This window comes from Nansenia antarctica (assembly GCF_963989245.1).
Source record: "Nansenia antarctica genome assembly, chromosome: 5".
NCBI classification, from domain to species: Eukaryota; Metazoa; Chordata; class Actinopteri; order Argentiniformes; family Microstomatidae; genus Nansenia; species Nansenia antarctica.
Genome location: NC_137690.1, coordinates 52,980,081 through 53,103,172, shown reverse-complemented (window position 1 = coordinate 53,103,172; position 123,092 = coordinate 52,980,081). Strand labels below are relative to the sequence as shown.

The following is a 123,092-nucleotide window of genomic DNA, read 5'->3' as shown; positions in this document are numbered from 1 at the left end:
CCCTCCCTACTTATCACCCTACCTCTCACCCTCCCTCCCTCTCAACCTCCCTCCCTCTCACCCTCCCTCCCTCTCAACCTCCCTCCCTCTCACCCTCCCTCTCTCTCACCCTCCCTGCTTATCACCCTACCTCTTACCCTCCCTCCCTCTCACCCTCCCTCTCTCTCACCCTCCCTCCTTATCACCCTCCCTCCATCTCGCCCTCCCTCCTTATCACCCTCCCTCTCTCACCCTCCCTCCCTCTCACCCTCCATCTCTTTCACCCTCCCTCCTTATCACCCTCCATCTCATCCTCCCTCCCTCTCACCCTCCCTCTCTCTCGCCCTCCCTCCTTATCACCCTCCATCTCATCCTCCCTCCCTCTCACCCTCCATCCTCCCTCCGTCTCTCTCTCCAGGGTGCCTCGTCCAGCCTGGTGGTGAAGTTTGCAGACTCTGAGAAGGAGCGGGGGATCAGGCGCATGCAGCAGGTGGCGTCCCAACTGGGAGTCATCAGTCCTATGACTCTCCACCTGGGGGCGTACAACGCCTACACACAGGCTGTGAGTACAATATACCCCCCCCCCACACACACACACACATACACACACACACCAACACCAACACAGGAGGTGAATACAATATACCCAGATACCCAGACACAAACACACACACACACACACACACACACACATACACATACACATACACATACACATACACATACACATACACATACACATACACATACACATACACAAGAGGTGAATACAATATACCCAGATACCCAGACACACACACACACACACACACACACACACTCACACACACACACACACACACACACACACACACACACACACACATACCAACACAGGCCGAGAGTACAATATACACACACACACACACACACACACACATACATACATATATACCAACAGCCATTAGGGCAGTTTGAGATTTCGCAGCTGGAAGCAAAGACTCAAATAGAAATGTGAACACAAAGGAAATGTGGTCTAATGAGGCCCTATAACTCGTTTTCTTTTTCTCTCTCTCTCTCTCTCTTAATCTTCCTACCTTCCTCCCCGTCACACTCCTCCCCCCCTTCTCTCTTCGTCTTCCTACCTTTCTCCTCCTCCCACCCCCCCCCCCCCCTCTTTCTCTTCATCTTCCTCCCTCCTCTTCTCCCTTCCCTCCCTCCCTCTCTAGTTGGTGCAGCAGCAGGCTCTGGTAGCTCAGTCAGCGTACCTGTCTCCCGTATCGGTGGCCGCCGTGCAGATGCAGCAGCTGGCCGCCCTCAACCCCAGCAGCCTCATCGCCACGCCCATCTCATCCCTCACCCCCTCCTCAGGTAACCAGAGGGTGATCTCGTCCACCACCACTTCATCCACTGCCACTTCATCCACCGCCACTTTGTCCACTGCCACATCATCCACTGCCACATCATCCACTGCCACTTCATCCACTGCCACTTCATCCACTGCCACTTCATCCACTGCCACTTCATCCACTGCCACATCATCCACTGCCACTTCATCCACTGCCACATCATCCACTGCCACTTCATCCACCGCCACTGGTAGTCCAGGTCAGCTGTGGCGCAGGAGCTAGAGCCGGCGTCTAATGATCGCAAGGTTGGCAGATCGGTTCAAACCCCGGCTGGCCACGTGTTGAGGTGTCCTTGGGCAAGACACTGAACCCCATATTGCTCCCAATGAGCGGGCCAGTGCCTTGCATGGTAGCTTGCCCCCATTGGTGTGTGAATGTGTGTGTGAATGGGTGAATGAAAAGCGCTTTGGAATAAGGCGCTATATAAGTCAGTCCATTTACCATTACCATTTCCTTCAGCAGCCTCTGTCTGTAATGAGAAAAATATATAATAAAAAATGCACTGCCGTTCTTGATTCCCATAACATTTTTATCAAACAAATGATATTCCTGCCAGAGCCATAGATATATACAGAGTTTGGAAAACAATGTTTATTATTTACTATTGTGATGGCCGAGTTCCAAGACAATGACAATGATTCTAGTAAGAATACAAATAAAGATCTTAAATCAGTGGAGACTGGTGGAGGGAGAAATCGGAGGACATGCTCATTGTAATGCATGGAATGGAATGAGGTATGGTATCAAACACATCAATTCCAATGACCCTGTCCTCTGATTTCTACCTCCACCAGCCTCCTCTGGTGCAAACACGGAGGACGGTTGGCCTTTTATTCCATGTCATTGCCTCTGTTTGACCATGCCTGATTGGCCCTCCTGTGCAGGTACCAGCACTCCTCCCACCATGGCAGCCACACCTGTACCTTCTCTGCCTCCCCATCTCAGCTACCCCCCAGTACCAGCTCCACCCAATGGACAGTCAGCAACGGAAGCCCTGTACACCAATGGGCTACATGCTTATCAAGGTGTGTTCCCATTCAGTCAAACAGGTAGGCTACACTATCATACAGGTAGGCTACACTATCATACACTATCATACAGGTAGTCTATACTATCATACACTGTCATACACTGTCATACACTGTCATACAGGTAGGCTATACTATCATACACTGTCATACAGGTAGGCTACACTATCATACATTATCATACAGGTAGGCTATACTATCATACACTGTCATACAGGTAAGCTATACTATCATACAGGTAGACTACTGCTATCCAACTTTGTCAATAGGAAATTGTAGTAGTAGAAATAGTCTCAATGTTAAGGAGTGTAACATCTGTACCTCATCTTTAATAGAGGGAACTCCTATAAAGCCTAGCAACAAAATACTGTTGGTTTCTTTACATAGCTAGCATCTGCACATTTTAATATTTGAGTGCAAAACAATGGGGGATGTGTGAGGAACATTGCTATTTGGAGCATATTAGCATGCTCCAAATAACATGTTTGTGTATTTTATAATAACCATGTTCTCACTTGCTGTCTCTCTCTCTCTCTCTCTCTCTCTCTCTCTCTCTCTCTCTCTCTCTCTCTCTCTCTCTCTCTCTCTCTCTCTCTCTCTCTCTGAATGCTCTCCCCTCAGCTCAGAGTCCTGTCTTGGATCCTCTCCAGCAGGCCTACACTGGCATGCAGCACTACACAGGTGAGAACGCAGGGGTCATTGATGGATGTGACCCCCCTGCCCCTACCCCCTAGGCACTGCTGTAGAAGATAAAATAAAAATAACTGAAAGGATTGGATAGATACAGTATATGCAATATGGTGGTAGCTCCATCTTTCCCTCTGATTGGCTGGGTGGAAGGCTCACCATATTTCTTACACCAATCCAGTCTTTTCATCTCTTCAGGGGTGCTCTTGGGAGTCAGGGCAGATTTGGAATTCAGCATGAGTTTCTTTAGATTTTTTTGTTGAGTCTATAACAGTGAGATGTTCTCTGAGGAATGTTTCTTTTTTTTTTTTTCTTTTTTTTATCCTTGCCATTCAGCAAACCAACCTTCAATAAAGGCTTTTAAACCTCTATCCTGTACTTGAGAGAGGACCTTGAATTGGCCTTGGATTTTAGAGGCTTTTGCTCCAATGCATTTTCTGTTTTTCACAAATTTCTTTAGTGTTTTTCTGTTCTCTGAGGTAATGTAAAGTTTGTGAAATGGAAGAAGTCAGAAGTCCTCAATGTTTACCTCTTCATCTACGACCCACAGCAACCTATCCTGCTGCCTATGGCCTGGTGGGACAGCCCTTCCCTCACCAACACACACTAGTGGCACAGCAACACCAGCAGCCTCAGCAGCTGCAGCAACGAGAGGGTGAGTTCTACCATTACTGTATACAGTATATATATATATATATGTGTGTGTGAACATGTCATGTGTAGCTCCCGTAAAGTGCATCGTGACAATGCCTCAGTACACTTCAGAAAAAGAGTGAAAAAGAGAAATGACCCTCCACCCATCCTGTCTTTCTCTCTCTCTTTCTCTCTCTTCTCCCTCTCTCCTCTCTCCTCAGGTCCTGAGGGCTGTAACATCTTCATCTACCACCTACCCCAGGAGTTCACAGACTCAGAGATGCTGCAGATGTTTATCCCCTTCGGCAACGTCATCTCAGCTAAGGTTTTTGTTGACCGGGCAACCAATCAGAGCAAGTGCTTTGGTGAGTGAGGATGGTGATGATGATGATGATGATGATGATGATTAAGATTAACCTGCTACTAATTACTCTTACTAATGTAACTCTGGCTCATAATGTGTGTAATGTTTCAAAGATGTCCTTAAAATGATCTCAGTGTGAGGTGAATAGAATACAATAGAATTATTTATTATATAATATGTATTGTCTATTACAATATTTCATAATATGCAAGAGACATTAACAATGATTCTTACATAAGACAGAGTAAGCAACATAATACAGCTATAGGTTCTTTGGGGAGTCTGTCTGAGTCATATGGGAATGTCCTGTCATCCCATGTCTGACTGACATCCTATGACCTGTGATCCCATGTCTGACTGACATCCTATGACCTGTGATCCCATGTCTGACTGACATCCTATGACCTGTCATCCCATGTCTGACTGACATCCTATGTCCTGTGATCCCATGTCTGACTGACATCCTATGACCTGTCATCCCATGTCTGACTGACATCCTATGTCCTGTGATCCCATGTCTGACTGACATCCTATGACCTCTCATCCCATGTCTGACTGACATCCTATGACCTGTCATCCCATGTCTGACTGACATCCTATGACCTGTCATCCCATGTCTGACTGACATCCTATGTCCTGTGATCCCATGTCTGACTGACATCCTATGACCTGTCATCCCATGTCTGACTGACATCCTATGTCCTGTGATCCCATGTCTGACTGACATCCTATGACCTCTCATCCCATGTCTGACCTCCGACCTCTGAGACTGTGATGTTATCCCCAGGCTTTGTGAGCTTTGACAACCCCTCCAGTGCCCAGACAGCCATTCAGGCCATGAACGGCTTCCAGATTGGCATGAAGAGACTCAAGGTTCAGCTGAAGAGGCCCAAGGATGCCAACAGACCCTACTGAAGGATGAGGTGAGGGTACGGAGGGTGAGGAGAGGGGAGAGAGGGGGGAGAGGGAGGCCGGGGGGTCAGGGGACAAGCAATAGAAACTGTGTGTGTGAGGTAGGTTATGGGGGAGACAAGGGGGAATTTAATGTGATGTCCAATGTTAGAATGATCACTTATTTATCAACTGGAACACAACAAAATTAATTACCCAATATCCATATGTTAGTGAGGTGATCGTTTAACTTTAGAACATGGAATGGTGTTGCTAAATTCGGGTTAGGGTCTTGTTAAGATGTAGACAGTGTTGTGGCAAATGGGTAGTGACAGCATATGTTTTACTGTTCAAAAGTAGATTTCACATAATCCTGGTGTCCATGTTTTTATTAACCAGTGTTCTATGATAGGGATGAAAACAACTATTATCCGTCATTAATTTTATTTTACTTTTTATTTATTGTTTTTGTGCTGTGTCATGTGTCATTTTCCTGAAAAAAAAACCATCATACCACTCTCAAGACCTGTCCTGTCCATACGTATATCGTGGAGACTGCGTCGCTATGGCTACGGTTGCCTAGCAACCGCTAAAACCCCCCCCTTCCTCCTCTCACAGCGTTTGTAAGTTAATTGACCTGTGTTGGTTGCTGTGGCAATATTGCCTGTGATATGGTTGCCATTAGCACATTTTTTTTGGGCCGTTGCCTTGATTCACCATGCTCAACTGCATGGCGAGTTGCTGTGGCGACCATGAACTGTGTTTGGTGCGTTGTGAGTCTCCTCTATTATTTTGTCCTGTTTTTTATCCTTGCAAAAACTGATCAATAACTGTCACTGTGCCTCCGATTTTGTAAGCAATTGATTATCATGACATGCTTTTTTGTATTATAAATAGGCCTATTTCAGTGCCCAGAGCAATATTAAAGATCTGTAGTAAATCAAATATGGATGTATCTAAATATTTCCTTTGGTGGATTTTTTTTGGTAGTTTCCTTTTTGTTGTTTGTCATGATTATCATTCTTACATATCCCTGTGTTTAGTTGGTTGGTGTTCTAGTTTCGGTGAGTGCGGGGGTGTTGTTCGGTTGTAATTTAATCTGAGTGACTTTGTGCCTGGACTCTGTTGTTGGTATGACTGGTTGTGAGAATTTGTATTGTATGTGTACCTTTGAATAGGTGACAATATGATGTGTGTATAGTGTAAACGGTAGGTGTGTCTGTTTGTGTGTGTAGTTTCAAACAAGGTGTATGTGTATGTACAGTGCGTGTGCGTGTGTGTGAGTATGTGTGTGTGTGCGTGTGCGTGTGCGTGTGTGCTTGTGCGCATACTAAGTGAGTCACTCTAACCTTGGATACAAGGTTCTGGGTTAATCTGTATGACTGTCATCGTGACACGTGCTGCTGATTGAGGAACAGCATTCCTCTGTAGGAATTCTGGGTTTACAAGGAATTTCCAATCCATCAATAACTAATGCATAATGTCTCATATGCAACCGTTCCATATTGAATAACTAATCATAGGAGATGGGTTTGGTTATATGGTTTGGTCAAAAGCATTATTAAGTAACATTAGATTACCACAACAGGATGAGTAGAAAAAACACTGCCCAGAATTCCTATTGTGCATGTACTGAATTTATTTGCCTGCCAAAACAAGACTATTTAAGCAAATATTTAAGTAAGAAGTGCACAAAAATGCAGCAGTATGATTGTCACTGTATGAGTTGCATGAACACTACTGTAAGGTGGGCTTGTTTAATTAAATATGAGGACATACGTGAGATATCTGTGTAAGCACCATGTATGCAGGTATCTCCCACACTTCAGTGTAACTATTATCGTATTTTCTTGCCAAAATAATGTCCCATTTTTATCCATTGTTGTCAACATTCTCTCTCTCTGTTTCTCTCTCCCCTAGGAAAAATATAGGAGTTCTATCAAGAAACCTCTTGGGATGTTTCCAGCCTTTAGGTTGTTATGCCAACCGTATAGCACAGGACCAACACTACCCGGGAACAATATGATATACTGTATGTATCAGCTAAAACAAACATACAACAAAAACAACAACAAACATCACCATGCCTCCAGACTCCATACCGTTCTACAACTGGATTGATTCAGTCATACTATATGTACATACTATATATACTGCCAGCTACAGTACAAGGTCTACCTGAAAAAGCATATCACTGATGTTATTCTATTGAACAGGGTTTACTGTATAGTGTCAGTGTGGTTTGTGGTCCATCACTTAAGAAAAAAAGGTTGTGTTCTATGGGGATGAATGGAGATGTGGGATGGTAACTTTATTGAGAAAAAATAAATAAAAATACTATTCTGTATGAATTACCATTGGTCAAATTGTTATGTAGAGTTAGTTTATTATTCCAAAACTAAATTGGAGAGATTGGGGTGATTTAAGTGGAGAAAAAATTAATTTCCTTTCACTGTACATACATTGGTTTTAAATGGATAAATGGAGTTTAAAGGCATATGTTATTACTATCACTACTACTGGTATTGGAATAGGGGTGGGATGGGGGATTGGGAATTTTTGTATCTTAATTTTTTACTTTTAATTTATTTGTTAATCAATCGATGAGAGGGAGCTATGGCAATTTTTTATTTTAGAAAAATAGAGGATTCCAGTAGTCTGCAAGACTATGGATACACACGTATTGTAGAATTTTTAATTACATAAATGTAATTATGAAAAAAAAACATTATAATGGTTTCTTTATTTATTCTCTACTATTGCTGTTTTAAAACATATGTCTTTAAGAAAAATAAAGTACAATTTAGAAAAATGTGTGTGTTTGTGTGTGTGAGGGTTTCCCACTCTAAAGCGGAATCACTTTGCTTCCTGGCTTCACTCACTGCTGCTAAATCATGATGCTTAAAATGAGTCATTTAAAGGCATATTAATATTATAGTCTGTAATATTATCTAGTCCTGGGCTCTCAGAGGACTGCATGTTTTTGTTCCAGCCCAGCAGGATTCCACTCGGTTGAACTACTCAAGGGCTTGATGATTAGCTATGTGCATCAGGTTGTGCTGGTGCTGGGCTTGAACAAAGGCTGGGTTCCAAAATGCGTTCTTGCACTTTATCCAAGGCCTATACCGTACCTGGTACCGTTCTTGGCATTTTGGAACTCAGCCAAACATGTCTAAACACTAAGGCCTTGTTTGAATTCTTTAAATGCCTCCTCCCCTCGTTGACTTAACCATCTGACGTGTCTGGACTGGTCAAAGCACGCTTTGTTTACACCATCAAGTCATTTCAGATCAGCGGTTTATTCGAGGACGGAAGGAAGGAAGGAGGCAGTGTCTATTTGTATCAGAGTATTCTAACAGAACGTAGGCTATTAAACGCTTGTGTGGAGGTTATATTATTACACCTATCCCAAGATTCTCTGTAGTTTGCTGCTCTCTACAGGTCAGAGGAAGACGGAGAGAATCACATTTTTCAAGTGGGGCTGAGGGAGTGGATATAGCCTCCAGGCAACGAGGCACAATTCTCATAGCCTAGCCTAATTGCTTTTTCACAGTAGCCAATCAGTTTGGTCCATAGTGTTTTTTTAACAGGACCGGCTTACATGTTGTAAGGCGATGGACTATGTAACATTTAGGTAGCCTACAGAGAAGAAGAGTAAGTCAACATTATAGGCACGATTGCCCCATAAAACTCATCGTCATGCCGTGCGCTAGGGCTTGGCCAGATGCGTCAAAACACGTCCGAGGACTCCTTCGCATGCAGTAAAACGTCACTTTAAATAGCCTGCTCCCCGCCCCTTTACCTACCATCTCTCATTCCGTCTGCCCAACTGAGAAACTCGGCAGACCGGCGCCCCATTAAACATTGTCATAGCTCCAGGCTCAAAGCAGGATAGCCTTATTGTCAGGTTTGCATACTAGGCTCTATGTGGGGCGGCATCCCGACATAACAAAGTAATAGGGGAGAAAGTGGTACAAGGGGAATATTAGACTATATTTTTATCTAAGAATGCTGAAAATGATCTGTGTCAGAAAGGCCGTATCATAAATCTTCAAACGCGGATTCGAGTGCAGCCCATTCAACTATCAACAGGTTGGAGTTTGTCTGATGGCGTCGTCGGTGTAGAGTGGCTGGGGGAGCACCGGGTGGGCAGAGGGACAGAGGGACGGGTCACTTCAACCATTCGCAGCGCGCAGAGTACCTGCGTAGAGGACCGAACAACAAAGGTATGTTGCCCACCGTTGCATTGATAAGATAGGTCTAGCTTTTGTGTTTTTCTATCTGAAATCGACATTTTCTCAGCTAAATAGTTTTGTCCTGAAGAGGTTTTGCGCATAGCCCATGTAAAATGGTTAGAATATTCGAGGGCAAAATGATGTGATGGAGTGAACGTGATTAAATAGCGTGATATGCTGGTCCAATCGGCTTAGGCCTTTCAAAAGATGAAAAGGCGAAATATTATTTTCACAGACTTGATGCTCATATGAACTCCAGTGTGCCTGATTAGCCTGCGGGTTTGATCTCGTGGTGATGTTTGTTTAAGAACACCGCGATGGGCCTTAAACGAAGGTCATTATGGTTTGAAATGCAATCATAGCTGGCGAAATAAGACCCCTTTACTGTGCCTGAGTAGCCCATTCGTGGAGGGGAGAGGCTACTGTATCCAAACGATTCAAATGACGATGCTCCCCATCCGAGAAGTTACCGGAGATGTTTACAACATTGTTTCAACTCTATTTGCACTTAAGTTAAAGTAAAGTTGGCCACTGTATCACTGGTCGTTCTTTTGTGCACTGGGGTTAAATATGTTATTTGAAAGGCAAAGTTTTTGAAAACATCACGGGCCTTGTCAATTCCGCTATGTCCGGAGCCACCCTTTTTCTGAAACGGAGCGCCCCACCCCCTCTTCAGATGCTTTACGCAAAAAGTGTACAACGTTACCTTCAGCCGCAGTCAATGAACGTAATAAAACAATACTTGGGTCTCAACTGCAAAGGTTGTTATAATAAATAAGGTCCTATTCCATAGAAACGTTTTTTTGTGTGTGTTTTTGTGTTTTACGTATTTTACCATTTATTTAAAAGCAAACATCTCTCAAACCTGATGTTTTAAATGCCGTGCACATACTAGTAGTTCTGTCTCTTACTCTGAGCTGTCTGTGTCACCCATGTCCATAGTATAATCCTTTAATAGTTTACAGTGAGGGAAAGTATTGCAATAAACGTTCCTGTTTGCACTGCAGCAGTCGAGATTTCTGCATAGCCTGACGCCCTGCCTCCCAACTTACTGGTACTTGAACTATGATGAACTAGTCTCAGCTTCTTATCTAGATTTCCTCACCATCACTCAAGTCCCCGTTTATGCAGAAAGAGTAGACATATTATAATAACAAATATTACATTTTCCATGTGGCTGTAGGCAGAAGTTTGTAATTGTCTTCTTAAAGCTTGTAGGTAGACAATATACAGTCAACTCTCGGGGATAAGCATTTGCAACTTGCTAGAACCACTGACACTCACTTCCATTCTCTTGTGCACACTATGGACACCAAGGGTACTCATTAACACTTTCAAAAGAGAGAAGCTCCTCTTACACGTTGGTCTGATGATCAGTGTGTCTTTATTGACAGTGTAAGTGAATGATTTGGGGCAACGAGTCCCATGGAAGATAAGGTGGATTCTAAGAGCTGTTGGCGAAACGCTATGTAACAAACAGATTTTTGCAACAAAGTGTAATGTAGCTACTCCCATCAATGAATAAAGTCATTTGTGAACATGCTGAATGAGGGTCTGAACACTAACTTGCATTGTTTCAACTGTTTTTTCTATCAGTAAAAGGATCTAGGCTACTGCTTTCTTATGTTAAACTGGGAATGGTCAGAATGGTCCCCCTCAGGTGTAACTCCTGTGCAAACAAAGGAAAACTGCAGTTGACACTGTTCCTTCACAGTAAAGCTTTTGGTCAAAGTCCACGCATAAAATCCCTGTTAAGCAGTTAGGACACATACAGGAGAGACAGTGAGGCGCCATTTGGGGGGCCACCCACAACAACTAGTTTGGAGCATCGCCGTAATGAACTAACACTAAAACAAGGTGACGCTTCAAGTGAAGAATAAAAGTATAAACGTTTCAAGTTTTATTGTTACGTCACATTACACAAGTGTAAGAGTTAGCATTCTTAAGCTTCGGTTTCTGACATTGCAGCACAAAGACAATAAGGCAAGATAAGTAAAGTGACAATAGTATATTGACATAAGTGAGACAATTGGAGAAGTGACAAGTTGTGAGAGACAAATAAGGCAGGATACAGTTAAGCAGTACAAATAAAATGGTACAAGTAGAAATGTCATGAGTATTGCACTCAGTGTCAGTGGGTGTAATAGGTAATATTGAGTAAAGTGACTGTGTGCTTAAGGTTAGGTAGTCTGTATGCATAGGATGTACTTGAGGATAAGTCATTTGTCTTTGGTAGGCTTGTTTATAAGCCAATGGCCGGAATCGAACCAGGGACCCTACGATTACGTGGCATGCGCCTTAGTGAGCTACACCTCCCAGGCGCCCGAGGCTTCGTCTTTTACATCTTGTACGTTCTGTATGCCTGAGATTGGGTAGGAAGAAGAAAGTGGAGTGTTATGTACATACAAATGATCCTAAAGTACAAGGAACAAGTAGGGTTTGTTACTCTTTCATCAATCGTTTAATCGTTTTTCGCTTAATCATTTAATTGTTGGGGTCTGACACTACCACCACAGGCATTGTGGTGTTGTCATGCCAGCCCTGCCCCTCACTGGCTGCAGACACAAAGGAGCCTCAGTAAGCTGAGAGTCAACCTGAGCCCCGGGCCCTCTCTTGTTAGCCAGTAACACTGTGGACGTCCACAGGTGACTACAAGCCCCATTCATAACCTGCCAATAATGATAGCAGTGCTGATGTCATGGGGCCGTCCAGAGGCTTTCACAGTAGATCCTGTTGCCTGTCTTGTCAGTATACGCATGCACAGCATCTTGTCCAATAACACAAACTTGTGTTAACGACTCTATCTGTGTCACAAGAGCTTATCTCAATGTCAGTTTATTTATGTTATTGTATTTCAGATTAGTCTTAATTATGATTGATAGGTCTTATTAAGATAAAATGGTCCAGATTGTTCACATTCAGCTGTCCAATGTCAGGAACTCTTATAGTTTGGGTCTGCATCATGCTGTGTATTCATCTTTGTTTAAATATGCGCTAATACACAAGCAATAGAGATCAGTGCCAGTGTTTTATTTTATATTTGCAGTGAGGTCCGATTTGGTCAGTGTCTCTTGCAGGATGTTTGCATCAGTGCATCTTTAGGGAAATATGATCGCACCTGCACACGCAACCATTTATCAACATGGAATACTCACCTGACAAAGATTCAAAGAGTCCTCTTAGTTCTCAGTCACACGTTACAATATTAAGTTACAGTATACATGTATAGTAACTTTACAATATTGATTTAGTAATACTGTAACACTGTGCATAAGAGATTGCATTATTTTCTTTTTTTTTACTAGAAACGCTCACCTTACACAGTTACTACACAGGTACAGGGGCAACTTAATTCTCATGGACATCATTTTGGTATTTAGTCAGAATGTCACTGATTTCTCTCTTCTTTTCTCTTTTTGTCTCTTTCTCTCCTCTTCTCTTTCTCTCTCTCTCCTCTTCTCTTTCTCTCTCTCTCTCCCTTCTTTCTCCTGTCTCTCTACAGGATGTTGACGTGGCTGAGTGAGCTGGTATGGCAGGACAGTCTTTGGTTCCCTGCTGGACTAGGTTGGGCTGACCTAGAGGATAAGGATGGAAAAGTCTACGCCAAAGGAAGTGATCTCTGGGTCATCTTCCCTATCTCACTCTGCTTCCTGGTTATCCGACAGATATTTGAAAGGTCAGTAAAACCGCCTCCAGACCGTCTCTCCCCCCCTATCCCAAATCTACCCTACTGTTTGAGCCTCTACCCTCTATGCACTTCTGGAGATCTGGGAAGACTGCAGAGGTGGAAGCATCCCTCGTCACCTGGGATCAGTAGATCTCCCAATGTTCCTCTAGCTTGATGTTTGTTTTTATTTTTCTCTAGGTCAAATCTTGTTTGCTTGATGGTGTAGCCCTAATGAGGACTGTTCATACTGTTGGGGCTTTTAAAGCAGGCCTTATGACATATGTATCGGCTGGCCTGCCCTTCCTCCTAGAATAAATGTTTTATTTTAGTGCATTTTATTTATGCACTTTAAGATTTATTCTTGTATATATCGCTTTATAAATGTAAATCACTGCCTGCTGTTGGATGACAATAGTTCCAGTAACAGGTGATCTGCCTCCCTCTACCCTCATCAGGGCGGTGGCCAGTCCTCTCGCTGCTCTACTGGGGGTGAGGGAGAAGGTGCGTGTCAGAGCAGCTCATAACCCCACATTGGACTCCTATTTCTGCAACGCGTCAAAGCACCCCTCACAGGTAGGTAATCACACACACACACACACACACACACACACACACACACACACACACACACACTGTAATGCTACATACCACAACCCCAAACGAGAAACTCCTCTAATCCCACATGTGGGTCACACCAGGAGGAGGCTGGTGGAGGCAGAAATCGGAGGATGGGCTCATTGTGAATGCATGGAGCCCGTCCTCTGACTTTTACCTCCACCAGCCTCCCCGTAGTGTGGGTAATTTGCAATTCTGGTGACCATTATTTGACCAAGAGTTTGGCTAAAACAAACACCACACCAATGCAAATCACTGTACAATCCCAACACCACATCGCCCACTTCGTATTCATTTTGTATTTAAAGTACTACACCCTCTCTCATGGTGTGTCTAAAGTACTACACCCCCTCTCATTGTGTATTTAAGGTCTACACCCCCTCTCATCCTTGTTTCTAGAGCACCATAGAGGGTTTAAGTAAACAGTCGGGTTGCTCAGTACGGCAGGTCCAGCGATGGTTCAGACGGAGGAGAAACCAGGACCGACCCAGCCAGCTCAAAAAGTTCCGGGAAGCCAGGTAACCTCAGCAGCCAAATGCCTGAACCAGCAACACCAGATGTGCTGTTTAGAACATGATCACAGATGACTACACCACACTTCCTGGTAACCGGTATCAAATGAAATGAAATCAAAGTTTATTTCTCATATGCACAGGATACAGATGTAAACACTACAATGAACTAAGAAACTAGTTTGAACTAAGCAACCCCTCAACAGTGTAATGTAAATAGAATGAATTAATGAGAATAATAATAAACACAATAGGCAATAAGGCACAGTAAAGCCATTATGGATTAGAATCAGGGCTGCACCTGCCCTCATACTGTATAATTCGGCTGTACCAAAACAACCCCTATTTATGATGGGGGGGGGGGGGGGGCTTCTAGAGGCACTGTACTGTACATTTTATGTTTGGTGTTGTTACTGTAAAACTGTCTTACAGTGTTTTGATGTGAGTTTTAATATTCATCTGAACTACATACAGCCTGTTGTATCTGATGCTTTACTTTGTTTGGAAGCAGCCCATGTCTGTAGTCTGTTTGTTGTGCGTAGATGTGACATCATTGTGTGCTGTGTGAAATTGTGTTGTCTTAAAGTGTGGTCTCTGAGGTTGCTGTGCGTTCTCTTACAGTTGGAGATTTACCTTTTACCTTCTTGCTTTCTTTGCTGGCCTGGCTGTCCTCGTTGATGTGAGTACAATGTTATTACAATTTCTTTATTTTATTTTAATGTTTATGTCCAAAAAGTCCTTCACTTGTTGGTTTTGTTCAGTTTTATATCTTGTAGCGAGAGCCATTTTTGTGCTTTGTGTTGTGGTTGAGAGTCCCGTCCTCACTAGTGTGTCAATCTGTCTGTTCCCAGAAACCTTGGTTCTATGATATGAAGGAGATGTGGAATGGCTTCCCTAAACTGGTATGTCCAATCTGTGACCTTAACTGACATAACTGATCAGCTGTCTGAATGTTGACCTAAGTCCTTAAAAATCACACCATGCGCCCAGCCCTTTTACCTGAAGTGTGTACACTTCTCGGTCACAGACATATTGGACTATATCAGTGCATGAACAGGTTTTTCTGCTGGTCATTTATTTGTTTAGAAAATGTACAAACTGTCAGACTGAAGTCCTTGACAGCTCAACACACCTTTTCTTTGTCCGCCTCCACTCCTACAGCCACTGCTGCCTTCCCAGTACTGGTACTACATGATCGAGCTGGGCTTCTACATCTCACTTCTCTTCAGTGTGGCTTCCGACGTGAAGCGCAAAGTAAGTGCGCAAGACAACCTCTCTGGATATATTCCAATGACCAATCCAATGATCTAGCATACCGCCTGCAGAAGAGTGAGGTAATGAGAATAAGAGGGAGGACTCCCTCCGCTCCAGCCAACAGACTCACCACTTCACAGCAGATCATGTAGGGCCCTTTGTCTGGCTCCTTATTGTACTATATGTGCTTTAGCTTTAGCTAATCTCTAGTTATAGTTGTCTCACTGTAGTCAGGTATACCTAGTCACGGGAGTTGGCTTCAGCACATAGCCTACAGTATAGAGTAAGGTGTGGTCCTTAGTCCACCGTTAAAAGTATGGGTTACTTCTGTTTCCAGCCATTTCCACTTTCCCTTTCCCCATCCCTGTTGTGTTGTGTGTCTATGGCCGGAGAATTAATGTGTGTGTCCAGGGCCTCTGTGGGTTAATATGTGACAGCAGAGATGAGGCTAAGTAACGCACAGGAGACAGATTGCCCGTGGTGTTCTCTAGCCCCAGTTTCCAGCCTGCATACCCAAATGAAAGGTGGCAGCTCTTCAAGCCAGTCAACAGACTGGTCTGAAATCCAGTTCTGTTTGTTCGGTTGATTTGACAGACACAAGGAATTAAAGGAGCTGATCCATAACAATGGATTTCGAGCTGTATTAGACCTCCACATTGTTAACTGGTAGGATTTTTTTATTTTTATTATTGGCCTGTTGCTCTCCTTTTAGTTCTGGAGTGTCTTTTTTGTTTGTTGTAAAACCACTCTAGTGCACTCGCACTGAATCACTAATTTGTAAGATCAATCAACACACACACACACACACACACACACACACACACACACACACACACACACACACACACACACACACACACACACACACAATTACCAATTCCTGCCACTGGATCAATAAGTGGGTGTTACTTAGTCCTGAGATGTCTCACTGGTCATTTGAAATAATATTTGTTTTAGCTATATACCATGTCATAACTGTTCAGAACAACACATCCTTAAAACCTTGCGAATCATGTAATGCCCCTTGATGACACAGTCTCAAGTATCCATCAGAGTTTGTGGTAGATCTATGCATGTTGCACAACTCATCACCTCTCTCTCTCTCGCTCTCTCTCTCAGGATTTCAAGGAACAGATAGTCCACCATGTGGCAACTATCATGCTGATCAGTTTCTCATGGTTAGTCAACTACATCCGAGCCGGGACTTTGATCATGTTGGTACACGACGCCTCTGACTACCTACTGGAGGTACGCCACCCCCACCCAGTTACCTCACACACACGCTCACAATACTACACAGTGTGAAGCTAAAAAGTAAGAGGGCTTTTATTTATTTATTTTTTATTTATTTAATTTTTTAATCAGATGATAAACTATGGAGGATCATTTGAAGCCTTAGTCCATTCTATATACTGAACCTCAGGGAATCTTTTGAAGTCTCTATGGTCGGTGTTAGGCATCTAATTTCAGAAGCCATCTAGAGGAGAGTATGGGAAACAATAACAGACTATAATCAGAGAAAGATATGCAAAGAAAGAGGTTCAACTCTGCCCCGGGTGAAATGTGATTCTCTGCCAGACACAGCTGTGTGTTTTTTGACTGGAAGGCACTGGGACAGCGTCCCATTTGGTTAACAAAAACAATAATAACATTGGGCGTAGTCATGCCACCTGCACTTTAACGATGCCTAAGTTGTTAAGAGGTTAAAGAGGCGTAAACATGGGGTATTCTGTGACCTGATTGGTAACCACCAAAACTCTAACAGTGGTGGGGATCTCTATCCTCGACCTGATCACCTGGATGACGATGAGGATGATGTCTTAAATCTCACGCCTCTGCAAAGTCTCTAAAATAACAGAAACTGTTGCTAAACACCCCATAGGGCCATCTCCCAACTCATTACTGCATATGACTCCGTACCCTAGAGATGACCTTTGGGGAGAGTGTTACATTGATTCTGACATGATTGGGTATTTGCACATGGAGCCCATGCCACCTGTTTTCTGTGATCACTATGGAGACTGGGAGAATCAGGAAGAAATCACCACTGAAGAAAGCTGTACGAAGAGGAAGTGAAAGTTGTCAGGAAGTGACAGTTGAGCGAATTCAGGTGCAAAACAGCAGCTGTAGTCTCTGTATCCAGAAGTCTGTATCCTTACTTTTGATTAATTTAAATTTATTGGGAAAAGTGTGTGGACATTCTACATTTTGAGTAGGACAAAGGAAAAACCCCTACAGGTGTGAGTTGGCGAGCATATCATGTCACTAGTTTTGACAAAAAAAAAATATTGTAGTTGTGCCTGTTTGCACATGTGCATTCTGTCGACCGTTGATGAATATTCATATTTCTCTCATCTCGGTGCTCACTGTTGCCCTGGCGTTCTCATGAATATTCATAGCCCACCCTTTCCCATTCCCATTAAAAATGAGCCAACATCTATATATAAGAGGGGCGGCAGGTAGCCTATGGGTTAGAAAGGCCAGCCAGCAATTGGTAGGTCACTAGGTCGATCCCCACCCCAGGAGGGAGCCAGATGTGACTGGAGGGTTGCTGGCATCATATCTAAGGTGCTGTTGTGCCCTTGAGCAAGGCACTTAACCCCTAACTGCTCCAGGGGCACTGAAGATGGCAGACCCTGTGGGGGAGACGTGTGCACAAACTACATTTCGTGTGCTCTGTTCAATGACAATAACATTTAAACTTAATCTCCTAATGTATTAAAGGTCTTTGGTGTAAGAATACCTCTCTTTCTCTGTGTGCCTCCTTCTAGTCAGCCAAGATGTTCAACTACGCTGGTTGGAGAAACACCTGCAACTACATCTTCATCCTGTTTGCAGCTGTCTTCATCGGCACACGCCTCGTGATCTTGCCCTTCTGGTGAGAGATTTGCATTTTATAAAGTGCCTAACCTCATTGCTATAGCCAACTCCTATTGCTGCTGACTACACACAAACAAGTACCCACTTCAGTGGGAAAATGTGCTGTCATCTATCAATGGTACAGGATATTAGTTATTTTGTCCCAGCTGGATATATACCAGCTATAACCCTGACCGGAGGCCCTAATCTGTCATCTTGTACCCCCAGGATCATACATACTACGTGGGTGTACCCTGTGACCATCTACCCCCCATTCTTTGGCTACTACTTCTTCAATGGGCTGCTGTTCGTGCTGCAGTGTCTGCACATCTTCTGGGCAGGCCTGATCCTGCGCATGGCCATCAAGTTTCTGCCTGGAAAGGTGCGAATGGGCTCCCGCCAAACACTCTAGGCTCAATTCAAACTGACCCCTATACCAATGCCACTGCTGTAGAAATGAGTAGATAGGTATAAGCAATATGGTAATTCTTCCATCCCCTAGACTAGGTACAATTTCCACCTATTGCCATACCTATCCAAGCCTTTCAGATCTACAGAAGTGTCTATGGGGTAACTGTTAAGGGCTTTTTAACTCTGAATATTTGGCAAATAATATATAATAATCATCATCATCATCATAATAATATATGCCATTTAGCTGACATTTTTATCCAAAGTGACATACATTGCTGTGAGTGCATACAGTTTTCAGTATATATGGTCCCAGCGAGAATCAAACTTACAACCTAAGCACAAGGGACCAAATGTGACAGGGCACGGTTAAAAAGTCCTCAACTAGGGCAAAACCTTTTTTCTGTTTTTTTCCGGATTATGAAAGGGTAGATTGTAAGCTTTAAAATGATGTGTCATACATTGAAATCTGAAACAAGTTGAAGAAGTCATGGATAGGTTAATGGTGATACCCCCTGAACCACCGTACTGAGATATCTAGCCTCAAACTTCTTCAGAGACGTTTTTCACAGAGGTAATGGGTGGGAACAATAGCTGATTAACTCCACCCTAATCACTCCCTCAAGACAACCACACCCTCAAGACAACCACTCCCCCATTACACTACCTGTCATTACCTACCTGTCATCTGTCAGTGGGGTTGTCAGCTAACCCTCAGGAAGCAAAATTGCAGGGCTGACACGTTTAAATAGCTAAATAATAATAATAATAATAATAATAATAATTCAAGATTCATGATTCATCATCATTTTATTGCCATGTGTGCCAAAAGTTTATTACGTCCCATTACAAGTACAAGAGAGTAAAATCCATGGCAATGGAAAAAATTAGGCAAGATACAATTGAGCAATACAATAATAGAATTCTAAAAAATAATAATGTTGTCCGTGTGCATGCATTTATCATTATAGTCCATAAAGCATCTAGTGGGACTTCGGCGTAGTTCCTTCCCATCCCATCTGGGCATCAAAGCTGTAATAAAAAAAGAAGACAGTACATTTCAAATGATTGCCCACTGTTACCAACACCACTTTTACGAAATAGCCTACTACTATCTTCATAAAATAGAATAGCTTATACAATGACAATGACAAATACCTGAAGTGCTGGTGACTCATCAAGGTCTCATCTCTCAGAACCTCTCACCTCCTCATTCTGTAACACAAATTTCAGGCACCAGATGACCAATCAAAATATAATGTAATATAATGCAATATAAGGCTCTCAGGCATTCTGTACTTTCAAATATGTATTCTCCTTGAGCAGTCAATATCAACTATCAGCTATTTCGCTAGCAAAAACGAAAGCTAACTTATTTGCGAAACAGCGCCCCCGCCACCACGTCGGCGCAGTGCCGCAATTGCAGTTAGAAATGACAACAACGGCGCTATCTACGGTACCTTACTCACAAAACAACAAATAACTGTTTGGCTATCCTAAGTAAACAACACAAAATCCTAGTATACAACACATTGTATAAAACTTACCCAAGAACACAGCAGAAGGTCTGTCTGTAGACGACTGTCCCATGAAAGTGAACTGATGTGGAGATCAATGTCTGAAATCCTGTTGTCTTCTTGTCATCGTCAGATTCGGAGTTCGGAGTTCCCGTTATGTATAGTCCAGTATGAAGGAGTTCATTAATTGCCCACTGTCGATATTTCTAGCGGCTTCATAAATTCGGTTTATAGCATTAGCTAGAGCATCCGCATCCATCTTGTAAATTTGTCAACAGGTCCAGGTGGCTACTTAAATACGGCTGGAGTGGGCGTGGCTACACACACTGCCACAATATTACGAATAATACCCCCCACCCGACTTTGCTAACTAAATGTAGGTATTTAGTGAATGTAAAACTGTTGGATATGACATCGAGTGGGTTCTTCATCGCTTCGTTTGTCGTCCTATGCCAAAAACCGGAAAAGAAATTTTTTCACAACAAGACTTGTTTGGCTCGATTGTGAGGTTTCACAATTGCCGAGATGGGGACCTATTAATCAAACCTTATCACAAATGTTCTTTACCTCAATGCTCTACATCATCTAACTGTACCTATACATCTATACTTATAATTTCATAACTGTACATATGCTTTTTTGTTTACACTATCACGCCCCTGCACTATACTGTATGTCTATATCATGTTTTGCTCTATATCACTATTATTTGTACTTGGCTAGATGCTGAACTGCATTTTTTGTCTGGTACTGAAAATAAAGTTTAATCTAATCTAATCACTTTCACATCAGGAGATTGTTGAGGACGAGAGGAGTGACCGGGAGGAAACCGAGTCAGAGGAGGAGGACGAGGAGCATGAGAAGAGAGACAGGAGTAAAAACGGCTATGTGCAGAACGGCCACACTGCCCTCAACAACAACCACCACCACCACCACCACCACAGCAAAACGGAGTGATGGGTTACAAAGAGGACAAGGAGGACTAGGTGTCTAGAACAGGAAAGAGCGGCTCTCTCTAACATGAAGCTTGGACCAGTAGGCATAAGAGGGGAAGAACGGACGCTGTACCGGGGAGGTGTGACACACACACACACACACACACACACACACACACAAAATAGAGAGAGAGCTGAATAATACACTGTACACACACAAATAACACTAACCACACTCTCTCACACTTGGACCTAACCTTTACACTCCTTAAGATGCCGTCTGGTCTACTGTGGATGGTTCCACTGCTCTGCTAGATAAACACTAAACTAAAAGAAGGAGGGGAGTGCAGGTCAGGAAAGTCAGCCATGGAGCCTAACACATGCTCAAGGCCTGTGTGAGTACTGTATGGTGTGAGCTATCCAGTGCCTTAGCAACAAAACTGTTAATTTCCCGTACTATTGTATCTCCTCTCCTCCTCCTGTTTCTTCCTGCTCTCTAGGTTCTTATAAAGTCAAAAAGTCAATCATTCACTTAGGTGCCTGCCCGCAGCTTTCCATACGCCGTAAATGAAAGCGAAAAAATAACTATTGTCGTTCGCAAGGGGCATTCTCTGCCTGCATGCTTGGTTAAGTAACGCTCGAGTATTTATGCTTAAACTTGAACTTGACTGTTATATTAAAAACTAAAGAAGAAAAAAAAAACGCTGCTGACCTCCCGTCCCAAATAATGTGCTAGCGACTGTTTTCCGTTAACATGCACCACACCAAGGTCAAAGACCACACTGAGGTCAACGGCATGCCGTGTGCCAACACTTCTTACACCGCCGAGAGAGATGAGGTGCTCTCAACGACCACAGCTCGGTACAGGTCAGTGAAAGGCCTTGTCTCGTTCTCTGCACTCGCAGTCACACCATCTCTAATGTGTGTGATTCTCTGAGGGTGTGATTTCACATTTTATCAAGCCTTGACTGCAGAACATGGAAATGAGTCACTGTGAAGTGTGGGTGTACTCAGACTGCGGCCGATCGTGTGGGGAAATGGGACAGGGCATAAGTGGTTAAATCACCATGTCCAAATATTAGCACGCTAAGCACACTGTAGCTGTAACAGCACATGTATAAGTACTGACATGCCTGTTCACATGGAACTATGTTTTGCACCTGCCATTTTGTCTTCGGACTGTAGATCAGTCATTACTATTGTTGTTGCCATTCTAACTCAACTCAGAATGTGCCAGTGTTGTTACTTAAGTCTTTGTTAAAGTTTTGTTTAAAAAGAATATGGCAGTTAATAATTGCATTATTTTAACTGTTAAAAAGAAAAAAGAAGACAAAAGCTATAGAGAGGTCAAGTTGCATCGTGTGCATATCTGCATTGGTTGTTGACCGTCTTAAAATGCAATGTCTCTTGGGAGAGCATGAATCATTTTGAAATAATTTTAAATGTTTGTTTTTCTGTTTAAAACAATTCATTATTTTGGAGTTTAATATCAAATTTTTTATTTTATTTTATACATTTTTTTAGAAGATAAATGGTCCAACTTGACCCCTATCCAGTCTGATACCAAATTCAACTGGACTGGAGGATTCTTTCATTCATTCTTTCTAACCAGTATTTAGTACCCATTCGTCCAAAGATGCACTTTATGGGTTTCAGATATGTGTCAGCGTAGGCAGAATATATATGGCCAAATCCTGGTATGATGATAAATGTTTTGACCACATCTTTATTTGATAGGTGAGTTGGATTATGATTTGTTTCATATTTATTTCATTTCATTTCATCAAGTGCAAAAGAGTCCCTGTCCATTTCTTTGTACATGTTTTGGTCCCGTTCATTTAAATAAATGAGATTAAGTGAATAATAAAACGGGACACCAAAGTTTGTTTTACGTGTTGTTTTATTTTTATTAGTTTTCTTCTTCGTAAGTGCCTTATCTGTTACAGTGTGGTAATATCTCACCATGTTTAATACTGTAACTCTCTCCCAATGATCCATATCTTGTCACCATAATATGGTCTCTCATTCTGTCCTCAAGCATTCTTCTGTCTCCCATGCTCTTTTTAATTTCTTCACCTCCACTATTATGAAACACTTGGGGTGCTTCAATAGTCTGAAGAGGCTTCCTCTCCTTGTCTCATCGCCTGCATAATATATGTGAAGGTCAAAGCAGTGTGGCGCACACCGATTAGACCTCCACTTCTATTGGTCTCTCATATCAGTGCAGGTAGAGTGAAGGAGACAAGGAAAGGACGACACTTTAGACTATTGAGACGCAGTGTTACTTCCCCCTGCAGTGCTGCACCATGTCCATAGTTCTCTTACGTCCTTATGTCACATGCTAGACCAATCCCCTGCTGTGTGTCACTCATGCCCCCCCCCCAGCTTTGGCCTCATTACAGTGTTTTTATGTTGTATTTTGTCATGTTGCTAAGATATAAGATAAAGATTATTGTGGATAAAGTTGTCTCCTCTGTGAATTCTTGAATGTTAGCAGTATAGGATGCAATAATTTGCCTTCCGTGAATTACGGTAGGCCTGTTTTTTTGTTTAGCCACATCAAATTCAATGTAATCGTGAGAGACAAGGAATTCTAACGGGTTGATGTGGGTGTAGTTGTACAGTACTCTATGCTGAGGACCAAATAAAGTACACAGAGAAAGACAAAAAACAATAAAGTCTTTGTTACAAGACGGCACACCACTGAATGGTCCTGTTTGTTCAATTGCAAATTCTTCATGCAAATTGAGCAGTGTTACTTTCTCCCTCATTTGTTCTAGAGCGGCCAGCATGGGTGGGATTTGTTTGTGTGTGTGTGTGCATGCGCGCGGGGAGGGGGGTCACAGGTCACATTAATCACACTGAGTTGCCTTCTCCATGTCTCTGTTGGCAGATGCAGTTAACACTGATCTTGTCTTCCTAATCCATTATCAGAGTACATTTCAGCCATTTGTAATGAACAAGGAAACACTACTAAGGGTTGAGGATCCTCAAACGAGAATGAATGTGTGAGAGCCTTTGGTCATTCTAAAATAACATGATCTAAGGTTTCCACTACTATTGAAGGGGGGTGACTAACTGTCTCTCTTTGTGGATGCTCCAGTAGTCAGAGGTTTATAGTATGAGGTCTTTCACATAAAAGGTGAAAGATAATTTGAGTTCCTACTGAAATCCCAAAAGCTTTCCCCCCTAGCCCCCCCATACCTCTACTGGACCCAGCCCCCCCCCCCCACCCCCAACAACTTCTAACAAAGTCAAAGATTGTCAGCAGTTGAGTGACAATTAATGGCATATACTCCCAGGCGATGGTGGTTGATGTACCCACTGAACAATATCGTTTATTTTCTTATTTCATATCCATCAATGAAACTAGATAAAAGTCAATTGTGTCAATGAGTTTCTTCCCCGCACCCCTTTTCCCCTGCTTCTCTTACTTGGCTGCAGTCAAAAGGCCTCCTCTGTTAATTGCACAGGACTGGGATCACTTTACTCCAGCACCCTCAGCTCAGCCTCTGCTCTGTTCCTTTTGCGACTGGAACCCTAAGTAAAGCAATCTCCATTTTAAATTTAAGGGGTCAATTTCCTCCTAGCCCTGCCTTTGCCTTTGGTTCCACAATGTAATTGGTAATGTGTATCATCTTTCTATCTGGCACTCGTAGTTTCTTGCTCCTCCTCAATCATTGCTTTCATCATCATCAAGCTTCTTTACGTACCTCATTAGTTCCCCTTTCAGCGTTTGGTGAAGAAGAGGCTCATTGACATCCTGGTGTCCTTGGGTTATTGACGTGTTGAGTTTAGCAGGTGACTGGGACTAAGGTCCTTTTGACAGGAGAACAAAGGGTAGGGGTGTTTGATTCACATGTGAACTGTGTGGACTGTTATTCAATTCCTGCTAAACTATTAATAAAGGCTTTAGACCCGGGGGAGGTTGTGTGTGCGCATGGATTGGCTGCATGTGTGTGTGTGTGTGTGTGTGTTTGTGTGTTTGTGCGTGTGTTTGTGTTCCTCTGATGATGAGGGGAACAGTGATGAGTTTGGTAATAGAGGACTGTATTGTATAACATAAGGCAATAGAGAACTGAAAAGGGGAGTGCAGTCAGAGGGATCCTGGTTGGAGTCTTGGAGGTTTTCACTCTGTGGACAGGTGGGGGAAAGTTCTGTGAAACAACATGGAGCTGAAAGGCCTGTTTCATTTAGTCATACTGAATTAATGAAGAATGGTGAGTCTCAAATTATCAATGTTTGAATGAATGATACGCCATACTGAAATATCTGTTATCTGTCCGTTTAATTAATTGTCGCTGTTTTATCTGATGGCAGACTGGGAGATGATATGTCAAAAACTGTGGTGATGATCGAATGTATTTTACAGGGGAAAAGTTTAAAGATGTGTATAATCCTCACTTGTTCTCTGTTTTTACTGTTTGAACTCCCATGGCTGCTCTACCTCTTATCCTCATTGTCTTTTCATTTTCTCTCTCTGTATTAGTTTCCCTGTAAAAGTGCATGGTATTGCATCTGTGTATGAAATGTGTGTATATAAATAAAGTTTGATTTGATTTGTTACAATAGACAATAGACATCACATTGATTTTATGTTCAGTTGGGTGATATCATAATGTTAAAGCATTTGTTCTACTTTCCTTGATAAGATTGCTTAATTCATGGACATTTAGCATGTAACTTAATCCGCACGAGATGCAAGACGGTAAAAAAAACATTTGGGGAAGTCCAAGTGGATGTACAAAATACAACTTTCCATATACAGTTATATTTTGAATCTATTCAACCTCTGTCACCGCAGCAAGACATTTTTAGTTGTTGTTGCTGTGCTTCTCATCATAGAGCATGTGTTCTATGTGTTCTGTGTTCATCACATAGCCTGAATGTATGTTTGTTGTTGCCTCTTCTACAGGACAGAAAACCCTCTGGGCCGGGACATCGATGAGGTGTTCACTCTTAAAGGGGCAATCTGGAATTGGTACATCCAAAACCCAAAATATAAGCTTGTTTTACTGGAAACAATCACTGATTAGCTTCAAAACATGGTTACAACTATCATTTTGATCTCATGGATGGTTAGTAGTAGCATCCATAGATCCCTCTATGAGTTTGAGAGTGGTTGCATTTATCCAGCCCCATCCCTCAGCTGTTTGTGTAACAACTGTGGCAGGGAGCTTTGTTGCTGTTTGAATCTCAGATTGCCCCTTTAACATGATGACAAGAATGAGCTTGGATCCGTAAGCCATATCTTGACTTTGGACTACAATACTTCCATGACACGACGTTGCCTCCTCGAGAAGCTGAAAAGTGATACTATCATACTACAGAGCCGACCTGAGCTGAGCCCAGCTGAGCTGTAGCCTTTTGTCCAGGCCTGGTTATGCATCCACCACAGTTGCTGTAACAGTGCAGGAAAGGACAATGTGAAGAGAAAATATCTGAGCCAGCACTGTAGCCTACTATTCGGGTCAACCCTGTGGTGTGTGAAGCTCCAAGTGTGTCTTGTTCTAAGCTGTCTGTCTGCTCCACTGACCCTCAACCCCCCACTCTCCACATGGACAAGCCTGTCCCTCCTGTAACCACGCTGGATGTGGACGTGGACCTGGGCTTTGCCCTCTTCTTCTTCTTCCTCCTCTGCTTCTTCCTGGTGGTCACGGTGGTGCGCTGCGCCCAGACGGTGGTGGATCCCTACAGCGCCATGTCAGCCTCCACCTATCAGGAGGAGCAGATCAACATCAACTGACATAGCCGCCCCACCAATGATAACCTGGTGTCCTGGTGGGGCTTGTGATATGCATAAAGAGATCACCCATACAATTAGAATTACTGAAGAGGGATTTCATAGAAGGGCCCTTAAAAGCAAAAGATACAATAAATGAAAGGTATGTTCACTAATTTAGGCATGATCTTAGGTAAAAATGGGGATGCTGAAATTATTCTATGCTAATAATGTAGCTTAAAGTTTACACAAAACAGTCTCTTGCGAGGGAAATGCTATGCTCTTGACTGCCAGCTGATTGGCTGAATTAGCAACAACAACTGATATGAGTTGTTAAATTGTTCATTTGTATATATATATATATATGTTTTGTAAATAAAGTATTTAGCATGAGTAGCCTACATGAGTGCAACATACTGCTGTCTTTTAGTGATTTCTGTCTGCAACATACGTGAAAAGAAAGACAAACTGCCATTTTGAAAGGTGTATTAGAGGGAAATGTAAAGTGAATATTAGGGTTCTTTTTTTTCTTACTGACAGTAAGACATTTTTGAAGTGCTGTTCAAGGAATATAAAGAAGGTAACCATGTTTTATTTGCCAATGTTGTATATTTGTTTAGATACTCCACTCAGGAATATGCAGGAGAAGAAAAAGGCTGTCCAAACTCACTGATGCTTTGCTCAAGAGGTTCTTTTATTGAATTTTAAAACATGCACTAGGAGTCTAGTACCATCGAAACAAGCAATTTTGGTTGGACCCTCTCTTGCCCCGGGACCCTCTATCATCTGTTGCTAGCAATAGCCCCAACAGAGACCCTGAGCTCCAGGAGATTTACACCCATCCTAAGGAGAGTCTTGACCCATGGCCTCGAACCATACTGTTCAACATTCACACAGAATGCTTATGCAATTGAGCGTGTACAAATCCCATAGGCTGGACAGCAGTTCTTTGTCTCTGAAAACTATACAAACTCATGTATGTGAACTTTATATTTTGAAGACTGTACCCTATACTGCCGACCGGTCGCATTAAACTACCAAAGAGATATCTGAGTCTGTCGTTTGTCATATGTACAGTGGGGGAAATAAGTATTGAACACATGGGGGAAATAAGTATTGAACACATCAACATTTTGTCCAGTAAATGTATTTCCAATGAGTCTATTCAAGTGAAATTTGCACCAGACTTTGGTATTAACTCAAACAATCCAGACAAAAAATCTAAACATTAAAGTCCATATGTAAATAAAGTTATGTGTAATAAAGTGGAATGAAACAGGAAAAAAGTATTGAACACACTAAGAAAAAGCAGTACACCACAGGAAAGGGTTAGGGTTAGGGTTAGCTGAAAACCATGAAAACCTAATTAGGAGGCAACTCTACCTCCAATCAGTGCTAATTAATGTCAGCTGGGTTAGAATATATTGATGGACTATAAAAGGTTTTTCTTTTTGTTGCCAAGGTGCCACACAACAAACATCTAATGATGGGTAAAAGCAAAGAGCTGTCTCAAGACCTTCGCAACCAGATTGTTGCAAAACATTAAAATGAAATTGGCTACAGACGTATTTCACAAATTCTGAATCTTCCAGTAAGTACCATTGGGGGCATTATCCATAAGTGGAAGCAACATCACTCCACCATCAACCGGCCACGCACAGGAGCTCCTCGCAACATTTCTGATCAGGGAGTCAGAAGGATACTTAGAAGAGTAGCCAAAGAGCCAAGGACCACTAGGAAAGAGCTCCAGAAAGACTGGCAGGTCTAACTGTGACAGAAAGGATAGTAGGCAATGCACTCCACCGACATGGCCTCTGTGCACGCTCAGCCCACTACACTACTGAAAAAAAGACATGTTGAAGCTTGTTTAAGGTCAAACAACATTTGGACAAGCCAGTGAACTACTGGGAGCATGTACTCTGGTCAGATGAGACCAACATTTTACTTTTTGGCTGTCACACAACACACCATGTTTGGAAGAGAAATGGCACCGCACATCACCCGAATAACACTATACCAACAGTGAAGTTTGGAGGTGGAAGTATCATGGTGTGGGGCTGTCTCTCCTCTCGTGGTACTGGCAGACTTCATATCATTGAAGGAACAATGAATGGAGCCATGTACAGAGAGATTCTTGAGATGAAACTGCTGCCATCCACCAGGATGCTGAGGATGAGATGTGGGTGGACCCTCCAGCAGGACAATGATCTAAAGCATACAGCAAAGGAAACTCGCAATTGGTTTCAGAGAAAGAAAATCAACTTGTTGGAATGGCCCAACTGACTTAAACCGACTTAAACCCAATTGAACATTTGTGGAAGCATCTGAAGATCCAGATTCACAAGAGGCCCCCCCGCAATCTTCAAGACATAAAGACAATCTAGAGTAATGGTAGAGGCATGTAGAGTGTAGAGGAATGGGCCAAAATCGCGAAATCACAGGTGATTAGTTACTTCATACAGAAAGCGCCTTGAAGCTGTCATTACAAACAAAGGCTTCTCCACTAAGTATTGAATTAATTTCAGTTAGTGTGTTCAATACTTTTTTCCTGTTTCATTCCACTTTATTACACACAACTTTATTTACATATGGACTTTAATGTTTAGATTTTTTGTCTGGATTGTTTGAGTTAATACCAAAGTCTGGTGCAAATTTCACTTGAATAGACTCATTGGAAATAGGCTACATTTACTGGACAAAATGTTGACGTGTTCAATACTTATTTCCCCCACTGTATCTTCAAGACCATCACTTCTTATAAAATCCCTACAATATGATATGATGAAAATATACTACACCAATCAATCATCAATCAATGTGGTATTTCTGCAGACACCACTCCCCCCAGCAGATAATTGACAGAACAACTCAGAATATAAGTTAACCCTTATATACAGTATATCCCTTTCGGGAGAAAAAAAACAACTCAAATTGGTGGCCCTAATACTCTTCCGCACAAAACATTGGCTGTCTTACAAAATGCATGCTGGGGGGCTGTTAAAGAGAGTAAAGGAAAATAAAGAGATTGAAAAAAAGAAGAAGAAGAAAGAAAGAAAGAAAATGCTTTTGATTATTATATTTTAAAAATAATAATTTAAAGATAGGGGAATGGCTACATTTAGAATGATTTCATATACAGTTGGTGTGTTCGTTCATATGAAAGAATGGGCTAGGCTCCCATTCTGAAATAATAACATATTATTGCGCTAATCCACCGCGTAACGACGTAATCATTCACACTCAGAACTCGGAACCGGGCGAGATAGTCTATGACTGTGTTCGTAAATTCGCTCTGAGAGCGCCGGACTACTACCATCATTTATTTAATTTAATTTTGTTATTAACTACCATACTTGTTTTACTTTATTCTATTATTGTTGATTTTGTATTCTGCTGCTATTGCTGTTATTACTGATTGTTGATTTTTTTGATTTTGTATTCAGCTTTATTCTATTGTTGATGTTGTATTCTGATGTCAAAGTCGAGGAACCTGAACCTAAGAATGTTACTCTGTGTATCAGATTTTGTATTCTGCTGCTATTGCTGCTATTGTTGATTGTTGATTTTGTTGATTTTGTATTCTGATGCAATACCAATGTCGAACATAAGAATACGAGTTGACTTGCTGTTAAATTAATGCGACTTTGGTTGAAATAGATCACGAGTAAAACTTAGTTCTGAGTTCTGAGACTGAGAACTGAGTTCTGAGACTATTTATTAATCCAAGTTACAATTACAGATTACAGCACTTCTCTCTGATAGTGGGAGAACTTCTCGTCAACTGGGTGGAAAGGGCGAGAGGGAATCTTTCCTTTGTCACACATTAAATACCCTCAATGATATGCAAATACAAGTTTATGACAAGGTATCTATACAGGCCTATCATATTACTTAGAGATGGTCAAGGTGTCAAAAAAAAGGTTCCTGTCACTTCAGGTTAAACGTCACAGGAAGATTTTGAAATGAACATGTGGGGACAATGTGGCTTAGGACAAAGGGATGACCATCATAAAACCCCCCTTTAGGAATGCAACAATGGCCTAAAAAGGTGTAACCCCCACTGGCATGAATGTGTGTGAATGTGTGTGAAACCTAGGATGGTAGGGGAAGGCAGGGCAATACCGCTACCTGATTGGTTGGCGAAGCACTCGTGAAGAGCCCCCTCATTGGCTGGCGAGTCGCAAATTCGCCTCCCGCGCTGCCTGGGAAGAGAAGCTATTCCCAAGAACCCATTCCTGTGCTATCCTGTGTTTTCCAGGTTTGTTACAACGTGAAAAGCACACAAATTAACTTTTAACTGTTATTATATTAATGTAGAATACATCAGAGATATGTTTTGAGTAGACTTGAGTGTTTAGAATCCGACTTTTGATTAACGTGAGAATTGTGCCCGTTGCCTTTCTGTATTTCCATTGCTAGCTAGCTGCTAGCCATTAGGCATCCAAACGGCAAGTTAGAATGCGGTCAACACAAAACAAACGGCAGTTAGAATGCGGTCAAAACCGTAAGATGAAGTGATTTTCCTGAATACACTTGACAGTCATTTTGATTAGTATTTCGAAAGTTTGTTGTTTATATTTGATGCCAATAGGCTACTATTACGTTTTGTGAATGTTTTAGTCTTAAAGTAAGACTACAGTTTAAATTGTATTATATTGCTATATCCCAGTGTGTCGTGATGATAATTTGGAATAGCCAATTGAGAATGTTTTTTTTTTTTTACCACAAGTAGTAGAGCTGAGTAGAGCTGAGTGAGAGGTGTACTTGCCCACAGTACAGGTGCAACTCAAAAAATTAGAATATCGTGCAAAAGTTCATTTATTTCAGTAATTCAACTTAAAGGGTTAAACTTAGATAGTATATAGACTCATTACATGCAAAGCGAGATATTTAAAGCCTTTATTTGTTATACATTTGATGATTATGGCTTACAGTTTATGAAAACCCCAAATTAAATATCTCAGAAATGTTTAATATTACATGAAATCAATAAGAAAGGATTTTAAATACAGAAATGTCAGCCCTCTGAAAAGTATAATCATTGATTGATTGATTGGCTTATTTCAATTCATATGTACAATGCAATGAGTCTATATCATATTTAAGTTTAACCCTTTAAGTTGAATTACTGAAATGAACGGGCTTTTGCACGATATTCGAATTGTTTTAGTTGCACTTGTCCATCACTCTGCTCTGACGAGCTACAGAAAACAATCCCTGCAGACTAAACAGGGTAAGACGGACGAGAGGCGAGATGGTGGCTGCGTTTGGCGAGCGGGGATCATGGCTGCCCCCATGGTCCTCGGTCGAAATATTCGTACCCTGATCGTATTGTTTGACTGATTATTTGAGACCAGTCTCACCAGAGATTTAGAATGAGGAACTAATTTGGGAAGGTCAACGCTGCACGTTCATGGAGTAAATAAGCCGACTTGTCTTTACGGGATTCATTGGGATCGTAAATGCGGAACGTTGATGGAATACCCCCCCGACATCGTTCCCTGTAGAACATGTTATTGTGTTGGACAAAGTGCGTAGACAGTGCTGAGACTGAAGACAAGAGTATGTGAGAAGTCGTGTGTTTGTGTTTGTGTTTGCGAGCCCAGCTGGATGGCGAGACGTGCTGCCACATGCTTGCCTGCTGGGAGTAGTGAGTTACATGCCATAGCCAAACATGTTAGTTTGTTAACTATGAAGTGAGTTACATGCCATAGCCAAACATGTTAGTTTGTTAACTATGAAGTGAGTTACATGCCATAGCCAAACATGTTAGTTTGTTAACTATGAAGTGAGTTACATGCCATAGCCAAACATGTTAGTTTGTTAACTATGAAGTGAGTTACATGCCATAGCCAAACATGTTAGTTTGTTAACTATGATGAAGTGAGTTACATGCCATAGCCAAACATGTTAGTTTGTTAACTATGAAGTGAGTTACATGCCATAGCCAAATATGTTAGTTTGTTAACTATGATGAAGTGAGTTACATGCCATAGCCAAACATGTTAGTTTGTTAACTATGAAGTGAGTTACATGCCATAGCCAAACATGTTAGTTTGTTAACTATGATGAAGTGAGTTACATGCCATAGCCAAACATGTTAGTTTGTTAACTATGAAGTGAGTTACATGCCATAGCCAAACATGTTAGTTTGTTAACTATGAAGTGAGTTACATGCCATAGCCAAACATGTTAGTTTGTTAACTATGATGAAGTGAGTTACATGCCATAGCCAAACATGTTAGTTTGTTAACTATGATGAAGTGAGTTACATGCCATAGCCAAACATGTTAGTTTGTTAACTATGAAGTGAGTTACATGCCATAGCCAAACATGTTAGTTTGTTAACTATGATGAAGTGAGTTACATGCCATAGCCAAACATGTTAGTTTGTTAACTATGAAGTGAGTTACATGCCATAGCCAAACATGTTAGTTTGTTAACTATGAAGTGAGTTACATGCCATAGCCAAACATGTTAGTTTGTTAACTATGATGAAGTGAGTTACATGCCATAGCCAAACATGTTAGTTTGTTAACTATGATGAAGTGAGTTACATGCCATAGCCAAACATGTTAGTTTGTTAACTATGATGAAGTGAGTTACATGCCATAGCCAAACATGTTAGTTTGTTAACTATGAAGTGAGTTACATGCCATAGCCAAACATGTTAGTTTGTTAACTATGAAGTGAGTTACATGCCATAGCCAAACATGTTAGTTTGTTAACTATGAAGTGAGTTACATGCCATAGCCAAACATGTTAGTTTGTTAACTATGAAGTGAGTTACATGCCATAGCCAAACATGTTAGTTTGTTAACTATGAAGTGAGTTACATGCCATAGCCAAACGTGTTAGTTTGTTAACTATGAAGTGAGTTACATGCAATAGCCAAACGTGTTAGTTTGTTAAATATGAAGTGAGTTACATGCCATAGCCAAATGTGTTAGTCCACACAGTCCAGTAGGTGGCGGTAATGCACCTTAAGCTGGTTGCCAACCGCCAATCAAATAAAAAGAAGAAGAAGAAGACTCTGCTCTGGGCTGAGACTGAAGACAAGAGTATGTGAGAAGTCGTGTGTTTGTGTTTGTGTTTGCGAGCCCAGCTGGATGGCGAGACGTGCTGCCACATGCTTGCCTGCTGGGAGTAGTGAGTTACATGCCATAGCCAAACATGTTAGTTTGTTAACTATGAAGTGAGTTACATGCCATAGCCAAACATGTTAGTTTGTTAACTATGAAGTGAGTTACATGCCATAGCCAAACATGTTAGTTTGTTAACTATGAAGTGAGTTACATGCCATAGCCAAACATGTTAGTTTGTTAACTATGATGAAGTGAGTTACATGCCATAGCCAAACATGTTAGTTTGTTAACTATGAAGTGAGTTACATGCCATAGCCAAATATGTTAGTTTGTTAACTATGATGAAGTGAGTTACATGCCATAGCCAAACATGTTAGTTTGTTAACTATGAAGTGAGTTACATGCCATAGCCAAACATGTTAGTTTGTTAACTATGAAGTGAGTTACATGCCATAGCCAAACATGTTAGTTTGTTAACTATGATGAAGTGAGTTACATGCCATAGCCAAACATGTTAGTTTGTTAACTATGATGAAGTGAGTTACATGCCATAGCCAAACATGTTAGTTTGTTAACTATGAAGTGAGTTACATGCCATAGCCAAACATGTTAGTTTGTTAACTATGATGAAGTGAGTTACATGCCATAGCCAAACATGTTAGTTTGTTAACTATGAAGTGAGTTACATGCCATAGCCAAACATGTTAGTTTGTTAACTATGATGAAGTGAGTTACATGCCATAGCCAAACATGTTAGTTTGTTAACTATGATGAAGTGAGTTACATGCCATAGCCAAACATGTTAGTTTGTTAACTATGATGAAGTGAGTTACATGCCATAGCCAAACATGTTAGTTTGTTAACTATGAAGTGAGTTACATGCCATAGCCAAACATGTTAGTTTGTTAACTATGAAGTGAGTTACATGCCATAGCCAAACATGTTAGTTTGTTAACTATGAAGTGAGTTACATGCCATAGCCAAACGTGTTAGTTTGTTAACTATGAAGTGAGTTACATGCAATAGCCAAACGTGTTAGTTTGTTAAATATGAAGTGAGTTACATGCCATAGCCAAATGTGTTAGTCCACACAGTCCAGTAGGTGGCGGTAATGCACCTTAAGCTGGTTGCCAACCGCCAATCAAATAAAAAGAAGAAGAAGACTCTGCTCTGACCCCGCCCAGCTCTACATTTCCTTACGAGTCCCACGAGAAGAAGACGAACCAATATGGCGCTGTTGCTGTAGCGACTGACTAGAGCAAGCTAAGCTACTTACGACACTAGTCAATATTAGCATCAACATTTAGATAACGTAGCAAAAACGCAGACATATTCTGTTCATATAAGTTAACTACAATTACAAACACTGAGTAACGGACAAATACACCCACTTACCCATATTATCATCCTCTTTCGTCATGCTAGCTAGTTAGCTAGCTAGCCAAATTGTGTTGACAGGAAACAGAAAAACCAGACCTAAAAGTTTGCGGTAAGGCTGAACAATTACAGGTAAGATAATCAAGACACTGTAGCTTATGCTGATTTGAAGTCCAACTATTAACATTTTCTATTTGTGTGAAATGCCCCATGGATACACGAAGTCATTAATAACAAAGACATTGCAAGTATTAGGTGGTGGGCCGAACGCGTTTATCGCGAAGTTTATCTTTTTCCATCTACGGAGTAAACGATCTCTTACATACGATATTAAGTAATTCTCTTAAGTCTATAACAATTTTGTTTGCAGCTGTATTATGTCGGAGATTTTCACAAACTTATTTTTTAATAGTCTGTCTGCTCAGGCACATCGCTGGTCGCTCTAGTTGATAAACCAATCAGAATTCGAGTACGGCTTCATTAGGACCCCGAAATGTAAACAATGGCTGTTAACCCTAGCAACTGACTAAGCTGCGTTTCCATACACCCTAGAATTTCGCAAAACCGACATATCGAAAAGAATTACTGGTAATGGAAACAGCACATTTTCTAAAAACCTCCCAATTATCGATAAAAAGTTTTCACGCTCTCAGGAGGTGGTATTTGAAACGTTTCGATATTGAAGTATTTCGAAAAAGTGTAATGGAAACGGTTTTTTCGCAACTTCACCAAACGTTTCACCAACTACTCTATACTCGGCGCAGGTTGTCAGCTTGTAAAGGGCGATAGCCACTCGCTTTCGAGTAGGAACTGCCTCCCGGGGGCATAACGGGTCTGGGGCCACAAGGTCTTCAATAGAATCACACAGCACATTGAACGTTTCCCGGTTCATCCTGAAATTCTGAATCCACAATGCCTCTGTGAATTCCTCTAAAACAATTCTCTCCCAGAAATCCTTCAAACGTGCTCGTTCCCACACATACGGACTCTGCCGTTCGTGGTGGATCACCCGCTGCCTTCGTCTTCTGTTGTTGACAACCACAACAGCAGCAGCTGTGGCCATCAAAACAACAGTTCCAGCTCGCAACATGTTTGGAATATCCATCTTTTGCTCTTCCTTCTTCCGCAAAATTGAATTTCGCGGGAGATAGCAGCGTATTACCCTCGCGAGACGAGGATGCGTGACTCATGAGAAGCGAAATACATTTGAATGGAAACGGCTGCATTATCGTAATTGTACTTTTTCGAAATGTTAGAAATATCGCATTTATTTTTCGAAAAACTCTAATGGAAACACACCTTCACGAGATGTGATGAATTATGGAGTGTTGTATGCATTTAACAAACCGAACGGACAATATTACAGCATTTTCAGATGCAAGTTGGACCAAATTTGTACATTGTTCTCTACAGTGGGTGAATCTTCACACTGCAGAAAGCCAAATTGCTATTATATATATTGGTATTATATATATTTGGGAGAGGGGGCTCCCCTGGTGCTAGGAAAAAAAAATACTAAAAACAAGAAGGGAAAAGAGCTGGTTTACATAAATAAAGGCTATGTACACTATCCACTATACTATACTATACAAATAAAACACTGTGCTGTACTCTATGCTATGCTATACATATCCTAACATTTCCTATCTCTGAACCTTATGTACCCGAGGGTTGTCATATTGCACATAGTATTATTGCACATTCATTTAAAGTGTCGCAGTTTGCAGGTTTGAAATGTTCACAGTTGTGTTTCAGTATTGCACTTGATTACAATCTAGTAGCTGCCATCAAATTGTCTAGATTGTCCAGGGCCTAGAATCTAGGTATTTGCTGTGTTCAGGGCCTGAATGGCCCTAGGGTAGAAGCTGAGCTTCAGTCTATTTGTCCTTGCGGACATGGTCCTGAACCGCCTGCCCGAGGGCAGCCGAACAAAGTGTTCGTTCCCAGGGTGGGATGGGTCTCTGGAGATCTTGGAGGCCTTCCTGAGGCAGCGTGTGTTGTACAGCTCTTCCAGAGAGGGGAGGGGGGCGCCGATGATCTTCTGGGCCGATCTCACGACTCTCTGTAGCGCTTTCCTCTCTGCGGCTGTGCAGCTGGAGAACCACTATAACCACAATATTGGCTACCATAGACAATGCTATATGCAGTATGCCAACATACGAAACATTGAAAGAGCCCGCAAGAAAAGGGAAAAATCAGTACAGGAGGCTGCAGGTGTGTTTTATAGCAATATAAGTTATTTATAAGAACAATATGATATAAACAATCTAAGATTAATATGACATGATATGACATGAACATTATTAACAATATGATATAAACAAGCTAAGATATGACATGAACAAGATATGAACAAGGCATCAATGGGTCAGGGTCAGCCCTGTCAGGTCAGGTCCAGAAGATGTGCAGTGCAGTCCAGGGCTGAGCATCTGGGGTTACCTGGGGAAACAGATTAGGAGAGTTGTAAATAAACTAGGCTATAACTTTGGAAGCATTACTATTACAATGCATAGAGTATCATATGTCTCTCTCTCTCCCTTCCCTCCCCCCCCTCCCTTACAATGTAGTAGAAGCAGAAGGTCAAACTGACAATGATACACCACCAAAGCCTAGACTTCTCCGCTCAAAGACTACCACTACGTTCAGCCTAAATAAAAAAACACATCTTCTTCCCGCCCAGTGCATAATATGCAGACGGGACAAATATTTCAGTTTTAGAGCTTGTATACTGCTCCTGCAAAAAAACAAAATGTGTGAAAGGGAGATGCACACGCAAATCTAACAACCTACCATGTACAGACATGTGTCTGTGTTTGCACTGCGAAAACACAATAGTGTTATAAATGTTCTCTAAACACTTGAATCTTTGTCTAGTCTCGTCAATTATAGGCAAGGCAAGTGAAGATACATTTAGTCTTGGGTTTTGTCTTACCAGCTCACCTCGTAAAAGTGAGACGATTGACAATATAAAAAACATGCTTGCACACACATATACTGTAACGTACTCACACACAAGTTAATGTTACTGGTCCCAATTTGGCACAATTATTACTGAAATGATTGAGAATAGACATAGTTGACATTGGTAACTTAGCTATTGTACCCTTTAAAGTTAGATAGCTTGTTAATTCATTAGCTTCACAATCGCGTGTGACGTTTGGTTGGATTTTTCACTAAAATAGCATATTAGAACATGTTTGTATTGACACAACATGACATGGACGTGTTCATTAATATGTGATATGAATTAGTATGACATGCAAATCTTACCTGAAACATTACTTGACAGTAAAGTTATCCGAAACAACTCAGTCTTCTCGTCTTTCCAGATAATACGTTGTTTACTTCCTTGTTTACGTATTTTGAAGGAATATCATTGGCAGACGTCAAGTCAGGTGACGCTTTAACAGGTTTTGATTGGTTAGCGGCATAGTAGCCCCAATCATTCTCCTTATTAACGTATGGATCGTAAGTTTACTTTTCATAAAACGTCGATCGAAAATCGGCTGCCAACAGACGGAAACATGTTCCAAAAAAACCTATTTAGCTTATATGAAAAAATCAACTAGTCCATAGTTGTAGATCGATTATTTCACAAACGAAAGCAGATAGACAGCTTCGGCCCACCGCCTATGTTACCCTATTATGATTCATACGAAGTCAGGCAATACGTGTTAAATGAAAGCGTCATGTTAACATATGTCAATGACAATGTTAACAGCCATTATAATTAATGTCATGGTAGGGGTAAACATGTGATTGAGTGTTTTCCTTGGGGATTTATCAATTCATGAATTAAATCCCAATTCAGTTCTCTCATTGAGTGAACTGTGATGTGAATTGTTGGCCACAACCGTAGTCCGTATCATGCTTTTAGCAACTAGAGTTGCCAAATGCATATCTTTGCATTCTCTGACAGGTTGCGATCATGGACCGCGGGGGGGATGGAGATGAGATGGAGATGACAGCAGAGGAGCTCCCCAGCTGGATAAGAGAGATGGCGGAGAACAACTGTGTGGTGTTACACAAGAAGACTCAGCTGGCCCATATGCAGACCTTGATCCAATGGAGAGAGAAGCAGGCCACTGACACACGCATACTCTTTAACCAAACATGCCAGTGAGTATATATGCCATTCAGATATTCATTTGGGCCCATTCCCAATTTCCCATTTCATATTTTTACCCCTACCCCTCTTTTTCGACTTGCCCCTGGGAACAGAGTTACGGTAGTGGTTTAAATCTTCCCCTATGAAATGGGACAAACCTTTAAGACCCTGATACGTCAGCAGTAGTTACATTTCGGGTCATATGCCATCAAAGGGAGGTCATGCACAAATCAGCCAGTTGTAATGTTAGATAGCTAGCTAGAGATATCAGCATACTAGCATTTTTTTTGTTATGCTTGTTATAAAGAAAAGGTCTATAATACATTGAAACGACATTAAATCAAGATAATACAATTTTGTCTGTGGGCCTCACTTGGCTTTACCATTGTCTGCCGTGCACTGATTCAGCTGCTGTGTCCCGTAGATCCGGGGCCGAGTGTGAGCGTCTTACGAAGGAGCTATACAGGCAGCTGGACCTGGTCTATAGGGACACAGACTCGGATGATGATGGAGAAGCTAGCCAGCCTGCAGATGCCATTGAAACTGCAAATTTTTGGCATAATGATGGTGATGCCATGGAAGAAGACGACAGTGGTAAGGGCACCTATGATGTGTTTCAGAGAACACGTTGGGGATAGTTGTTAGTTTTGGTTTTTATACCCAGCAGTGTTTCCCCTACCCGCCCCCCCAACGGAACCCCCCCGCCTCCCCAAGAAAGAGGAATTATTACGGACGTAGACACCAAACATCTGACAAGCAGGCTAAAATATCCGCTTTTTTAAAATGCACCCAACCCGAATCTGGCGAGTGGCAAGCCCATGGGCTCGTTGGTAACGTTAGTCCGCCAGTAGTCTCGCATAGCCAAACCTATCTCCACACTTCGCTTCGCGCTGGACACACTCGCGTACATGATTGTGCGCGCGCGACGCGAGAGAGTTTTTGCCGGGTGAGATGTCTGCAGAAAGTAAGCAAGTTGAAACGTTAGCAAATATAATTGCTGAGTGTTCTAACAGAGCAAGTTGGTTCAAATTGGTCGTTATTATTGTGACTAGAAAGTGTAAAATAGTGTCAAAGAACTAGCAAGCTAACTAGCTAGCTCAGAGGTGATTAGATGAGCTAGTCTGCTGCACACATGCCAGCTAAAGAGCTAACTGGATGCACTTTATTATTTTACTAAAGTAGATATACTATCTTTCTTATTCTGCTAGAATTGGGCTTTATGGTAATACCATAATGGCATATTTACAGTACATGGACAGTGGATTGAAGCATTGGAAATGTCTGTTTTTATAGTTGGACATACGCTTTTTTTTCAGGTGAGAGAGTAAAGTCAAAATGACATTATCTGACTGCATTGCCCACAGCAATCCAATATTCAATTATAATTATGTTATAAATTGATATGGATCAATTTATACCTCTTATTAGATTATAATTATTCTGGTTGTTATGTTCGCCTTTTGGTTGACTGCAAAAGAGGGAGAGAGGAGGATAGAGAGGGAGAGAAGGAGAGAGAGCAGGATGGTGCACCAGAGAGAGAGAGAGAGAGAGAGAGAGCAAGAACCAGGTGAGAAAGTGGACAGGTAGTCAAGACCACATAAGTAAGTAGCCTTGAGAACCAGCCTAACGGCCCATAGGGCAGGAGCCTATCTCCTGTTTCCGTAGCGTGAGGCGGCTTAATGTACAAGTTAGTACACCCCCTGGACATGACGCAGGTATGCCACGGTCCATGCCACCCCCCCAAGGCAGCAAACCTAGGGGAAACACTGCCCAGTGACAATTCGTGGTGTGTTAAAATCATGTTGTCTCTCTTTGTGTCAGTTCTAGGGTTAAATGCTATATTCTGATTCAGCCTGGTTGTAAGGCAGGTCATGCTAACCCATCGCTAGTTCAAACAGACCGTAGTAGACTTCAAACAACAAAGAGACACGGATTCATCATGATTCTTATTTTATTGCAAGGAGAGTGAATCCGAGGTCTCTGGGAGGCCTCGAATTCAAACTGAATCTTTTCCTCTCCGAGCCTAGCATTTTATTCTCAAACACAAAGAGACTCGCATGGACAGCCTCGTGAGGAAGCACAGCTTTAGCAAAATCAGATTTATGACCGGGCCCCAAGGAATGGAGGCCGAGCAGAGACACAAGATAAGAATTGTACAATGAGGAGCTTGTAAGTTTGTGCACAGCAAACAGCACAGGGTTGGAGCCTACGGAATTCACAGAATAGGACATTATAACATTATAACATTATGAAAACATCGTTCAACCCTAACATTTTGTCTTCTCTTTGAATATGCTGCTGCTCCCGAAGAAGTCAGTAACCATGACAGCACCTCAGGGGTAAGAACACACACAAACAGACACACTGTACATTCATATACATTAAAGCCTGACCGATGCTGATTTCTGGGGGGCAGAATTCATAGATAACCGATATATCTGGAGATTTATTTATTTATTTCGTAGAATTCGTTTTTAGCACAGTTTTGATAGGAAAACAATGGCAAAAGATGCTCTTAATGCAGATTTTTCTATAAAAGACCAATGTTGGTGCTCCAATATATCTGTCCGGCTCTAAGACACACACACACACACACACACACACACACACACTATGTGTGTAATGCTGTTCAGGTTTCTCTGACTGATATCTCCTCTTTAACCTTACCCGTAGGTCATTGACATGGTAGTGGGCACCCCGAGCATGCCTTCCTCCCCTCTGGAGCCTTCCTCCCCTCTGGAGCCTTCCTCCCTTCTGGAGCCCACCCCCCCGCCTGTGACTGCTCCACCAAATGAAGCCCCTGACGAAGGCCAAGTTTCTCACCTCACACAGTCACCACAGCACAATGGCACAATGGATAAACCTATGATGACCAGAGGACGTGAGGTGGTCATGCTAAATAAACTCTCAGAGTCCACCATCCGTGCCTCCATCTCCCCAGCAAACTCTGTGCCTAAACGGCGCAGGAGAAGTATTAGTGAAGAAGAAGAAGAGAAGATGAGCAGTGACGATGAATGGAATCCACTGTCGAAGGTCAGCGAAGGTGACAGCGAAGGTGACTCGAGTGATTCGTTTGATCCACAAAGGGCCAAAGGAAAAACAAAACAGAGGAAATCTGGCAAACGTCCCACCCCCACCTCTGGCAAGGTACGAGGACGAACAAACGGTGAGGAACCGAAAAAGAAGAAGAGGACAAAAGAAGCTTCAACAAAACGAAAAGAGCACAGTGGAGAAGATGAGGTTGATGGTGGTGGTGGTGATGATGATGAGCCAGAAACATCTAGTAACTCAAGCAGAGGCCCCATAACAGCTAAAACGAAACCACAAGACGTGAACAAAGGTGGCTCAACGGCCCCCTCCAAACCACAAGAAGAAAGCAGAGGTTCTGCAGTGGCTCCAGAAAAAACACAAATGGCCAGCAAAGGTTGGACTTGTCCTCTCTTTTGTTTTTTATTTTCCCCTCCATTTTTAAACCTGTGTCCATTCTGACCAAGAGATAAACGTATGACATGCCTCTGTGATGTTAAAGAGCGAAAGAGCTTTTAGAATTTTCCTGTACATTTGTATCTATTTGCACCTCACCACTCTTGTATTTTTCTTTACTGCACCATCAATAGTACCATGTTTCTGTATTTGGTCATTTAGTGTCTCTACTGACAATTATGTTGCCCCTGGTGGTCTTGTGTCTCGGACAGAAACTTGCTCTCCGATGGTGGTGATTTCCGTATCCCAGAGTCAGCCCCACCCCGACACACAGCCTCGCACAAGCCTCGCGGAGCAGGAGGTGAAGGTGAACATGGGGGTGCTGGCACGGAGGAGGACCAAGACCTGGCACAAGGGCAAAATCACAGAGATGAAATCAGTGGGTAAGGGAAAGAACACATTTACATCTTAGCATTTAGCAGAGACGCTTTTATCCAAAGCGACTTACAATTAGAGATTACAGGGACAATCTCCCTGGAGTAATTTAGGGCTAAGTGTCTTACTCAAGGGCACACTAGTGGTGGTGTTCCCAACACAAGACTATAACATCAGAAACAACACAGAACACATCACACCAGTAACAACACAGGTTTCAGTAGTCCCTTGACAAGAAATGTATTCATACATTACAAACCTCAAAACCCCTATTGTTGTTTTTACTGACTGGTGCTTTTCTTTTACTTTTTAATTTGTGTTGAACTATTCTTGTTCTCTCCATGGAAGTGAGTGTTTTTGAGGACTGAGAAAAGAGCTATACAAAATAAATGCATTCATGTTTATTATTATTATTACTCAAATATAACTTTCTAGATATGTTTGTCTATTCATTTTGCATTTGCATTGTCTTATACTCCCTGTCTCCTCCATGGTCGTTCTCGTTCTCCTTTTACACATATTTGTACCTCATATGTAAGGCAAGGCAAGGCAAGTTTATTTGTATAGCACATTTCATACAACAGGGGCAATTCAAAGTGCTTTACATGCATTATTTAAAAATACAGCAAGAGGAGCATAAGAAAATAAAAATTACAATGAATAAAAGCAAATATAAGAAGTAAATAGATAAAACATTTAAAAAGACAATAGTTAATGGAAAATAGACATTGATAGAAGTGTTTGTGTTTAATCATAACTGGTGCAAAACATGAAGGTTTTTAGCTTAGATTTAAATATTTTAAGGGTTTGGGCCTGTTTGATTTCTTCAGGAAGTTTGTTCCAGGAGCATGCGGCAGCGTGACTGAAAGCTGCTGCACCGTGTTTTGTTTTTACTCTTGGAATTATTAGCTAATTTGTCTCAGCTGACCTTAGGGACCTTGCGGGAATATAGGGTGGGAGGAGATCTGTATTTTGGTCCAAGACAATTTTGTGATTTGTATGTAATTAGGAGGATTTTGAATTCAATTATCTGAGAGACTGGTAGCCAGTGCAGGGATCTCAGGATTGGTGTAATGTGTTCAAATGTCTTTGTTTTTGTTAGGACCCTAGCAGCGGCGTTTTGGATGAGCTGCAATTTACGAACAGCTCCTTTAGATAGGCCTGTTAGTAGACCATTACAATAATCAAGTCTACTCGAAACAAATGCATGGATGAGTTTTTCAAGGTCTTGCTTGGACATGAAACCTCTCATTCTTGTTATGTTTTTCAGGTGATAGTAGGCTGATTTAGTTATCGAGTTTATGTGGCTGTTGAAGTTTAGATCGGAGTCTAGAATTACACCATGATTTCTGACTTGTTTTTTAGTGTGAAGAGAGAGAGAATCAAGTTTTGCACTGACTTTCGATCTTTTGTCAGGTGCACCGAATACAATTATCTCTGTTTTGTCCTTGTTTAGTTGGAGGAAGTTTTGTGTCATCCAGGCGTTTATTTGCTCAATGCAATTACAGAGATTGTCAATGGGACTATAGTCGTTCGGTGAGAGGGCTATGTAGATTTGAGTGTCATCCGCATAGTTGTGGTAGGCAATTTTGTTCTTTTTTATGATGTGTCCCAATGGAAGCATGTAGAGATTTAATAGAAGGGGGCCAAGGATTGACCCTTGGGGAACCCCACATGTCATTTTAATTTGGTCAGATACAAAGTTGCCAATGGAGACATAGTAGCTTCTGTCCTGTAGGTAGGATCTAAACCAGTTTAGGGCAGTGCCCGAAAGTCCTACCCAGGTTTTTAGTCTATCTATTAGAATGTCATGGTCTACAGTGTCAAAGGCAGCACTAAGATCTAGTAATACCAAAACTGAGATTTTTCCGGAGTCTGTGTTTACGCGAATGTCATTAAGGACCGTAATAAGGGCCGTTTCAGTGCTATGTAGGGGGCGAAAGCCTGATTGAAAGTCATCAAAGAGATCATTTAGGGTCAAATAATTGCTAAGTTGTTCGTGGGCAACCATTTCAATAATTTTTCCTGTACAGGGAAGGTTTGATATGGGTCTGTAGTTGTTTAGTACAAATGGGTCTAGGCTGTTCTTTTTTAGTAGAGGCTTAATAACTGCAGTTTTCAGGGCTTCAGGGAAGATTCCTGATGAAAGGGAGGTGTTAATTATTTGTATTAGTTTGCCTGCCATGCAGCTAAATATGTTTAAAAAAAAAGCTTGTTGGCAGGACATCAAGGGCACAGGTGGATGGTTTAAGACGTGACATGATTTTATCTAGGGTCTTGTAATCAATGGTGTTAAATTGTGACATGGTTGTTATGTCCGCCCTATTTGGGGTTGTTAATGGGGACATGTTTTTCATGCCTGACACAGAAGACCTAATGCCTTGTCTAATGGTTTCTATTTTATTGTTAAAAAAGGATGCAAGCTCATTGCATTTACTAGTTGAGTGAAATTCCTGAGCAATGGGTGTTGGGGGATTTGTTAGTCTGTCAACAGTTCTGAAAAGGATGCGGGCATTATTGATGTTATTGTTTATGATCTTAGAGAAAAATTATTGCCTGGCACTCATTTTTAAGTTATAGTTTTGAAGATTCTCTTTATAGATATCATAGTGGACTTGAAAGTTTGTTTTTCTCCATCTGCGCTCTGCTTTACGACATTCTCTTTTTTGGGTCTTTACGGATGGGGCAGTTCTCCAGGGAGCTTTTTGCTTACCAGAGATGCATTTGGATCTAATGGGTGCAATATCATCAATGGTTTTTGTGATTTTTAAGTTGAAATCGTGTAGAAGGTCATTTACTGAGGTTGGAATAGAAGTTTTTTTTGGGGGGGGGGCTAGGGAAAAGGCCTGTGTGAACAGTGCACTGGTCTTTTCATTGATATATCGTTTGGAAATAGTTTTAGACATAGTTTGAATAACAGGAAAGATAGATACGTCAAAGAATATGCAACAGTGGTCAGACAGGGCAATGTCAGTTACAACAACATTTGAAATATCTAGGCCTTTGGTGATGATAAGGTCCAGAGTGTGACCTCGATTATGAGTAGGGAGGTTCACATGTTGTTGAAGTTCAAAAACATCTAACAGAACAGAGAGTTCTTTGGCTTTGTTGTCCTCTGAGTTATCTACATGAATATTGAAATCACCAGCAATGATCAGACCATTAAATTCAGTAGTAATGATGGAGAGAAGCTCTGTAAGTTCATTAAAGAAGCTAGTAGAGTATTGGGGTGGTCTGTATACAATTATAAAAATAATTTGAGTGGAACATTTAAAAACAACTAAAAGATATTCAAATGATAAAAATTCCCCGAAGGATTTCTGTTTGCAGTTAAAACTGTCTCGGAAGAAAGAGGCGATTCCACCACCTTTTTTGTGGGATCTAACGACATCTAAGGTTCTAAAATTGGGGGGTGCTGACTCAATAAGAATTGGTGTCTTGTTATCTTTATCTAACCAGGGGCATCATTCATAGAACGTGCTTAGATCTTACCCGTGTCGTACGTAGAAAACCACGTCAACGTAGTGATTTATAAAATTTCAACATGAGTCAATTTGATCGTGGAAACGATCGTAGCTCGACGTCGAGTATTCAACTTGCTTACGCACATTACCTACTGGTTATGCGGAGTTATTACAGGCATGTGAGCCACACTGCCTAGTGTAATTCATGCAAGTGGCTCGTAATAAAATGAACGATGTTGTTATCAGCCGAGAAAATTAGTTTAATTCAAGATTTAAAAGGAACTGATGTTTCTGATTGTATTTCAGTCTTCCTTTATATCCCTCCGTAGCTGCTCCCCTTCAACATGCCTAGTGCGTTCCACAACGGACCTTGCCCGGCCAAGCTCTAAATTATACTGGATTTTCTCCGGTGTCAGGGAGTGAGCAGCCATATAAGAATAAGACCACCTGATAAGACCATTATATTATTACAGTATAAGCAGCACTCGAGTTGAGGGGGGATGGCATCCCCCCTAAAATAAAAACAGTCAAAATCGCCCCCCTCTTTCCATACTTAATGTCATTTTATCAATGAACGTGGTATTACTGCTATTTCAAGGTGCGAGGGGGCACGCACACATGCAATGACAGTTGAAGTCACTGGCGAGGGGATGCTAAAATTGTCCTCTTATGATAAAATCCACCACCTCCCCTGATTTTCTTTTACAACTTGAGTAGAGTATAAGCATGTGCCTGGTTAGTTGTCATGATCAAACGTTACAAATGCAACTTACCGAGAAGCCACCCTACTCTGCCCTCTCCCACTTCCAGACGAACGCCTACCCTATATTATAGCACTTAGAGGCTCAATTATAGAGGCTGAATTAAGCTATCACAGGGCGTTAATACAAACCTCATTCACCTGCGTTGGTATTTATAGAAGGAAGCACGTACGCAACTTTAAACCATCTCAGCCCGTTTTATAAATAATGCTTACGTCCGTTTAGAAAACTGTGCTTACGTGAAAGTCAAAGATGACGTTCAAGTACTTTTTTATGAATGAGGCCCCAGGTCTCAGTGATAAATAAGAAATCTAGTTCATAGGAGCTAATCAAGTCGTTGATTAAGAGAGACTTATTAGCTAAGGATCTGGCATTGAAAAGTGCTAGCTTGAGTGGTTTTGTGTTTGGTCTCTGTGTGGGCTGTGTGTGGCAGGGTACAGAAATTAAATTTGAGGGGTGTATAAAGCATTCAGACTTGCAATTAACTGTTCTGTTACTGATATGAACAGGGATAGCAAGAGTTGAGAGTCCCAGCTTTATATCAGGAATGTCAATGGTATCAACTCTATGGAAGCAGGGACTGTTAGAGCATCAACTGATTCTGGGTGTCATCCGGGGGATGAGGATGGGTGTTGTAGATAGCATCCTGTGGCGGGGTAGGGCGATGGGTATTGTTGATGAGGCTGGCATTGTTGATGAGGCTGGCGTCAAAGGGAGTGTGGGGCCAAGTGTTGTAGAATGGAGAGTTGCCTGAGATGGAGCAGCTTTCGGGGTGAGCTCTACTCCTGTCTTCACCATTTTCTCTAACCTAGCTGAGAAAGGCAGAAACGGCGTGAGTTGGAGGAAGGAGAGCTCAGTGGACTCAGTGGATGAGTGTCTCTGGGAGTTTGGGGTAGAGTGGTTTGGGGGGTCGGGGGCAGGGAGGGAGGGTGGGGGGAGAGAAAAGGAGCTGGACCGTCGCCTTAGTGGGGGTTCAACGAGTTGGCTAATGATTAGTTTTGCCCTGTCGACTGTGGAGCGCAGTTTAGGCAGTTGCGATGGGGAGATTGATAAGTCATCTGCAGCACGCACTTCTGACTGCTGGTAAGGGTCCAGGCCAGCCGATAGCACGAGGGATGCCAAGAGCTGACTCTTTTTGACAGACACTAAGCTGGCCTCTGTAAGCTCCATCAGCTGGCTGAGGTCATCCTTCAGGTCAGCCAGCTGTGATGAGTTTGGAGGGCCCTTTACTGTAGGCTGTGATGAGCTTATGTACATAGCTCATGGTTATCCATCTCTTGTATATACCTACTACCTACTGTACCTATCATTTCATAATTGTACATATTAGGGATGCTCCGATCTGGATTTTTGGGGCCGATACCGATCACCGATTTTTTTCCTCAAGATCAACCGATACCGATACCGATTTTTTTTAAAATACATAACTGTAGGCCTACTGACTGGATAGCCTACATATTTTTTGCTTTTTAGACAAAAGTTTTGATCCATTAGGCACCAAGCAAACGCAGACCCATTTTTATGGCATAGTAAAAGTCTGGCCTATCACCCAGTTAGGGCCTGAAGCCCAAGTCAGTAATATGGCTGTATAAAAGACATCATAAACGTGGCCTTCATGGTTTACATACTGTTACGTCCTCCTATGTTTTGTGTTCAGTTATCTGTCTTCCCCAGAAAAAAAAAAAAGAAAAAAAAAAAAAAAAAAAATCGGTTTTTGCGATCGGCCATTTTTGCCGATCACCGATCGAGTCATTTGGAGTGAAATCGGCCGATTTAAATCGGTGGCCGATAAATCGGAGCATCCCTAGTACATATCCTTTTTTATACTATCATGTCCTCGCACTATGTCTATAATTTAATGTTTTGCACTATATCACTATTTGCACTTCTGGTTAGATGCTAAACTGCGTTTTGTTGTCTGGTACTCACTACAATGACAATAAAGTTGAAACAAATAAAATCTTCTACTGGTGATTCCCCACAGGTGAAGGGTGGAAGTATAAGGTTGACTTTGGAGAGAAGGGGCGAGCCTTGTTATCTGGTCACCACATAGCCTTCGACACCTGCACTAATGTGGACCGTCTGTACGTGGGAGTTCGCGTGGTGACAACGTACACGGACGGGGACTCCACATGCCTCTACTCGGGTATCCTGGCCGAGCTGCCCAACAGGAAGAACAAAGCAAGGTGAGCAAGCAAGGAGGAAGGGGTGTGGGTGTGTGTGTGGTGGTTGTAGAACTCCCATGTCCAGCCCACTGTCTCAAATCTGCAGGAACAGATAGTATGTGTTGGCCTATGGTTGCAACTCTGAGATCTGGTTAATATAAGCCTTAGTCAAGGACCTAGGTTTCAAATGACACTGTGTGTTGTGGGCAGACTGGCTGGCTCCAGCTGCCTTATCTAGCAACCTCCTCGCTCAGTAGAAGGCCACTCTGGCAGATAAGATGGCAGGTCTCATGTTAAGTAAAGAGGAGAAACCTACATAAACGTGTGCCACAATGCTGAATTCTTTATTTGCGTGTGCGTCGCGCCTGGAGCTCGTGTGTATCTCTCCTCTACAACAAGGCCACGCATATCCGTGTTGGGAGTCTGATGGAGGATTCATCTGTATTGTCTTTTCCTGGTTGCAGCAATTTTCTTTTATTTGTTAGTACTAAACACAACGCCAGAGTCAAAAATAAATTTTACAACAACTTAAATCCAACACAACTATAATAAATCATTAGTTAGAAAAATATTGTACGTGTGCCGAGTCTCACAAACTATTACGGTAAGTGGAGAACCCTAGATTTCCCAAGACAGGTTATGCACAAGTCTAATCAGAAGACAACAGTATTATTTGTTATCATTTGGCAATCCTTATGTTTCAGGTTCCTGGTCTTCTTTGATGATTGTAGACCCATCTATGTCGGCCTGCCCGAAATCTTCCTTGTTTGCAGACCATGTAAGACACATCATAATAGTTCTCTCTCTTGTTTTCTTCTCTATTTGTCCTGGCTATGGCAGCAGTATCGACCTTACCTCATCGTATCAGTGGTGTTCAGATTCAAGATGACTGATGTATAGATGATTCACTTACTTCACTTACTTACTACAAATGTGACGGCAGCTGATGAAAGGGGGAACAAGTTGGCAACCAATCAAAAATGTTCAGTCTTATTATTCAGAAAAATGTACGGTGAACCGGTCCGTTTGTTCCTGGTTTCACCAACTGCCGTTACAAATGTACTTGTAGTATGTCGCTTTGCATAAAAGCGTCTGCTAAATGTAAAAAATGTCAAATGTAAACGTCATGCCAGGAACCACATTCCAATTGCTCAGTCGCTTTCATTTCTCCCTAGTGGAGGAGCCGTGGGAGGACATCGAGAACGAGGGCAACAGGGAGTTTATAAAGGACTACCTGAAGCTCTACCCTTACGTGCCCATGGCTCAGTACACAACGGGGCAGACGATCAACATTGAGTTTGAGGGAGTCCAGAAAAAGAGTAAAGTGCATGACATACAGGGCAGCTTGCTCCATGCTGAATTTCTGGTAAGAGGGTCTCTTGAACTACAGTAACTGCATATCATTTCAAAATGTAGGAATGGAATAGAATAAATCTTGAGTTTCCCAGAAGGGCAGATTTGTTTGCAACAAATTCACAAGTTCAAATTCAAAGCCTGCTAACACATACAGTACACTCACTGAGCAACTCATTAGGAACACTATACTAATACTGGGTAGGGCCTCCCATTGCTCTCAAATCATCCTCTATTCTTTGTGGCATAGATTCCACAAGATGTTGGAAACATTCCTTTGATATTCTGGTCCATGATGACATGATTGCATCACACAATTCCTGCAGATTTATCAGGTGCAGCTGTGAATCTCCCGTTCTAGCACATCAGGTGTTTTATAGGATTCAGACACGGTGACCGGGAAGGCCACTGCAGAACACTGAACTCACTGTCATGTTCATGAAACCAGTTTAAGATGACTTTTGCTTTGTGACATGGTGCATTATCATGCTGGAAGTAGCCATTGGAAGATGGGTACATTGTGGCCATAAAGGGGCACATGGTCAGCAACAATATTCAAATAGGCTGTGGCATTCAAGCGATGATTGATTGGTATTAAGGGGCCCAAAGTGTGCCAAGAAAACATTCCCCACCCCATTACACCACCTGAATGAATAGAAGGTGTACAAGTGTTCCTAATAAAGTGTTTAGTGAGTGTATATTCAGGGTTTGACGCTTACCTTTTCGCCAGGTAGCACTGTGCTACCATGTCAAAAAATTTAGTAGCACACCAAGAATTTCAGTAGCACAATGAAAATTGCGCAATTTTCGTATGACGACAACAAATTATCATAATCATAACATATCAGAATTATCATAACCGGCTCTTGACACTGTAGGTGTTTATTAATGCCTGTGTGGTGTTATTTTTAAATGTTGACATTTTTGAGTTAGTAATTCATAAAATACAAAGGTTCCATCTCACAGAACGTAAAAACTTTGACGCTCAATATCTCTGAACTGCCCTAAGCGGAGATAGAACCTTATCATTCTAAACGGAGATAGAACCTTATCATTCTAAACGGAGATAGAACCTTATCATTCTAAACGGAGATAGAACCTTCTCATTCTAAACGGAGATAGAACCTTCTCATTCTAAACGGAGATAGAACCTTATCATTCTAAACGGAGATAGAACCTTATCATTCTAAACGGAGATAGAACCTTATCATTCTAAACGGAGATAGAACCTTATCATTCTAAACGGAGATAGAACCTTATCATTCTAAACGGAGATAGAACCTTATCATTCTAAACGGAGATAGAACCTTCTCATTCTAAACGGAGATAGAACCTTATCATTCTAAACGGAGATAGAACCTTATCATTCTAAACGGAGATAGAACCTTATCATTCTAAACGGAGATAGAACCTTATCATTCTAAACGGAGATAGACTTTGTATGTTAATATCAAAGGACCATGTTGGAAATAGGTGTTCACACTTTCACATGTCATCCCTTGGATTACTGCTTACTGTCGAACCATGAATAAACTCAATCAATCAATCAATCAAAGAGACAAAGCGGAGATTCCTTATTTGACAGCATCTAGACAACACAGCTCTGAGTCTGCCCAACCAGGTTAATGCCAGCACTCCAAAACCAACTCAGTAATCAATCAGCCAAACAGCAGTGAATATGCAAACCGTATAGCAGCCATTAATATGCAGCATACACAGGTAAGCCTACCTGGCTTCTGTGATTGTCTTTGGCTGCAGGTCCCGAAGTTAATATGTTGACAAGTTCAGTGATTTATCTCCTATGGTCACTTGTGATCATGAGGGACATGATCCCCATGATCTCTTACTCAGGGACACAGAGGCTCTCACAGTATGAATGAATGAATGAATGGTCTTTATTGTCATTGCTATAGTACAGGTACCAAACAACGAAATTTAGGAGGGGTGGCTCCCCTGGTGTTAGTAAAAAAAAAAAATGTGTCGCACTGGTGCGATTGAATGTATTTCCAAGTCGCACAGAAATATATTCACTCGCAAATGCGACCAAAACAGTCGCACTGTCGAACCCTGGTATATTACACATAACATCACAGTACTGTTGTGGTTTGTATTGGCTGGGTGTGCAAAGCCGACTGTTTAACTCACACTGAGGATAGCTTAGCTTAGTGATAGGATGAATTCTGATATTGAAGTATAAAAGTCACGTCGGTGTAGAATAAAGTTGCTTGCTCAATAGAAAGTAGATAATTTAGGCATATCTGATGTAATCACAGCGTACATGTCAGTGGTCAAGACATGAATGAGCAAATGACTGAAAGAACTGTCTTCTCTTTATAGTAGTGGACAGAGAGAAACTAGCTGGCACCTAGGTCTTAAAGAGCTTGACAACCGCTCCATAATGCTTTGTGCCGTATAAGTCTACCTATCATGTGTGCCAACTGAAGGACCCTCCGTAACTGACCACTTGGACGTATCAATATCACTCAGAATCTGTAAGCGGCTGGACACTGACCAGGAAACGTGTAACATGTCACCTAAGTGCTATCTGAGCTGCTTGTTTGCTTGTTGCTGTTTGAGCATGATTTGCTGACATTGAGAAACTCACTTAGTGTGTGTGTGTGTGTGTGTAGTTAAGTCAAGTGTTGATGTGTTTCTCAGGATGACAACCACAAGGAGTGGATCTTCCGAGGCTCTCTGCGTCTGGAGCACCTGACCAGCATGAGAAGAAAGCTAAGTAAGCATGCCCCAAGTGACAACCCCCCCAAACATCAGTGGCAGGCCTCTTTATATAGTTAGTTCTGCTCATTGTTATTATTATTATTAATTACATACATTATTATATTTTGAGATACAAAACAGGGTCAGTTCAGATGGTTCCCAGCATTACGCGGCCCTTAACGGCGGCAGTTTACGGTATCTGGTTTTGGTTGGAAAGTATATTACTTAAGGAGACCGGGAGTGCTTACGGTTGGACTGCTTCAGCATATAATGGAACTTTATAGCAGTACTACAGTTCAGTGAAAATACAATACAGTACAGTAATCTTAAGTTAAACTTTCCTACAATCAGTTAGGTACTGATCATCTAACATTACATTTTCTATCACACAACCTTCCATTCATTCATGTTTATGCTAGGAGACATAGCATGGACAGTGTGATTGTTTACCTATTGAGCACACTCTTTCTTTGTCTGTCATCCAGGTGCTGTTACACCAACTGTGAACTCTAGCTCGGCTGCAGCTAGCAGACCTCAGGTCAAACAGGCCTCCCCGTCCACTGCAACACCAGCTGTTAAATTCTCACTACCCACAGAGTCAGTAGCGTTTATTGATGTTCCAGTCATTGTGTTTGGTAAAAGTCATTTGAAAAATGTGTATACGGTACTTTATATATATATATATTTACGTTAAAGGTAAACTACAGGATGGCATGTACTGTGTTCTGTGAAAAGAGAAGATTATAGTTCACATTCATTATTTCTAGTATTGGCCCCTGGGCCTAGCATAGATTACTTTTTTTATCATGATGACTGATGTACATGCAACATTTTATGATGGTGTTTATCTTGGTCCTTCACGACTCACGAGTTCAGTTAATTTGATTTTATTTACAGGAATTCGTCTCACACCTTAAGCACACAGACAGGTGATAGACAGTGCAAACTGTATAGATTTATTTTTTTTAAAGACAACATTACAATAACCACACAGACAGGTGATAGACAGATAGTGCCACTGACAATGCAAGCTGTGCAGAAATAATTGTCAAAAAGGTTTGACAATCCACAAATTAATGTTTTCCTCCCTTACTAATTTCCCTTGACAAACTCGTGCCTCTGCTGATGATGACATCAGGAAGGCCAGTGATCAGGCTGGCGCAGCCTCAGATATCTCTGCGGGCCTGTCTGAAGGTCCGGTGGTGGCCTACACCCCCCACCGCTGCTGCCCCGCATGCTTGGACCGCCTCAGGCCCAAGGGCGAGACCAACCACCGCAGGGACAACCCGCTGGGCGTGCCAATGCTCTACGACTTCCACCGCATCAAGGGCCTCCGACATGTTGACGGAAAGGTAAACAAGCTGGTACCTGACAGGGACATGCAGTAATACAGCCCAGTGTTTCCCACAGGGTTTTGTGAGTCTGGAGGGTGGAACATGCATAAAAAAATAGAATAGGTCTTGTGGCGGGTCAAATTAGACTATGGCGGCCAGCCACAGTCTCGTCTGTATGGGAAACACTGCAGCACGATACAACTCTTTATCCCTTTGTTATCTTGTTTGCTCTCCTAGTAACACACTCGCAAGCAGCTAACTGACTGGAGTAGAACATTCAATTCAATTTAGTGCATTGAAGCTTTAATTGGATTTGTCAAGGCTGGACTGTCAAGGCTGCAGGATAGGCTCATTGTAATGGGTGAATGCAGTAATGTCTATCAAACACACCTTTCTGTATAATGTTCCATACATTACAGTGAGCCCAACCATTTCATAGGATATTCCTTAAGTTCAGCAATTGGTGACACACCGTGACAGTGCAGTTCTATTACTATTGGCATCTCTAAGTAATAGAGTGATCTCTATTATCTCAAAGTAATTCATCTGAGATACTCACTCATACATTTTATTGACAAGACATAACATGAACAGGTTATTTACAGTGCCTGAACGTTGAAACGATTAGCATGAAGAATGGCTTGACTTGTGCTCATCAAAAATGAATAAGCTATATTATGCTAATGCTGTCTTCCATGGCCCCCCTGATCTCCCTCCACCTCTCCGACTGTGGTCCCCCTCTCTCTATCATCCATCTGTCCTTCCGGTCTCCCCTATCTCTCCTCCTCTCCGGTTCCTCTTTCAGAGGTGGTGCCACATATCCTATCGTTCCCCATGTGGTCTGAGCTTGAACGACATGTCGGCGGTGCAGGACTACCTGCAACAGACGCGCTGTGACTTCCTGTTCCTGGAGATGTTCTGCCTGGACCCCCACCTATCCGTGACGAACACCTATGAGCCCCGGCCCCCCAAGGTGTTCCTCCAAGACCTGACTCTGGGGAAAGAGATCCGGCCGCTGTCCTGCCTAAATGAGCTGAACTTGCTCCGCCCCCCGTCTGTGACCTATAACAAGGACTGCGTGGCGTCCAAGGGAGTGTCCATCAACAAGAGCCTGGACTTCCTGGTGGGGTGTGACTGCACCAACGGCTGCAGGGACAGGTGTGTTTGTGTGTGTGCGTGTGCACGTGTTGTTTTGAAACTCCTACTACGTAGTTCATAAACAGGGGTGCACATAACATTTTGGGGCCAGTGCTCAGAGGAGCACCTAGGGATGCTGCTTGGTGCTCCCCGAGCTCGCGAGTCACGACCCGTCCCACAGGATGGATAAAAAATTAAACTTTTCAACAAAAAGTTACAGCCTAAGCATTTATTTATGCTACAAGCTCATCATCATCACTGCTCCCTTGACTGCTGTTATCACTGTCCTCTACCTGTACCATGGTAGAGGATGTTGTAGGCTTACTCCTCCCCCCCTGGTTGAGCCTGCGATCAGCTGTTTGCATCCAAAGGTCAACAGCTGGCTTTGGGTCAAACATCTCTGTTGTCATCTCAGACAGGTGGATGTGCATCAGGGATGAGAGGCGAGAGTCTGACAGGCGGGATCTGTACTTTTTCTGTTTTTTTTCTGTTTTTTATGATATTGAGGTGTGAAAATCCCCTCTCACATGCAGCACTGCTCAAGGGCAGTGTAAGGGACAACAGAATGACTTTCCAAATGTTGGAGTAAGTCTCTGGGTTGCTTGTCTTCACTATGTTGACCAAGTCATACACTGAGGAGGCTGCTAACCGTTTTGCTGACTGCTTTAACCTCATCCATTCTCTTAGAGTGGAGTCTTTGTCAACAGACATGATGGCCTCATAATTCTGGAGGATGCCATCAAGCACTGGCGGACTCAGGGGGGGGGCAGGGGGGGCGACCTCCTGGTGCCCCCACGGTTGAAAAACGTCTCGCTGAAGTGCCCTTTTGAGTTGCAAAAATGCCCTTTTGAGTGGCAACAATTAGAGGGCGTGCCCTATTGGTGCCCCTCCAATGGTCTAAATTTTACCATGTGCCCCCCACAGTTGAAAAACGTTGCACTAAAGTGCCCTTTTGGGTGGCGAAATGAGAGGATGTGCCCTATTGGCTGCCCTTCCAATGGTCTAAACTTGACCATGTGCACTGATGGGGTCCCATGTTGTGCAGTAGGTGCCCTTTTTTTCTTTTCGCCCTTGCCCTTCAAACAGCCTGGGTCCGCCACTGCCATCAAGTGTGGTGTTGCCAAAACTGTGGAGGCCTTTAATTTCCTGAGGCCAAGTTGAAGGATCAAAAATTAGAAATTGATCACATGACTTGAGGCATTCATATCGGGTTTCAAACTCTTCAATTAGACCTCTCAGTACATGAATCTTGTCCCTGTCAGCATCTGCATTTGCAACAGCCTCTTTCCTGTACTTGCCATCACTGTCAAGCAGAAGTGTCAGCTGTCCAATAGCTACCATGAGCTCATCTTTGCATTCACCAATACTCAACTTATTTTGCTGGAACTTGAGGGAGAGGAACTGTAAGATTCCTCCAGTGTCGAGCATGTTGGCTAGGAAACAGTGAAAGTGCTGAGTGCAGACATGTTTCAGGTCACTGTTCTCACTTGTAGCCAGTTGAATTTTGATGGCAGGTAATAGTCTCCATATTTTCAAGAGAGTCTTCTGTCTCCATGCAGACCATCTAATATTGTGGAACTTTCCTAGTTTTAGGAAGGCAATGCCATTCTCATCACACAGTTTCTGTAGTTGTGCTGTTCTTTTTGCACCCCCCTTCTGCAAATAAAAGCTAAGCAACTTGACAACAGAACGATTGAATGACTCACAGTATGGTACCATGCGATCAGTTGACTTCGCGGTGTTCTCCAGGGTGTGGGCCGTGCACATTATGTGCACCAGGGAATCCCCGATGACCACGTTCTGACGTAATTTGGGAATGACGCCGTTGTATACTCCCACGTTGACAGCCGCTCCGTCGGTGCACACAGAGACTAACTTCGACTGCCACTCCTCCGCGAGACCACATTCCTGGAATAGTTGCACAAGTCCATCCACTATGTCCTGTGCTGATCGCTTCACCCCCAGATGAATTAATCCAAGGAAATCTGAGCTAACCTCTCCGTTGCTCGACAGTCGACACCGACACAATGTACACGATTTCCCGCTCGGTTTTGTTGATGTCTTCTGATCCGTCAAAGAGCAGACCCCAGAATTCTTAAACAGTTCCGAGCTGATTGATTGTGCGATAGTCTGCACGATGCAGGACCCTGCTTCTCGTGTATGATATGCACTCCCGACATTAACTCCAAGCCTCTCGAATAGAGGAATGTCCTCTTCAAATGAACGCATTGGGCGTGCATGTTTCGCTTTGTGAAAGGCCAGGAGAAATATATTACACAGTCCTTGACGCTGTTCTTCACTTGTCCTGCCACCTGTCAAGCGGGCGACTGCGATCCTGGCTGCTCCTGTTATCAATAGTTTAAACTATCTTAACGTGCTCTTTGCTTTTCTCATGCTTATCAAACGGTGGATGACTGAAATTCTTTGTCCCCAAATAAAAAGCGTTGCTTTTTTCGGCCAGATTGGGATGCTCACAGCATATTTTGCACCACATCACGGTGCGCTCATCATTAGCCATTAGCCAGCAGACATCCTGCAGCCACTTTTCAACAAATGCACGTTTTCTGTGCGGCTCAGGTAATGGCTCAGTCTGGTGTTTTTTTTTAGGAGGTGGCGGAACACCAAAATAATTACTTAGTGGGGCTTGCTTCTTGGACATTTTGACGGCTCGTCGGGTGCCTCAGTGGTGCAGCAGTCAGCAGTTAGCAGTTGGATTTTGAGGAAATAAATTCCTCTACCAGCGGTTCCAGCTGTTGTTGCGCAAGAGCGCCTTCATGCGGCTGATCTGCCGCGCAGCATGCATTTTGGCGACGCATGCGCACTGGCGCACCAGTTATGTGCACCCCTGCTCATAAATATAAGTCTATTAGCCAAAGGAAAGAGGTGTCTCGACTCTCGTGTCATCTGAGGGTGATGTCTTGATCAGGGGATATTGAAGGTTGTGTGGGTGATGTCATAGGGGAACATGTAGGTTATGTTGCCCTGTGTTTGTGTTGACGTGTGTGTGTGTGTGTGTGTGTGTGTGTGTGTGTGTGTGTGTGTGTGTGTGTGATATCTCTAGTTCAGGGTGCTCCTGCCATCGGATGATGGTCCAGTCCACAGCCCGGACCAGGGGGGGCACTGAGGGCATCAGTGTAGGCTACACTAACAGGAGACTGGAGAAGCCCCTGGCCACAGGGTGAGATGTCTGTCTGTCTGTCTGTCTCTCTGTCTGTTAATGTCCATCTGATGGCCAAACCAACTGTCTATCCCTCTCTTTCTGAATGATCCCATCTCTCATTTTCTTTTTGTGCGAACACTTTTATGCATTCCAAGAATGTATTGATCAATGCACTGATTTTGAGCGCAGTGGTTTACAGAACTTGGACATCTGCCTGTGTTATTACACACTCTCCCCTGCATAAGGATGGTGCAAGGTCCAGTTTGAGACACACAAGGTCACTGTGACTTGGAAAACATACAGTGGGTTCGGAAAGTATTCAGACCCCCTTACATTTTTCACTCTTTGCAGCCATTTGCTAAAATCAATTAATTTCATTTTTTTCCTCGTTCATACACACACAGCACCCAATATTGTCAGAAAAACACAGACTTGTAGACATTTTTGCAGATTTATTACAAAATAAACACTGAAATATCACATAGCCATAAGTATTCAGACCCTTTGCTGTGACACTTGTATATTTAACTCAGGTGCTGTCCAATTCTTCTGATCATCCTTGAGATGGGCCTACACCTTCATTGGAGTCCAGCTGTGCTTAATTATATTGATTGGGAAAAGTACACACCTGTCAATATAAGACCTTATAGCTCACAGTGTAAAGTCAGAGCAAATGAGAATCATGAGGTCGAAGGAACTGACTGAAGAGCTGAGAGACAGAATTGTGGCAAGGCACAGATCTGGCCACGGCTACCAAAAAAATTCTGTTGCACTTAAGGTTCCTAAGAGCACAGTGGCCTCCATAATCCTAAAATGGAAGAAGTTTGGGACGACCAGGACTCTTCCTCGAACTGGCCGTCTGGCCAAACTGAGCATCCGGGGGAGAAGAGCCTTGGTGAGAGAGGTAAAGAAGAACCCAAAGATCACTCTGGCTGAGTTCCAGAGATGCAGCGGGGAGATGGGACAAAGTTCTAGAAAGACAACCATCACTGCAGCCCTCCACCAGTCGGGGCTTTATGGCAGAGTGGCCCGATGGAAGCCTCTCCTCAGTGCAAAACACATGAAAGCCGCATCGAGTTTGCCAAAAAACACCTGAAGGACTTCCAGACTCTGAGAAATAACATTCTCTGGTCTGATGAGACCAAAATCTAACTTTTTGGTCTTAATTCTAAGAGGTATGTGTGGAGAACACCTGGCACTGCTCATCACCTGCCTAATACCATCCCTACAGTGAAGCGTGGTGGTGGCAGCATCAGGCTGTGGGGGTGTTTTTCAGCTGCAGGGACAGGATGACTGGTTGCAATTGAAGGAAATATGAATGCAGCCAAGTACATTGATATCCTGGACAAAAACCTTTTCCAGAGTGTTCACGACCTCAGAATGGGCAGAAGGTTCAAGGTCAACAAGACAATGATCCCAAGCACACAGCTAAAATAACGAGTGGTTATAATGAGTGGTTTCAGAACAACTCTGTGAATGTTCTTGAATGGCCGAGCCAGAGTCCTGACTTAAATCCAATTGAGCATCTCTGGAGAGACCTGAAGATGGCTGTCCACCAACGTTCACCATCCAACCTGACAGAACTGGAGAGGATCTGTAAGGAGGAATGGCAAAAGATCCCCAAATCCAGGTGTGAAAAACTTGTTGGATCATTCCCAAGAAGACTCATGGCTGTATTGGCTCAAAAAGGTGCTTCTACTAAATACTGAGCAAAGGGTCTGAATACTTATGGCCATGTGATATTTCAGTGTTTATTTTGTAATAAATCTGCAAAAGTTTTGACAAGTCTGTGTTTTTCTGACAATATTGGGTGCTGTGTGTGCATGAACGAGGAAAGAAATGAAATTAATTGATTTTAGCAAATGGCTGCAATATGACAAAGGGTGAAAAATGAAGGGGGTCTGAATACTTTCCGAACCCACTGTAGGTGGATGGGAGAGCTGATCATGCCACTTGGTCAAATAAGAGTGGACGAATCCCAACAAATGAATCAGTCGTTACATTGAGGTGTGGTTCTCACATAGTATAAAGAACAGGTGTTTTCAGTTAATTCTTGCAAACCGACTCTGGACCTTGTTATCTTGTAATCTTCGCCTCCTGAAACTTGATTTCCACTACACTGTCTGACAGTTTGTGTGTTTGTCTGGGTGACAGTTTGTGTGTTTGTTTGTGTTTTTTAGAATGTACAAATCTGACCAACAAGAAAAATGAATGATTGCTATTTTATCTCTTCTCCCCTTTGGTCCTTCTCTGCATGCAAGTCACATGTGAGTAACAACTATAACAACAACCCCCCCATCCCCCTTCTGTGTTTCCCTGCAGGCTGTATGAGTGTAACGCCCTGTGTCGCTGTGATCCGCGCATGTGCTCTAACCGGGTGGTGCAGCAGGGCCCCCAGCTGAGGCTGCAGGTCTTCATGACCCTAAGCAAGGGCTGGGGTATCCGCTGCCTGGATGATGTGGCCAAGGGCTCCTTCATCTGCACCTACGCTGGTGAGGCTGGAGCTGGAGCTTTGATCAGCCTTGAAAATTCAAGCCTGAGCTGATCTGCAAAACCATTTGTGACAGCAGCTGGTGAAAGCTGGAACAAGTCGGCAACTGACCAAAGTTTCAGACTTTTATTCTGACAAATTTCAACATTGTTGAAAGTCAATGACACACTTACTAGTCAAGCCAAAATATTGCAATGCAATGGATTCAGTGGGTAATCCCCACTACTACCTAGTTAGTGTAGAGTAGTGGGGATTACTTTCCAAATCCATTGCATTGCAATGTTTTGACTTGACTAGTGAGTGTCATTGATTTTCAACAACGTTGACATTTATTTACATTTTGCTGAATAAAAGTCTGAACATTTTGATTGGTTGCCGAACTCGTTCCCGCTTTCACCAGCTGCTGTCACATTTATAAGCCTGAACCCGACTTGAAGCCAGAATCTCTTAATTGAGTTTCAAATAATATTAGGAAGCAGAGTGCTGCGCTCAAACATTGGTTATTTTTTTCTCTGTTGCAAAGTAAGATATAGAAATTAAAAAACTGCATATCTCTTGTTCAAGTAGGATAGTGCGAGAGGGGGAGAGAGAGTGAACTTATGCACAACTAGTCTCCAGCTGCGGCACATTTAACTACCTTGTTCCTCTTTTATTGCGATATCACCCTGCGTCCTCCCCGGTTACGAGGGTTGCCAACTGTCCCGTATTAGCCGGGAAGTCCTGTATTTTGGGCTCGATGAATATACGGAACCTGTATATTGCCTGTATATTTGCCCTGTATATTTGCCCTGTATATTCATCCAATCACAGGCCCCCTCATGCGTACGTATAGCGTAAATGCGGCAATTCTTGCAAACCCCCCGTCCTGTGCTGTGGCACGCCATCTTTTGTCCCGTATTTGGTAGTGAGAAAGTTGGCAACCCTACCCGCCGTGGAAAGCCATATATCAATATCACCCTGCGTCCTCCCGCCGTTACACAAACTGACCACAATATTCTTCTCAATGTTAAATGTTCTTTACCCTTGTCTTTGCGCCATCTCTCTCAGGTACAATCTGTCCCAGTGATGGAGCAAAGAGCAGCATGTATAACATCAAACTGAATCACATCGAGGGGGCGGAGAGCCGCAAGGAGGGCTACGAGAGTGAGGCCCCCTGCTCTGACGAAGAGATGGGTACGGATGACCGACAGGCTAGCCTCACCAGCAGGCATAATTTCAGAGCTGTCTTTCTCTGTGTTTTTCTGAGCCTCTATGGCTCAGTTGGTAGAGCATGGTGCTAACAACGCTTAGGTTGTGGGTTCGATTCCTGCTGGGACCATATACTGAGAAATGTATGCACTCGTCAAGTCGTTTGGATAAAAGCGTCAGCTAAATGTCATATATTTTCAAACATACATGGCATAGATATATGACATTCAACAACAGCTAAATAATTCCACCAATCTATGTGTATGTTTGAAAATACAGTGGGGAGAACAAGTATTTGATACACTGCTGATTTTGCAGGTTTTCCCACTTAGAAATAATGTAGAGGTCTGTAATTTTTATCATAGGTACACTTCAACTGTGAGAGACGGAATCTAAAACAAAAATCCAGAAAATCACATTGTATGACTTTTAAATAATTAATCTGCATTTTATTGTATGAAATAAGTATTTGATCACCTACCAACCAGTAATAATTCCAGCTCTCACAGACCTGTTAGTTTTTCTTTAAGAAGCTCTCCTATTCTCCACTCATTACCTGTATTAACTGCACCTGTTTGAACTCGTTACCTTTATAAAAGACACCTCTCCACACACTCAATCAATCAGACCCCAACCTCTCCACAATGGGCAAGACCTGCACAAGGCTGGGATGGGCTACAGGACAATAGGGAAGCAGCTTGGTGAGAAGGCAACAACTGTTGGCGCAATTATTAGAAAATGGAAGAAATTTAAGATGACGGTCAATCTCCCTCGGTCTGGGGCTCCATGCAAGATCTCACCTCGTGGGGCATCAATGATCATAAGAAAGGTGAGGGATCAGCCCAGAACTACACGGCAGGACCTGGTCAATGACCTGAAGAGAGCGGGGACCACAGTCTCAAAGAAAACTATCAGTAACACACTACGCCGTCAGGGATTAAAATCCTGTAGCGCACGCAAGGTCCCCCTGCTCAAGCCAGCGCATGTCCAGGCCCGTCTGAGGTTTGCCAATGATCATCTGGATGATCCAGAGGAGGAATGGGAGAAGGTCATGTGGTCTGATGAGACCAAAATAGAGCTTTTTGGCATAAACTCCACTCACCGTGTTTGGAGGAAGAAGAAGGATGAGTACAACCCCAAGAACACCATCCCAACCGTGAAGCATGGAGGTGGAAACATCATTCTTTGGGGATGCTTTTCTGCAAAGGGGACAGGACGAATGCACCGTATTGAGGGGAGGATGGATGGGGCCAAGTATCGCGAGATCTTGTAAGAGCATTGAAGATGGGTCGTGGCTGGGTCTTTCAGCATGACAACGACCCGAAACACACAGCCAGGGCAACTAAGGACTGGAGTGGCTCCGTAAGAAGCATCTCAAGGTCCTGGAGTGGCCTAGCCAGTCTCCAGACCTGAACCCAATAGAAAATCTTTGGAGGGAGCTGAAAGTCTGTGTTGCCCAGCGACAGCCCCGAAACCTGAAGGATCTGGAGAAGATCTGTATGGAGGAGTGGGCCCAAATCCCTGCTGCAGTGTGTAAAAAATGTTATTATAAAATTAGTGTGTGCAAACCTGGTCAAGAACTACAGGAAACGTCTGATCTCTGTAATTGCAAACAAAGGTTTCTTTACCAAATATTAAGTTCTGTTTTTCTGATGTATCAAATACTTATTTCATGCAATAAAATGTAAATTAATTACTTTAAAATCATACACATTTTTTTTTAGATTCTGTCTCTCACAGTTGAAGTGTACCTATGATAAAAATTACAGACCTCTACATTCTTTCTAAGTGGGAAAACGTGCAAAATCAGCAGTGTATCAAATACTTGTTCTCCCCACTGTATATGCCATTGAGAAACACTGATTAAAAAATAACTATATGAATGGCATAGTCACATGTCCAATGAACACACAGGGAGCAGAGAATGCTTTTATATGTTGCTGTTCTCTATCTGTTTCAAAACTAGAAGAGCTCAAAGAAGAAGATGACAATATTAAACATGATAATGATGGGGGAAAGTGCCAGGATGAAGATGAGGAAGAGGATGAGGATGAGAAAGCAATCAGCGAGTTTGATGGCAGCTCTGTCGACTCTGATTACAACTTTGAAGAAAAAGTCTCCCCTTACGAAAGGAGCTACATCACTCGCAGGAGCGCCAAATTCTTCCAGGAGGGTAAGACTGAGGGGAGAGAAAGAGAGAGAGGGGGTGTGACGCAGAATAATACACAGAGTTGAAAAACACAAAGATTTTGTAAAGAAAGAAAAAAGGAAAGCCAGTTTAGTAGAGGATTGTTGAACTCTTGACACTCTGATTTTATGAGTAATACAGTAGGACTTAACTGACAAGAGTATCAACATCAGAATAGATTTTATTCCATCCAATGTACAGGTACAATTTCTTAGGCTTAGGCTTCTTAGGCGTAAATTAAATTCTTAGGTTAGGTTCTTCGACGTTGGCATTGCAGCAGGATACAACATCAACAATAATAGAATAAAGTAAGTAATAATAAAGTAGAATAAGGTAATAAAGTGATGGTAGTTGTACTACAGTGGACCAGTCGTACTGGTAGAGTCGTACAGTAGTGCAAAATGCTGTACAGGTTACAATTTGATAAAATGCAATATCATACAATATGCAATATAATACAGATATGATGCAGTACAGGAAGTCAAGTAGTAGTCAGGTAGTGTTCAAGTAATCAGGTAGTGTACAGCAGTGGAGGCTGGTGACTTCCAGAATTGAGGAGGCCAATTTTTTTTATATTAAATTGACTTGTAATAAAACGAAATCGACTACATTAAAAATAAAACTGTTCAATAAATCCTAAATGTTCGATGTATAAATCGCGCCAGAATCTCGCTGACTTCCGAGGTCATTTTAAGCAAAAGTATTTGGCCAAATGAGCGATTATTTTCAGGGATGCCATGGGTGTTCTAGACGTGTTCTAGACGATGGGTGCCATGGGTGTTCAGCCATGGGTGTTCTAGACGTGTCCTGCAAAGGACAAGTTGATAGGACACTCGTAGCCACTATGGCGAGTGTTTCTTTGACTGAAGTGACTGGCGAATTCTCAAAATGGCTTCATGTGATTGGACGAACAAAATGTCAATCTTTCAGCCCTGGACTCAATGCATGGTGAGGCCAGGCCTCCCTTGCCCACCCATTTTCAGTGATTTGGCCAATCACATATTGCCATGAAAAAAATTGCATTACATTGACTTCTATGAGAAACCACTTTCCTGGGGGAGGCCTGGCCTCCCTCAATACAAATGGATAGGGATTCTGGCCTGTAGGTGCTTTACAATTGCAATATTGGGTTTTAGCCATGGAAAAATTCAGATTTATGAACAAAACGGAAATAATATTAAATTAAAATGTGTTTTTTTTGTTAAATAAATAAATAAATAAATAAATATAATTATTGCTTTTTAAATCTCTCTCTCTTCTCTCAAATTATTGGGGAGGCCAGGCCTCCTCCACCTCTATGGAGGAGCCTCCACTGGTGTACAGGTACCGGTAGTCATGTAATATATATTATTTTACAGTGAGGATGGTTTGGGGGAGTACATCACTATAATGAAGCACTTCTCTCTCATAGCTCCAGTGAAGGAAACCGGCTCGGTTGCCAAGTCCACTGACTCTTCTGCAAGCGTTGACAGCCCTGAAGAGGACTCCACCACCACTAGGGGTTTCTTTCACAACGAGAAGTCTTGCTTCATCATTGATGCCAAGACAGAAGGGAATATGGGTCGCTACCTCAACGTAAGTGATAATCAATAGTCTGAGGGAGAGGTGTGGGCACTGTTCCAGCGCACACAGTGCGTTGTACTCATCCAATTTTCTCAAAGAACAGCAACACCTTGCCCTGCACTGAGATGAATGGCATTAATAACTACTCAGTCAGACCTAATTAAACAATGTTTGCTAATATATTCTTGTTTATTACATTGTTGTTTTTTATCTTTGTCCTATGCACCAACCACACCAAGTCAATTTCCTGTATTTGCAAATATACTTGGCAATAAAAATAATTCTGATTCAGATTTTGACCTGTCACTAATATGTGTATGGGGGAATTACAAATGACTTGTTTCCCTGTTGCTCCTCTCCCCCCTACAGCACAGCTGCAGTCCTAACCTTTTTGTGCAGAATGTTTTTGTGGACACACATGACCTACGCTTCCCCTGGGTAGCCTTCTTTACCAGCCAGTAAGTGTCCCTCTGTCATTGCCTAGACTACGGGGTTATTGGAGGATCGCAAGTAGGGATGGCCACAAAATAAGAATTCCGCTTTGGGCCCCCTAATAGGTGGAGCCTACCTAGTGCTAATACATACATTGATCTAGTCAAGAACGACCTTCTAAATTGTGTGTTTGTATTAATGTTGATATGTACAAGTCACATGATAAATACTCTGCTAGACTATATAATGGTGATTGTTTCAAAGTTGTATTATCATGTATACTGGGATACAGGGAGTATACCTGCGCCTCTTCAAAAACATAGTAGTAGCAATATCAGCAGTGACTCAACTTGACTTTTTGTCATTTTTGTCTGTCTCTCACAGGCGTGTCCGAGCTGGCACAGAGCTGACATGGGACTACAGGTCTGATATTGGCAATCTGGGGCAGAATTCAAAGCTCTCTATAATTTGTCGCTGTGGCTCCAATGAATGCAGGGGCAAAATATAAAAATGTCGCCGCATCACTACTTGAATGCCATTGTGAATATTTTTAAAATAATTATATTGTTAACCATTATTAATGTGAAAGTGTGTGCTTTTTCAATAAAAAAAACTAAATCGGTTGTCTGATTATGAAATCAATGTTTGATTCGGTTGTCCTGATATGAAATGAATGTTTGATCATGAATAGGTATGCGGCATATATGAATGCGTATTTAGCTATTAGGATTCCTCATATGAACATTCAGCAAAACATGGGTTAGTTCGAGAATATTCTAAAATGGTGTGTTGCCAGAAACTTTGTCAAGGTAACTCGTGTAGGTAGGAACCGTTCTGAACCCACTTCTAGAGCGGACTGGTTGTTTACTAGCGGGGAGCCCGTCTGCTGGGGGAGGAGCAGAGCCAAGCCAAGCACAGAGCAGACACCACTCACATCTGGCCTGCGAGGAGAGGAAACGAGGAATTGAAGCGCAAACACGGATTTTCTGTGGGATAAGCGCACGGGCCTCGCTGCTAAAACGGTAACGGACATTCAAATGCACCGATACATGAATTTACAACGGCAGTTCAGTGACAAATTAAAGCATAATAATGTTATTATAGCGAGTTAGCCTAATCTAACAGCTGAGGTTAGCTAGCTAAAATGGCGGTCAAGTTAGCTGGCCAGCATCATACTGCGTACTGTAGTATTGTATATGTAGTTGGCTACAATATAGCGAGATAGCATAGCGATAATATTGAAACCCACAACTCTAATATTATGCTGTCAACAACGGCAGTGTGTGTGAAATGGTTGCTTTTCAGAACACTCGTCGGCTAGTAGCAGGCTAACAGTCAGTACTACAGAGTTTAGCTCGCTGGGTCGTTTGTTACATCGAACTGGTGGTTCCTGCTAGCTGTCAGCTGGCCTGTTATTTACCTGCTTAGCTGTCAGTCGCTTTAAGTAGGCTACGTCAAGAGGCAGGTAGCTCGTCAAATGGGCTAGAATCTAGATAGTTGATTTGAAACCATCTAATCGTCCACAACCTCTTACTTATCTGGCTCACCCCTAAGTGTTCAATACCTGCAGGCCCTCCTAAATTGTTGTAAGGATTGGGGTACTACTAGAGGGCCAACATAGCCACGACTCTGATATTTGATCAGCTCAATGTAGGACTACACGAGAAGTTGCACGACGCTTTCAATGTTGACACGACACTTGGCTGCATTTAATTTTAGACCTAACCACCTGTTTCTCACTTAGGTTTGTTTCTTTCCCTTTAAAACAAGCAGCTGCCTCCCCCTACTAAGTGCAATCCACTCCACACACCAGCTGCAATGATAAAGGCCCGATATCAAAATGTCTTGTCACAGATGCCTAACACAAGACGGTTCCCGTCCTCGGAGAGGGCGAGCAGAAGCAGCTACCAAGACCGCTACCGGGACAGAGACCGAGGACGGAAGCAGCGGCACCGCCGATCGCCTTCCTTCTCCTCCAGCAGTGACCGGGAGAGAGACAGAGAAGGGCGAGGACACCGACGGGAGGGAAGCTATGCACGCTCCAGGAGGTGTGTATGCATGTTTGTGTGTATAGTGTACCTGCACACTGACCAGATTGAGCCTATGGGCTGTCCTACAGATTGTTATCTTGCTCTATTTGATGGTCATTATTTACGGTGTGTTAAGAATGATATTGAAGTAGTTGTCAATGGTGCAACACTAGTACTTTTATTTATTGAATGGAGCTAACAGGACGGGACGGGTGACACCACATGAGAAATAAATAAAATAAATAAACCCGTTTGTCCTCTCTGCTGCAGCTATGACAATCGCTCTGCAGACCGCAGGCCATACGACCAACGCTTCTGCGATGGCTACCGACGCCTGGAGCACAACAGCCGAGAGCGTGAGCGGGAGAGAGAACCCGGAGCAGCTGCAGCAGCCGATGGTTACTACGCCACACGGGAGTTCTCCCCCAGCATGTACGACTACCAGCGCGGCCGCGACAGGGAGCGGGAGGAGTCGTACCGAAGGAAGGGCAGCAGGCGTAAGCACAAACGAAGGCGGCGTAGAACCAGGTCCTATAGCCCATCCTCCTCGGTGAGTACAACCTGACCCGAGCTTGTCTTTTAACCCTCCCGCTCTTTCTTCTTTCTTTCTTCCTCTCTCTCTCTCTAGCTCCCCTTATGTCCTCCTCCTGTCTCTCTTCCTCTCTTTAACCTTCTCTTTTCCACAGCTCCTGGACTTGGTAAGTAGTACAATCTTTTTGTTTGGTTTGGTTTTGTTGGCAGGATTTTTTGAATAGTTTTTGTCTTGTAGTTAAATCCAGATTTACCTACAGTCCTTTCATGAAAGTAGATGTTAGAGAGAGAGACTGACTGTTATGGACACACACTTAGTGTGGATAAAGCATCGTCCACACACTCTCCTTCTGCATTAAGTAGACATGAATGACAGAGGCTACTAAAGAGTGGGGTTTATGTATTTCTACTCGTTTAATCTTAATGTATTTCTACTGGTTTAATTTTTTAATACTTGACGTATTTTCTGCTTGATTGCCTGTCATCCTCTTATTTGTTTTCTTGGGTAGCACTCTGATTCATTTAGGAAGGCAACATCATTAATTTAGTTATTTTATTATGAACTGGTTTTTCGTTCATGAATGGATGTGCAGGTTGCTTCTTTATTTGTAAGCAGCTGTGGTTAAAGGGTAGAGGGGGAGAAAAGCAGAGGACGAAATGTGATCTTTGACTTGTACCCTTGCACTATATCCCTATCGTTATATATTTCCTCACGTGGCGTCATACGAATCGCCCTATGACCGCCAAACCCACCTACTACAACCACTACGTCAACTACAACTACTACAACCACCCTCCTCCTCCCTCCTCCTCTACCTCTACCTGTGCCGCCTGTCCACCACCTGGCCCGTCGCCGTGGCTACGGCTGCCCCTGAAACCCCTCCCCTGTCCCCCTTCGGTCGTGTCGTGACCTGCTGATGCCGGTTGCTGGGGCTGAAAACAGCGGAGCGACAGCCGGACGAGGGCACTGATTGTGAGGGACGACGAGGAAGGGCACCTGATCTGTCGGAGTGGGGACGTCCTGCAAGAGAGATGTACTCACTGCCACTACTCTATCGTAACCCTTCTCCTTATGAGTATATAAAACCATAGAGCATTCACTGTCTGACAGGGGAGTGCTTGATGTCATGATGATGATGATGATGCCTTGGTTAGAATGCTGTTCACTCGAGCTGAAAAAGCAGGGTGGGGGATTGCAAAGATTTTTTTAGATGACATTTACTGGTTATTGTTTTGAGGATTGATTCTAGTTGTGGTATGTTTTAATATCAGAGGAACTCGATTTTTGGTTTCTAATTCAGCATTTCCTTTTAACATTTTAATCGTCTCTCGCGCTTTAGTGTAATGTCACTTCCAGCCGGTCTAAATATTTCGGAGAACAATGCTGTATACTGTTATTAGTGACACTAATGGGGAACTTATAGAATGATTTTTTTAATAGTTCCATAATCTTTCTCTGAACACAAACTTCTTGCCAACACCTCCTATTTAGCCCTTCCCCCTCAACCAACATTAACCTACAATGTTGCACTTTTGAGACTCCACCCTTTTTCCCTTATCTCTTTATAGAAACATCCGTAGTGGTAGATTAATAATCATACACATTACCATCCCCACGTTGCCCCCTGCCCTTTTATGGGCAAACCGCTACAACCACTCAACATGTTCTCCACTTCTGTTAGGGCGTGGATGCCTCAGTTATTAGAGTATATCTAAAAAGCTCAGAATGCTGGCGAATTTTAGGCAGTCCATTATATCCACAACGTGAAAAAGGGGGATGGGCGATTATAGCATCGGAACGCCTACCACTCTGCCTGTGTGCTGCTACTTTGTGTCCACATGTCTGATTCTTCTCTTCCCTTCTTTCCCGCTCTCTATCTCTCCCTCTCTCTGTCTGTTTTACAGATGAGATTGTCAGCACACTGGGGGAAGGCACCTTCGGGAGGGTGATGCAATGCGTTGACCATCGCAGGTGTGTGTGTGTGTGTGTGTTAGCAGCATCAAAAACAACAGATGGTCCCCCATCTCTGACAGCCCCCAGAGAGAGGGAGTCATATTTCTCCTGGGTTCAAACGGCTTCCATTTAGAAATGTACTGTTACGTTCTGTTCCAGTTTAACACCACAATAGTTCGGTAATAAGACTAGAACGCTAACAGGAGTTTAATATTATAAGTAGTCCAGTGTTTTTGCACCAAGTGCTTTCTGTTCACTGCCAGTAGAACTGCAGTTAAAGAGTAGCTCACTAGCAGTGGCAGTTTGAGTGAGTGGCAGTTAGAGTGGCGGTTTGAGTGGAAGTTAGAGAGCAGCCGATCCTGTTATTGTTGGTATCCTCATCACATGAGACCTCCATTTGCAGCTGGTTGGAAGATTACCTCCCAACCAGTAAGCCTCTTACCTTACCTTAGGAGTACTTAGGCTGACGGACTGACTGCATACTCTGTCTTACTTACTTACTATCAAATTAATTATGGAAGAGAGAGTGACACAATGGATCGGTGACCAGTGGCAGTAGAAATGCAAACCCAAGCCAGTTGAAATGATGTAGCAGTCAGGGCCTTTTAAACAGGTGATGCCCAATGCAAATTCTCTATTGGCTAACCCCCACCTCCCTCCAGTGTTGTTCTGCTTCAAACATGATAAAGTGCTCTGGCTGGGATCATGTGAATACTGTTGTAGAATCAATAGAGAAGGAGAGGGGACACAATGTACACACGTGTTTTATTGTACTGTCTTTAGTCTTGACAATTTTTTACGACCTCTAGGTCTCTGCTCCATCTGATTATGACTAGATGAATTCTGAGGCTGTTTTTGTATGCTTCATTTTTATTTCGTACATAATTTTCATTATGTAAGGTTAAAAATGGTTACTATATTTTCTACCTCAGTATTTCTGACTCCCAGTAAACAAGGGGTCTGCATAATATACCACCCAAAAACACCCCCACTAGTACTAGACTAAGAGATGAAGCTAGTCCGTCCTGTCTCAGGGGACCCCTGAAGAGGCCCTCTTAATTCCCTCATGTACCATGTACTGTTCAAGTAAACAATTCACATGTGGTGGTGTTATTTATATTTGTGTCATTAACTCCTCACTCTGTTCTGTTATACATCTCCCAGGGGAGGGGCCAGTGTTGCTCTGAAGATCATCAAAAATGTGGAGAAATACAAGGAGGCAGCTCGTCTGGAGATCAACGTCCTGGAGAAGATCAATGAGAAGGACCCTGACAACAAGAAGTGAGCACTGACCTGCAACACAGCTGATTATACTCTCCAGTATCATTGTGTTTTTATTGAATACGTTTTTTTATTTATTTAAGATGCACAGATTCTGTGTGGATAATAGGATCATCAAAGTATGGGATAATGGGCTGGTTTCATGGACGCAAGATTAACACTAATCCTAGACTAATATCCTTAATGGAGATTTTCCATTGCAAATATGATTTAATCCTGGTTTAGGCTTAAGCCTTGTCTGTGAAACCGTCCCCAAATGTATTGGTTAAATGTATCTTTAGTTATTCTGAGATGCACAGAACCGGAATATCTTGAACAGACACTTTGGTTTTATGTACCTCATCACCTCCTCCTCCTCCCCCAGTCTCTGTGTGCAGATGTATGACTGGTTCGACTACCACGGCCACATGTGTATCTCCTTTGAACTGCTGGCTCTCAGCACCTTCGACTTCCTGAAGGAGAACAACTACCTACCCTACTCCATCTCCCAGGTCCGACACATGGCATACCAGATCTGCCTGGCCGTCAAGTGTAAGTAAACTCTTGAGGTCCTTTTTATAAAAGACCCTCCAGCCCCCTCACCCAAGAAGCAGAAGAATTTCACACTAAAATCTTGTCAAAGAAACTCTAAACTGCACGTAGAAATTATAGAGACTAATTGTTTCTATTTTAAATAGTATTCATGTCATTGAATCCTTGCAAGTGCAACTTCTCTGAGGTGATTTTGGCATGGAAATGAGACAAAATGCTATGTTAGGGTTAGGGATGCACTGAAAGTTCGGCCACCGAATGTATTTGGCCGGAAATAGAAAAAAAAAGCACATTCGTTGTTTGTTTACCCAATACGAGAAGTTTTTTTGATGACGCGATCAAACAGTGCAAGCAGCCCATGCTGTTCTGTGAATGAGACGAGAATTGAGTGATGACTGCCTACTGCCAAGTCATATAATTACAGCAAACATGTCGATGTCGTCATATAATTACAGCAAATTACAGCCGACATTGACTTCGTTTTTCATTTTCGCGACTTCAAAATAAAAGCGCAAGCTAAGCGTTGTTGAATCGTTGATTTTCAACAATGTTTTTTTTTTGTAATCAATTATTTATTGCAAAACAGTACACATGAAAAACTCACATTATTACACCAAACAAAATAAGTGTCTGTCCTGATTTTTTTTTCTTTTCCTTATCTTACCCCCCCCCCCCCCCCCCACTATAAGAAATGTATTTCTGTTTTCAAAATAAGTCAGATCATTTTGATTGGTGACTTGTTCCCCCTTTCACCAGCCGCTGTCACCATTTTTACATCTTTCATGAAATTAGGAAATATTACGTAACAAAGTATATACAATTTCAAACACATCATTTTGATAATTATCATTTTGCATAAATAAGCATACAAGCATGAATAAAAAGCTATGTTTATTTAATTTATACAATGGTACAAAAATTGGCAAAATAAATGAAAAACTGACGGTACGCACTCGCATTCGGCCAAGTGTTTCCTTAAGTTCGGTTTCGGCTTCGGCCAAGATTTTTCATTTCGGTGCATCCCTACGTAGGGATTGGAATCCAGTCTTTTGGAGAGGGCAATGCTAACTGTTAGCCCGTTTTGCCAGTAGTAAAAAAGAGCACACATTACCGGAGAGACTTTCACTACTGTCCGACTCAGAATGATATTTCACTTAAACATGAAAACAGGCCTTTACTGCTCAAACACACACAACCTTCATTCATTCCTGTTTGTTGATTTGGTCCCTCCCCCTGGCCTTTCCCTCACCCAGATATTGACTGGTTCAAATGAAAGGCCTCCATTGTTCTGACATACACACACAACCTTTAGCCACATGAGGGCATCGGTGGTTCATGAAGCATAGGAGGGTTATCTGTACGTCCACATTTATCTAGTAAACCACTAGATGCTATAGATGCCAAACAAAGGTAAACATGCTAAATAAAGAAAGGGAACTAGGTCAGCGAGATCAGGGAGCAGCATCATGCCATGTGGAAGGGCCTTTCTTTTCTTTATTCAGTCGCTGGTTTAAACAGTGCTCTCTTACCATCGTTACCTGATGTGAATGGGTTGGAGGTTTGTTTGTTTGTTTGTTTGTTTGTTTGTTGGGATTGTAATGAACAGAGATCTTTCTCTGCAGTTCTTCATGATACCAAGCTGACCCACACTGACCTGAAGCCTGAAAACATCCTGTTTGTTAACTCAGACTTCACCATGACCTACAACGTAGAGAAGGTGAGAGATGCGGTGGCTATGGAGAGAGATTGGGGTGGGGGCGGGTGGGGTGGGGGGACAGAGAGAGATGAGAGCGAGCAAGGCCCCTAGGGTAAATTATTTATGCTGAGGCAGTTTTTCCACTCTAGCTCATCTCAAATGCAAATGATTTGGCGGTCAGCTACTCCCCTAAAGTGCACATACTAGTCATGACTGAACATGCTAAAGCAACAGTAAAAATAACAGGACGCATTTTCAGTTTCAAGTACTTTTTAGGGGGGGTTGCTCTTAACTTACAGTCACAAGCAAGACGGTTTATTACAGATATATATTACAGTACTATATTATTATAGTTTATTACAAATTAATGTAATAAACTATATCCAGTGACTTGACATTCTTTTTATCAGTTTATCAATTCTTGTTTATTACATTAATTTGTTTCAGTTCACCCTCTGCTTGTATGTTAGGGTTGAGCACCACCTTGGGGTCCTCTGTCGGTAGAGCATGACACTAATGCTTTAGGTTGTGGGTTCGATTCCCGCTGGGACCATACATACTGAAAAAAGCATATGCCCTCACTGCAATGTAAGTTGCTTTGGATAAAAGCGTCAGCTAAATGGCATATATAATACTCCTTTCCCTTCCCTTTGCTTCCCTTTCCTCCCTGCAGAAGCGTGATGAGAGGACAGTGAAGAGCACGTCGGTGCGGATGGTGGACTTCGGCAGCGCCACTTTTGACCACGAGCACCACAGCACCATCGTGTCCACGCGCCACTACCGAGCCCCTGAGGTCATACTAGGTTGGTCACCTCATATCTTAGCAATATGCCTCGCAAAACGCCTCACTAGGTAGGATGTCTTAAGGTTCAGTTGCCTTCTGACCCTTGACATGAGAACATTCTGGAACATCTCCACAATTCGAATGAGGAACATTCTAATTGAAGGGTGTTTTTTTTGTTTGTGTTTTTGAACGGTGGTTCACTGTGCTCCAATCAGGCACACAGTCACTGACTTACCAACCCAACCCCACCCTACAGTCAGACACTAAGCACCGCTGATAGGCTTTGGAGGCACTTGCCCGTGCCATGAGGGGAGATGATTAGCAGAGCCCGCTTCTTGAGGCGTTTAACACAGTTGATTTAACCCAGTTGATTGTCATCAGACACTTTCAAGCCTCCAGGAGTAATCTTATCCGTGCGCTGTCATGTGTCAGGTTCCTCTCGTGGGATTCTAGAAGCACCCACTTGACATTGAAGCTAATTGCTAAACATGAGGCCGCAACCAGTGTCGTAGTGGCCAGCTCATCAGCTCAGACCTCATCAGGGAATGGGACATCATTCTTTAGCTGCTGTAATGCCAGTTGTGGTTTTCTGTTAATATTTTAGTACCTTACCATTTCAGGTGTGTGCTTTCCTTAGTCTAGAGAACAACACAAGTTGTTTCCGATGGTCTCGTTCATGCTGTCTGTTTTAATCTAAAGTGTGTTCTGATTTGAGATGAGTTCAGTTTGTTTTGAGTTGACGTCAACCGTTGTGTTTCTGTCCCTCAGAGTTAGGCTGGAGCCAGCCATGTGACGTGTGGAGCATCGGCTGCATCCTTTTTGAGTACTACCTGGGCTTCACCTTGTTCCAGGTATGAAAACTGCAGCTCTGCACTGATATCTGGCTGATTCGGTTACTCGGCCGGCAGATCCTCTGCTGTGTCAACACAGACACGTGTATCTGCTTGTGCTCTCTATTACGCGCACACACCACACACCACACACACACACACATATACACAGAAATACTGTTCTAAACTGAGAGCACAGAGCCAGAGCAGCAGCAGGGAGTCACAGCCGTTAATCCCGTGGGGGGATTAACCCTCGCACGAGGTTGACCCTTGAGCTGTGGCAGAAGAGGCCGGCAGTGCTGTCTAACACCATATGTGTAGATTGGGCTCACACATACATTTACATTTTTGGCATTTAGCAGACGCCTTATTCCAAAGCGACTTACAATCAATACATTTGAATACTAAGCATGCGAATCATCAGCCCACCATTCGTGGCAGGAAGAGTAATCTAGCTCAGGCCCCTGATAGAAGGAGAAACCTTCTTCTACCACCTTCTTCTAAACCTTTTTAGATCATCATTAAAGTCTCTGCTCACAGACAGATGTGACCTAATCTCATCAGTTTCATCAGCTATATGCTACGTAATAAGAAAGAAGAATTGAGCGTGAGTCTGTGTGCTCTCTGAACCCTTTGAATTCTATCACAAATGTGGTCGATTTTATTATTAAATCTTGTCCGTTGTGGTGTACGTCTGCCACTGATCTTCATTGGCAAAGGCCACACACTAGATCTAGTTATTTCAAAAGGATTGAATATTTCTGTGTCCTCTGTTCGAGACATTGCTGTGTCAGATCATTACTGTACTTTCTTTAAGGTAATGCTATGAAACAGAAGAATGTGGACCGCATGTTCATCGGCAAATAAATTAATGAGCCTCATGAATTCACTCTCTTCACCTCGCGAAATACTCTTGATAGATAACTTAGTAGAGAGCTTCAACAACAAATTGAGAACTACCCTTGATATTATAGCTCCATGGAAAAATGTTGAACTCTGCCAATTGTAAAGAAACTGCCGTAAAGCAGAGCGCAAATGGAGAAAGTCTAAACTACATATTACATTAAAAAATAAAATAAAAATAAAAACAGCTCTTTACATATAATAAGGCAATGAAGTTGGCTAGAGAAACCTATTTTTCTGATATCATCTGAAAACAAAGGTAACCCCAAAGTGCTTTTTTTCAACCATTGATCGTCTGATTAACCTTTCAGTGGTTGCGCCTAGATGTAATGAATTTGCTACATTCTTTCAAGAAAAGATTTCTTGTCATTGGACCAAAACCACAAAAGGACAAATTGTCGAATACCATGGGAACCTTGCTTTCAAACTACAAACATGAAGCTAAGAATCTAGGTGTGATTATAGATTCGGACTTAAGCTTTGAGCCTCATATCAAATCTATCACCAGAAATGCTTTTTATCATCTATGGAATATTGCAAAAGTTAGACATTTTCTCTGGCAAGCTGATGCAGAAGTGTTAATGCATGCTTTTGTTAATACCTGTTTGGACTGTCTCCTTTCTGGTCTTCCGAAGAAAGCTACTGGCCAGCTGCAATTAGTCCAAAATGCAGCAGTGAGAGTTTTAACCAAAACAAGCAGAAGAGCTCATATAACTCCTATTTTAGAGACTCTGCACTGGCTTCCTGTTAAGTTCAGAATAGATTTCAAGATCCTTCTGCTTCTTTATAAAGCTCTCACTGGCACAGCACCAGAATATCTGAAAGACCTTTTGCTAGCATATCAGCCCAATAGAGCTCTCAGGTCTTCTGATGCTGGCTTTCTCTGTGTACCACAATAGAAGAAGAGATCTGGTGAGGCTGCATTCTCTTTTATAGGGCCTTTAAATTACTAGATCATTAAATGATGATTTATATAATGATTAAAGCACTTTGAGCTGCAACGTTTGCCGGAAAAGTGCTATACAAATAAAAGTTATAATGATTATTATTGTTAGCAATTGCCATTTGTGTAATAGCGGTCCTCTGTGGCTCAGTTGGTAGAACATGGCGCAACATGGTAGAACATGGTAGAACAATGCTTAGGTTGTGGGTTCGATTCCCACTGGGACCATATATGAAAAATGCATGCACTCACTGCAATGTAAGTCGCTTTGGATAAAAGTGTGAGCTAAATGCCATATATTATACTATAAGGAAGAAATTATGGATGGTGAAAACAGGGTTTCCGCGGATCCTTAAAAAGTCTTAAAAAGTCTTAAATTCATGTATCTAAAATTAAGGCCTTAAAATGTCTTACATTCATTACAAATGTCTTAAACTGGTCTTAAATACTTTACCCAAACGTCTTAAAATTGTCGGGGCAGGACTATTTAATTTTACTTTTTCTCGCGGCATTTTTCTATTGAGCAAACGTTTAATTTCATTGAGTAGCGCGCAGACTCCTCCGCCTTGCGTTCCTTTGGTTATAGTCAGCTGCAGTGCTTGCTACCTAGCATTAGCCAGTCTGCGAGATGGGGAAGTGCAAGTTCAACGAGAGGTGGCTTGACGACAGAAGATTTTGCGATTGGCTTAAGTCCACCGGCTACCCAGAAGAAGCAAGATGCACTGTGTGTAGGAAAACATTCAAACTCGGCACCATGGGCATTAAGGCGGTTGAGAGCCACCTGCAAAGCGAGAGGCATAAAACGGCTGCTAAGGGCCAACAGCAGACGCCAGGAATCTCTGAGTTCTGCGTGTCTGCCCCGGGCTCAGCGCCCCAGACAACGGCTGCCGCTGCTAGCAGCACTGCTAGCGATCTCAGAGCAACGTTTGGTGGAACACCTACACTGAAATCGGAGATTGTGTGGGTTCTCAATACAGTGGTAAAGCACCAGTCCTACTCCTCCAACGAGGGGATTGGAGATATCTTTCGGATTATGTTTCCCGACTCCCAAATCGCCACTACATTTGCTTGTGGAAAGGACAAGGCGTCATACATAATACGTTTCGGATTAGCTCCTTACGTCAGAAACGAGCTGATCGCGAATGTGAACGAGTCAGTTTTTGTTCTAATGTTTGACGAGAGTTTGAATCATGCCACAAAAAACAAGCAACTCGACGTGCACGTGCGGTATTGGGTCGGCGATCAAGTGGAGTCGCGTTACCTGGGCTCGCAGTTCATGGGACACGCTAAAGCTCAAGATTTACTGCAACACTTCAAGGTAAGTGCATTTTGTCAATGACAAAGTATTAGCTTTACATTAATTTTGGCAGATACTGGCAATGTCATGTAGATTCAGTATAATAGTAGGCGTACCATAGGGAATGATGCGGTGTAGTCTAGTCATTTCCACGTTATAGAGAGCCACAGAGAGGGAGAGGGGACGCGGGAGCGGGCGGGGGGATGGTGGGGAGAGAGTATCTAAGGGCGTAGGGAGAGGGAGTAGATGGATGAGTTATAGTTTGTTAACTGAGGATGTGTGCAGACAGAATGTTAAAGTACATTGAACCATTGGCAATCATGCTATTATTATTGTTATTATAATCATCATTATCATCATCATTTATTATTATTGTTATTATTCTCATCATATTCATGTCATTCTCAGGAGTGTGTGGAGAGACTGAACCTGAGGAACATGGTGTCCATCTCCATGGATGGACCCAATGTTAACTGGAAGTTTCTGGAGCTTCTACAGCAAGAGCATGCTGAGCAGTATGGTGGTGCCCAGCTGGTTGTTGTGGGTAGCTGTGGGCTCCATACCCTACACAACGCATTCAAGTGTGGATTCTCCATGTGGCAACTGGAGAAGGTAAGATGATTATAACTATGAGAAGTAATCTTTCATTTGTCCCACAAGGCAAATTGGAATATTACAGCAAGTGGACACTTGACAGGATTTAAAGAGAGCATGAATTTACAGATGTTTCATACTATTAACTCCTAAGTTCTTTTTCTAAGGGTTTATGCAATCAAAAGTGTCTGCACACATTATGTGTACAGTTCAGTCATTCTGTCAGTTTAGTTCTGGTATGTGTCTGTGTGTGTGTGGTCTACTGGGGAGCGCTGCTGGTTGAGCAGTCTGATAGGGCAGTGAGGAAGGACCTGCAGTATTGCTCCCTTACACACTTTGTGTCATTCCCCATGAGAGATGATGGCTAATTCAGCATTCTCCTCTCTCCCACCAAGGTGTTGAGAGCAATGCACTTTGTTTTCCACAATACACCAGCGAGGAGGGATGACTTCATTGCCCTCACCAAATCCTCAGTCTTCCCATTACCATTCTGTGGCCATCGGTGGATTGAGAACCTGCCAGTTGTGGAGAGGGCTATAGAGGTAATTAAAATCTTGATTTATATAGCACCTTTCTAAACAAAGTTACAAGGTGCTGCACAATGTATGATAAAATAGACATGCATGATAAAATAATACATACACATGGTGGAATTAAAGGTATGGCCATCACTGGTGAAGTATGTGGATGCAGTGAAGACAAAAAAGTTGCCAAACCCTGGGACAGCGTCATTTGACACCATCGAAGCAGCCCAGCGAGATCCGCTCATCTTGCCCAAGCTACAGTTCTTCATGGCCATCTCAAGGACATTCACTCCCTTTCTCACAAAGTACCAGACTGACACACCAGTCATGCCATTCCTTGGCAAAGATTTGGCTGACTTGTCCAAGGTAATCAAATTAATAATGAACAATCAACAACAAAAGCAAAACAAGTTGAGTGTGTGTGGGCATGCTGAATGTGTGTGTGAGCAGGGAGAAATGGCAGATGCTACTGGGTGGCTTGATTAATTAAACTCGTCCTTAGTCAATACATAAAATTACTGAAAGATTATGTTTTGGCTAAGTAAAGGTTACTTATCATACTGTTATTGATATATTGCATATGTGATATGATATTATTTTAAATAACTATATAGAAATGCATTTCATGGTTAATGTGGTTATCAAAGGTACTTGCTTTACAATCATCATGCATTTTCTTGTTACCCTTTCAGAGTGTGCTGAGGCGTTTCGTCAAGAGGGAGCATCTCAATGACATCACTCCACTGCAGCTGGTCAGGCTGGATGTCGCTGATCAGAAGAGCTGGGTCAACCCGAAGGAAGCCGACATAGGCCTGGGTGCTGAGGCAGCCCTCAAGGTAATTTAGATGTATTACTTAACTTTATATCAAATGATGGTCCATATACAGGCAGGAGAGAATACTGTGTTAGGCCATTCAGTTGTATTTAAAACACATTACCCATCTGTCAGGACCTCCAGAGAAAGGGCACCGTAGGGGAGCTCACTGCCCTAGAGTTTAGGAAGGACTGCATGACGGGTATGTCAAATATCCTAAAGAAAGTCCAGGACAGGAGCCCCCTGAAGTACCCCATCGTGAGACAGATGGCATGTCTGGACCCCACAGTCATGTACGCCGACCCAGACTGGTGCCAGGGAAGAATGAAAAGTCTAGTGCAGAAGTTACTGCAAGACAAGCAGTTGTCTGGAGGTGTCTCTGCTGGTATGAATAGTTAATAGAAAAGCTGGAAATGTTGTCCCTGATTATTAGCCAATGGACAATTGGACATAAGCCTGTCTGCTAATCAGGATTAATCATGTAAATAATATTTCACATATTTCCTTTCATCTGTTTTGTTATAGGTGATGTGATTATCCAACAGTTTGGGAACTTCCTGTCTGTTGAGGCTAAAAACGAGCACTTCCTGTCCTTCCGGCCCATGGAAACCAGGCTTGACGTGTTCCTGCATGGCTACCTCAGCCAACCCTACCCTGAGCTCTGGGGTTTCTGTCAGAAGCTTCTTCTCCTATCCCATGGGCAGGCGACAGTCGAGAGAGGCTTCTCCATTAACAAGGAGGTGGAGACCGTTAACATTCAGGAGGACACTGTCATTGCCCAGAGACTGGTCTGTGACTATGTTGCAGTTTGTGGGGGGGTTGCCAATGTCCCTCTCACCAAGGAGCTGCTAACTTCGGTGGGATCAGCAAGGTCAAAGTACAGAGAACACCTAGACATGGAGAAGAGGAAGAGGCAAAGCGCTGCACAAGGGCAGAAAAGAAAAGCAGCAGAAGAGCACATCATCGAGCTGAAAAGGAAGAAGCAAACTCTTCTAGAGGTATCTGATTCTCTGGAGAAGGATGCAGACAAGTTTGCTGAGCAAGCTGAGGGGAAGTCCGGCACCTTGATGGCTCAGCTCATCACAAAGTCTAACGTCCTCAGGAAGAGATACAAAGAAAAAATGTGTGATTTGAAAAAAATAGAGGCAGAACTGGAGAGTAAGGCCACAGAATTGAGGCTCATGCCGTGAGTGTGTTAAGTAGATGGGGTTTTTTTGTTAGATGTTTCCGACCAACTAATTGCACTTTTAATTTAATTAAGTTATTGAACCAGAGCTTTTATGTTCAATAAACAAAACAAGTAAACTTGAATGAGTCTCATTGATTGACATGCTATGCTTGTATTGTAGTACAGTGGAATCCCCTAACCATCGCATATATATATTTTTTCGGTCTTAAATTCCATTTAAAGTGGCATAAAAAAGGTCTTAAAAAGCCTTAAATTGAACTTGCTGAAACCTGCAGAAACCCTGGAAAAATAATGCTGCCAATTCCTCATACCGCTCCTCTTCTTCTTTCTCAGACCCATGACAACAGAGAGCATCTGGCCATGATGGAGAGAATACTGGGACCTGTGCCCTCCAGGATGACTCGCAAGACACGGTCAGAAGAAGACACACACACACACACACACACACAGGTTCCACTGGAGTGTGTGCACACTCCTATGCACCAGACAGCCATATAAAAAAGCCTAGTTTCTACATACTAACACAATGTTCTTGTTTATGCATACCACACTTCTACACTCAATATCAATGTCTCTCGCAATATCTATCGCTCACACACACATTTTTTTCTCCATCATTCAGGAAGCAGAAGTATTTTTATCGTGGCCGTTTGGACTGGGACGAGAGTTCGTCCGCTGGGAGATACGTGAGGGAGAACTGCAAACCCCTGCGGGTGAGAGAAAGGGGGAGAGGAATGACATTGGTTACATAAATAGAGGGCAAGGGAAAGAAAAGAAAAGTCGATCATCAGGTTGTCTATTATCCTTTAGCCCCACTGCTATCTCTGCCTCTCCATAACCCGTTTCACACATACGAGCCTTCCCAGTAGATTCCATGCAATTTCCCCTGTCGGCTTATGTGTGAACGCGACTGACCAGGGAAATACGACCAGGCAATTAACCGGGTTGAGACCATGTATAATTCCCGGTAATGTACCGGGTCTCCGTATGTGTGAACAGAAACCTGAACATTCCCTGGTCCGGCACGTAAAGGGTTACGTGTTTCACATGTAACAAGTTAACCAATCACAGCGAGTAGTTTCTCACTTGGTACTTTTGGTTCGCTCCGCTGATGTTTGGGAGTTGACTAGTTAACCCACGTCACATCAGCCAAAGTAGTGATCAATATAATTCTACATTGATTGATCATTGTATGACAGCAAACCTCATCCAATGCAGATAAATATAACAGGCTTCTGAAGTTTGAGACCATCCACCATGATGAAACCCCTGTCATCCCCCGGCGTGTTCCCCAGGCGTGTGATCCTCCTGGGCAGCCTGCTCACACACCGCGGCTCCACGGTTATTTGGTGGAAAGGCATTTTTAACGAACTCCCAGCAAAGTCAAAACACGAAAAAATCTGTGCTCACTACCTTTTCCAGTTGAACATAAACTAAACTGTTTCAATGCGGCTATTGTTTGCGAAGTTACAAGATCCTTACATCCCGCCACATTTTTCAAAGGATGCAAAGTTCTAATGTACTGGAGACGTTGTAGTTGATCCCAAAGACTGTTCAAACCCAGGCAGCGAGACCAGCAGGAAAACACAACTAGATCTTCTATAATTCTAACTGGATAGTACTTCGTTTCCAATCATAGTTAGCTAGATTACTTACTTAGCTAGCATTCTTACTTATCAAATGTACATTTTGTGATATAGACGCATTACGGAGCAGTGCACCCACACCAGTCGGCAGGGAGAGCCCGCAGCGCAGAGCACATAGCTATATGCCTAATTTGAGTTGAGTCGTATTATGCTTACTATCACCAAGTTCTCCCGTACTGTGGACTAGTATAGTATGTTTATATCAACGGTAGTGCTTTAGTTGGCGAGCGAACTTGGTGATGGTAAGCATAATACGGTTGACTCGTTGGAACGAGACAGGCGTGTGAGACTGCCATATCATACCTCCGTTTTAGATGTATTTATCATATTTTTCAATATAAAATGGAGGTATGATACATGGCAGATATATATATTAGGGCTTTCACACCGGCAAAGAACCGTGCCGGTTCGCGTTCGCGTTCGGAAACCTCCGCTGTCAGACAGCGCCAACGTTCGGAGGTTCCCAAACGCGAACGCGAACCGGCACGGTTCTTTGCCGGTGTGAAAGCCATATATATGGTATATGGCAGTCTCACGCGCCTGTCTCGTCCCAGTTCTGCATCCAGTTGAATGCATGATTCAAGTAGATCGTGCAACCCGGCAATGCCGACATGTGTGAAAGGGAGCAACACAGCAATCTACTTGTAGTTCGCTCGTGTGAACGGTGAAAATGCCGAGTTGACACAGGATGGCATTCCATGGAATTTACAGGGAACTGTGTGAAAGGGGCTCATGTCTGACACACCTTCATGTCTCTTTCTCTCTCTTTTTCTCCCCTTCCTCTCTCTCTCTCAGAGGTATCTGTTGTCAGAGGCGGAGGAGCACCACCAGCTGTTTGACCTGATAGAGAACATGCTGGAGTACGAGCCCTCCAAGCGGCTGCTGCTGGCAGACTCCCTCAGACACCCCTTCTTCGAGGCGGGGGGCATGGGCAACTCGGCGGGGGGGAAGAGCTGGGAGGGCAACCGCGACATCAGCCGGTGACCCGGGGTTCCATAGACTTACTGACAGAAACAAATATGCTTTTTGAAGCTGGAAGAGAAAGATGTGGCGCAACCGAAGGTGGAACAGTTGAGTGGATGATGGATCTCTTGGCTCTCTGAAATGCTTTTGTAGCGCATCATCGTAGCATGGACCCCTCCCCCCCTCTCTCCCTCCCTTCCACACTCCACTGGAGAAAGGCTTGGGCTGGCAACTCTTAAGTCAGATCAATATCAGACACACGAAAGTTCTTTTAGTCCTCTCTCCATGTCTTCCAACAGGAGGGCAATGGCCAGGAAAGAGGAGTTCTGAACCCTAACCGTCACCCCTGCTGAGGTCCAGTGAACCACATGCAAAGGAGAAGACCTGAACGTTCTATGAAACTGGAGCCCTGCTACAGAGAGAGCACTCTCACTGTTAAATTAATTGAGTCGTGATTGTAATCTGGGATCGGTGGAGAGACTCTTGGCTTGAGGAAGAGTAGCAGTAGCAGGTGCTCAGTTCCACTTACAGGGCACTCCTTATATGGAAACTCCTCATGCCTGCGCCGGTCATCTGGCCTGAAAATAGCCAATGGGGTGGTACGTCTCTCAGTGATTTACACTCCACACTTATCGTTTATAGGCCTCTCTCTCTCTCTCTCTCTCTCTCTCTCTCTCTCTCTCTCTCTCTCTCTCTCTCTCTCTCTCTCTCTCTCTCTCTCTCTCTCTCTCTCTCTCAATATATAGATAGATATATCTATTTCTGTTCCGTTTATGCAATGGTTTTGGAAAGAGGGAGATGGGGTGGGGAGGGGAGGGGGTTTCTTATGCTTCCATAGTAATGTATTGCTCATTGACTTGACATGTTTTCTCAGATGTTCTTCCTCTTAACACACACACACACACACACACACACACCAAGACATACTCCACACACAACACAAACTGCCTTTTTACGTGTGTTAGGATCAGGCCTGTGGTCTATTGAGATGAAGCACACAGACAGTCATGACGATGGCATCCCATAATGCCACACAGCAGCAACACGTTTACAGCGGTATTTATTATGAGAAGATGCGACTAGCTGGGCGTCTTCCTCTCTAGCCTGTACAGTACGTTCTCTTTTTGTATGAGGTTAAATGTATAAAAGTGTATATATGTATGATTTGTGTAGAATTAAACTTATGACCTCCTTGCCAAAGGCTTATAGCACCGTCAGTGTCAGCTTAGGCCTCTGGCAGAGTTAAGGGGAGGTGTTTTGTCTTTAAATATCCTGCCTGTGAATCCTTGTTTTTTGTTTTCTTCCTTCCTGGCACTTTACTGCCACGTCTTTGGTAGCTCCTTGAGAAACAGGTGTGATTTATTTAGAGTTTCAGAGTGCCAGGACACTCTGGGGGGAAACGGTCACGAATCTCTATGTAGGTCTAGACATTGTATCTTAGAAACCCCAAACTCCTTGTGCCCTCACCATAGCCGATAGGAAAAGTAAGTCATTACTAGCCTGGTCACACACTAGATGTAATATGTGTTAGTTTTAAGACGCTTTTTTTCAAAGTGACTTTACAGTTCAGTGAGAGCATACATTTATAGTATATATGGTCCCAGTGGGAATCGAACCCATAGCCTTAGCCATGCTCTGCCAACTGGTCAGTAAGGAACTGTTTGGGCAGTTAGCCAACACCTGCTGATTTAGTCATGCCAAACATTGGCAGCATTAGTAATAGGGGTAAACAGGCGATAAACAGATCTGGGATGAGACATGTTAAAACAGTGTTCGGTACTAATGGTCTTTACTGCCCTGTACAACCTGACTCCCTCAGCTGTGACACAGAGGGCTGCCAATCCCCCATAGAATGTGGCTGCGTTTGTAAATTCGCTCTGGAAATCTGATCAGCACTCATGGAATACCTCTTGTCCAATCAAATTACTTGGTCCCTTTATGATGTTGAACCCAGTGTGCTCTCTGGCGCGCTCAGAGCGAATTTACGAACGCAGCCTGAGTAGAACAGAGACCAGTTCCCTCAGGCAAGTACACCAAAGACTCTTAAATTCTACAGGGTTGTTGTTTTTCTGTGTCACAGCCTCTCTACTCATTCTAATTCTAAGACCAACCCCAACAGTTGTCCAACAGGAAGGGGCCGAGGCAGCAGGATCAGCCGTGGGGCTGGCGGGTGTGTCCCATGACTGGCATGGGTGATCATCCATCTGTCAGTGAGTCATCATTCTGTTGCACTCATCCTTGCGTTCCCTCTGACACGCACACACAAACACACACACACCTGCGCCACTAAACGAACATACATGACAGGACATAATACTAAGGAAGATGCGTGTAGCCAAACAAATCACACATGCACCTTCAGCTGAAGTGTATTCTTGATAAAACAATGACTCTTTTTGATCCATTAAAAGAAACAGAGTAACACATTTGTGCTTTTGGATTTTCTTTGTATCAATACATTAAATGATCACAATAATTCTTAATAAATCATTTACATTTTTTACATTTAGCAGACGACTTTATCCAAAGCGACTTACTACAAATACGTTTGTCTAAGTAAGTGAATCATCTATCTATCAGTCTTAGCAAGATGCTCTGGCCAGGGGCCATTGGCAGTCATAATGCTAGAAGAATTAAGAGGTTTATTTATTAATTATTTAAAGTAGAAAACCTACAGGGAGGTAGAGGGGATGAAGAGGTCTCAGGAGGGACAGTCTACAGGGAGGTAGAGGGGATGAGGAGGTCTCAGGAGGGACAGTCTACAGGGAGGTAGAGGGGATGAAGAGGTCTCAGGAGGGACAGTCTACAGGGAGGCAGAGGGGATGAAGAGGTCTCAGGAGGGACAGTCGAGGTGCAGTCAGCGCGTTGTTTACTTCCATAGCCTCAGTGGGTTCGTTCGTAAATACACTCTGGAAATCTGCTCTAGTTTCAACTGAAATCAGTTAATTTCTGAACGGTCAGAGAGCACCCCGCTCTGAGAGTATTTATGAATGCACCCAGTTTAGCGTCAGGTAAATAGGAGAACTCAGGCATTTCCTCAAACCTGGGGACAAAGGACATGGTGGGCACGTCCAAGTACATTGATGGTTCCGGGCCGCCAGTGTGTCATCTCCACCCAGGATCTTTATTGGCATTGCATGAACAGATGTTTTATTCAACCTGAACTTGGCGCTTAACTCCTCCAGTCACAATGGAAAAGAGAAGAGGAATCCTTTCACTGTGTCTTCTATGGTGCAGTGAGAGGATACTGAAACACCTTCACCAGTCTCTCTGTCTGTCTCCCATCAGTTTGTTTTCTCTCTCTCACTGTTTCTCTCTTTCTCTGTCTCTCCCTCTCTCTGTCTGTCTCTCGTGACACATGGCCAAATCTCCTAAGATCTCTCCCATCACTTACAAAGAAAAATTTTGAAGTAAAAAACAAACAAACAATATCAGCAAGCATCGCTTTAAAATACAAACAGTTGATCACAATCAAACCAAATGCACTGTTACAATGTTTACACTGTCCAGGTTAAATCTCCTGGCGATGAACATATCAAGACATTTCTCTCACTTTACGCAGGTTTATTTGTGTCCCTGCCGGCGATAAGAAGATAAGTGATGCTTACGTCTTTAGCTAATCTTCCTGAGAGAAGCAGCAGGGTGAGCTCATCAGTCAAAAGCCGATAAGAAGACCAGAGACTGAGGAGAAATGCACACAAGTCCATGAACTGGAGTACCTGGAGGAATGCTACAAGTACAGTGAAGAACAATTGGGGTACCGTACAAGGGTCAACCATACAGGTATGTAATCGTATTAGAAAGGGTTGGGGGGGGGGGGGGGAGCTACTTTAAAAAAAAAAAAAAATTGTAGTGTGCAGCATGATATGACATTAAAATGTATAATAGTTGTGTGTTCGCATGCATGATTCCTTCAATTCATGTAAGATGTAATAAGTGTTAAGAATATGAAACATTAGTTCAACTAGTAGTTTCACTTTCCTTTGAATAACATTTTAAAACTGTTCTGTTAACTTAATAATTCCTTGCTGTATCTTTGTTTGTGCAGGTCTGAAACTCAAGTGTGTCCATTTATACATTGTAATTACATACAGTCTTAAGTCTCATACCACATTTTTAACTGTGTTCATCTAATCTAAGACACATTCATAGATGCACATTCTAAAACATGAGATTGTAGGAGTGCCCGGCAATAAGCGCTACTCATTCTCTTCAGTGAAAGAGTGAGAGCAGCATAGACACACACAAACACACACATTTTAGTAGGTGGGAATAATCCACACACACACACACACACACAGAGATGGACTCGATGATGAAGTCGTCCCTGGGCGCTCCCCTCAGGCAGTTCACCAGCTGTATGTCTGGGACCACGAATAACCAGAGAGACGGCAAGGTCAAGTCGGTACGGAGGAATAGTCTGTTCAGGAGGAAGAGTGTAGTCAGGAGGAAGAGCGCAGTTCTGATAAGGAGGAAGAGCGCCCCCTGCACCAGCCAGAAAGTTCCTGACTCCTGGCTCAGGATCTACCAAGCCGACCTTCAGAGGGAAAGGTAGGCTGCTTGGCTATTGATTGATTGATTGATTGATTGTTTGATTGATTGATTGATTAGATTCATATAGCGTTTTTCCAGATGCTCAAAGTGCTTAATGAGGGAAACTCATCTCATTCAAGGAAACTGAGAGAAGCCAGGTTCAAGAAGCGTGCATCCGAGAGGACAGTCAAAAGTACCCAATTCAGGAGCCAGCACTGTCTCCGTAGGGTAAGAGAGAGTGTGCGTGCGTGCACAGGTCTGTTTATGGCATGAATGTCTAACTTCTACATTGGTTTCCCTAATGGCCATTTAGCCAAGCAGTTAAGACATGATACTTACTTACTTCCACTGTTCGGCATATTTAACCTTTCCTTTTACTCCCTCCATTTAGAGTTCCAATGCCAAAAAGCCCCACAAACTAGCGGGGAGGGAAGAGGGCATCGCTGTGTTCTTCAAGGGTCTCAGCCTCAACGTGGAAGGGCTGAAAGGAAAGGCAGAAAACACCCTGGGCCCCATGAACACAGGGGGGGATCAGTGCAAGGTCATGTAAAACAGAGGATTCAGAGGATGTGATCATCTACACACTGTAGCTATGTAAGACACTGAACTCCTGATTACGATTAAAATAATCTTTATTGTCCCCTAGCCTGGGAACACTGTCAGATTCACTTTGTAATGATGAATGAGGGTTGTGTTGTTTTAAGCAAAGATGAACTATGAAGGTGGGGAGATGCACTTGCATTTGGATTGCTCTTTCTGGATATTGAATGTATTCCTCTGTAGCCATGAATATCTCTCTTATTAGTGTTGGAAGCCCTGTGCCCTCAGCAGCTCTTCACTTGCATATGTTTTCAGGCGTAACGTCTTGAATTTAATATTTTCGTATTACATCCTACTGTATGTGTGTAACCGATGTACAATGTATGCACTTTAACTTTGTTACATTGTACAGGTATTGCTCTTTGCATAATGTGTACCGTGTGTCTGCTTGTCTCTGCCAAATGAACACTTGATGTATTTATAATAAAAGACGATTAAATGTTAAGTATTCACATATTCATGTATGATTCTGTTCCATAAATCTTTGGACAGGTTAAATCTTAAAACCAAATTCAAATGTTGGTTTCACTGTCCAAATATTTATGGAGGGCACTATCTCATGACAGCTTTAGTCATTCATAGCAAGATCACGTGCAGAAATGACCAGACAATTCCTCAAGAATATCTTGATGTTTTTATGGACATAGTATTGTACAGATTACAGTTCATGACATTGACATCTCTGAAAAGCACCAACACCTGCATTGGTAGAATAGATTTTCTCAATTCCAAATCAGCCACAAACCCCTCTCCAGAAGCAATATGCAGAAAATTCCACCTTTAGAAGTCAAGGGGCTCTATTTTCAACCAGAGTGAAAGACACAAGTTCAAATGCAGGCATATTGGCAATTTGTGTCTGCGGTAACAGGTGCAAATACCTCTGCGCTGTATCTCGCCAGCACTCATGTGGGTAGAGTAACGGTAAATAGCGGCCTGTTCACGACAATTAGCATCATGTGTGCTGAAAAAAAGGCTGTTTTTTACGCCGTTAAAATATAGCCCACGGTGGAGTAATTACAATATTGTTCATTCACATCCAATCTTTTCAGATCTATGGTAGCGATTTGGAATACAGAAATTGAGTGCATCACCACAGCAATAGAAGATTGAATAGGAGAACACAGTATGGACAATGGAATTCGCTACGTTAGGATTCAGGCAGACATTGTGTGTATGTATGATCTGTGAATGTGTGTAGTAATTAAAGAACCTGGGTAGAGGGAAAGGGGGAAATTATACAACTACCATTTCAGTGCATTATTGGAAAAGCGACATCATTGGAAGAGGTGTAGACTTTTGTCAATAGGTTAATTTTCAGATGTTATGGGGGAGTACCCCGACTAGCCCAACATGCCTGCCAAAAACCTCAAGTGTGTCTTGTATTTGATCACCACAAAGCCATTTAGGACATGTGCTCAGCTGTCAAGAGATACTGTCATAGATGTGGTGTTTGGAAGGCATGTTGGAATTTGACTTCTGGGAATTGCCTCATCTAACAATGAACCTAACACATTAAAATAACGGGTGACGATTTTAAAATATCCATATCCCCTTCAAACACCCCCCCATCCCTCCTGAAAATCAACGCTTGGCAGACCACAACAAAATATGCTTGTCACAAACAAGCTTTTATTAAAGGTAAAAAAAAATACATCACAAAAAAGTCCAGTCAACTAAAGGTGGTGACAGAAATGGAAAATCTCCCGTTTTCTCTTTTTTATTTTCTCTATCAATCCAGGTCGGCGTGATGTCATGTCTCATGGAGGTTGCAGATCACAAATATGTACATTAAAAAATGAGCATAAAACTAAATTTCCCAGGAGAAGGTTGGATGCACTGTCTAGGGGTCAGAATGATGGGATCATCATGATGGGATCATCAATACTATCCTTAAACCAGTCTACCTCTACTAACCTGGCTCCATCTCCATGTGTCTCAACCAACTCCTATGAATAGCTACCAGCGTTGTCTCGCCATATTGATAGTTAGTCATAGGAGTGGGCTGAAGCCCATACGGGTCCTCCCTGTGTCCCATTTTTCCAGCCTTTTCCCTGAGGTGAACACTACACATGTTAACTCCCTTTATTGGATTTGAAAGCATGAGCATATAAGATCATGGGCTCTTACGCCAATCCAATCAATGTTTTTAAATGCATTAGGGTAGTAGACAAGAACATACTTCAGGGAAAAGGGTGGAGAATTGGGATGCTGGGCTGGAGCTAGGCAACCTCACAACAGACACGTCATTCTCTCTGTTCCATCTTGACTTTAGGGGGCTTGAGGAACGACCGGTTGTTCTTCTTCTCTTTTTTCTTGCCTTTGGCCTGAAAGTTCCTCCAACTGTCCACTCGCCCATCCCTCGTTTCCTGGAGAAAAAAAAAGATAAATAAAGACAACAATTCAAAACTAGATACACTCCACTTCCCAGATCACCTTGGGTGATGCTGACCAAAGCACTAAAAGGTAGACTTCGCACTATACGTCACCCAAGCCCGCAGGCGATTCTGTTGATGCATAAGCACTGCAATATGGTAGTCATGTAACAAATGCTGCTGAGTGAATAGTGTTGCTTTAGGCTAAAGATCTAAGCTGGTAGTCGACCTCCTATTTCTTGGCTACAGTGGCAAGAAAAAAAAAGCAGAGATTGCGGACCCTTTGAAATTCTGCATTAATTGGTCATAAAATGTGATCTGATCTTCATCTAAGTTATAAGTATAGACAAACACAATGTGCTTAAGCTAATAACGCACAAACAATTATAATCTTTCATGTCTTTATTGAACACACCCATTGAACATTCACAGTGCTAGTGGAAAAAGTAAGTGAACCCTGGACTTAATAACTGGTCGAACCTCCTCTGCAAGTGCTTCCGGTAGCTGCGGATTAGACATGCAACACATGCAGGAGGAATTTTAGACCATTCTTCTTACAGAACTGCTTCAGCTAAGCCATTAGATGACGATCAGACCATATTTTATGACAAATCTATACATAAATGCAGGTAATTCCAAAGGGTTCACTTACTTTTTCTTGCCACTATGGGCCGGTTTCAGAGACAAGGATTAAGCCTAGTCCTGGACTAAATCACACTTTCAATGTAAAATCTCCATTGAAGATGTTTTTTAGTCTAGGACTAGGCTTAAGCCTTGTCTGTGAAACCGGCCCTATATGTCATATCTCTAACTTGACTAACATACCTCAAAGTTTTTCTGCCATTCCCGATCTCGCTTGGCTTTCTCATGTGTCTCAATCTCTTCCTCTCTTGCTCTTTTCCTGAGGAGAAAATTACGTTTTTGTTTTTTTTAAACAGTACAAGGCCATGACAAAACTTACTGAGGGCCATGTTTTTCTTCTTCTTAATAATGCATGACATATATACAGTATATCTCAAAAGTGAGTACACCCTTTAGATTTTTGCAAATATTCTTTATTCCTTTCAGGGGATAACATTATCCTACTGAAACTTTGATATAACTTAAAGTAGTCAGTGTGCTGCTTGAATAACAGTATAGATTTATTTTCCGTTGAAAATTACTCAGTACACAGCTGTTAATGTCTAAACAGCTGGCAACAAAAGTGAGTACACCCCATAGTGAACATGTCCTAATTGTGCCCAATGATGTTGTTTTCCCGCCCTGGTGTCATGTGACTCGTTAGTGTTACAAGGATTCAGGTGTAAATGATAAGCAGGGCTGTTAAATTTGGTGTTTTGGGCAAAATTCTCTCTGAATGCTGGACAACATGGCACCTCATGGCAAGGAACTCTCTGAGCGGCTGAAAAAAAGGATTATTGTGCTTCACAAAGATGGCCTTGGCTATAAGAAGATTGCCAACACCCTGAAAATGAGTTGCAGCACAGTGGCTAAGATCATACAGCGGTTTTCCAGGACAGGTTCCACTCGGAACAGGCCTCGCCAGGGTCGACCAAAGAAGTTGAGTCCACGTGCTCAGCGTCATATCCAGAGGTTGGTTTCCAAAAATAGACGTGCGAGTGCTTCCAGCATTGCTGCAGAGGTTGCAGAAGTGGGATGTCAGCCTGTCAGTGCCCAGACCATACGCCGCACACTGCATCAAATCGGTTTGTATGGCCGTCGCCCCAGACAGAAGCCTCTTCTGAAACCGATGCATAAGAAAGCCCGCAAACAGTTTGCTGAAGACAATGAATCCAAGAGCATGAGTTACTGGAACCACGTCCTGTGGTCTGATGAGACCAAAATAAACCTGTTTGGGTCAGATGGTGTCCGGTGTGGGGCGGCACCCTGGTGAGGAGTACCAAGACAAATGTGTTTTGCCTACAGTCAAGCATGGTGGTGGCAGCATCATGGTCTGGGGCTGCATGAGTGCTGCCGGCACTGGGGAGCTGCATTTCATTGAGGGACACATGAATTCCAATATATACTGTGACATCCTGCAGCAGAGCATGATCCCCTCTCTTCGGAAACTGGGCCGTAGGGCAGTTTTCCAACATGATAATGACCCCAAACACACCTCCAAGATGACAACGGCCTTGCTGAAGAAGCTGAAGGTTAAGGTGATGGACTGGCCAAGTATGTCTCCAGACCTAAACCCAATTGAGCACATGTGGGGCATCCTCAAGAGGAAGGTGGAGGAGTGCAAGGTGTCCAACATCCGTGGGCTCCGTGATGTCGTCACGGAGGAGTGGAAGAAGATTCCAGAAGCAACCTGTGCAGCTCTGGTGAATTCCATGCCCAGGAGGGTTAAAGCAGTGCTAGATAACAATGGTGGTCACACAAAATATTGACACTTTGGGCACAATTTAGACATGTTCACTATGGGGTGTACTCACTTTTGTTGCCAGCTGTTTAGACATTAACAGCTGTGTACTGAGTAATTTTCAATGGACAATAAATCTATCCTGTTATTCAAGCAGCACACTGACTACTTTAAGTTATATCAAAGTTTCATTAAGATAGTGTTATCCCCTGAAAGGATATGACAGAATATTTGCAAAAATCTAAAGGGTGTACTCACTTTTGAGATATACTGTATGTATAATGATGTAATGTACATACACACATACATTGCATCATTATATATATATATATATTATATATGTGTGTGTGCGTGTGTGTGCGTGTACATTGCATTATATCATTGCAGAGATATGATTGGCTGAAATGGCTCTGATACCTCTCGTGCATATCCTTGGCTTCCCTCTCCTTCCTCTTGATCTCCAGCTCTGCAAACAGCTTCATGGTCTGCTTGTACACAGCCTGTCTGAACTGAGATACAGAGCAAGAGAAGACATGTTGACCAGGGTGAAACAACTGTATCATTACGCATCATGGGACGTGAAGAGGCAGTTAGTTCCTTATATTGAAAAAATAAATAAAAATACAGTACAGAAATACTCAAGTCTGTTTACGTACTTAACCAAAGGTAAGTGCACAGTTGGACTAGGTGTCATAATAACCATAAAGAAATTCCATAAACACATATTTCCCCCAAACTATTTTCTAATATTTTCGATGTATATGACTATTGTGTCTGTCCTATCCAAATACCATTTCCGCGTCATCCTCCTCCACAATCTGAGGCTTTCCATCTTTCTTCAGCTGTTTCCTCTTCTCCTTCATCTGTTAAAATAAAGAATAAAAACCTGTAACTGCACATTGACATCACTAGACTGGTACTAATTCTGAGTGTAGGACATCTCTGCATTTGTGCAGTAATCCCCTCACTCTCAACAGCATGTCTAACAGGCATGCATCTCAACACAGAAGTTTAATCCAATTTATTTGATCATACACATCTTTTAATCTATTTATGTCTGTCAGTGTTGTGTTTATATGCCTTGTATGTGATGCCCTGTGTGTGTGTGTGTGTGTGTGTGTGTGTGTGTGTGTGTGCGCGCATACATTTTATTTATCTGTATTTAGCCACTATATGGAAATAATAAAGTCATGTAAATAAGACAAGTCAGTGTCTGTGAGCAGAGGAACTAGAGGACCACTCACATTATGTTCAACATACTCCCTCCCCGCATGGATCACATCCACGGCTCTCTTCTTCTGGTCTCCATCCAGGAGTAGCTTGTATGCCTTGTCCACAGCTAGAAACACAAGGTCAGATTTAGTTCCCTTTTAGTAAAATAAGTATTGTGATATATCCTCTGGCTTTTATCTGGTGCGTTTATTTGTTGCATGGTAACATGGTTATTGTTGTTTTTCCCCTGACTGCACTCCAAACTTCCCTTTGGGGACAATAAAGATATTAATTGGGGCGGCTGTGGCGCAGGAGGTCGAGCTGCCGTCTAATGATCGCAAGGTTGGCAGATCGGCGGTTCAAGCCCCGGCTGGCCACATGTCGAAGTGTCCTTGGGCAAGACACTGAACCCCAAATTGCTCCCAGTGGTAGCTTGCCGCCATTGGTGTGTGAATGTGTGTGTGAATGGGTGAATGAGAGGCCGTTGTAAAGTGCTTTGGATAAAGGCGCTATATAAGTGGTCCATTTACCATTTAATTGGTTGGGATAGGGACTCTCCGCACACTGTCCACTCCCTGTACACTTTGTTTGAAAACTGTGGAATGTTTTAGTCACATACTGTAGCCCTTTGTAAGGCAAAAAAAGCTGTCTATAGTACGTGTTGACGTGACCAAAACTCTGCACTAACCATGTTGTATGTGCAAGTACAGACAGAACGCAGCAGTCCAGTAACTTTTCTACTTCCATCCAAGTTTATTCCTTTCTATGCACCTGTCAGAAAACAGTTATCTTAATTGTGCAAAAGCTTTTCTCAATAGGAGATCTAGTTTATGCCGATGCTTTGACTATATAATCGAATGCAGAGACAGTTAAAGCATGTTTACCTTCAAAGGCTAGCTGTGCTCTCTCTGGATCACCCTGATTCTTGTCTGGATGGACCAATATGGACAGTGCCCGAAACCTCTTCTTCATCTCCTCGTCTGTCGCCTCTGGATCAATTTGTAACACCTGTAACACAAATGATGCATTTTGTTGGAAACAGAAAGCTGATAGTGTGTAGGAAACATTGAGATTATTATACAGCATCCTGCAAGGAATTCATGTTGGGGGTAGCTCAAACTGTGCTCACCCTGTGTTGGCCCGTGTAACAATGCAAAGAGGTCCCCACCTCAAACAGCTACAACAACACGTGTGTGTACATGTCTGTCAGAGGACTAGAACCTAGTCCCTAGATTAGTTACACTAGTCACTAGTCACTAGTCACAACAGTCACTTCAGGAGGCCACTTACCTCAAAGGGGTTGAGATTGAAGTAGGAAGACCCCGGTCTGAGCAGTCTGTCAATCTGCTGCTTCGAGGTCAACACAGAGTCCCTCTTCTCTATCTGCTTTACCTGTTGGCCAATATACATTTCACATTAGGAAGGGTCAGTTGTTGCATAACACTTCATCGTTTGACTCGCCAGTGGAGTCCACATAAACAAGGTGTTGTTGAACACAATAGTAAATGACGTTAACCAGCTGAAAGCTGCTCGATCAAATCTTCTGGGTGTAAAACTGGATAACATTCCTTTCTAAACAGGCTATCAACATAGCCTTTTACAAACCATAAGGCACAGTAATAACCACGAAGCCAGGTTTGTTGGTAGCTTTAGCTTGGGAGGTTAATCAGGTGTCAGTACTAGAGATTTGACCGTTGCATTTGTATTATTCTTTGCATAATAAACTAGCCACTATCTGTATTAAATATGATCATGCCAGCGGAGTTAACGTGTTCTTCACAAGTGCAACTAGCTTAGCTATCAGTCATACAAACCCATGTTCTGTGCTAGCCAGTTGCTGATACTCATTGTATTAGGTCTTATAATGACAAAATAAGTGCATTTATGACCAGAATTGTATATGATATGACGCAGTAAGCTTAAGGTAACCCCTTTGTGCGTTTCTATTCTGAATCTGTCTTACCTCTGTGTAAAAATGATTGAACAAATCATCTGAACCACTCTGGGCAGAAGGCTCTCCTCCCGCAGCCGCCATCTTGGCTCAAACCTCATTTATGTGACGTCACTATATATTTTCTTTTTTTAAGTGAAAATGTCAAAATGTAGTCCGTGAACTTACTTCCGGTTCAAGCAGAAATTACGCATTATTTTTTTTACATGGTAACTTCTTCAAACAGCTAATATAACAGTCGTGTTACACATGGCAGTACAGTCGCTTGTACGTTTTGATTTCCGATGCGTTTTGTGGTTCCTCAATTATTTTGTCTCTAAATCAAAACCTTAGGCTTAATCTGTGTCCAGTAAACCAGCCCTCTAAAGTTCCCATTAGTCATGCATGAATGCCATTCAAGTGCTTTTGAAGTAGGGACAACAAACAACATCTTGGTTGGTCTACAATTACTTTTAAAATGCAACCATCGGCTATAAAAGCTAATGACTAAATTGTCCCAAGTTTCATGCACAAGCTCTTTTAGCATGTCAACTGTTTTGTCCACATTTTCTCCCTGCACAAAGTACTTTTGTGGAATACATAGAAATAATAATAATGTGTTTTTGCTTGATGTGTTTCACAATAATGGAAACATGCTGTTTTATGAGCAGTTCATGGAATTACAAAAATTACATAACATTTATGTTAAAATAGTTTAATTCAGTATGCAAAGCAATTCCTTCAGGGTTAATTCATGCATCATCATGTGAGGGGTAGTCATGAGGAAACCAGTATGCAAACGGAAACTTAAGCTGCTGAGTAGGTCAGGCAGCAACTCCAAACACTATTGTGAAGTCCATAATGCAATACAGCAGTACAATAGGTTAAAAAGCAAGCTTACTGTATTTCACATGTTGCTTGGTTACTGCTGAGTCAATACTTCAGCTTCATTGACTACCACCATATTTCACAGCAGACCAGACTTGAAACCCCTGGCCCATTTACTTTCACAAGTGTTTCAATCTCTTTGGTGCGCCTCTTGCTGAGGCCCAACAGGCTGAAGTCTTCCAGGAGGCCGGTGGTGGAGGCCAGGGTGGATCCAAGGTAGGTCCTGCCAGGTGGTGCTAGTGGTGGTCTACCCTTCCTGCTCCTAAGCCTCAGCGTCACCACCATCAGCTGTTCCTTCAGGGCCTGGCCCTGCTGCATCTGCTTTTACAGCACCTCCACCTCAAACTGCTGCTGCTGCTGCTGTCTGGGGGTGCATCATTCGTCAATCAAAGCAACCAATCTTCATCTAAAGTGAATTTTCCAGTCTTAACACACTTTATAGGAATAAAAGAGTAAAACAGTAAACAAAGCAGCAGCTATTCTACATTAGATTGTACACCACCAGGTGGTGCTGTGGTGCAGGATGCTTGTTATATAGTTGTGGTAACATGTATTTTATATTTAATACAAAATGGTGATTCAATGGTGAAATTGGTGTATATAAATATAATAAACTTGACTCACAATCCTTATAGTGCTGTTTTGGAGTAATTTCTCTAGTGTGCGTGTGTCTCTGCTGCAGTCTGCCCACTCGTTGCTAGAGGAAAGTGAGCGTGATTGACAAGCAGGGGAAAATTACATTGGGTGATGGGGCAGAAATGTTTATGAAAAACAAAAAATATTAAACTCTAATGACATTTACATGGCCTGATGTGACAGGAAATAATCACAAAGCATTGTACTACTACCTCTGTTGTTAATGCTGAATTGGTTTTGTTTTGTAGTAAAATGTAGTCATACTGGCTGTGATATAAAGTGGAGGACTAAATGTTATGTGTAGGGCTAATGCATAGACCTTTGATGTTACTGTCGCTTTCATAACTAATAATAAAAAAAAAAATTGTAATGGTGACATACGGATACAAAAAACTATGGATATGCATATGGATACAAAACTGCCCCTCCAGAAAAAGCAGCAGATAATTTAACTAAAATAAGCATTTTTTTTGGTACCTTTCTTATCTGGTCTCTTCTGTGAACATGGTAGAGAGCAAGCACAAGAAGGACGAGGAGAAGGAGATAGATGACAGGGAACAGGAACTCGAAGACACAGAGCACTTGTGGAGTCTCACTGGTCTGGGAGCGCAGATATGTCAGGAGCTCCTCATTAGAGATGTCTATCTCCACTGTGGCCCAGGTCGGCCGTGAGTGCGCCTTAGAGGGCTGGAAAAAGGCCATAGAAAGAGGGCCATATTAACCAATGTCAGACATTTCTGTGACAACCACTCCTAAAACAAGTCTATTTAGGTCAGAATTGGCAACACCTCAATGGAGCCTTGATAATGCGGAATGCTAGATTAGCAATGGAATCTTTTTTGGAATCTTCTATGGAACTGTCATCAAGTTATTATTACATCACACCACACACATCCCTCAAGTGTTTCAGATAGAACGTAAAGGGAAAAATTTATAGTATATGAAAAAATCTGTGGTTAGAAAAAGGACTCCTTACCCATAAGTCCTCTCCATGAAACTAATTCATCAACATGGATGGAGTGCAGGGTGAGCAGCACTACCCTGAGGGCAGCTCCCCATGTCTGGTGACAAAAGCAACATATCAACTCACAACTGTGCTTAGGAGGTGTATTTACATGAGCACACTTTTATTTATCAATACAAACCTACTTATTATTGGTTATTTCAATTAAAATCAACACAGCAATAAGATATGTATGCCACAGCACCTTTTACTGCTGCGCTGTCTTTGGAACAATCAATACTGCCCTCTTGTGGAATCAAAAAGTAAAAACACAAATTTCCAGATTCGGCCTTTTGTTCCATTTGTATTAAAAGTCTATGGATCCAATGCTTGCCAGTCTTGTCAAATACCTTTTGTATGAAGGCATTGAAATCTAGATGATTTTACAAGTACTGAAATAACAGGGTCATCCACAGAGCAGTTCGCAATTGCCAAATAGAATAAAATGTTAATTATGTCTGAGAAAGTCCTAGTCCTTCGGTTCTCTTTGAGAAGGCTGCCTCTAGTGGTGAAGGACATTTTTTTTCCCCCAAAGGATATGAGATGGGGACAGCGATCAGCACAACTGGGTACAAGTGAAAGGTATTTGCATGGTTTGGGGGTTTACCCAGGTGCCGTGGGAGATGATGAATGTGAGGTACAGCCAATGGGTATGCGTCAGAAGCTTTTTACCAATCTTTGTATTGGGTAAACAAAGTTTACAGTGCATCTAAAAAATGTTTTAATATTGTAGAAAGTATTTTTCATAATTTAATTAAAAGTGACACTTTTATATATTCTAGATTCATTACACAAAGTGAAATACTTCAAGCCTTTTTTTGTTTTAATGTTGATGCTTATGGCTTACAGCTCATGAAAATGAGAGTGCATCCAGTATCTCAAAACTTTAGAATATTACATAACACAAATAACATTTAAAAAAGGATTTATAAAACATAAATGTTGACCTTCTGAAAAGTATGTTCTTTTATGCACTCAATACACAAGCAATCAGCCTGTGGCACTGCTGAGGTGTTAGGGAAGTCCAGGTTGATTTGATAGCTGCCTTCAGCATGTCTGCATATCCATGGAAAGTTGACTGGAAGGGAAAAGTGTGGTAGGAAAAGGTGCACAAGCAACAGGGATGACCACAGCCTTGCGAGGATTGTCAAGCAAGGCTGATTCAAGAACTTGGGGGAGCTTCAAAGGAGTGGACTGAGGCTGGAGTCAGTTCAGCAAGAGCCACCACGCACAGGAACTGGGCTACAAGTGTTGCATTCCTAGTGTCAAGCCACTCCTGAACAAGAGACAACGTCAGAAGCGTCTTACCAGCATCAGTTGTCCAAAGTCCTTGTCAGATGAAAGTAAATGTTGCATTTCATTTGGAAATCAAGGTCACAGAGTCTGGAGGAAGACTGGAGGCACAGAATCCAAGATGCTTGACGTCCAGTGTGAAGTTTCCACAGTTAGTGATAATTTGGGGTGCCATGTCATCTGCTGGTGTTGGTTCACTGTGTTTTATCAAGCCCAGAGACAACACAGCCAACCAGGAGATTTTAGAGCACTTCATGCTTCCGTCTGCTAACAAGCTTTATGGAGATGCTGATTTCATTTTCCAGCAGGACTTGGCACCTGCCCACAGTGCTAAAACAACCAGTAACTGGTTTAATTATGCTTGATTGGCCAGCCAACTCGCCTGACCTGAAGGCCATAGAGAATCTATGGGGTATTGTCAAGGGGAAGATGAGAGACACCAGACCCAACAATGCAGACGAGCTGAAGGCTGCTATCAAAGCAACCTGGGCTTCCATAACACCTCAGCACTACCACAGGCTGATTGCCTCCATGCCACACCGCATTGATGCAGTAATTCGTGCAAAAGGAGCCCCGACCAAATATTGAGTGCTTAAATGAACTTACTTTTCAAAAGGTCGACATTTCTGTATTAAAAATCATTTTTTTGATTGGTCTTATGTAATTCTAATATTTTGAGATACTGTATTTTTGATTTTTATGAGCTGTAAGCCATGATCATCAACATTAAAACAAAAAAGGCTTGAAATATTTCACCTCATGTGTAATGAATCTAGAATATATGAAAGTTTCACTTTTTGGATTAAATTCCTTTTCCATGATATTGAAGTTTTTTGAGATGCACCTGTAAATAAATGTTTTTTCAAAAACTAAAGCCTTTTTAAAACATATCTGATTGTTTTTTTTTATTATTTTCTTAGGATTTAAAATACATATATTTCTGACTACAGAATGCAGGAAATCACATGTTTTCACATCTGTAGACACTGCTATGGTGCAGGAGATAATGAATATGAGGTTAAAAAGGAGTGAAGTGCCCCTTTAAATGTTACGGTAGTTTTGCAATGAAAGGCATAAAAGGAATCAATTAAAATGTAGCTGGTTTACAATATGGATACTAGCTTCAACAAGCATGGTATTAATGTGGCTGGATATTCCCCTCTGAGAAGCAGTAATTGTTGTCAGGTGACAGTACTCTGTAAACTAGCTCACCCTTTGTAAGAACACAGTTCAGGTGAGTTCCTCACTCAAGGGGTGCTGCTGTTGCTTCACCACCTGGGTAAGTTGGGATAAAAGGACAAAAACATAAACACAAATAATATCACTGGACCAAAAGGCATTTGGCTCTTAGCACATTTCTACGGAAAAGCAGGATGCAAAGGATCACAACTGAAGCAACAGACCAAGCATACAGCAGCATAGACATCACTTCTGATGACTCTGCAAAAAAACAGTAACCCTTCGCAATATCATATCCACTGTGTTTCCAGGGATAAAAAATCACATCTATTTAGTTGTTCTCTGTGTCGACAATTATACAAATATTCCCAATGGCCTACTGTGTTTAAATAGAGGTAAATAACTGATTGTTGAGTGAATGGGATTGTTTAATTAATTCTTGATCATTCTGTGTCCCATATTGGCCAATGTATAAACATGGTGACAGTGAATTGTGCATCCTTGTTCAAACATACTGTGGAATTATCTTTGAGGCTCCAATCGGTTAGATAATCTTAATAGTGTGGCGTATCCTGAAAAATAATGGGTTAAAATCCTTGTTTATTCAGTCACTCTATCAATCAAACATCATGTGTGCAGTCTCTTGTTTCCATAATTGCTTAGTGATGATTTCATTTAGATTTGGTTCATCCTTTTTTTTTAACAAACAAAACAGACAATATCTTTGCCAAAATGTGAACATTTGAGGCAGGTAGGAATTGACTCAAATACTGAATGACACCATTGAATTGTAGGTATCTGACAATTGAATGATGCTCAACTGAGTTTTATTGAAACGGAACAAACGAAAAAGTTATAAATACAAACACCAGAGAACAAACTGCTATGGCCCTTAAGGTAAGCCAAACCAATTCTAACGGGCAAGTTCAAAGAAAACATAGGAAGTTATAATAATAATAATAATATCAGTTTTAAAAAACACAATTGAACTACCTCTAGAAATGCTAGACATACATTTTTAACGTTACAAAACCTTTTTTTTTTTCCTCCTTCCTGTGGATTCTTTTCTCCATCACTGCAAAAAATGTATATGAAGCTATAACCATATGCAATTATTTACAAGCAAGTCGCTATGCCACTATCAGAAACCAGAAATAGGGTTGGGGGTGCGGGGAGAGTACAGGTAACGGAAGGGGGTTGGGGGGAGAATGGACAACAGACAATTTTCATGATTTTAATGTCGTCTCAGACTTTTTGAGAATGACTGTCCACTTTTAAAATGTCCATTGTTGGCTTTAAAAGAAATACAAACAAAAAGTTGGAGTAAAAGGGCTTTGTGTGTTAAGACATATGTCCCGTCATGTAACCATAAAGAATAAGGAATCAGCAAAACGGTTACATTCACTTCTTCAGCCAAAACGCAATTCCAGCCAATCAAGTTGAGCCAATTCTGGGGTTCTGTCCATTTTTTGTGTGTCAGTGAAATATATATTTTTTGTCACGAGGGATGAAGAATAAAAAGTCAATCAAAAATGGCAGCCAATCTCCTTATGTATTTTTGTTTTTTTTGGTCTTTTGTGATTTTTGTTGTTGTTGTACTTGCCAATTTTTTTGCTGCGTCTACTTCCACTGCTGCCCATAAGAATCCTGTGAAAACTCCAGGGTGTCATTACTGTAACCATAGTTACCGGAATAGTCGCCACCTTGTTGCAGCGGTTGCTGGGCGATGGGCTGGGACCCCCAATTCTGCTGGTTGTTGGTCTGCCGGCGTTTGGAGTCGGGTTGGTTGAAGACGTCCGCCTTCCTCTTGCCCCCAACGTTGCCACCACGGTTCCCCCTGGCACCTCGGGCCCCACGGCCCCTCTGCGGCTGGAATGGCGCTCCCCGCCCCCCTCCTCTGCCGCCCCTCGGCCCCCCCATGGGCGGCCCTCTCTGGGCATAGCCCCCACGCCCCCGCGCGGGCGGAGCTCCGCGGGCCCTGGGTGGGGGCGGACCACCCCTGCTGGGCCGACTTCCGCGCCCCCTCATGCTGTAAACGTCTTCGTATCCGTAGTACGGGTCTTCGTAACCCCCACGGTAGTCATGATAGTCGTAGCTGTAGTAGTCATCATAGTAGTCCTCGTAGTTGTAGTAGTCTGGGGGGTAGGCGTAGCCCCCTCGGCCCCCACGACCTCTGCCCCTACCTGGTGGAGGCATACGTGGTGGAGGGTAGTAGTAGTAGTCATCATACCTGCAGAAAAACAACAACAAACACACTTTAATCTTACTCTGGATTTTCCTCAGCCAGTTCTAACAACTGTTAGTCAAACCCAGGCAAACAACACGTCGTCCTTTCACTTTACACTTGTGTAGATCTGAAAGGATTGTATAGGTATAAACAAGATGGTCGTAGCTAGCTAGTAGGGATGCTCCGATCTGGATTTTTGGGGCCGATACCGATCACCGATTTTTTTCCTCAAGATCAACCGATACCGATACCGATTTTTTTTAAAATACATAACTGTAGGCCTACTGACTGGATAGCCTACATATTTTTTGCTTTTTAGACAAAAGTTTTGATCCATTAGGCACCAAGCAAACGCAGACCCATTTTTATGGCATAGTAAAAGTCTGGCCTATCACCCAGTTAGGGCCTGAAGCCCAAGTCAGTAATATGGCTGTATAAAAGACATCATAAACGTGGCCTTCATGGTTTACATACTGTTACGTCCTCCTATGTTTTGTGTTCAGTTATCTGTCTTCCCCAGAAAAAAAAAAAAAAAAAAAAAACGGTTTTTGCGATCGGCCATTTTTGCCGATCACCGATCGAGTCATTTGGAGTGAAATCGGCCGATTTAAATCGGTGGCCGATAAATCGGAGCATCCCTACTAGCTAGGTGTGTTTTTTCCCACCTCTGCTTCTACCAACCTATCCAATCCTTTCAGATTTGCACAAGAGTCAAGGGAGTCGGAAATAGGGGACAGGAGTTGTTGTTCTGTCTGTCTGTTTCTGTTCCTCACCCTGTGGTTCTGGTGGTCTGGCGCTGAGCCTGACGCTCTTTCCTCTTCTTGTCTGGGGGCTTTGCCAGAACTATCTCAATCTCCTCTCCACCCAGCTCCTTCCCATTCATGTCATCCATTGCCTGAGCAAAGCAGAATTTTTTTCATCGATACACTCACTAAGCTAGTACAACTGCTAGTTCAACTGCTGAAAAACAATGTTACGTCTATAGTCTGGGTAACTGACCTTCACAGCTGCGTCCCTGTCCTCAAAGTGCACAAAGGCATAGTCTTTGAGCTTTTTCACCCGCTCCAGCTTCCCAAACTGAGAGAAGGTCTTCTCCAGTAGCTCCTCTGTGACTGGTGTTGCCAGCTTCCTGACAAACAGGACCTTCACCTGAGGCATAAACACACACACACTTCAGGTTACTATATTTGTACCCGTAGGTAGATTTGTTTCGCAGTAAATGAGTCATAACACCCCCCTTCTCCCCCCGAGTCCATGTTGACAGATGATATTTTTTGGACACAGTAAACAAACATAAGTAAAAGTACTCTATGTTCCAATCCTCACTAAAAACAAAAGATAATGTTGTTTTAGTTTTTTTTAAACAATGGAAAAAATAAAATAATCTGTGCAATGTTGCTACGACTTGTTTATCTCAGTGATTTTATACCGCTTTGTTCTACATAGGACTATAAACCTTTGTCCAGAAGGAAATTTGCACAGTGTGGGAATCAAGACAATTATCGGCTATAACTGTCTGGTGTACAGGGATGCTGGGTTAAGATGTGACTCACCAATCAGCCTACTAGACCATTGGACAATTAGAGTCAGAGCATGGTAGAATAAGGTCATCATGGTTTTGTCAATGTAGAAATAGGAGTTTCCTCAAACAAAACTGGTTGAACACTACTTGACTTCCTGTACTGTATATCTGTATTATATTGTATGATATTGCATCTCATCATATTGTAACCTGTACAGCATTTTGCAATTCTGATTCACTTGGCTCAACTCCATATTCATATTTTACACAAAAAGAGGAGTTCTTAATTGGTTGTGAATGAGAGAGAACGATGGTGTATGTTTGTTAGTGAGAGACAGCAAGTAACAAGCGGTGAGGCTCACCTTGGCCATGACATCTGCGTCAGGTTCAGCAACTGGGTCCGCCCACTCCACGGTGACGGGGTTCCCCCACACCTTCACCTTGCCACTCATGAGGCGGCGGCGGGCCTGGGCTGCAGACTTGTGGTCCTCGTACTCCAGGAAACAAAATCCACGGTTTTTCTTCTTGTCGTCTGGTTGGTGGTACAATATGACTTCCTGAAGTCCCTCTGAGGGACGGAAAGAAGGAACGAACGAAGGAGGGAAGGATGGATGGATGGATGGATGGATGGAAACAACGGACAGAGTGAGATCAGCACCACACGTCATACAACACATGCAGAAAATAAACAATGTCATTCAGTGTAAAACCAAAAAGGGGGTGTTTGAACTGGGACTGACCTGTGACTTTACCAAAGTCCTCTAATATGCTTTCCCTGGTCTTGTTCTTTGGAATCGATCCGACAAACAGGCGGTTGTTCGCCACGGATATGCACACCCCGAGGTACTTGCCAGATCGGATTTCATAGTTGTCACACTGAAAATTATTTAAAAAGAGTGAGTGTCATAGCTTAGTTATAGAGTCCGAGATTAATGTAGTCTGACATTTTCGATTCCTGAGGTAATGGACTATTGAAACACTGCAGGGACTTACAAGTTTCACTGCCTCTTGTGCTGCGTCCTTGCTGCAGAACGTGATGAAAGCGTAGCCCCGGTTCTGACCAGACAAAGGGTCCATCATGAGCCTTAGGTCCCAGATAGGACCGGCTTTCTCAAACAGAGGCACCAACTCATCTTCATATAGGTCTCTGGGGATCTTCCCCACAAACACCTGGGGAAGACAACCTGGATCACTGAAAGCTCCACAATGTTATTAGATCAGCAGCTCCTTAGACCTTTGATACTGTGTATCAGATGTATGTGATGTTGTAACCAGGACATTAGATTATTATTTACATTTATTGTGACTCACAATAAATGCAATCAGCTAAAGAAAGCGAGACAGGTGACCATATAACACAATCACAACCATATTGATTTTTATTTTGGTAGTGGACAAAGTTTTAAGATGGTTCGGATGATGGATTTGTTGGGTAGTTGGAGAAAAACCTTTTTGAAAGAAGTTGGAGATTGCTGAATGGACTAGGGGTGTTAACTCATCAATCCCTACTGTACTGTAGACCTCCATCCTTACCTCAGTTCCAATGCCAGGCTGTGTTCCCTGGAACACCTCATCAGGTGGGGGTCCCCCATATTTCCTCTGTCCTGTAGTGACATCCAGGGTGTATCCTGTCCGGTCCAGCAGAGCCTGAGGAACATTTATTATTATTATTATTTACCGGAAGGTTAATAAACTACAAAACAGAGCTGAGCTGAATAACATTTACACCAGGGTAGATATCAGTTTAAACTTCAATTCAGTCAACACGTCATAGTCAATTAAAATTAAATGAAATTGATGAATTTAAAATTATTATTTTCCATGAGAACTTTCCAATTAATTAACTGAATTTGTATTCAGCCTTTGCACTTGAATTGACCCAAATCATTATTAACATAAAGCAGACTAATGGTGCTTTCCCAGAGTAACCATTTCCCCTAAAAAAAAAAAAATTCTAGTGGAGAAGCACCTTATATGCACTCTTGAATCATTCTTCAACCTTTTACCTTGATCTTGGTCTCGTCGGGACCCTTGGTCGACTCCTGTACTTTACTTCCTTGTTTTTCCCTCTGTCTGTAAGTCTTCATAACTCCACAGAGGAATGCACTTTTGTTCTGGAACACAAGTGAAACCAAACTGTCAAAACATATGTATGTTCAACGTAGGGTGGCAAAATAGCCCATTAGAGGTGTCTACTTTCCCAGACCCCTCTTTGCATCACATTCATCACCAAACTGAGTCGTAGAAATTCATTTGAATTCTGAATTTTCTTCAGCTTTTTCATGGGACACACGTTGAAAAACGCCTCAGCACAACTGCATAACACATAGTCTTAATTAGCGTATGAATCACCGGGACAACCACAGCAAGGACACTCACCTGCACATGAGACAGGTCACTCTCCTTGAACTGCTGTAGCACAGACAGCGCCCCCTCCTCATTGAACTCCCTCAGGGCGTCGATGGCCCTCTCGTCCAGGTCAGCGTACGCCACCAACCCTATGGTTAGATTTTACATTTAGCAGACGCTTTTATCCAAAGGGACTTTTAATTAGAGATTACACTGTTCCCCAGGTGGGATTTGAACTTATGACCTTCTGATCACAAGCCCAACTTACTATCCACTAGGCCACCACTACCCCCACGACTCTACTGACTTTGGGGAGGTGTTAGAGGTCTTTACAGACTCATTAGATAAAAGGGTAAGCAGTTTGCTGCAGAGTCCTCTGCATTTTGGTAAAGCTCAACCATTGTATGACTCCCTACCAGTCTGAAAGATGTTGTCAAGGTTCTCAGCCACGTTCTGTGGCAGCCCGGCATCGATGAGTGTCTGGTAGTTCTCTGTGTGCGTGGTGGTGACGTCCATGGGCTCCTCTTCCTCCTTCACCGCGACAGAACTACCGTTCACCTCGGCGTCTGCCATTCTCCTGAGAGAGGGGGGGACTGTTAAGACAGGTGAGAAAGTGAATATCAGTTATAATGTAATACATTTTGATCAACTGCCATTATTAAAACATTTAATAAAAAATAATCTAACAATCTGTTTGAGTTGCCTATTGCAGCCCAAGAGACGAACCGAGATGGTTAATAACTGGGCACTGTGGATCTGTACCCATCTGTTTGTATGTCACATGCGATATCTCAAACACCATTGGGACCATTCTGACGAAAATTGGTTGAATGATACATCTTGCCATAGAGATCTGGCACTCTGTCATATATATCTTCTACTATGGAGCAGTTTAGAGTAACAAAGGTAACTAAACACAAGGTGAGCTCAATCAGTGCAGGTGTTTCCTCACCTTGATTAGGTTGTCCTGCGTTACTCTGAACTGCTGGGGGCAGTTGGGCAGACCAGACTACTTTTTGTCCTGTAGTAGAAGATTGTGCCAAATGTTAGTTGTCAAAAGATCAGGACATTTGAAAGTAGATACAGATGAATGTCATACATGTCCAGACATGGTTACAGTATAATGGAAACGTAAATACTTGGATTTGTTAAAGTATCCGGAGCAAAACCTGATCAAAGTACAACTGTGATGGGTGAGTTGAGAAGGCTGTCCAACTCTGTGACAAGTGTCAAGTACTTGGATAATCCAGCCACTGAAATTCCAAACCTTGAAAAGGCATATCTCCTGTCCTGTGTGTGCTATAGTTAGGAAATTCGGCACACATGTACAGCCCCTCATGAGTAGGTTTCTCATAAGGACCTATAAGCTCCACCCATTAGGTTTCCTGCCCATTAGGTGTCCCCCCACCAAACTTTGAACAAGCATATCTCATGCCCCGTTTGAGTTACAGTCACGTAGCTTTTTGTTGTTTTTCCACATACTCTCGGTCTCCCATTAATCCACAAAACAAGCGTTTAAATAATTGTCACAAATTCACACACGGAGGGGCAGTACATCATTCGTGGGGGGGACACCATGTTTACTGTTTGATTGTTAACTGTTATTCAGTTGAATTAGCTTTGTAAATAAACGTATTTTACCATCTCAACAACCAAGAGCATTCGAGCAACGGTTGCACTCAGTTGAAATCTACCCATCTACGGGGTTGATCCTGTAACGTTACTGTGTTATCTTCTGCTCTCTGGCAGACAGGCAAAGCACAGTCCCGCCCCCCTCTCATGTTGCTAGCCAGATAGCAAGCTAATAGCTGGCAAACGTTACATTTAGACATAACAAATGCATGGATGCACAATTTCAACCATTAAATTAAGTCGAATGAACATTAAATCATTACAATTGCAAATATTTTTTAAAAAGTACTAAACAAAGTTAGCTACAGCGTTCATAACGTAAAAACGAAGCAGTCGTAGAGGCCTGGCGTGCAGGACACCTTTCAGAATTCAAATAAACCACCCGCCAAAAAGGGTGCAAAATGAATAGTTAGCAAAAGCTTACCTATCGTATTCAGGAAAATAACACTACCGTTAATTATATTTTGCAATAATTAACCTATGGGACTTATCCAAAGTAGTGAATATTAATAATATGTTTGGGTCTACCCACGAGACAGATTTCGAAACAGTCCCGTCGCTCGTGCAACGCCACCACTCGGCGACGAACCCCCTCCCCCGCCCCCCCACGATCCTCTACGTAGCAATCTCTTCAACCAATCGAAAAGGTTTAAAATTGATTGATATCACTTTCCACCAATGAAGTCCATTACTTTAAGACAAATATATTCTGAACGTCTTTGAATGTGTATTGTTTTTGTGATTATAGCCATACGTTTTTCAGAGCAAAATACATTAAATGGGTCCAGAAAGGCCCCCTTTGAAATTACACAAGAACCAAACACATTTCAAGGAATTGCATCAACATTATATACATGTGTATTTATTTATACAAATATGGGGGAATGGAATGAAGGAGCCGAAGCAGCTTTCAGACTATTCTGTTGAAGTCAAACAAAAGTGCGTACTTCAGTGAGTCCTCACATGATGGCGGCCCATGAGGACTTGAGGCTGAGAAAAAGATTATACCTGGCTGCCACTGTCCTTGCCTCTCTAAACATGCCATTAACCTATTACACTACCAGATAACATTATCATCACAGACAAAAAAAACACCATAGTGAAAAATAACTTTAGTGCTTTATTAATAATTTGACTCACACAGAATCTCCTGCAATAACTGCCAGTGGGCAGCCAAGCAAACAATGAGAGATATTGGACATAGACACATTATGATTGGGACCAAAGACTTCTCAGTCATCATGTTTAAGTTTCCTGATTTTCCCCTTGTGACGGTTAATCTCGTGCTCCAACCGCTCAATCTCGTTCTTATGGTGGTCTATCTCCTCTTCATGGTGCTTCCGCAGGGCAGCCAGCTGCTCCTGCTCCTTTTGCCTGGGGGGTGAGAGGGGGAGGCAATTTACAAGCAGTATTTTACACAAGTAAAAAAAGTACAAGTACCAGACAACAAAATGCAGTTTAGCATCTAACCAGAAGTGCAAATAGTGATAAGAACATGATATAAAAACATGATATAAAAAAACATGACAATGATAGTGATAGGTACAGTATGGTAAGTAAGTACAGTAGTTTAGAGATATATACAGTTATGGTAGCTTATGTACAGTGTGTAATGTACTTCAACCTATTGCAACTGCAACTCTACAAGAGGCATCTGTCAGGTTTACGTGTGGCAGGAGCAAGCCTTTGCATATCTAAAGGGAAATAAGATCCTCTCACCTGAAGTACCGCTCCTCCTCTGCAACTTGCCTCTTCCCAAAGGCCCCACCTGCCTCTCTCACTGAGCCTCCGCCACCTCCGCCCTTTCCTGCTCCCTTGCCCAGCTCTCCAAGCTAAACGGCACAGAGAGAGAGAGAGAGAGAGAGAGAGAGAGAGAGAGAGAGAGAGAGAGAGAGAGAGAGAGAGAGAGAGAGAGAGAGAGAGAGAGAGAGAGAGAGAGAGAGAGAGAGAGAGAGAGAGAGAGAGAGAGAGAGAGAGAGAGAGAGAGAGGAGATGAGAAATCATATACGTTTTCTTGGCACATGTGTACCAAGAAATACATGACACATGGCTATATTATGAATTATTAATTATGGTTAGATATACATAATTCGTGGTATTTGAGAGATCTAGACTATTGGTTGGTGGTCAGTTGATGGTTGTGTGTTATGTGGTGGTTATTCAAAGCCAATTCATAGGACCTTCTATTGAGATTTCATAAGCAGAGTCGAATTTCACTTAATTTGTCAAATTTGAGACTGCAGAGATAATGTTCTGTATAATCAGCACAATAATTAGACAACCCTAACAATCACTTTCAGTCACTTTTAGGCTTAATTATTTTGTTTTTTTTATGAATTTGATTTCAGATGTTATGTTGAAGAGGGACATAAATAAACGGTACTAACTTTCTACATGTATACATCAGTATCATGTTAAACTGAAGATAACACTGAGAACAATAAATCACACTTTTACCTAATAGCAGGGACAGCACTATCTAGTGGCCATAATATGGTACTATCACACTGCCCTCTAACAACTTCAATGAGTAATATGGACAGGGCAACACCCACATTACAAGATTAACCAGAATACATTAGGCTACATAGTATTTATGTATGTATCAGTTTATTTCTCAATACAAGAAATGGGACAACCACCCGACGAACCATCAGTCAGTGAAATAAGTATTTAATAATATGTTTTACTAGGATTTAAGAATTTTTAAAACGTTTTACTTTTTTATTGTGTTGACGTGGTCATTTTTATTTCCACACATGGCAGTAAACTTCTCCGACTCTATCTGCACAGCAGGGTTGCATAGAGGAGGATGCTATCCGACTACCTAGGACTAGGGTACAGCCTGATGGAATAACTGCATACATCTCTATTAATAATATTCAATGACAATGCAATGGTAAAACCCCATTGGGGGAATTACAGCATGCAATAAGTAATTCAAAACATGTCAAGGAGGCTGGCTCTACTAGCCAGCTGACAAAACTGGCCAGGAGCTTGCTAGCTTCCTAGATTGATTGAAACAGCACAAGTCAATCACAAACAGCACAAGTCAAGCACATACAATCGTCACAAAAAAGTACCTGGTCTGATGCCATCCTGGTCTGGGTGGCAAGGTTACAGTTGATTCTGGCTAAAAGTTGATTAAAGTTGATTCTGGTTAAGATGAGCCGTGCCATTATTACGTTTTATCAACTTGCTAGTAGTACTCAAGAAAGTAGTAGCAAAGGACACCACTGTCGTATCAAAGTGCACCTTAGCTAAATGCGGAAATATGAATTGAATGGGTCATCAGAATGATCACGCCCCAATTGCCGTCCTCCACCGGCCCTAGTTTTGGATCTAGGGTGTAGAAGTTTGACTGGCGGTCAATGGGAATTTCTGGTCTTTGCTACTTTAATCCGATAAAATAAGAAAACCGTAGTGCTTTTTAGATATTAGGAGCCCAAATCCGATGGCCAGTTAGGCAAACTATTATATAGTGTCGTTGCCGATCAATGATCGACGTCATTATATAGAGAAAATTAATGAAATAGGGGTTGATTTATCAGAGCAGTCATACGTCATCTCCCTGTCATCTGGGATTTGTAGTTCTTCATTTGATTTGCCGTGTAAATCCCCAGACTGAACAAATCCGATGGCCAGTCAGGCAAACAATTAGTGTCGTTGCCGATCAATGATCGACGTCGTTATGGAGAACATTTATGAAATAGGCAATGAATGTGTGTCCTTTCAGTCTGCCTCCATCCATGACCACCAAAGGCCTGAGGTGTTGTAGGAGGTATGAATATGATTTAGGGGGTATTTAGTATAACAGGCTAATGGGTTTATTGTGAGTGTACTTTGATTGTTTGTTTATTGCCTAGAATCACCGTATTGAGAAGTCATATGGTTATGGGGGGTGATATTGCAAGGTAATTTAAGCACCTGCGCACCTTGCATGGCGGTAGTGGAGAGAGAGGGGAGCGATGTATTTTTGTTGACCGCATTATACGCATATTCTATACGCATAGTTTGTTATTTTTCTGGTTTTGATCGCTTATGGATTATTTTTGTACGTCGCCAAGTTTGATTGTTCTATTCAATAAATGCTCTAAAACGTACTTTTCATCTCAGCGGATTGTTTGGCGCGTCATACAATTACCAGCCCAGACCCTGGTTGCGTCTCTCAGCGACTTTTTACTTTTGGCTCTATCTATCTATCTCGCTACAGGTGTCATATAACCCTAACCCATATCCTGTCATATAAAAGTACCTTATTGAATCTCCAGGTAATGTAGGCAATTTCTGACATCCATCACTTTTGCTGTCGTTAAGATTTTCTTTTTTGGTAGTCTGTCCAATGTGACAATTGCCCTCCTCCACCGGCCCTAGTTTTGGATCTAGCTTGCTGTTCATTATTTTCATGATAAAACATCATAACATCTTCATATACACCATACAGGATAAATACTGGTTAACAGTAGGCTACTTTGGCAAATGCCCATTGAACAGATTTATTTATTATCCTATCTTAAGAAAACGAATGTAACACTCTCATCTGGGGAGTTACACGGCAAATCAAATGAAGAACTACAAATCCCTGATGACAGGGAGATGATTTATGACTGCTCTGATAAATCAACCCCTATTTCATAAATTTTCTCTATATAACTAACGACGTCGATCATTGATCGGCAATGACACTATATAATAGTTTGCCTAACTGGCCATTGGATTTGGGCTCCTAATATCTAAAAAGCACTACGGTTTTCTTATTTTATCGGATTAAAGTAGCAAAGACCAGAAATTCCCATTGACCGCCAGTCAAACTTCTACTCTTCTATCACCCAAAAAGGGGCGTGGACATTACGGGAGGGGAAAGTACCCGGATGCGTTGCTCTGATGAATGGTCCATCCATGAATAACATTTTTAATCTGTTAATCATCTGTCATCATAATTTAACTTTTGTTTTATTTCCACATGACAAATAAATGGAATTATACAGAAATGGTGCCATTTACATTTTATACAGAAATCTTACCATTTACCAGCAGCTTTCAGTCACGCTGCTGCATGCTCCTGGAACAAACTCCCTGAAGAAATCAAACAGGCCCAAACCCTTAAAATATTTAAATTTAAGCTAAAAACCTTCATGTTTTGCACCAGTTATGATTAAACACAAACACTTCTATCAATGTCTTTTTTCCATTAACTAGTGTCTTTTTAATTGTTTGATCTATTTACTTCTTATATGAATGAATGAATGAATGAATGAATGAATGAATGAACGAATGAATGGTCTTTATTGTCATTGCTACAGTACAGGTGCCAAACAACGAAATTTAGGAGGGGTGGCTCCCCTGGTGTTAGGAAAGAAAAAACACTTTAAAAAACACTTTAAAAAAACACAAGAAGGGAAGGAGCTGGTTTACATAAATAAAGGCTATGTACACTATCCACTATACTATACTGTACAGATAGACGACTAGGGTTGTCATATTGCACATAGTGTTATTGCACATTTATTTAAAGTGTCGCAGTTTGCAGGCTTGAAATGTACATATTTGTGCCTCAGCACTACACCTGATATTTGCTTTTATTCATTGTAATTTTTATTTTCTTATGCTCCTCTTGCTGTATTTTTAAAATAATGCATGTAAAGCACTTTGAATTGCCCCTGTTGTATGAAATGTGCTATACAAATAAACTTGCCTTGCCTTGCCTTGCCATTTACATCCCAGGTCAATAAAAACAGAGTTGTCACAGCCATGTTTTCAAGCGGTGTAGTCATCACTTTCATTACATTGTACAACTTGAGACTGTACAGATGCACTACCCTGCCTGTTCTCATCTGGCCGTGCCTAGTTTCTAGTCGGTTTATCTCTTCAACCTAGACATGGCCAGTATTTAGCTAACTACATGTAACACAGAAAGACAGAACAGATAGCTCGCTAGTGCCATCAATATTTTTGTGAAAGAATCAATGGATGTTAAGCTGCTGAAAATGCTAATCCTTAGACAAACATCTATTATTTAACAAGAATTCGAATAAGCATACAGCAGGCAATAGATACAAGAGGCAATGAATAGGTGTAATATAGACAAAATTCAACTGCAATAAAATCTTTCACCTTCAGCATATGTTGTGTGGGTTTGACAAAACAGTTGTTATGTGCTGTTGTGTGTGCTGTTGTGCACATTGTTCAGGACACGTGAGACAGGTGATATTGAGAAGCATTCAGTGTGAGGTTTAAGTCTGCTGTGGCTGCTACACCATCTCTCCTTGGTGGTGCCATAATCCTAATTGAGTATTATCAATGGCCATAACCCACACTTATAAAGATTTCATTACAGAACTCTGTTTGCCTATACCCCTGACCTTCTGGGTGGTATGTTGTGTTTCCCCCTCAAGGATCAGCAGCTTACGTTTGCAAAATTGCAACAATGTTTTAGTGTCCAGAGGAGTCACATGGGCTGATTCAAAGCCCTTTTTTGAAGTACAATTGGTATTTCCTGTAGAGACCCTTTTAATCTGAGCTACGTAGCACTCAGCGTTCATCGTGAAGTGCAGGATGGGACTCCGCACAATGGGGAAACTGTTGACTATGGGGGAGGCGGTGGGTGTTTTGCACAGATGAGTCATGGAAGCACTCGAAAGGATGACAAAGCTTGTTGAATGGGCCATGTGACCTTGACATTCCAATCCATCAGCAGCAGCCTGGGAGTGCTGCTCAACAAACATGGGGTGGTGTGGCACCATTGTGATGCGTTGTCATTATCTTCTCTCTGAACTCTCGATGACCATTTGTGCATCTGTGCAACAGGAAAAAGAGTGGGGCGCTTATTGGCGTAGCAGACTAATGGGCATACTGCATAATTGTAAGGTCCCTGGCTTGAATCCGGCCATCAACATATCCTGCATGTCATTCCTCCTCCCTCTCACCCATCCTTCCTTTCAATCTCTATTGTCTCTATCCCAATAAAGCAGAAATGCCCTAAAAACTACACAAAAAGATTAAAAGGAAAGTACAATACAGTGTTTCAATTAGTCTGGGGGGACTCAAGTAGGATAAGATGAACCTACCCTCCTTTGAAAGAACCTGATCTGTGACGGTGGTGGGGAGGAACATCACATCAGCAGAGACATGTAACCCATTACCTAACCCTAAACTTAACCTGAGCAAGTTGCTGCGGCCATATCATTTGAATTGTATTCTCATGGTGCGAGCATCTGAAGTACATCCACTAAGCAATACCCAAAGGAAGTGTGGCCAATTGTTGTGCTATTCATTTTATCCAATTGGAACGATCATGACACAATCAATGACATGAACACATCCAACGTGAACCTGAATATCCAATCCAATATGTCCCTGTGCACTGTGGACAAGACACAGATGCAGTACCATTGTCAAAACCGGTGGTGGCAGTGTCCTCTAATACATCCTCTATGCCAGACAGAATCCCACCAAATCTATCACATACATAATATATAAAACATACATTAATTATTATTATTATTACTATTACTATTATTATTATTATTATTTTATTATTAAATTATTTACAGCTCCATAGCCTAAGTTCATCATGAATAATAGCCCAATCTCAGGCATAGCACCTTCAACGATTAGTTTGAATGAGGATTTCAAGGACAAACTTCAATAATCTAATGGAAATCTTTGTCTGAGAGAGAGACAACAACGAGTCAGTGCATATGGAAGCTGATATTGTAATTGATATAAGTAATTCACCTCTCTTTCATGTTCATCATATACTGACTTAATGAAACTTCTTTGCCTTGTTCAATAATCTCCCAAGTCAGATGTCAGTGTTGCCTCACACAAATTACGTAGGCCGCGTTCATAAATTCGCCGGAGCGCACACTGGGTTCAACGTCATAAAGGGGCCAAGTAATTTGATTGGACAAGAGGCAGTCACGTGGGCGATCTGGCGCTCTCAGAGCTAATTTACGAACCATGCGGCCATATGCTCCTGGCTAACCGTCTGACCAACTTCCGTGAACCTTTATTGACCTTTTGTATGTTTGTCATTTACTGTTATCAATCAAAGTAGCCACTTGTAAAGCTAACTACATTTCTCCTGAGTAGGGATGGGAATCGAGAACTGGTTCCAGTTGAGAACTGGTAACAAATTGTTCGATCCATCGGAATTGTACCCCTCCAAGGTTATCAGAAGGTTGTGAGTTCGATACCTGCTTAGAGCAAGCTACTCTACCCCGCCGTTCGCTACAGTACGTTTCTCCTCAGTGGAAGGTTGAAAAAACTGAACTGCATGTACAGTATATCACATTAAGTATAGGCTAATTAAAATTGATTGGCTGCTGCTCATGAATACATTCAGTGGGTACCAAGGCGAGATTAATATGAATATTCACGAACGGTTGAACTCAGATATGAAGTTGTTTTTTTCTAGTGACATGACATACTTGCTAACTAATATACTCAACTTGAATAGAGAGAGAGGTTATGCAAGAGACCCAACTTGGCCCCTTCTTCCGTCTGGAAGTTCTGTTCCAGGGGAAATGTTATGCAGCTATGCAGACAAAGCCATGTATTTTTTTTTTACAAGTCAAATGCCCCATTTGGTCAACAAAAACATATTTTGTTCATTAATAACTTTGGTCTTAGCTAAGCAACCTCCATTTTAACAATGCCTAGGTTGTTAAGAAGGTACTTGTATGAGTTAGCAAGTATGTCACGTTGCAAGCTTTGAGAAAAACAACTTTATATCAGAGTTGTGCCAGTCAACCGTGAATATGCGTATCGCTCTCGCCTTGGTGCTCACTGGCTGGTTCCCGCTCACGAATGCATCAATGCAATCAATATTCATTAGCCAACCCTTCCGTGTTGGCGGTCAACGATACCCATTGAAAATCTGCTCACGTGTATATTGTCATATATGAATGTGTTTGATTAAGCACAGGAAGTTACTTTACAGTGGAAAAACTGATAAAATTATACAGTGCAAAGCTGCTAATGGAGGATATCAAAATGATTCACAGTTCGATTCAAACTAGCCTCATCTTTAATAACCACTTAGTTCATATACAATATGTCCAACAAACGTTTTCATTCAATATGAGCATAATACCTCACTAATTAACAAATCCATTAAAAAGACGGATGGGGACATCGTGATGAATAGGGAAGCAATACTCTCCCCCATACAGATTGAATAGAATAGTATCAATTGAGTCAAAACCCCTTTTTTTTTTTTTTTACTACAATACAGACTACAATACAGCAGGGCCATACACGAAACAGACCTACGCTGGGATTGGAATGCATGGCAATTCATACTGTTTGTCTGTTGCTGTGAATGTGGTCTGGATAACTTTGAGATCACATTATCATCATGTGAACATTTATGGACTTCCGGTCTGGAGGGAAGACTCAGCAGCCAGTCACCTGCGTCTGTTCACTGCTTACCTCGCCCCATCAAGTGTTGCCATAGGAAATAGTATCCTGGCAACAGCACAAACCTGAGCCAAAGACAAAGTAAGGTCATGCAGAAAGAGCTATCAAAATGAGGCACAATATACCATATGTTATATATATTATATATTATATGTCTGTGTTGAAAGGTTTTGGCTTACAGAAAAATATTGCTGCAACATCATTCAATGCACTGATTCTGTTTCAATGTTTCAGTGTAATGATCTATTCCTTGTTATTGATTTATGGAATGTAATCTCAATCTAAGTGTATGTTTGCACCATGTGTGTCACCCTCCTTCCTTTAGTGCTGTACCCATAGTGATTACAACAAGTAGGCTTAAATCATCAGTTCCACCTCTCAGTGGAGAGACGTGGTAAAAGATTTGAGGTACAATATGCTGGAGCTGGATCTTAATCTGTTTGTATGGTTTATGAACGCACTGAGATAGATAGAATAACTATACCAGTATATCGGTTCCCAGCTAACAATGGACATTCTCTTTATGGTGAAACCATTTTATATATAAGGCCACTAAATAATGATTCAAGCCTCTTTACTGTCAGTGTAACATTTTTGAAAAGTATATCTTATTTATCATTTAGAAGTAACATGTAACATGTTTGTTTTACTTTCAATAGACCCCTTCCAGTGCTTGCTTACATTGCTGCATTGAATAAGATGCAGGTATGACTTCTAAGCCCAGACCCTTGTATAATGAGGATGTCCAACTGGCATAACGGTTTACATCATCTCGGAAACCAGAAACACCTGACTTAATGACATCAGGATTTACTGTACGTCTGTGGCATGTGTGCAAGAGGTGCCCAATTCAAACCCTGCTGCTTACTATGGAGCCCATCTCTCCATGGGGGCAGGGGGGGTTCAAAGGTAGGAATGTAGCGAAGGTGATTTGGAATCACGCTCTTATGATGAGAATCAGAATCAGAATTTATTTTATTACATCCAATATACAAGTACACAAGAGTAAACAACTTTGGCTTAGGTTCTTCATCATTGGCATTGCAGCAAGATCACAAAAATCACAATAATAGAGTAAAGTAAAATAAAAAGTTAAAGTAAAAATGTAAGTAAGTAATAATAAAGTAATAAAGTGATGGTAGTCGTAGTACAACGGAACTAGTCGTATTACAGTGGAATCAAGGTAGAGAGGTAGCCCTCTCTGTGACTTCTTAGCCCAGATGTAGCCTGTGTTACGTAGCATGAGGATGTCCTCTTGGTTCATGTCTGGGGTATCCAAACTTACTACTAAGTCCCTGGTAGGCTGCCTGTCTTGCAAATGTATTTTCTGTATTTTGAAAATACATAATACATGTTGATGTCACACCAGAGGGACTGTAATTCAAAGAAGCAGGGTACATCAGAACAGACATGTCTTTTAAGTAAGACTTCAAAAGGTTATGGTACGTGTCAATCATCATATCACCCATCCACCCTCCCTTGCATAGTACAAAGTGTTCAATGGTAAGGAGAGTTGTTATGGTCTGTACAGGCTTGGGAATCACAATTGGGACACGGTCTGGTGAAAAGGGCTGCATGTCGGCAATTCTGAACTCGGGGCAAATGAGCAAAAATGTGTTATGTGTTTTTAGTATGTTGATGTTCTATCAGCATGTTGTGATGTGCTAAACATGCAGTTAGATGTTCATAGCAAAGTTCCTTTTTAGAGCTAGCTATTAGCAGCTGTTTTGCCTGTTCAGAGCGTATTTCTTCGCTTTTTAGTTTGAGTAGGACCAACATTCAAATAAGCATAATCTTCTTCAACTATTTTCAGATTTCAATGTATGACCCATCATTTGAAAGTTTACAATCTGCACTTTCATAATCTGGAAGACATTTAAAAACCATGCCTACTTGGGGACTTTTTAACCAGACCCTGTCACAATTGTGTTTGTGGACAGAAGAAATTCCTTGAATCTGTAGTGCACACATGCTTTGTCTTTCTGCCCAAAATGTAATCAACAGTTCATGGTTGAAACTCACTTGTGTGAGAATTGTTGCTGAATATTCTAGAATTGTTGCTGAGAATTGTTGTTCCTGAGATTGGTAATATCAAGTTTAGCCTTGGAAACATATTTGTGTACAGCCCATTATACAGTATGTGCCATATGCAGTCCAGATGTGGCACAGTTAGCTGTATGGCCACAGTAACAAGCCATCAACATTTTGTATGCCTTTCTGCAACCAATGTGTGCCCGCATCCAAGCTTATCCATGGCTGGTGTGAACTCAAGGGATATAGACCACTTCTAACTGGGATTGTTGGCACACTTATGAACAGAAGAAACATAATGTGACTGCCAC

General features: G+C 42.3%; 8 protein-coding genes across 12 annotated transcripts in view; 5 read left to right on the top strand and 3 right to left on the bottom strand.

Annotated features, from left to right (window-relative positions):
* Positions 1-4,994, top strand: part of celf3a (cugbp, Elav-like family member 3a) — a gene marked incomplete at both ends in the record, with an annotated part of 22,971 nt that extends 17,977 nt beyond the window's left edge. Inside the window, 5 exons of the mRNA XM_080531185.1 lie at positions 398-541; positions 1,188-1,329; positions 3,017-3,076; positions 3,937-4,080; positions 4,867-4,994. Of these exons, the coding sequence (XP_080387311.1) occupies positions 398-541; positions 1,188-1,329; positions 3,017-3,076; positions 3,937-4,080; positions 4,867-4,994 (618 nt within the window). The remainder of the gene's footprint in view (positions 1-397; positions 542-1,187; positions 1,330-3,016; positions 3,077-3,936; positions 4,081-4,866) is intronic.
* Positions 4,995-12,708: 7,714 nt separating this feature from the next.
* cers2a (ceramide synthase 2a) lies at positions 12,709-20,997 on the top strand (the record flags this gene model as incomplete). Its single annotated transcript, XM_080530905.1, has 10 exons — positions 12,709-12,881; positions 13,328-13,445; positions 13,887-14,005; positions 14,621-14,678; positions 14,851-14,901; positions 15,161-15,253; positions 16,373-16,501; positions 18,025-18,131; positions 18,341-18,494; positions 20,833-20,997. 10 exons carry the CDS (start codon positions 12,709-12,711, stop codon positions 20,995-20,997), a joined length of 1,167 nt encoding a protein of 388 aa, XP_080387031.1.
* A 14,194-nt stretch (positions 20,998-35,191) lies between these two features.
* Positions 35,192-67,643, top strand: setdb1a (SET domain bifurcated histone lysine methyltransferase 1a). Of its 3 annotated transcripts, none has more exons than XM_080531172.1 (20): positions 35,192-35,291; positions 39,079-39,278; positions 39,692-39,861; positions 41,581-41,606; positions 41,941-42,691; positions 42,963-43,133; positions 49,335-49,536; positions 50,220-50,293; positions 50,691-50,881; positions 53,527-53,602; positions 54,072-54,183; positions 54,725-54,938; positions 55,726-56,078; positions 59,119-59,235; positions 61,540-61,709; positions 62,756-62,881; positions 64,863-65,069; positions 66,496-66,659; positions 67,017-67,105; positions 67,464-67,643. In XM_080531172.1, the coding sequence occupies exons 2-20, from the start codon at positions 39,088-39,090 to the stop codon at positions 67,585-67,587; spliced, it is 3,528 nt and encodes a 1,175-aa protein (XP_080387298.1). In that variant the 5' UTR covers positions 35,192-35,291; positions 39,079-39,087; the 3' UTR covers positions 67,588-67,643. The 3 variants fall into 3 exon arrangements, with proteins under 3 accessions (XP_080387298.1, XP_080387297.1, XP_080387296.1); XM_080531171.1 differs by having other exon boundaries at positions 41,578-41,606; positions 64,866-65,069; XM_080531170.1 differs by having other exon boundaries at positions 41,578-41,606.
* Positions 67,644-67,995: 352 nt separating this feature from the next.
* clk2a (CDC-like kinase 2a) lies at positions 67,996-86,364 on the top strand. 2 transcript variants are annotated; one of them, XM_080530486.1, is made up of 13 exons: positions 67,996-68,101; positions 68,934-69,127; positions 69,380-69,659; positions 70,584-70,674; positions 71,546-71,612; positions 72,759-72,875; positions 73,240-73,406; positions 75,029-75,123; positions 75,776-75,905; positions 76,655-76,737; positions 83,314-83,393; positions 83,603-83,693; positions 85,422-86,364. In XM_080530486.1, the coding sequence occupies exons 2-13, from the start codon at positions 68,934-68,936 to the stop codon at positions 85,608-85,610; spliced, it is 1,584 nt and encodes a 527-aa protein (XP_080386612.1). In that variant the 5' UTR covers positions 67,996-68,101; the 3' UTR covers positions 85,611-86,364. The 2 variants fall into 2 exon arrangements, with proteins under 2 accessions (XP_080386612.1, XP_080386613.1); XM_080530487.1 differs by lacking the exons at positions 67,996-68,101; positions 68,934-69,127; positions 70,584-70,674 and having other exon boundaries at positions 69,633-69,659.
* Positions 80,110-82,673, top strand: LOC308157591 (uncharacterized protein). Its single transcript, XM_080531179.1, has 5 exons — positions 80,110-80,471; positions 80,849-80,995; positions 81,113-81,343; positions 81,670-81,813; positions 82,317-82,673. Exons 1-5 carry the CDS (start codon positions 80,298-80,300, stop codon positions 82,323-82,325), a joined length of 705 nt encoding a protein of 234 aa, XP_080387305.1. The 5' UTR covers positions 80,110-80,297; the 3' UTR covers positions 82,326-82,673.
* Positions 86,365-92,452: 6,088 nt separating the features above from the next.
* dnajc8 (DnaJ (Hsp40) homolog, subfamily C, member 8) lies at positions 92,453-98,703 on the bottom strand (the record flags this gene model as incomplete). The annotated part of the gene is made up of 8 exons (XM_080531301.1): positions 92,453-93,088; positions 93,920-93,995; positions 95,874-95,965; positions 96,248-96,319; positions 96,701-96,795; positions 97,553-97,676; positions 97,959-98,060; positions 98,632-98,703. 8 exons carry the CDS (start codon positions 98,701-98,703, stop codon positions 92,966-92,968), a joined length of 756 nt encoding a protein of 251 aa, XP_080387427.1. The 3' UTR covers positions 92,453-92,965.
* Positions 98,704-104,391: 5,688 nt separating this feature from the next.
* LOC308158815 (heterogeneous nuclear ribonucleoprotein R-like) lies at positions 104,392-111,883 on the bottom strand. 2 transcript variants are annotated; one of them, XM_080532514.1, is made up of 12 exons: positions 111,752-111,883; positions 110,648-110,716; positions 110,112-110,288; positions 109,726-109,844; positions 109,353-109,460; positions 108,880-108,993; positions 108,340-108,516; positions 108,087-108,222; positions 107,709-107,914; positions 106,824-106,973; positions 106,598-106,719; positions 104,392-105,827 (listed from the first exon to the last, which is right to left on the bottom strand). In XM_080532514.1, exons 3-12 carry the CDS (start codon positions 110,266-110,268, stop codon positions 105,218-105,220), a joined length of 1,899 nt encoding a protein of 632 aa, XP_080388640.1. In that variant the 5' UTR covers positions 110,269-110,288; positions 110,648-110,716; positions 111,752-111,883; the 3' UTR covers positions 104,392-105,217. The 2 variants fall into 2 exon arrangements, with proteins under 2 accessions (XP_080388640.1, XP_080388641.1); XM_080532515.1 differs by having other exon boundaries at positions 110,112-110,272.
* Positions 111,884-112,559: 676 nt separating this feature from the next.
* LOC308158127 (ATPase inhibitor B, mitochondrial-like) lies at positions 112,560-114,506 on the bottom strand (the record flags this gene model as incomplete). Its single annotated transcript, XM_080531724.1, has 3 exons — positions 112,560-112,701; positions 113,047-113,159; positions 114,411-114,506. 3 exons carry the CDS (start codon positions 114,504-114,506, stop codon positions 112,560-112,562), a joined length of 351 nt encoding a protein of 116 aa, XP_080387850.1.
* Between the last annotated feature and the right edge of the window lie 8,586 nt (positions 114,507-123,092).

Coding starts and splice junctions, on each gene's coding strand:
- LOC308158815 (XM_080532514.1), bottom strand. CDS start 110,268: ATGGCAGACGCCGAGGTGAACGGTAGTTCTGTCGCGGTGAAGGAGGAA. Junction 108,223..108,339: donor CACAAGAGGCAGTGAAACTT/GTAAGTCCCTGC, acceptor AATAATTTTCAG/TGTGACAACTATGAAATCCG. Junction 105,828..106,597: donor CAGACCACCAGAACCACAGG/GTGAGGAACAGA, acceptor GTTTTTCTGCAG/GTATGATGACTACTACTACT.
- clk2a (XM_080530486.1), top strand. CDS start 68,934: ATGCCTAACACAAGACGGTTCCCGTCCTCGGAGAGGGCGAGCAGAAGC. Junction 83,394..83,602: donor AGGATGACTCGCAAGACACG/GTCAGAAGAAGA, acceptor TCCATCATTCAG/GAAGCAGAAGTATTTTTATC. Junction 83,694..85,421: donor AGAACTGCAAACCCCTGCGG/GTGAGAGAAAGG, acceptor TCTCTCTCTCAG/AGGTATCTGTTGTCAGAGGC.
- setdb1a (XM_080531170.1), top strand. CDS start 39,088: ATGGACCGCGGGGGGGATGGAGATGAGATGGAGATGACAGCAGAGGAG. Junction 49,537..50,219: donor AACAGGAAGAACAAAGCAAG/GTGAGCAAGCAA, acceptor CTTATGTTTCAG/GTTCCTGGTCTTCTTTGATG. Junction 50,882..53,526: donor TGCTCCATGCTGAATTTCTG/GTAAGAGGGTCT, acceptor TGTGTTTCTCAG/GATGACAACCACAAGGAGTG.
- LOC308157591 (XM_080531179.1), top strand. CDS start 80,298: ATGGTGTCCATCTCCATGGATGGACCCAATGTTAACTGGAAGTTTCTG. Junction 80,472..80,848: donor CCATGTGGCAACTGGAGAAG/GTAAGATGATTA, acceptor TCTCCCACCAAG/GTGTTGAGAGCAATGCACTT. Junction 80,996..81,112: donor TTGTGGAGAGGGCTATAGAG/GTAATTAAAATC, acceptor GTGGAATTAAAG/GTATGGCCATCACTGGTGAA.